The sequence below is a fragment of the Falco peregrinus genome, chromosome 5 (assembly GCF_023634155.1).
Source record: "Falco peregrinus isolate bFalPer1 chromosome 5, bFalPer1.pri, whole genome shotgun sequence".
Taxonomy (NCBI): Eukaryota; Metazoa; Chordata; class Aves; order Falconiformes; family Falconidae; genus Falco; species Falco peregrinus.
In genome coordinates, this window is record NC_073725.1 from 66269162 (window position 1) to 66381153 (window position 111992).

The 111992-nt window shown below is 51.3% G+C and overlaps 1 protein-coding gene across 1 annotated transcript; it reads right to left on the reverse strand.

Annotated features, from left to right (window-relative positions):
* Positions 1-1807: 1807 nt before the first annotated feature.
* Positions 1808-111594, reverse strand: FBN3 (fibrillin 3). The gene is made up of 65 exons (XM_055806578.1): positions 111515-111594; positions 108687-108989; positions 92048-92130; positions 90083-90181; positions 85344-85439; positions 83261-83356; positions 64242-64439; positions 62773-62898; positions 51775-51900; positions 44574-44726; positions 43729-43926; positions 42890-43033; positions 40375-40494; positions 38316-38441; positions 37708-37830; positions 36718-36993; positions 36270-36323; positions 34304-34429; positions 33808-33933; positions 32912-33031; positions 31978-32115; positions 31847-31897; positions 30502-30627; positions 29670-29897; positions 29404-29529; positions 28912-29040; positions 24324-24449; positions 23728-23853; positions 23275-23397; positions 22849-22974; positions 22594-22719; positions 22043-22165; positions 21229-21351; positions 20737-20862; positions 20166-20288; positions 19620-19742; positions 18818-18979; positions 18237-18305; positions 17820-17945; positions 17390-17515; positions 16572-16721; positions 15966-16037; positions 14753-14878; positions 14158-14283; positions 13565-13690; positions 13212-13328; positions 12828-12956; positions 12086-12205; positions 11596-11721; positions 11357-11509; positions 10849-10914; positions 10440-10565; positions 10079-10198; positions 9484-9606; positions 9064-9195; positions 8337-8462; positions 7898-8104; positions 7571-7696; positions 6309-6431; positions 5532-5648; positions 5140-5268; positions 4396-4515; positions 3666-3897; positions 2967-3135; positions 1808-2193 (listed from the first exon to the last, which is right to left on the reverse strand). Exons 2-65 carry the CDS (start codon positions 108854-108856, stop codon positions 1819-1821), a joined length of 8622 nt encoding a protein of 2873 aa, XP_055662553.1. The 5' UTR covers positions 108857-108989; positions 111515-111594; the 3' UTR covers positions 1808-1818.
* Between the last annotated feature and the right edge of the window lie 398 nt (positions 111595-111992).

Sequence of the window (111992 nt, forward strand, 5' to 3'; positions counted from 1 at the left end):
CACCCATCCTGTCACAAGCTCTGGGACTCTTGCAAAATCCAGAGTCTGGAGCTGCGTTATGCAGAAGAGTTTTCAAGTTTGACATTAGCCCAAATACAGTATACATACACTTCCCCCACCCCATGCGGCGGCAGCGTACCAGGAAAAAAAACACCCCCCCAGGTACCAAAAAAAAAAAAAAAAAAAAAAAAAAAAGCTACAGGAATATGCACTCCTCACAACAACAAGCAATCGTAACTTTGGTGGTTATACATAAATATGGAAGGGTGGATGATACAGTGCACTATCGCTGACGATTCGGTACCAGCACCGGCTCCGGGAAGCTGGGAGCACCTCGGGGGGGGGGGTAAGGTAGTCGTGTGTGTCACTGGGGTGGATTAGCACCTTTGCTGCCCTGCCACCACGAAGGGCTGATGTGGAACTGGAAACGGATTCATGCAAAACTAGGAAATGGCATTGCAAAGACCAGCCGTGTGAAGTACACTCTTGAGGGGGGGAAGAGAAGCCCACCTGGACAGGCTGCTGGAGGCAGCAGGGAGCCCTCCGTTCACTTACAGTTAAGATTTTCCAGACTCTTTGTAGTGCATTTTGTTTGTCTGCATTAACTGGAGACTGTCTGTCTTGATTGTCACCTCGGACTGACCAAGAGGTATGTGACATCCAGAGGGGTGTGACTTGTGGCCCCCGTTTTCAGAAGTTCTGACCGCTGAGGGCACAACCAGGCTCTGGCTGTCCCTGCCTCTTTCCTCGGGGCAGGCTGCAGAGACACTCCCCGCCCCTTATCCCCATGGTGCTCCTGCTGGTGGGAAACGTGTCACAGGATTTTCAAACCCTCACATGGCTGGTGGCCAGGAAACCCTGCAGCATGCCACACGCGCCCTGCCAAGCCCTCCATCCCCTCTGGCACGGGAAACATCTAGATGCTCTCCAACCAGACTCGTGACATCTTTCCTGCTAGTTTAGTTTGTCCAACCACATTCAAAAATGCCGTTATCTGCCTTTCCCCGGAGCTCCTCCTTACTTACAGAAGGACGCCTTAACGCCTGGACTTGCTGGAGCTCTGGGAAAGCCCTCCCAGCTCCAGCTCTCCGGCACGTTCTGCGTGCCGCGGTGTGAAAAGCCCCGGTTCCCTGCAGGAGCCTGTGGTCCCCCGGGCTGGCTGCTCCGCCATGCGACGTGGGCAGCCCCCACCGCCCCGGCGCTCAGAGGTGACCTTTTCCGTTAGAGGAGCCCAGAAGGACCAGAGGACACGGAGAGGACAGAGAAAGGCAGAGCACAGCCAGTGTAGGTGTGGGATGGTTCCTGCAGCACCACCGTGACAATGCAGAAGCAAAGGAGGAACGAGAGCTGATGGGAAATGCACTGACACCACACCATGCCACAGCTCCTTCCACAGCTGCCCCCAGCCCCCCCTCGCATTTCCAGGGCTGGGGGGGCGGTGTATGGCCTGTGACCATGAAGGACAGGTGGCTTCCCCATGGCACTGCCCTTGCCAGCTCGGACGAACAGTACCTTGGTTAAAGGAGACAGGCAGGAGCTGAGCAGAGCAGGGCATCCCTGCTAACGGGGTTTGAACCCTTGGCAAAGCTTTTGTGAGCTCGTTGGCGGTGTGGCTTGGCTCAAGCACCCCGTGAAGTGGAGCATCCCTGCGTGGCCAAGGTGGGTGCTGAGCCCAGAGGGACATTTCCCATCAGTTGTACTGTGCAGCGGAGGAGGCGGCGGTGGGAGGTGCAGCGACAGAGGAGGCAGCTGTTCCCAGGTGTGGATGGCAAGGCTAAGGACTGCACTGGCGGCTGGGGGGGGGGGGTCTCACGGCTGTTAGTAGAGCTGGAGCTGGAGCTTCATCCTCAGTGCTTGGCCCAGCTCCCCTGCTAAGTAGTTGAGGTGGTTCTTGGCCTCTAGTTTCTGCAGTTCCCTCTTGCGGTACAGGGGCACGCTCACGATTTCCAGCAGGTAGGTGCCAGGCACTATTTTCTTGCGGCCGAGGTGCAGGTAGCTGAGCCCCTCCTTTTGGTGGATGCGGAAGTAGCCATCCTCATTCCCGTGGGAGATCAGGTACCGCACACGGTTCTCCAGGGGCTCCACCGCTGGCAGGAGCTCCAGGATGTGCTCCTTGTGAGCCAGGTCAGACAGGTTCAGCGTCATGGACAGAGGGGCGTCCACATCCATGCTGGCCAAGTTCACAGTGTGATCCTTTGAAAGGAAGCAGGTGCGTTACTTACAGATACCAAGAAAAGCTCGTGGCCAGGTGAAGGAGGACTCGCTTTAGAGGAGTTCTGCCCCACGGGCCACCCCAGAACAGCTCTGAGAAGCGGCTACATGTCCCGTGGCCCTTGCTCTCCTGTTGGCGTGTCGCAGACTGAACCAGCAAGCACAGTCCCTTATCCTCAGGGGAAGAACCACTAACTTCAGAGGCATTTTCCTCCCAAGGCCTGAAGGGCCCATAGTGACCTCCCAGTCCAATCTGTCTTTATCAGGCCTGTGAACTTCTTGGGGGAGCCCTGGACAGAGGCCAGAACTTCCCTCCAAGGAATAACCCGTGTTGATAGTGACAGGTTCAGCCTGGAGTCAGACAGCAAGTGCTGACCGTCCCCCATGGTCCTATGGGAATTGCTCCCCCGTCAGCTCCCCTTGCAACGACACGTGTCCTTTACCTCTTGGTTGCACATACCTCCAAACGTTTGTGGGCAAACCACACAAGTGTGTCACTTAAGATTGTCCTGACCTTCTCTAAGGTTTTGTGAAAGACCTTCCGTTCCTGCAGGACTTCTGAACTCAGTGGCACCCACAAACACCCAAGCACCCAGCATGGGCAGGTACCGAGTGAGCTGCTATCTCTGCCTGGACTGAGGCAGCCCCACAGGAGTGGGCACACACACAGGAACCACCCCAGGCAGCTATCCCCCAAGTGACCCAGCTCCTGCCTTGTTCCGTCCACCCCATCCAGGATGCCATGGGTTTCTTACCTGGTGCTTCACAGTGCCATTGACACTGCGCCGCTGCCGACCCCTCTTGGGGTAGCCATTTATCTTGCACTCATAGCAGGTTTCAGGGGAGAGCAGGTTGTCTTCATCCTCTTCTTGTGGGGCAGGAAGGTAGGAACCTTTCCCAAAACCCAAACCAGAAATACAGTGTCTGGTGGCAGAAGATCAGACAGACCCATGTCAGATTCACGCTTCAAGAAGGAAATCTTACCGTTGCCCTCACAGCTTCTCCATGTGGCACCCAGAAACTCAAGAAGGATCATGCCTGGGTGGAAGACATGGCTTGTGCAGGAAGACTTGTACACAGGACACGCCTGAGAGAGATCGCGCCACGTCTCATTTAGATGTGGCCAGTAGGTTTAATCTGCCTCATCCTGGGCTAGGTGGATCTGCAGGGCATCTGCTACAGTGCTAGCAGCTGCACTAGCCACTGCATTGGTGAAATGGGAGAGGAGATGCACATTTGTATGAGGATCCTCTGGTGGGTGAGGTAGTCTGGCATGGACAAGCTGAGGACTCGTGTAGGAAGGGGAGGCTCCTCGGGCTCCTTCAAATTGTGCCAGTGGCAGAGAGCAGAAGTGTGGTGATGGATCCTGCCTGGGGGCACCATGCACTTGGCAGCCTGCAGTATCCCCCAGGAACGTACAGGAGCCTGTGGGGACCTGCTGGCTGCTCTCTTACCCTTGTCCTGCTCGGAAGTAGCCGCCAGGACAGCCGCAGAGGTAGCCTCCATCGGTGTTGGAGCAGCCATAACTGCAGGGGCTGCCGCCTGCTGAGCATTCATCCACGTCCTGGCACCCGCCGAAGGCTTGGTCAAAATCAAAGCCAGATGGGCAGACGCACTTGAAGCTTCCCAGAGTGTTGTAGCAGGATGCAGAGCCGCAGGCGGTGGGGCTGGAGCACTCGTTTTCATCTGCACCCAAAGACAGCAGAACGAGTCAGAAGCTTAGTGGAAGGGAGCGCGGGTGCTGCTGGCACACCCCACGCCACACGGCCAAGGAAACCTGCCCATGGCCACCGCTGAGCTGGCGGCTCCCCTCTCCCGAGACCTCATCCCATGCAGGTCCCTGAAGGACTGCCTTGATTTTTTTTGTTTTATCTTCCTGCAAGGCAGGGAGCTGCTGGTGTCAGGAGCACTGGGAGCTCATCCCTCTGCAGAGCAGCTTCCTGACACTCCCTGCTGCGCGGACAACCCAGGGCAGTGCCAGGCCGGGCAGGGGCACCGTTCCTGGGCACAGGCACGGTCTGTCTCTGGGACAGGGCAGGAAGATCAGCGCTAGGTTAGCAGAGATGAACCCAGAATGCAGCGTCAGAGGTGGCCAGGGGTGTCTGGAGAGGGACTTAGAGCTTAGCCGCCCTCTTCCCCCCACCCCACAGCCACACGATACAAGAGCCCCCACCCCACACTCACCCACGCACTGATTCCACTGGTAGTGCTGCACGTAGCCCTGCGGACAGCCGCAGCGGTAGCCTCCGAGCACATTCTGGCAGCCGTGCTGGCACCGATGGTTTCCATCACACTCATCCACATCTGCAGCAATGTAACACAGGCAGCAGTGAGAGAACCGCTCCCTGTCTCGTGGGCAGCGCTGGGTGCACAGGGACCACGCGCACATGGCACGGCCCGGCAGCCAGGACCCTTGAGGGTGCTTGTGTGGGTGGGCGGTTTTTCTGCCTAATTATGTCTCTGCAGCTTGAAACTGAATAACACCCTCTGCCCCAAGGCCCACCTCCATCCCCTTGCAGCCCCTGCTTGGACGGTTTTTTGATGGAAGGTCTGGCCTGGATCGTTACCACTCTGCTCCAGGCTGCCTGCGCTGAACACGGGCTTTTTTCCTTTTAGCTTAGCGCGTGGTGAGTGTTGGCCGGCATGAGATCTGCCCTGATAAGGCACAGACCCGCTCCTTTCCCAGCCTTGGCTGCTACGGTTGCAGCACCGAGACCTTCATCTGCTTGTCCCAGAGCCAGCGTTTCTCCAGGCAGGTCAGGCAATGACCTCTCCTACGCACTGCAGCTCCCCTGTGGGTTTCTGGTGCCCCACAGTAAGGATTAGTCCCTTCTTGGCTGGACTGAGCTGCCTTAGAGACCGTGAGTGAACTGGGAACTCTTCCACGTGGAACATGTGCCTGTCAAAGCCCCAGAGACACAGACCCACCTTCACAGTTGACACCAGAGCTGTCCAGGGAGAATCCTTTCTGGCACTCGCAGTTGTAGCTGCCTGGCGTGTTCAGACACTGTCCTTTGGCTCCGCACAGAGAGGGCTGAGCCGTGCACTCGTTATTGTCTGCAAAACACCAGTGGCCGCTTGCAACTCCATCCCCAGCGACGTGGCTGCGTGCAGCTTTGCAGACAGCTACCTCGCATCACTGAGCTCAGCCCCGGCTGAGCCGCATCCAGCCAAATCAGACACACAGCCCCAGGCTGACTGGAGCGGGGCAGTGCTCTGCAGCCAGGGCTGGGCGGCTGGAAAGGCTCTTCTGGGCTTGAAGCTGACCCATGGGGTCCTCGCTGGTGCTGTACAGCAGGGCAGCCAATGCCTCTACTCACCAATGCAGGATGAGTGGTGCTGAGTGAAGCCTGGGGGACATTTGCAGTTGAACCCTCCGATAATGTTCACACAGAGGAACTGGCAGTTGTGCTGCTTGGTGGAACATTCATCCAAGTCTAAAGTGACAAGCAGAAGAACATGTCTCAATTTATCTTACTGAGGTATCTTTTGGGTCTGAGTCTGTGGCACCTGCGTGTACATGGCGACACACAGTGGTCCTGGGCAGACCAGGACTGCACGGACCAGCCTCAGCAACGACACCCCCCAAATTCTTAGGTGAGACTAACGAGTCGCGGGAGCCTCTCCCCACCTCAGCTGCTGCTCATATACAGACACATTTGGGAGGCACAGAGACTTTTCTCTGCCTCTGCTGTAATCCACAGACCCCAGACTCTCCCAGACCCTCAGGCCACCCTCCTCGCAGCCTGACACACTGGTGTTGTGGGAGATGGGCAAAGCCTGACAGTGACTCCGACACACAAAGCCCATTTGTTGGGGACATGCAGCCCCTGGAGCTCAGCACAGCTTGAGAAATGCTGTGCAGGCTGTAGGAAAGGGCACGGAATATTTTTTTTTCCCCTGATGAGACAGAAGTGTCTGTGGAAGGATGAAACCCTAATGCATCACTCCATGAGGGTCCAGCACGGCACCTCTTTCCGTGCCTAGCCTTGTCCCGTGGCTGAACTGGCTGTCCTGTTCCGTGTTACCAGCTCTTGCCACCCTCCCTGCTGCCAGAGATGAGGCAGGGTCTCTGCTGCCTTCTCCTGGGTGAATACCTTTGCAGATCTTCCCATCTTCTTGCAGAATGTACCCTCGGGGGCAGGAGCACTGGTAGCTGCCTTCTGTGTTCTTGCAGATGAAGTTACACGGCTTAGGGGACTGGTTACACTCATCCAAATCTAGACTCGAGAGATGAGACACATGAGCATTCACAGGTGGTGCTGCTGGATGGGGTCCCCAGCACCCCTCGGACCATTCATTCTACCAAGGGGCTCCTGAATACAAGGTGATCCCAGGTTTCGTGGCCCCACACAGCCAAGTGCTCAGATGGCCCTATGGATTCTGGCACTCCCTGCCCCAAATAAATGCATCTTTTCCACTTTCCGGGAAGCAGGAGAGCAGAGACAAGGGCTTTAAGGGAGCACCTCGTTTGAGCCAGCACAACAGATCCAAGAGATCTCCTGCAGGAAAAGAGCCAAATCACCTCCCTGCTCAGATGTGGGATCTTGTGTGACATCTTTCCCAGCCCCTTCCCAGCTGAAGAGATGGGTAGATGCTCCTCCTGAGTACTGGGAACATCAGTGACGGGGCCAGCCCTGAACTTCTGGAGCTTTGTCTCCTCTGCCCAGCAGGGAGTAGCAGCAATGGCTCTGACAAAGCCTGTAACTTTGAGCCAGGCTGGAGGGCACAAAACTGGAGAAAGAGCAAGGATATCTAGAGAGGAATCCTGCCCAGGTGCTCAGGGTCATTTCTGCTCTACTCCTAGGCACAGTGCTTGGTTTCTGGGGGCCAAAGCTTCTTTTCCACCCAGTGTCTAGGACATGCAGCTGCTGGCATCGTCTTGAACACCATCTCAGTACTGGAAGTACAGCACATCCTCAGTGCCTTCAGTATTTCCCCAGATGCCTGCAGCTGTGATTCCAGGGGTGTCTTTTATGTCAACATCTGGATTCCCAACGTGGCGCTCAGGCTGGCTAGAACCAGCTGCCCTGCCAACGCAAGGCTTGGCTGCTCATCTCTGGGTCTCGCTCCTTGCCAGTCCCTGTGACTCCTGGGGTCAGAGGGAGAAGACAGGAAGCCTCACTTTTAAGGAGTTAAACAACACGGAGCGATGACTTTGATGTCTAGAAGACCATGCAATAGGGCAAAGTGTCCAGAGCCCTGCTACGGATATGCAGGACGGCATGGCCGGAGGGGAGGGCAGAGGGCAGGTCCCAGGTGGGGGTCCCAGGACCCTCTCTTTGCATGCTGAGAAGGAGTGGAAGCCTGCCGAGGCCAAGGGCTGCCCAGAGACACGGGTCTCCCCCTCCCGACTCACCCACGCAGGCGGTGCCCGTGATATCGGCGGTGTAGCCCAGCCTGCAGTGGCAGCGGAAGGAGCCGATGCTGTTGATGCACTGTCCGTTCCTGCAGAGGTTGGGCAGCACCTTGCACTCATCGATGTCTGCGGGAGGGAGGGAAGGACCTGTTATTGCCAGCGCTGCCCCTGCCCCCCTGCTCCCGCACCGGGGCTGTGTCACACAGGCTTCTCGTCCGCTCCAGGCACTGTGTAGGTCTGTCCCAGCCAGGTCCCGGGGGAATTCCGCAGGTACCCACATCTCTGCTTCCCCCCTCTGCACTGAAGGTGATGCGGGCCCCAGCTCACCTCTCCCATCAGTGGAGTACCCCGGCCCATGAGGACACATTTTCTTGTACTGGGCGGTTCCAGGGAGGGGACAGAGTTCACACTGGGGGCCCCAGCTGCGCCCGCTGTTGCAGCAGCACTCGGATTTGGTGACCAGGTTGCGGTTGGTGGAGGACATCTGGCACATGGTTTGCAGTACTTCAGTGAAGCAGAATCCCTGGCGGGTGTCTGGACAGGAGAGAGCGAGAACACAAGTTCAGGATTTGAGCCAGTGTCAGCATCAGGGAGAACCTGTCCAGCCTGTGCCAGTTCCAGCACGGAGGGCAGTGTGGTTTGAATAATGCTAAAGATACAGGTGATGCTCCAACATCCTCTCTATTTGGAAACCCTGAAACACTTGAAAAGCATCATCTGCTACTAAAGAGAGGCTGCTCAAGACCCACCAGGACTTGGTGATTACCAATACACTCTGTGCCAGAGGGGCTGACTTCAAAACCTTCATTGCAGTCACAGCGGTAACTTCCCACCGTGTTGATGCAGCGGCCGTTGGGGCAGATTCCGGGCTTGGTGCGACACTCGTTCTCATCTAGGAAAGAAGGAACCACAAAGGGTTGTGAGGCACAGGACAAATTTCAGCTTTCCATGAGTCCCCAGCGCTACCACTCCGTTTGCAACACTGTCACATAGTCCTCAAGGACAACTTCCACATCCTTAGGCAGGTGAGGGACACATCCACCTGCCCAGTGGCTCAGTACCCGGCTCCCCTGGTTTGCACATTCTCCACCTGCAAGTGGCCAAGCTGCCAGGCTGGGATCGGAGCTGGGCTCGCTCCACCTCCCTGCTGTGCCCCATACTGCGCAGGTCTGGGCTGCCCACTGCTGGCCCTTGCAAAAGCAGCTCGGTGCAAAGAAGCTTGACACGGACATGGAAAGACACAACAGAAAGGACACATGGCCTAATGCTGTGTCACCCTGCGCTGGAACTGCGTAGACATGTGGGTCCAGGGATGAACAGGGGTTTTGTGTCTGTAGGCACCTAGTAGGACATACAGGGAGTTCTGACATATGGGAAACCCTGGGGAGGAGCTGTTTTGACAGAAGGATGTAAAATAAAGCTACACGGACGATATCTAGAGGAGGATGGTCTCCAGCCCCGCTAGGAATCCCTCCCAGCCTGTCCCTTGGTACCTGTGCAACCCTCGCCATCGGGCCGACGCTGCATTCCTGGTGGGCAGATGCACATGAAGGTCCCGATGAGATTCTTGCACAGCATCCCTCGAGACTCGCAGTCGTGCAGCCCCTCTGCACACTCATCCAGATCTGCAACCAAGAACCTCATGAGACCACGTCCAACCTGCCAGCTCCATGGCACTGTGGGGGCAACTAAGAACTGAGTGCTCACATCTGCACCACTCCACCACCCCTCCTGCCTTGGCCCAGGCTGGCTGGCACACCGCACGGGCACCCCGGGAGGGGAGGGTGAGTGCAAGCCCAGAGATGCCAGCTCAGAAGTCCTGTCTCCTCGCTGTACAGCACCAGGGACCGGCTAAGGGCAGGGGGCTGGGGAGAGTGTGGGGGCTCCCCGGTGGGTGTAGAAGGGGATTTTACCTCTGCACATTCTTCTGTCTTCTCGGAGGGCGTATCCAGATGGGCAGGTGCACTCATAGGAGCCAAAGGTGTTGATGCAGCGGAAGGCGCAGAGCAGGGGATTCAGCGCGCATTCGTTGATATCTGGGAGGCGAGAGAGAGGAGGGGGCTCGACCCTGTGCTCTCAGCAGAGTCAGCTGGGCAGTAACAGTGGTGGAACCCCCCCCCACTGACACAGGAGTGTCCCCCCCTCCCCGTGCATTCATCTCATGAGAATTCTGTTCCACCAAGGCCTCCTGTCATGGTCTTCAGTTGCAGAGTGGGACAGACACCTGGTGTCTCAGCAGCTTTGATGGGACAGGGTCCTGGCTCCGTGGTGAGGCATCTCCTGCATTTAGGCAGGTCTCCAGGCCTCCTCCTGGTCTCCAGCCTCAAAGGAAGCCGAAGGGTGCCAGTGCTGATGTACACACTGATGTGGAGAAGAGCCCCAGCCAGCTTTTCTGCACTGTCCATTGGAGGCTGACCCGAGTGCTGCTCACCAGCAGTGACCCAGTGGGGCCACCAGTACGGTCCAGTACGCAATGAGGCTGAAGGGACTGTCCCACAGCTGCGTTACCTTCACATGTCATCATGGGACCTGGCTCAAAGCCCTCATCACAGGCACACTCGAAGCCTCCCACCACGTTGGTGCAGGTGCCGTTCCCACAGGGGTTGCCAATGGAGCACTCGTCGGTATCTGGAGGAAGCCGGGACCCCGTTAGTGGGTGAGCTGGGGGTGGAGGCGCGGGCTGGCCTCTTCTTGCAGCCAGAGCGCTCACGCCAGCAAAGCCAGGAGCCAGGGGTAAAAGGCAAAGGGACAGGGGAGAGGCAGGTGGGTTCTCGCCCCCCCCCCCCGCCCCCCCCCCCCCCGCTCGTAGCCTCTGACATGAGGAGGTTAAGAGCAAGAGCGAGCGGGTGGTTCCTGCGCAGACCCTTACCCACGCAGTTGACCCCTGTGTAGTCCAGGTTGTACCCGAAGGGGCACTCACAGCGGAAGGACCCGTCGGTGTTAATGCAAGCCCCGTTTATGCAGACACCCAGGTTCTCCGAGCATTCGTTAACGTCTAGAAGGGAAACCAAGGCAATGAAACCTCCTGTCAGCATGTAGCCAGAAACAGCCTTGTCCTCTCGGGGACTGCAGACCCCCCATCTCAGATACTCCCTCTCCGGAGCTGGGGGCTGAACCTTTGGTGCGCAGGCAAAGACCGTGAGCCTGGGAGGGCACCCAGTCCTGTGTGCCCCCCTCCTGCCACCAGGATTCAGCCCTGCTCCCCAGACAGCCTGCGTTTGGTTGCTTCTAGGCAACCCTCCCACAAAGCATCTTCTCATCCCTAGCTCAGACCGTACCTTCTCGGGTGTCACCTGGGCCTGGGATGGCTCCATGGCCATATGGACACAGCTCCTGGAAGGCAACTGGAAGAAAGCAGAGACGTTTGATGTGCTTACAGGTGCTTCTACTGTCAGAAGCTGAAATGTGCTTTGGAGGCTTCTAGAGCATGGCCGAGAGCTTGGCAGCTCACTGCCCATGGGAGGCCACAAAACCCTGGCTGGCTGGAAAACACCTTGGATCTGGAGGCACCAAGATGCTTTTGCCCTTATCTAAAGCCCTGCAGAGAAATGAGAGCAGATCCAAAGCAGAAATACATGTGGCTGTGGTTGCTGGAGGGCCAGGAGTGCTGGCGTCCAGCATGGGCTACTCAGTTTCAAGGCAGCACCCTCCAGACGGAGGAGCCCACTTTGCTGGATGGCTTGCACCACTGGCTGTCTTGCCTGACCTGCACCCCTTCCCCACACTGTGCACATTGGAGACACACGCAGCCATCTCTCCCGTGGAGCTAGGTCCCAGCACACCTACCGTTCCCCTCCTGTGGGCACAGCTCACAGGGGTCTCCCCAGCCTTCTCCTGGCATCTTGCTGCAGCAGCACCGAGCCTTGGTGGTGTTGAAGGCCTTGGGGACTGAGCACTTCCCGTTGTCAAAGCGAGTGAAGCAGAAGCTCTGGCGAGTATCTGTAGGAGGATGGGGAAATGCACAGGTCACCACAGACAGCCAGGACGGTTATGGTCCCCTCCCCACTGCGATGAGCGGCACTCACCAAAGCACCTCCGGCCGTTATCAGACAGCACAAAGCCTGGAGGGCAGACACACTGGAAGCTGCCAGGGGTATTGGTGCATGTCCCGAAAAGGCAGATGTTGGGCTCCTCTTCACACTCGTTGATATCTGGGAGCACCAGGGATACATTACAGGGCAGCCAAAGGTCACTCCTTTCCTCATTGCACTAAATCAGCTGAAGCTGTGATGTCTGGGGAGCTCTGACACCTGCAGAACATCATCCCTAACCCTTAACCCACCCTCAGGGAAAATGGGACAACAAAGAGGCCAGGGCACAGCAAAAGCAATGAGCCTCCTCCATCGTGGGAGCAGGCCTTGCCCTGCTCTGTGCCCAGCTGCTTTCAGGAAGATCTTTGGGGGGGTGGGGGGGTGTATGCCCCAGCCCTCTCAGGAAGAATATGGTTGTTCTGGGAACAGCCTGAGGGGACCACAGGCTGTGCTGGAAATGGAGGAGGCGGAGAGGCAACATTACCGATGCAGTTGTCGTTCTGCACCTCGTACCCAGGGGGGCAGATGCAGCGGAAGGAGCCCTCCAGGTTCTGGCAGGTGCCCGGGGAGCAGGTCCCAGGCAGGCTCACGCACTCATTGATGTCTGCAGAGACAGGGAAAAAAAACAGTGATAGTGTCCGTGCTCAGCTCGGAGGACTTGCATGCAGGGTACCTTACTGCACCCATGCCCCACGTGCAGCTGCACCCTGCTTTGCCCAGAAGATGCAAAGGAAGCAGATAATTTTCTTGGATGCTCTGCCTTGTGGACCCTGGGAACATGGACTCAGCCCTGCAGGAGGCTGCGGTGGACACGAGTAAGCAGAGCACGATATGCTCATCTGCCCCCACAGCCCCTGCCTGCAGGATGGTTCCCAAGGCAGCCCCGGTACAACTCTGCGTGCTTTAGGGGTATCAGCAGGACATTTCTCCTCACTGCCTGCAGGTCCCAGCACATGGAAAGGGGACTGGCTTGACTGTTCCCTGCATTGCTGGGAGGGAGATGCAGGCAGAGTGGGGCTCAATCCAGCTCTCCATGGGCAGTCAAATGACAAGCCTTTGGCTCCAGAGGACCTGGGGCCTTGGGAGAGGTTCTGGAGAGTCCACTGCTCAGTGGCCACTGATGGGATCAGCCTGGGGACCACATCTCACAGCACTGCACAGTGCCAGCCACGCCAACATATAGCTCAACCCACAGAGAAGGGCCAGCCTGCTGCCCGGACACTCACCTACACAGTTCTTCCCATCAGGGGTCCGGTCATACCCCTCTTGGCACAAGCACTGGAAGGAGCCGATGCTGTTGATGCACTGGCCGTTTCGACACACCTGCCCCACCAGGGATGAACACTCATCAATGTCTGTGGGAGGGAAATGATAAGCACAACGGGAAGAGAATTGCACAGCACGTGTCAGCGTGCCACCTCAGCCAGCCCCACACCTCTGACACACACAGCCACGGCCGGGTGACACCCAGAGGTCACTCCTACAGCCGCTGCTGGCTGACACCCAAAGCTGATCCCCTGTATGCCACTGTGTGCCACCCCATGCCCCGCAGCTGCTGCCGCGTTGACCCCAGCCGGTGGTCCACGCGGTCAGGGTTTGATGCAGCTCACCCATGCAGTCGTTATTGTGTGTCAGCTCGAAGCCGGGGAAGCAGAGGCAGTTGTAGGAGCCGACTGTGTTCTTGCAGGTCCCATTTCCACAGGGCTGTCGGTCACACTCGTCAATATCTGCAGAGAGAAGGTCATGGCCGATTCAGGGCCTGAGCCAGCTGAGTGCCGCTGCCTTGGGTGTGCAGGCAGGGTACAGGCAGCTGCATGAGACCCCTGTGGCTCGCAGGGGCAGCCTGGGATCGAGGGGACACTGTGGCCCTTGGCTGTCCTTGGCACTACCCAGCGGGTGCTGGAGAGAGCTCACATCCATATTGATATCTGACTCCCGGCAGGGCTGCGGCAGTCACACTGACCCATGCACATGGTCTGCTCCCCCGTGGCCTTGAATCCATTGTGGCAGATGCAGACGTAGCTGCCTTCGGTGTCAACGCAGTCCCCGTGGCTGCAGACGTTGGGGATCTCCTGACATTCGTTGCGACCTGAAAGAAAGCGAAGCGGGAGCTAGTGAGCAGGAGGGATGGAGCTAATGGGAAGGGCAGACCCCCGCCTGCGGGTGGGAAGCTGTGTCCGTGAACAGCAGAACGGGGTCTCCGTTTCCTGAGAGGTGGCTTCAGAAAGAACAAGATTTATGCACTGCAATCAGAAAAAAAAAAAATAATTTAATTGGAGAAAATGGCCTGAGCTGCCAGACTAAAGCTGCACTTCACAATGACCTTTTCTCATCCCCAGGAGCCCACGGTCCTGGGGAATCACTCCAAAAGTACAGATATCCCATAACCACAGCACAGCCAGGTCGTGGTCCCAGACCAAGAACCCACATGTGGGACTGGCATGTCCTTCACCCTGTCTTCCCTTGGGTGCACACATGAGGGTCTGCAAGGCCAGGCAGGGGCGGCAGCGCCTCGCGCGCGTCTCTGGAATAGGTAGCAAAGAGCTCCCATCTTACCCACGCAGGCTCCGCTGGGCGACAGCTTGTATCCAGTGGAGCATTCGCACCTGTAACTGCCCGGGATGTTGATGCAGTCGGCGTTGCGCTGGCAGAGGTTCTCCCCACTGCTGCACTCGTCGATGTCTGTGGGAGGACAGTGATGCAAACCTTGACGGTGCAGAGCGCCAAGCGCTCACCAGGCACCGTCATCCTGGGGGGGCCGGAGGGGCTTCATGGAGTCAACTGAATTTTAGCTCTTGTTCCAATCAAGGTCAACCTTTTTTCAAGAAATTTTCAACCCTTTTCTATTGCTTTGCAATAAAATAATGGGAATGTTAGTGACAACTCAAAATTTTGAGCCACTCACATTTGCAAACTTTTTCTGAAAGACCCCTCCAAAAAACCAAGGAAGGGAAACCCAGGTGGGAACATGAATGAAAATCAGCAGGTTTTGTCCAACCGTTGATGTGGAAAAGGAAGACAATTTCAAGAAGGCTGAGAACACGTAGACTCTGTCCATGTCTGCTGCCAGCCCTCACCCTGGTGCCCCATGAGGCGGGGAGACACCAGTGGCACACTGCGAGCCCCCCCAGGTGCCCTGGCTGCCCCTTACCTTCGCAGATGAGCAGGATGTTGTTGTAGCTGAATCCAATGGGACACTCGCACCTGAAGCTGCCGATTTGGTTGATGCAGACACCGTTCGTGCAGATAGCTGGGATCTCACTGCACTCATCGATATCTGCGCACAGACAACATCTCTCAACATCCCGGGAAGGCAGCAGGGAGGAAAGCATCCCCCATAGTTGGGAGACTGCTGCCCTTGCTTGTTCTAGGAAGAAGACTAGCAGGAAAGGGCTGCCAGACCAACAGCGGAGCAGCTCTTGGAGGACTGATGCTGGATCCTGCGGATCATGCTAGGCTGGGGCTGCTCTGCAGGGGGCTGGGCACACAACAGAGCCACACAAGGCTCCAAGCCGTCGGAGCCATGGGATTGCTGGCAGAACCTGCACAGCACATGCTGGGAGGGATCCTGCTCAGGACATCCACCTTGTTTTCTGCAAGTATGTCTCTGCAGTAACATGGACACTTGCCCAGGCTCTGGGACCAGGCTGCAAGTGGGAAGTTATCCAGGGGGGTCACTGAAATACTGAGATGGCTCCAGGGCCCCTGGCTCCGTCGCTGTGCCCAGCACAATCCACCACCAGCCCTGCATCCCTTGGTTGCATTCGCCCTGGGAGCAGAAGATGAACTCACCTCCCTCCTCTTCAGCCCCCTGGCTGGCGCTGCCAAGGCCAGGTGAAGCAACGATTACCTACTCTTTGTCTGACAAACTACCAGCGAGTCCATCTTCCAAGACTGCAAAATGTCTGTAGGCAGCCCACAAATCCCAGGACTGTCGACAGCCCCTCTGGCTTCCCATCTCCCAAACCAGAAAGCCGAAGGCTCGGCTCTCAGCGGTGCCCTCCCGCTGTAGGGCTGGTGCTGCCAGCAGCGTGAGCACGAGGGCTATCACAGCGCTGCATCTACCTGGCCACTGGCCACTGCCGGCGGCCACTGGCCACCTGTCTCTCCAGGTGGGACAGAAACAAGCCACAATTACAAATGTGGGGAGGTCTGAGCAGCTCAGCCACGCAGGACATCGGCTTGAAGGCTTGGCCAGCAGCTTGCAGCCATGTCTGCCACCTCTCGTCCTTGTCTGTCCTCTGCTCCTCTGCTCGGGGCTTGACTTACAAAGGGAGGGGAAGAGAACCAGCGCACAAGCACCGCGGGAAGGAAGCAGAGGGGCAGAGAGCAGACCTGGCTCCGCAGGGCACGGGACAACTCACCGATCGGCTTCCCAGTGTGGATGTCGATGATAAACCCAGGGGCCTGGTTCCCACACAGGATCTGGTACTCGGCTGGAAGGGGAACACCGAGGTCATGGTCATGGCAGAGTGGGGTGCAGCAAGGGACAAGGGGGACGAGGCTGGACAACTATGGCTGGAGTGAGTGGAGAGGGGGGTCTGACAGGCTGGAGGGGATCTGCACAGTGCTCGGCCATGAGTTGCAAGGGCCAGAACATGGGGAACCCCAAGAAAACATGGCATCAGGCAAAGGGCTTACACACGCATGCGCTACAGGGGACACGCACACGCACGGCATCTGTGCGCCTCACACCTGGGTACAGACCCAGTCCTCCACGCAGCGCGTGGCCAGCACGCCCCACTCCAAAGCTGCCCCCCACGCCCAGACAGCCCACACATCATCTCCTCTCGGCAGATACTGTCCCAGTCCCCTTGTCCTAGTGCAATACACATCCCCACAGTGCTCACCCACAGGTGCCAGACACGATGCTCTCCCTTCTCCCCCTCTATTTTGTTAGTGTCTGTGCCCCAGAGCACACGGGATCGCTGGAAAAGCGAGGGGGCAGCTGTGGTGCCGAGATGACTTACGGCTGGCAGGTGTGGGGCAGGGCTCGCACGGCTTGTTCCAGGCTTTGCCGATGTTGTAGGAGCAGCAGCACATCTTCTTGGTCATGTTGAAGGAGAGCTCGTTCTCACAGGTGTCGTTGTAGTTGCGATAGCACACGCTCTTCCTCATGTCTGCAAAGGCAGCCCAGACAGCATCGTGTGCCACGATTATATAGATTTATTTTTATATATATGAAGCGCCTATCACCCTATCGATAAACATTCTTTGGAACCACTCTTGACATGGAATGCCTTGACCCAGGAATGGGTGCTGCCAGCCCCAGGGCACTCGCTGCTGGGGACAGGCCACCCTGTCCTGTCCTGGTGCTCAGGAACTGCAGGTGACACAGAGGGGAGCCCAGCGAAGTGGCTGCAGTGATGGGCTGAAGCCCTGCTCCCAGTGAGCGCTGGGTCCTGCTATTCTCATACTAAATCCAAACCCCAGCATTGTACCAGCTATCGAGAAGACAAGAAACAACCCTCTCCCAGCCAAAAGCAGGACGCTGTGGCAGGCAGTGGCAATGCTCCGCTGGGTCTCTCACCACCCTGTGCCAGCCGCTGCCCCACAACTGCTGGCAGGGCGAGTGTCAGCCCCTCCGGCACAGGCAGCGTGCGCAGTGTAGGGCAGCGATGTGCCGAGGCACTGCTGAACTCTGTGTCCCAAGTCTCAGCCCCTTCTCCCAGCACTTCTGCTCCATCCTCAGCCATCCTCAGCCCATTGTTCACACTGGGCTGCCCAGGCTACCCCGCTGCATAGGGCACTGCAGGACCCCTCCCCACGGATCTGCACCGTGCCGTACCCATGCAGTTATTTCCTCCGTTGACTTGCATGTACTCAGGGGGGCACACACAGGTGTAGTTGCCGAGGGTGTTGTAGCAGGTTCCAGGGCCACAGATGCCAATGTGAGCAGAGCACTCATCGATATCTGCCGAATAAAGGAAACTGGAGGTCAAAGCACCAGGCACAGCTGGAGAAGGGTCTGACACGGGGTTGGTTCGGCACAAGGTATGGACGCGCCTGGCATGGGGACCAGGCTGGCCAGGCACTGGGAAAGGGGACAGGGTTTGTGATGAGGATGGGAAGTCTGGGAGAGAAGGGGGAACGGATTCCGCCAGCCACTCCCAGATACATGCACAACTCCATTGCACACACACACACATACACACACACACACACGTGTGCCATACACGCCAGGCACACAGAGAAGCCCAGGCACAGGGTGCAGCTACCTTCACAGATGCGCGTGTCCTCATTGAGGTAGTAGCCGAGGGGGCACTCGCACTGGAAGCTGCCAAAGGTGTTCACGCAGTTGCCGCCCTGGCAGAGGCCCGGCAGCTCCTGGCACTCGTCGATATCTGAGGAGGGAGAGCAGCTGGGAGGTGATCACCGCCTGCCAGCCCGGCCCAGGCAGTGCCCTCACCCTGGGGTCTGCAGCGGGTTCGTCCCACCACTTCCAGGCACTGCTGGTGCCCAGGCAGCTGGAGAACATTCGAGGAATGCTCATACTCACTGTTTACCATCTGGTGGTCAGGGGCTCAGCAGGCACCCGGCCAGCCCAGCGTCATGGCAGGGGGTGCCTGTATGGGGCTGGGCTCCCCCAGCACCCAAGCCCCTGGAGAGGGGACATGGCGGCCAGGTGGACTTACCTTCCAGGATGACAGTGATGGGGTTGGGCCGGAAACCTTCTCCTCCAGGGCACAAGGTCTTGTACTCAGCTGCGGAAAAAGTCAGTCAGGGGGATCCTGAGCTGAGCGGGCTCCCATGAAACAGGAGGGGTAGGGAGAACCAGGAGAAACCCAGGAGAAATAGGCCATGAGGACGGTGGCAGCGATCCAGATGGAGCAGCCTGACTCCCAAGCTAACTCAGCCGCCCTGTCCCTACCTGCCAACACTTGAATGGGGTTATTCCACATCCACTTCCCTCCCCCAGCCCACTGGACTAGGAACGAAGGGTCCCAATCTGGATCCCCCAGGCACAACCAGCCTGGTCTCCCTCAGCCCACTTCACCTCTCGCCTGCCCTGGTCCACCTGGCTAGCCCTGCACTGACACAGCAGGGTTGCCTTCCTTCCCCTCAGCTCCCCTTGCTCCATCGTGATGAAAGCATATCCTAGACCAAGGACTCCCAGCCCGAGTTGAGAACCCACAAGGAAGCAGCCCCGTCTCTCTTCTCTAAGCTGCCCACCCGGCCCATGCCCGAGTTCACCCCAGTCACTTTCCCAACTCACTCGTGTTGGCTGGAGGACAAAGCTCGCAGGGGTTGCCCCACGCACGACCCAGTGAGCAGCAGCAGGATGCCCGAGTGACCCCGACTCCAATTTCTGCACTGCAGGAGATCCCCCCATCTCCTCGATCTTGGGTGTCCAGGAAGCAATTCCCAACACGGGTATCTGCGCAACGACAGCGGTGGGTGAGCAAAGCCTCTCCAGTAAAGACTTGTGTGCACAGGAGGCGTGAATGGCACTATTGCCTCCAGAAGCAGGGAGAGGGATAAGAGGGATGAGGCCCCTGTCCTGTCCCAGATATCCACTCTGTCAGCTCCCTGTGCGGTAGTAAACCAGATCCAAACTGTCCTTGCAGCTCACAACTTTGGGAACCCTTCAAGAATTAAGTGTGCCCAGCCTGTCTGGTCAAAGCCACACTATATCACATAGAGGTCACAGCACGGTGGCTTGTCTTCAGTATGACTAAGGAGCATGACCCAAACAATGTCATCAGTAACCCAGGGCCTTGCAAGAAATAAACACTTCAGAATAGCTCCGGAGCTTCCCAGGAATAGCATTGCTTCAACCAGGAGAGCACCCACACTGGTGACACAAGGTGGGGCAGGCGTAACGGGAGGTAGGGACCCTGCTGCTGCTGCTGCTGCAGCAGGGTTAAGCCCATCGCGGACAGCTGGGTATTTCGTGGGGCAGACAGTGGGCAGCCACCCCAGGCTCTAGTATTGACCACTTCCAGCTATGTGGGACCAACACGAAGGACCACCGAGGCCGTGGATGGAAGCTGTGCTCTCCAGGGGTCCCCACTCACCCACGCAGCCCACACCAGTGGGGTTCAGCTCAAAGTCCTGTGGACAGTTGCACAGGTAGCTGCCAGGGGTGTTGACACACAGGCCGTTGATGCAGTTCACGGGGTCTGCACATTCATTGATGTCTGAAAGGATGGAAATGTGAAGACTGAAAAAAAAAGACAAAGACTGCCACAGAAACCACTGCCCCAGTCATACGCTCTGTACTGAGTGTTCAGGGTCTATCCCCACGACCATGGTGTTTCTAAAGCTTTTTGTGATGGAAGGTAAAGCTCTTCCAGAAAAAGACCTTGCCTTTTCTGCCTCACACCACCCTGCCCAGAAGAAAGGAGCAAAGCCGCACCGAGCTCTCCCTCCTGCCCGCTGAAGGTTCACCTTCCAGCAGCATCGAGGTCTTGCCAAGAGCAAAGACACATCACCACATCACACAGGGACACTGAACTGGCTTTAGGCTGCTCGTGTCACTCCCTGCCACGGCTGGGGCAAGCTCACACCAGCAGATAACAGAGCAGTCACCCCCATCCAGCAGCCCTGTGAAAGTCCTGTACCTGTGCAGTTGCCTCCACTCCTGTCCAGTTCGTAGCCATCATCACAGGCGCAGCGGAACATCCCCGGCAGGTTCTGGCACGTCCCAAAGACACAGATATTCTGGAAGGTGCATTCATCAATGTCTGCAAAACAGGGAGAGCTGGGTACTCAGGATCTGGCAGAATGAGGACCAGGACAAGCCTCTCCTGCTCCCGTCTCAAAGCAGAGCCGCAGCCCAGCTGTGGGCAACCCATCTCAGGATGGTTCTAGTGCCATGGGATGTCATCTCCTGGGTGAGCAGGACCGGGCATGCTGTGTGTATGCCCCCTCCCCTCACCCCTGTTTTGCTGATTGTCCATGTCTTGCACGGATCCTTGGCTTAGCCCAGTCTCTGCAGGCTGGGGACCAACTCTGGCAAGCAGAAGAGCTGGCACCTTGGGAGCCTTGCACCACCAGGTGATGGTGGGTCTTGCTCAGGTGGGTCTTACCTAGTAACGGATCAGGTGGTGACAGTGCAGTGCAGAGGCCAAGGCCAGAAAGGAGGTGGCCACTGGATCTCTTAAAGCAGCTGTCAAAACTCTGGGCACTTACCCTGGCAGGCTTTGCTGTCCTCTGTAGGATTGAAACCCATCTCACACTCGCAGCGGTAACCCCCAGGTGCATTGAGACACTGTCCATTCTCACACAGGTTCACATTGTCCGCACACTCGTCCACATCTAGAGAGGGTCAAGCACGAGACTGACGTGGTGTCCACCCGAAGATGGGAGCTCCCCTCAGCTTGCCCAGAAAATTCCCTCAAGCTTGTTCCCACCCCTCTGCTGGGAGGAGGGGGCTGCAACACTTCTCGTGGCCTTGATCCTCCCCAAAGACCTGCTGAGCAGCTGCCAGGTCTCTCTGAAGGTATCTGAGCAGGCTGTGGTGAGGGCAGGCTGCAGTGGCTTTTGGGGGGCATCTGGTCTGGGGAACCCCAGACACAGGCAGCCAGGTGCTGAGCCAGGCTGGTGGCCAAGAGGGGGTGACTCCATGTCCCAGCAGGATGCCTGAGCCACGTTCCTGCTGCCAACTGAGCCTACGGGCCTCACCTGAGCAGGAGAAGCCATCCCCGTTGAAGCCTTCTCGGCAGGCACAGCGGTAGGAGCCTGGTGTGTTGACACAGTTGGCGTTCAGGTTGCACTTGTGCTCTTCAGTTGCACACTCATCCAGATCTGGGCAGGGAGGGCACCCGTCAGTGTTTTGCCTCTGGCCTTTGCTCTAAGCCTGGGTGGCTAGTGTAGGGCCCAGGGGGCAAGCAAAAGGCCTCCAGGCACTTGGAATGCTGATGAGGCTCTGACGCATCTCTGTGAGCCTCTATGGCCGTGAGCACTTCCTTGGCAGTGCTGACACAGAAAACACGGCCGCGAGACGCTCTCACACACATACCCGCATTCCCAGTACCTCCCAGTTCAGACACACATACCCATCCACACACCCTTACGTTCCTCCATGCACACCACACACGTGCCGCTACATCCCTGCACTCATATACACAGCCTGCACCCCCCCTACCCCCTCCCACACCCTGTAGCCCTGCGTTCACACCACACCGCGTCCCAACATGCCACCATGCCGCCACGTTGCCAGTCTGACCATGACATTCGTGCACACTCATCTCAATCCCACGCCCACTCCCTCCACATCCCAAACTTGTGCCCTCGCCCCCATGTTCACGGCTCCACAGACATGGCTGTAACGCCTGACAGCGCAACACCCCCACCCCCACCCCTCTCTCCAAGATCCCATAAATCTCACGCAGGGCTCCTGGGGCTCAGGAGCATTCGAAGTGAGGGTGTCAGCTCAGCCCAGCCTTCACAGGTGCCCACCGACACACAACCACCCTCTCCTGGGATGCCAGCTCACCGTTGCACTTCAGCCCATCGCCAAGCCAGCCCGTGCGACACTTGCACTTGAAGCTGCCGGGCACGTTGATGCAGGAGGCGTGCATGTCGCAGTTGTGAGCTCCGATCTCACATTCATCGATGTCTGCAGGAAGGAAGGACAGCAGAGCTGACGCAGCTCCCCCAGGAGAGGAGGGGGTACCAGGTACAATCTTGCCAAGGGGTCTGGGCACCAATGGCTCCTTGGAGTCTGAGCCCCAGGGGATGGAACAAGGTGCTTTGGGGAACAGGCTGCCTGGAGCTGTACCCGTGAGCTGATCTGTGCTCACCCCGGGCAGACAGAGACCAAAGGAAGGGCTGGCCCCTGGCTTGCCCATAAACTAGGAAAGTGTCTGTTCCTGCCTGCAGCCTGGAGACCTCTGCCCGCCCAGGAGGGCTCCCAGCACACAACCACATCCCGAGGTGCCTGCAGCACCCCCAGTACAGGGGTGGTGCTCCCCCCAGCGCAGCTGCAGGAGGTGTTTGGGAGGGCTCCCACCAGCACCCCTAGTTCCAGGTCTAGCGAGCTCCCACCTGTGCAGCCTGTGGTTCCCTTCTTGACAAAGTAGCCCAGCTGGCAGTGACAGATGAAGGAGCCTTTCGTGTTTTCACACTCGCCATGCAGGCAGATGTTAGGGTTGAGATCGCATTCATTCACATCTGCAGGAGAAAAAGGATTTGTTTGGAACACCACAAGAACCTTGACGTGACCCTGGGGCAACCCTCTGTACCCCTTCCTCGGTCCCACAGCAGCCTTGCGGTGGGCCCAGGGCACAGCCTGGTCCTCACCAATACAGGTCTTCATGTCCAGGGATGCCATGAAGCCATCAAAGCAGAGGCAGCGGTACTCCCCAGGGATGTTAGTGCACTGCCCGCCGTCGCAGATATCTGGATTATCCTCACATTCATCGATATCTAGAGAGAGGAGACCATTGCCAAAGTAAAGACATTAGAGCCAAGGGAAGGGTATTGTGGGAGCAGGGGGGAGTCCCAGGAAGGGCTCTGCACCAGGTCTCATAGTTACAGGACTCTGGAGCCTGTAATGAGTGGCTGGACACTGCAGTGCAAAACCAAAACATCTGTCCAGGTAAATCACCTCTCTGGAAGTGACTTAAAAACCAGCCCCCCTCACCCTGAAGCCAATGCTATGGCTGTCTGGCAATGGATGCAGAGGTCCCTGGGGCAGCTCCTACGAGAGCCAAGCTGACCACTCACCTGCACATGATCTCTTGTCCGGCATCAACGCGTAGCCTTCGCTGCAGCTGCATTCGTAGCTGCCCTCTGAGTTGGAGCAGTGTGTGTCACAGCCGCCATTGGTTATGGTGCACTCGTCGATGTCTGGGGGAGAAGGGGGAGGTCATGCTGCTTGGGTGGTGGGCTGGGACACATGCCTTGCAGCAGAGCTGCTCAGACACAGTGCCAGTGGTGGGAGAGGTGCTGAAGAGGAAACAAAAAGCTCCCCCAGCCAGAAGAAAGCACCTCTTGCCTTTGCCAACAACTTGCAGCTCACAGGAGTTTCACAGCTGGCGACAGCCCCTTACCAGTGGTGCCAGCTCCACCAGCAGGTTCCCCCCTTGCCTCCCAGACACCCCACTGAGCACTATAAGAGATACGAGGCCAGGAGGGTCCTGGATGCACACTGGGATCCTGGCACAGGGGAGCACTCACCGACACAGCCCTGCCTGTCCAGTGTGGCCTGGAAGCCTGAATCGCATGCGCACTGGTAGGTGCCGATGACATTGACGCATCGCCCGTTGCGACACAGGTTGTCACTAAGGGAACATTCGTTGATATCTGCAGTGGGAAGAGCAGTCTGAGCAGGCAGCCGTGCTGACACCACGTTGAGCATCATTTGGTACCTGTCCCTGGGTAACCCCCCCCCCAACAGCTGCCTCCACACTGAATTTGTCATTGCCCCACTGTCAGCCCTCAGTGACAGCAGGTAGAACAACAAACATCATAACTGCAATGAAACCCTGGTAGCAACCTCAGTCCCTGCTGGATGAATGTGTTCTATCCACATCTGGGACTGGAAGAAGAGATTCGTGTTCCCAGCATGACATCCAAGTCTACCTGTATCGTATCATAGAATTATAGAATCACAGAATGGTTTGGGTTGGAAGGGAACTTAAAGACCATCTAGTTCCAACCCCCTGCCATAAACACCTTCCACTAGACCGGGTTGCTCAAAGCCACATCCACCCTGCCAAGGTATCGTTACCCTTGAAGAGGCTCTGGTGATAACATAGCTTCCACCATCTCACCTATGCAAGTGTTCCCTTCAGAAGTCAGCTCGTGTCCAGGGGGACAGATGCATTCAAAGCTGCCATCTGTGTTCATGCAGATCCCACCTCGGCACAGCAGCGGGTCCCGCTCACACTCATTGATATCTGCAGAGAATGACATGAAATTGTCCCCTTCAGCTGGGATTTCCAGATAATGGGATGGTGCTGGTGCCATGCACCACAGTCCCATCACCAGCAAGACGTCTCAAAACAGAGGGACACCACAAAATTAACTGGGCAGCAAACCCAGGGCTTGGGTGAGTCCTGGTTAAAGTACGCATTTTGGGAAATCACAGCTCTTGCCTCGACCTCAGCAGAACGTCAGGTGTAGTATCAGGAGGAAAGAAGTTACTAGCTGTGTGCAGATCAGCCAGCAAGGACTAGAAGAAGAATAGTTCTTTGCTTACATCCCACCCGTCTTAGCACATTTTCACAACTCCCATCAGCAGAGGGAGATTCCTCAGAAAACGTGTAGCTTCTTTCATAGAAGACTAACAAATATGCTTGCTTGGTAAGAGCCTTCGGAGGAGTTCCAGTATTATACACAGGGCTAGGAAATAGTCTGTACATTTTTGAAAAACTCACATATGGACAAAGGGATTGAATTTACTAGGAACTGGAGAAATTCCTGAAATAGAATAAACTGCTGTGAGAGAAATGTGATCCAGCCAAAGATGAAACCAGGCTGCTGGCATTAAAAAAGAAGGAAGGAAAAAGAAGAAGAAGGAGAAAAAAAGGATAGAAGGGTTTATAAATGCCAGAATAAAAAACCTACACAAGGGAAATTACTAGAATGGTGCACTGGTGATAGCTGGAAACAAAAACCAACAGAAGGAGGAGATGAAGCACCACAAGTATCAAAATTGGGAGGCCTTGTTATCCATTCATTACCTGTAGTCCCTGGAGAAAGCTCTTTATGATCTACTGTGATACTCTACGGGTAACAGTCCTTGTGATACTTGTGGTGTTTCACGTGCTTTTTGGAAGGGCAGGCACTGGATGAATCTGATCCTCTAACTTTCAAAACAGGAGTCTGAGGTTCTCTATTTGGGTCCCAGAATAGATTCCAGAGATTTTACGTTCTTGCACGCCCCTTGGACTGACTCAAGATGTCTTGTGCTGACAGTGGGAGAGCAAGAACAGGGAAGACTCCCTGGACCTGCTCAGAGGATTCATCTGTCCTTTGAGAAACGTGCGTTCTGAATGCAAAGCCATTGGGTGTAACACAAATGAACCGACAGCGCTAAAAAAAAAGCCCCCAAGAACCCCTTGGTGACAGCAGACAACGGCAGTGATGTCGGGTATTGTTAAAGAGCCCATTTGCTCCTCATATGTCTATTTTTCTGATTCCAGCCTTCCAGTTAAGAATGGAATCTTTCACCTCTCTTGCAGAGAACACTCTGCTGGGATTTTCAGCAGATCTACAGCTAAAGTGGACTGGAATGCACCTGGCAATGGGGTGACAGCACCTATCAAACAGCCCACAGCCCCCAGCACCCATCCTCCAGTTCTCCGCGGTGGGAGACTGTTCCTAGTGCACTGCAGGACACGGGTTCAGTGCTGATGTTCTCTGCTGCCAGGGGCTGGCAAGAATTCCTGCCTCACGAGGCTGGAGCCACGTTCTTTTGCCAAACACAGGCAGGAAGAAGTTAATCCTTGAGCATGGGAAAGGCCATAGTGCCACAGCATCCTTTGGGGTGAAATGACCCAGTCCCTGGTCACCTACAGGATCAGATGGAATCGTACAGGTCATAGCAAGAATTTATTAAATGTTAAATAAAACCATTCACAAAAAAAGAACAATGAAACACAGCATCCTTGTATAAAGATATCAGAAATCTCATCCCAGAAAGAAGTTAGCAGGCCATCAGTATCTCAGAAACAGAGGAGGAGGAGGAAGATGACGACTGTGATCTGCAGCAACCCATGCTACAAATTGTATGGAAAAGACAGAAAACCATGCCAGTGGCAGGGCAGTGATATATTTTAAAGAATGCAGAGAATAAAATATGAATAATAAATAAATGGTGTTGAATCGTGCCACAGATTGAAGTGGTTTGAAAGCCCAAGCCAAAGCAGAAAGAGCAGAATATTAAGACCAGGTCAGTCAGACAAGTTAGTCTGGCTAGACAGACGAGAAGAGGAACATGGTATGCCAGGAATTAGAGGACAGCAAGAGTCTGGCTGACTTGCTGGAGACGAACTGAGGTACTGAGGTCATTGATGGGATTTTTTTAAGCTACAAACAAGAATTATTAAATTGAAAACAGCTGAGAATCTGACAGAATAAAAACAAGCACTGGCCAGATGGGAGTAGCTGTAAAGAATTATCTGAGGATAAAGGATGATTAAATGGGCAGGTGAAAAGGAGCCCTTATAACTGGACACAGAGTGGGGTAGAAGAATGCAGAGATGGTCTATCAGAACTTTGCATGAAGGACTTGATCCGTGCAAATGTTTGAGGAACTTGACAGGAGCCTGATTAACGGTGGGAGCAGGTATGGAACTGTGCAGGTCCAAAGGGATGGGGCAGAAACAGCAACAGCTGATTAGATACCACACGTAAGTGAGCCCAGGTTGAGAGTCATTTTAGAAAAGATTCAGGGGAAAGCAGCCCAAGAACAGTTGGATGAATCAGCAAGTTCAGAGCTAGAAGAGACACAAGCTGTCAAATGACGAACCTCTTGCTGAGCAAGGTGTATCTGCATGTTCTCCTGCATTTGATTTAATGGCACATGGCTGTAGGCTGTGCAATGACAGCAGGAGGCCAAGCAGTGCTATAAAAGCTTAATACGTCTCCTAATATAGGAGTGGAAATAATAGGTCTACTAATCTCAGCAGCGATCTAATGATGATATAACAGACAGCTACTTGCAAGGAACATCTATTACCTAGAAAAGGGACCAAGATACACATAACTGGGTTAAAATGACTGATGTGGGATGTGATACATCATTTAGGGCAGGGAGATGAACAAATTTAGGAAGATAACTGTGGTGGGATGGATAGGGCACCAGACAAAAAGATCTACAAGCTGAGAAACATTCTGCAATGGTGTTTGAAAATAGATGGTTTAATATAAAGGTTGAACATGCGATATTAATAATGTCTGGAGATGGGTGTGCGTTTAGACTGTGGATATGTAAATAACCAGTGGCAGAATAAATAATAGATGGGTAACACAAGGCTGAGAAGGAGATGAGACGTCACACAAAAGACACAGCCAAGTGTGTATGAGAACTGGAGCTCACAGCCATTGAGTTCAAGCTGCCGGCCTGGCAGAGCTCCACCGTGTACTAGCCAACCCCCAGGGTAAAGGTTGCCGTCTCCCTGTGTAGCAGGAATGAAAATACCAGGCATGGATCCTGTCCCAGCTCAGTGGCAATGCCAGGCTCAAGCTCCAGCTCCTGGTGGCTGAAACAAGAGGAGAGGTTAGTGGCCAGGGTTTGGTGCAAGGGAAGGTCCAAGGGAAGGGAGAGTATAAAAGGAAGAAGAATGAATGTTGTACAAGATGAAAAAGGAAATACAAGGGCTTAGCCTTTTTTTTTTAAAAAAAAAAAAAAAAAAGGGAAGGCAACATTGCAGTGAGGTTGCAGGGAAATGTCCTTTGGATGCAGCAGGCAGGAAAGGGATGGGAAAGAACTTGAGAAAAGCTGTTTGGTGGCCCTATGGGCTCCCCCCACCCCCCGTCAGCTCCCCTGTGGGCTCCACAGCTGAGGTGGCCAGGAGGTGGCAGGGCAGGACCAGCCATGTCCCATGAGTGCCATGGCAGGAAGACCCAGGATGCTCCCAGGGCCTGGCACTCACCCCCGGGCTGCCAGCCCCCCCCTCCGCGCCATGAGCTCTTGGAGCACCACCAGTCTACGAGCCCATCAGCCCTCCTGAGGGAAGGCTCCTGTTTTGGCCCCAAGCCTGGCAACCTTTACATGGTCTGCCCTCGCTCTGCACGGCACAGAGCCCTGGGCACTGCCAGCAGAGACAGAATGGGGCCCCTCACTGATGGGCTGTTGGCCCATGTAAGGGAGAGCATCCACACAGCAGGGCAGAGCCTACAGCTCTGCCTCTTTGCCCTCCATCTCTGCAGGGGTCTGGGGCTCAAGCTGAGCCTTGCTGGGGATGTAGCCTCTCCCTTTATATCCTCCAGCTTGGACAGCCTGTGCTGTGTCCCACAAACCCTTGACGTCCCTTTGCCTGTGCTTTGCTCTCCTCCCAGGGTTACATCAATGGTGCACTCAGCTACACTGACAGCATCCTTCTCCCTGCGCGTGCTGCCCTTAGCCCAGCTCTGCCTTTGCAAGCAAAGCAAGGTAGAACACTCACTATGCTGTGGAGAGTGGAGGCTGCCAGGGCTCTCTGCAGCCCAGGAACTCCCCCAGCTCCCCCAGAGGGCAAAGAAGAGATTTGGCTTGATACCAGGAGACAGAGAGACAGACAGACAGGTAGCTGGACGGCCAGACGCCCAGAGAGCAGCATGGCACGAAACCCTTTGTCAGATCTGGCATCAACTACTTTCTTCCCTGTTGCAAAAGAGTCAGGGCACTGCCCTGTGCCGGTGACGAGCCCTTACCCATGCAGTTCTTCATCATCATGAAGCCACTCTCATAGCCTTCGAAGCACTCACACTCGAAGCTGCCTGGCGTGTTGACACAGGTGCCGTGGCCACACAGGTCTGGTGAGATGCGGCACTCGTCGATGTCTGTGGGGATGAAGACCAGCTAGTGGAGGCAGAACAGGCTACAGGCACCACTACAGCCAGCACTGGGCTGCCTGCACTGCACACCATGTTCAGTGAACAAGGACCGGCAAGTCTGACCAAGCAGACCAAGGAACTCCTCTTCCTGAAGGGAGAGGCAGCAGTTAAGCTTTCTCTCCGGTACAGGATTGATCCTTCATCCCATGAGCAGGAGGAGCTCATGGTCCTGCCCTTGGCTTCTCACCATGTCCCTAAGATAACTGCCATGACTCTTCTGGGTACCACCATCATGCTGAGCATCCCACAAGGCAGGCAAGGCAGCAAGATGGGCAAAAGTGGTCTGGGGTGGGGCTACTCTTCCCTTACCTGTGCAGTTCCTTTCCTCAGCATCCAAAGCAAAGCCGTTGCCACAGATACACCTGAAGCTGCCAATGGTGTTTCGACAGGTCCCGTGAGTGCACAGACCAGAGAAGACCTTACATTCATTCACATCTGTGGGTGAAGGCAGAACAGCAGTGTTTCAGGGAGGGGATGTCTGCGGTGAACCTAGAGTCCCAGGGCAGGTTCCTGGGGCTGTAGCAGAGACAGGCTGAGCACAGCCCATGACCAGCAGCTCCCCTCTTTCTTCTCACCTTTGTAGAAGGGCCTTCCTGAAAGCACATCTCCTCGGTTGGCAAAGCCGGGTCCCCTCGGGCAGATGGCCTTGTACTCGCTGGAGCCGACCTTGGGACATTCTTCACAGTCGATGCCCCAGGCTGAGCCCACAGAGCAGCAGCACATGTCGATCCGGTATTTGCCTGGCAAAGGCTCCGTGCACTCATCCTCATCCCACTTCATGTAGCACTGTTCCACACGCACATCTGGTGAGAGAGCAGAGCTGAGCCCTTGCTTGCAGCACCTAACCTCCAGTAAAACCAGAGAGATCATTTTCTGTGACAGAGTTGGCAAGGCTTTGGCTGAGGGTATCCTCCAAAAATGCCCAGGCATGGCCCATTTGGATAGGGCCAAATTTTTTGGGACGCTAGGAAAGATTTAATAGCATGGGACATGGCCAGCCTGTGACTGCTGGCAAAAGGCCGGAGAATGCACCCTCCACAGCATGGTTAGTAGTGCAGATGCCCCTATGAAGGGCAGAGGTTTGTCACTGTGTGCCCAGAAAGCAGTCAGGAGTTGTTTGAGGGCTGCTGGCCCGTGGCACTAACCACCTTGGTTATCTACCGGGCTACCCTTGACATCTCCCCAAGGAGAACAATTGCATTGCTGGCTGGCCCCAGGGATTAGGGTATGTTTTTATTAAGTGGTGGCCTTGCCTTGGCTCGGCTGCTAGGTCTGGCAGCCCTGACCACGTATGACATCCCATCACTCAGCTCCCAAGACTGCTGCACGTGATGGGTAGGGGGTGTTGGACCTCTGCAGAAAGGGCTGAGCAGGGGCTGAGATGGGGGTGAGATGAGGTGTCCTTACCCACACATGTCCTAGCAGTGCCATCAAGGGTCAGCCCTTCCGGACACTCGCACCGAAAGGAGCCAGCCGTGTTCACACAGCGTCCATTTGGGCAAACGCCAGGGAAGACCTCACACTCATTCACATCTGTTGGCACAAAAGCAAGAAAGCAGCATGAGAGCGGCACACAGACAAGCCCAGCACGGCCCTGGGGGGCTCCTGGAAGAGGCAGATGGAGCCCAGTGCTGCCCACCAAACTAACCCCCCCTTTTGCAAGAGGGGTGATCACAAAGCCTGGTCAGAGCCAGGCAGGCAGGGGGATCCTGTCGCACGCAACCTTAGCTGGCACAGCACTGACGGGGAGGCACCAGGGCTCTCAAACACGGGTCCTGGGATGGAACAGCTAAACCTGGAAACCCATTTCCATGCACGTGAATGACAAGAAAACCACCAGCAGCAGCCATCGTGGGTTGGCCACCGGGAAGTCATCACTGATAGGCTTGATAAAATCCTGTGATGAAATGACTGGCCTGGTAGGAGAGGGGAGAGCGGCAGAGAGTGTCTGCCTAGCCCTCAGTGGGGTGTCTGGCACCATCTCTCATAAGATTCTCGTAGACAAGCTGCTGGTGTGTGCACTGGTGCAGCAGACAGTGAGGTAGGCTGAAAATTGGCTGAATGGCTGGGCCCGGAGAGTGGTGCTCAGTGCCACAAAGTCTAGCTGGAGGCCAGCAGCTAGCAGTGTACCCCAGGGGTCAATAGTGGGTCTGATTCTGTTTAACATCTTCATTAATTATCTGGATGAGGGGGTAAATTGTATCGTCAGCGAGTTTGCTGAGGATACAAGACAGGGAGGAGTGGCTGATACACCAGAAGGTCATGCTGCCATCCAGTGGGACCTTGGCAGGCTGGAGAAGTGGGCTGCCAGGAACTTCCTCAGTTCAACAAGGAGAAGTGCCAAGTCCTGCACCTGGGGAGGACCAACCCCATGCACCAATACGTGCTGGGGGTCACCCAGCTGGAAAGCAGCCTGGCAGGAAAGGACCTGGGGGTCCAGGCAGACACCAAGTTGAACATGATGTTGAACAGCAATGTGCTCTTGCTGCAAAGAAAGCTAATGGGATCCTGGGCTGCGTTAGGAGTGCTGCCAGCAGGTCGAGGGAGATGATCCCCTCTGCTCAGCACCGGTGAGGCCATAGCTGGAGTAGACTGTGCCTGGTGCAACAGAGAGATGGATGTACTGGAGAGAGCCCAGCTAAGGGCCAGAAAGCACAGAGCCCCCATCAGACTCAAAGATGCAGGATAGCAACAAATAAACAATGACCATGTTCCCAATAAAGAAAGCCTTCTGCTTCCTGCAGCACTTTACCTTCACACGTGACCCCCTTCATCCTAGCGTATCCCCGGGGACAGGCAGTATCTGCGAGAAAACAGAGGAACGTCAGCAAGGCAAGGGGCTGCCTCCTGCCCTCCCCACCCCAGTGCCACGCAGAGCCTCACCGATCTCGCAGCGCTCACAGGGGCTGCCCCACGCCGCCCCCAGTGTGGCACAGCACTCCGACTTCAGCGTGGCCCCGTTGATGTTCACCTCGCACCGCCCATCCTGGATGTTCAGCCAGCACGTCCCTTTCATGCTGTCTGTAGGAGCAAAGGCGAGGCATGAGCGAAGAGCTGCTCCTCGACAGAGGTTCCCAGCCTTGGGGACACCAGGCTGCCACAAGAAGCAGCTAGGAGAAACTGTCCCCGAGCAGCAGCATGACTGTTGCTCTCTGGCATCTTTTAGGTTGTGGAAGCAGTTTGCAACACAGACACCAGCCGTGTGGGGCCCCAGAGCCCTGTCCCACTGCTGTGCAGCCGCATTTCTAGCCTCTCTGATTCAATTGTTACTGCATCAGTTCTGTGTCCTGCCCCTTTCCTAGTCCCAGCTTGCTCCTCTTCTGAGCAAAAATAGTCCTTTCTCCCCAGCTGCCCCTGTGATGCTTTTACAAGGCCTGACCATCTAGGAGCGGGAAGCGGGTACCTTCTCATCACCCTGATAAGGATCTACCTCATCTTGATGTGCCTTAATGTCAGCACACTACAAACGCATCTGGTGAGTGAGAACCCACCATCCCGATGCCCTGCAGGATCCCCTGGGACCCCATCTCTGTGCTTTGCCTTGCTGCAGCGCAGCTGGGGATTTCCATGTCTGCCAGACACCGCTCAGAGCACTGAACCCGAGACTGCAGCTTTTCAGGTTCCCTGGATGCACGAGAGATGTTAATCGTTACCAACAACCAAGGAAACGCTAGGTGGGAAAGAGGTGTGTCAAAGGATACCCATCCCTCAGCCAGAAATACGGGACTTGCTTCAGATGAACAGCAAAGGGGTGATGGCGGGCACTGCTTATGTTAGATGCTGTCCCAGAGCTGACTGTAGAAGGTCGCATCCTTACCCACACAGATGGTACCACTGGGGTCCAGCTTGCTGCCTGGGGAGCACTCGCAAGCAAAGGAGCCAGCATTGTTCCTGCAGACGCCGTTCACACAAGGGTTAGAGGTGCACTCATTGATATCTGTGGGAAGAAAGGGACTGTCAGTGCGGTGAGTGCTGCCATGGACCCAGTTCTCTGGGCCGCAGACTGGAGATGAAGAGAAAAGAACACGAAGAAAAATGTTTTTCATCAAGGGGGTGGGCACTGACGGCAGACACCATGAAATTAGTGAGCTTCTCCAGGATCGAGGGACTGGATGGACAGAGGGTGGTTGCTGCAGCTCCTGGGGAACGATGGACTCACTTGCTCAGGGCTGCTCCTGGCTAGGATGGGAGCAGCCACAGTGCTGAATATGGCCTTGGTGTACCCATCTGAACCAGGTGTGAGGCTATGTAGCATTTGCCATTTTCCACCTTCTTTATAGAAAATCAGATTTTTTTTCTCTAAACATTCACGTGCAAAGTGCTAGTTCTCAAATGTTTGAGGAATTTGTGGTCAGGAAACAATTTCCCTCAGTCCAAACTAAGCTTTCAATCAAATGCCCAAAACTTGCAATTTTGGTTAGCTTTTAGCTAAAATTTTGGGGGCCTAGAGGAAATTGTTTTGGTTTTTAGTCACTGAAAAGCCCAGATGTTCTGGGTTTGGATGTCCACTACTTTGAATGAAGTGTGAAATTTCCCCCTAGGAAAAAAAAACAACCCACAAACCCAAAGCCTGGACCTGCTCCAGTTCAACCACTGCAGTCTAAAGGGAACCAAGGACACGCTAGACCTTGAGCTCCCTCTCAGGCAGGACCTCAGGCCGTAGTTCTTCACAGCTTGTGAAGATGCTCTCTGTTGCCTTCATGTTCACGTTACCTTCACAGGTGTCCGTCTCCGTCCTGAAGACAAAGCCCTTGGGGCAGGTGCAGGTGTAGCTGCCCGGTGTGTTGCGGCACAGTCCGTTGTCACACAGCAAACGATTGACAGTGCATTCATCAACGTCTGTGGGCAGAGAGACGGGGGTGCTGAGCTCCAGCACCAGCATCCACCCTCCTGCTCTGCCCTACAGAGCTCTGGCAGCCCAAGAGGCACAGAAACACAGCACCATCCTCAAAGTGATACAACATGGAGAATATGCTCAATCACGTACGCGTGGTTTCTCACACAGCATCTCATGCTCTTCCACATGGACCAGGCAGCTCTCAATGAGGACAGCGCTTGAGGGCATCAGCTGCTGTACCACCTCAGGCTCCTCTGCAGCTGGAGGTCTGCATCTGGCTCCCAGCCTCACAGGGTGCATACATGCCACCCCCTTCCCACCAGCACTGAGCTCCCCGTGCCCCCCACGGAGCCTGAGCTGCCCTGGACTCACCCACGCAGTTCTTGCCCGTGGGATCTGACTCGTAGCCCAGGTTGCAGATACAGCGGTAGCTCCCACGCAGGTTCTCGCACATGCCGTTGGGGCAGATGTCTGGGTTGAGGGCACATTCATTGATGTCTGCATAGAGAAATTAAAATCAGATGGACCACAGTAAACACAAATACAGAAAACTTCCACTCCCTGATTCTTCATTGCTCCTTGGTGTCCACAGCCAGCTGGGGTACCCTCTGCAGAAGCAGCTGGGCTGGCAGAGGGTCACGGCCATGGCTAGATGGTCACAGCAAAGCTCTTCCCATGGCAAAATCCCTGTATCTCCTAGCCCATCCACAGCCCCCAGGCTGAGAGCTTGCACAGACTCCTTGGCCACACAACTGCCAGGTTGGATGGGGCCAAAGTAAATTTCCTTTCCCTATTGCTGACAAAGAACCGTCTGAAAGCAGCTTGGAAAGAGGGAAGTGAGGACCTGTAGCCTCTGCCTGGTTCCTGGCCCTGGAGAATGTATGGTGGTGGTAGGGCAGGGACAGAGAGGAGTGTTATGTTTGGGTGAGGGACAGGGGCCAAGTCCTGCAGGGTGTCAAAACCTCAGCTTCAAAGACTTGCAGAGTGCCTTGGACAAATCTGCCCCAAGCTCAGAGATTTGTGGACAGTTCTGCAGCAAGGTGTGGTGGGTACCACAGCCTCTGCTGCTCAAGCGCGTGGTAGTTGGGCTCAGGTCTGCAGGGCATCTGGCAGGGAGAGCCAGCCCCTGCCAACAACACCAAGCACGCTGTGCATGCAGAGAGTAACCCAGAAGGGCGGCAGCTGGGTGGGCAGCACCTCTTCCTCTGCATCAGCATCATCTCACTGCCTTTTTGGAGTAAAGTGCCCAGGCAAAGAGGTTTTACCCTGGCAAGAACCAGCTTCCCCCCACAACAGGGCAGGTTTGTGTTTGCACAGCAGTGTGCTCCCGGTGCCATAGTGCCAGGTGGCAAGCAGCCCAGCCCAGGGCTTCCCAGACACTGCTGGCCTTTGTCTCTGTGCAGTTGGAGTTGTTACATCCCCAGGGAAATGCAAACCTGGAGAGCACCGAGTGCATAGAGTCCTGGCTGCGGGCAGCAATGGGCTGACCAGAGCATGTCTAACTTCAGCTTCTTGCTAGAAAGCATCTTATCATTAGCCTGAGACTGCCTTCGGCCAAGACACCGTGCCCTGGAAGGAAGCCCAAGAAGCCACCAGGGTTTTGCCTCTGGCTCGTTCCCATTTGGAAAGTTTTGAAAGGCCGGAGCTATCTGGCTGCTCTGTGCTCTTCCTGCTGATCCGAGCACTGCCCAGGGCTGGCAGCGCAGCCGCCTGCCTGACCTCCGGCACAGCTGCCTCCCTCAGCACAGCCCCCTGGGAACACACCCCAGCACACGCTCATCACCTCCCTCCCCTGGGAGACCCCGAAGTCTCTTCTCCGGCAGCCGAGGAGCTGGAGGGCAGAGGAGGAAACAAGCGAGAGGACGCAACTGGTCATGCTCTTCATTCCCATCAAAGCAGGGAGTAAAGCCAAACCCTGGGTGTGCATCCCCAGAAATGCAGCTCCCACAGGGCGCCAGGAATCAACCACTAGATTCAACGCACAGCCCTCAGGGATGCTTGCTCAATGTGGGGCTTTAGGGAGGAGAAGAGACACGCAGCGCCCCTCTCCCCCTGCGCCCAAGCTCCCATCCCACCCACAGACACTCACTAGCACAGAGACAGGCTCCTGCGTGCACTTCCACCCACCCGAGCTGCCCTCTGCTTGCTCACAAACAGCTCTCACATCCACGGGCGTGATGTGCTGGCGCTCCAGCACACCCTCCGCAGCGCCAAGTCTCTCACGGCACACGCTCCTACAGTCACACGGATGCACGCACGCTCCAGCAAAAGCAGCTGAAAGAGCCGAGAGTGACATTAGATGTGCCTGTCTGGAATCTGGTCCACGGGATGCACGTACCTCTGCCATCAGCTGTTATTCCGATGCCGCTGCTGCAGAGTGCCTGGAATTCAGCTGTGTAAAAAGCACAACAGAGCCATTAGCTTTTCTAAACAGTTCACGCACGGTGACATTAATACTGGGTAATGCTGGATTTATTGTCTGTCTGTTAGAATGTCATCTGCAGGCTTCCAAGCGGTGTCTGTTTATATTTATGCAACATGTATTTTAGAGCTGATACTCGCAGTTAGTAGTCCAGCACTGTGAGAATCCCTGTAATGAGATCAGCATCAGATTTGTGGATCCAACCGAAATTTGCTGACTGCATGGCATGCCTTTCCCCCTGCTTATGGCTTTCCCATGTCACCACCAAGCTGCCTAGGCCACCTCAGGAACCTGTCAGGGACCCAGGATGTCTCTGAGCACCTTCCTGAGGTTTTTTGCCAACTCGGATGGAAGAGGAGCTCACCAGAGTTTTTGGCCGGACAGGGCTGGCAGGGCTCTCCGAAGCCATGGTCTGGGTTAGCACAGCAGCACTCAGACTTGGTGACTGCTCCAGGAAAGGGACGAGCACACGTGCCCTTTTTAATGCCTCCGTAACAGGTGCTGCGCATGTGGGTGTCCACACAGACTCGCCCATCCACCCCGATAGCCAGCCCCCCCAGGCACTCGCAGCGGAAGGAGCCCTCTGTGTTAATGCACCAGCCGTTCATACAGATTCCTGGTGTCTCGCACTCGTCGATGTCTGAAAGAAGAAGCACAAACTGGCTGTTACCTACCCACAGGCAGAAGGGCACACGGGCAGGGGCTTCAGGCTAGCTTGCAGGGGGACTTGGAGACTAAGAGAGAGCCAGGGATGTGGTTTAGAGCATCAAGCCCCTGTGTGCTCTGCTGGCTGCCCCTGGTGGTTCAAGAGAAGGAACAGGGATCTGGGCTTCTTCAGTCTCCTGAGATCCAGCCCCTTCTCAGAGTAGCAGGGTCTGGTCTCTGCTCTGTTAGTGGGGCAGTGACCCACAGAACCCACCCCATGTCACAGCAGCACACCATGGAAATGCAATGTCCCCCTCCTCCTCCTTCTGTCACTCTGCCTTCACGTCCCAACCTTCCTGGCTTTGGGAGGTGGCACACAAGCCATAGTGGAATGTGCTGTAGAGGTGGGGAAGCTGTGGAGATGACTGCTGCCAGCTCACGTTGGCCATACGGAGCTTCACAGCCCTGCTTAACCTCCTTCAGAAAGGGCATTTAAGCTCCAATTTGTGCTGAAGTAGCGGAGGTGCAAGAACATCTTCCCTTGTGCCCATTCTGCTGAAGGGGTTATTTCTGGTGGCAGAGCAGGAGATGCCTGGCAGCAGCCTTGGTTTTTCTCAGCTCCCCTTGGCCTCAGACACATCACAAGTCCCCAGGAACATGGACAGCAGGCTGGGATGAGGGCAGAGACCAAGTCTGGGGACGCACGCACCGACACAGTACCGCCCGTTGGGAGCCAGCACAAAACCAGGCTTGCAGATACATTTGAAGCTGCCATCCTCATTGATACACATCCCGTTGAGGCACATGTTGGTCGTGGCACATTCATCATGATCTGTGGAGGACAAACAGAAAACAGGAGCTGAGCCCGAGGGCTGCAGCAAGACTCCCCTGTGCTCAAAAACTTTCTGTCTCGTATCTTATGGTCAAATTGCTTCTTATATGGCAGGGGTGCTAATCCTCAAAGCAGAGTTCCCACTGCTTCTCCTCTTGAGAGCTGTCCTGGAGCATCCCTTCTGCTGTTGATACCCTCATCAGCTGGTGCAGCTCGCAGGAGGGCTCAGGCACTGGCTGCTGGAGAATACCCTGCTTCCAGACCCAGCTCTGCTTGTGCTCGGGACCAAAAACCTACAGGAGCACTCCAGGAGCGCTAGCATCCTTATAAAAACACCTTCCTATTTCAGTCCTCGCATTTTAAGATGCGCTCTGCCCTAGAAATGAAGGGAGTCTAGCACAGATTAAAGCAACCACAAATCCCCAGGGAGGACATTGTCCCAGCTCAGCCCCAGCCTCCCCAAGGCACATCAGGGAATTCCTTACCAACACAGTTCTTGCCATCAGGGGTGATTTCAAAGCCAGCGTTGCAGATACACTGGAAGCTGCCATCAGTGTTGACACAGCGGCCGTTCCTACACATCACTCCATTCATGATGCACTCATCAATATCTGGCAGGGAAATAAACACAAGAAAGTAGCAGCAGGTGGAGTGGGAAGCAATTTAAGCAGTTTCAGCTTAATATGCTGCATGAGAAAACCAGGTCAGTGCTCTCAGACACTCAGAGCATGCCCTGCTCCAGGATCACACTGTTCCCCTCTGTACCAACTACAGGAGATGGAAAAGATGTGGACAAAGCTTTCTGGAAGAGGCGTGACATTTACGAGGTATGGGATCTCAGACCCTCCATGTTGTCTTTGTCAACCTCCTGCCCCAGGGAGCACTTTGCAACTGCAATTATCCCTCAGGCTGTTCAAGTCCATGGCAGACAGCAAAAGCCGTCGGACCAAGAGCCAAGGAGTCAGGCCTGCCACAGAGATGTGCTCCCCGTTCCTCAGCAAAAGGAATTCCAGGGCAGAAGCTGGGGTACGACGTGACTGAGGTACGGCAGCAGGGGAGGTGCTGTGCAGCACATCAAGAAGACGATGCCCATGTGCTCTGGGAGACAACTGAATGCTGCTGGGTGAAGGTGAAAGGAAGAGACTGTCTCATGCAGGGGGCTGTTCCTGACCCTTTGTCGAGAGCTGGGGAAGACAGTGTGAGCTCTTTTATGGGCAAATTACAGAAAACCAATAGCCTGGTCCCAGCAGCAACGGACAATCCAGACACTTTGTAGACTTCTCCTAACGTGGAGAAGTTATCTTGAGAGCAGCCTGGCTGAAAAAGGTCAGAATCACAGAAGGAAACCTGCCCTGAGGCTATGTCAACACAAAAGTTGTGTGTAAGCCCCATGGGACAGTTTTTTGTCCTGGCAGCTAGAGAGGTCACAGCTGAAGAATGACACTCGATTTTGGCACCACACATTCAAAAAGATAAAGGCAAAATGGAGGAAGCTGAGAAGATAAAACCAAGGACAATGAGAAGCTTTGAGTCATTATCAAGGAGAAGAGGCTGAGAGACTTGCATTTGTTTAGTCTAGAAGGGAGATGACAGGGCGGTTACAAGTTGCAGTTTCCTAACATGTAAAAAAATTATAGAACCATAGAATCATTTAGGTTTAGAAAAGACCTTTAAGATCATCAAGTCCAACCATGAACCCAGCGCTGCCAAGGCCACCACTAAACCGTGTCCCCAAGCACCACATCTACACATCTTTTAAATGCCTCCAGGGATGGTGACTCAACCACCTCCCTGGGCAGCCTGTTCCAGTGCTTGACAATCCTTTTGGTGAGGAAATTTTTCCTAATATCCAGCCTAAACCTCCCCTGGAGACAGCAGTGAGCCAGTTTTCACAGCCAGAAAGAGAACCACAAGAAGAATTCTGCTTAAAAGATTTAGTTTGGAAATTAGGAAAGCCTTTTACGTTGTCAGGCAATAGGAGGGTCCTTTGGAAACCCCTTCATCAGAAGCCACTGGACAGGAAAATAATAATAATAAAAAAAAACCAACAGCAAAGGTCAGGCACTGACAGAGAAATGTTCTTTGTGTCTTGTTCACAGGGACATTGCCCTCCCAGCCGTCTTTCCTAGCAGTCCCTCACCTAGAGCACCGTCTTGCTGCGGGACACGGACAGAGCAGCTCTGCCAGAAATCACTACACTGGCACAAACATCCCGCAAAATCCTGTCTTCTGTCAGAACAAAATCTCGTCACCTTTAAATAGAGCTCTGCTCTTGAAAAGGACTCTGTAATTTCCTTGATTGCCACTAGCCAATTTTAGGGTAGACAGAAGTAGAGGGAATTCCTAGACAGTTCTCAGGACACTGCTGGCAGCTCGACACGCTGTTCCGAAGTCCTGTCGCAGCTGGCTGGGAGGGTGGCTGCTCCTGGCGATGCCTCACACTGTTCCCCCTGTACAACCGTTGGTACCTGGGTCCCCGCTAACCCTGCTGGCACTCCTGCAGCAGGCTGTGTCCTCCCAAAAGGAGAGACAGAAAGCACTTACCGATGCAAGCCTGCTTTGTGGGGGTGCTCTGGAAGCCTTCGTGGCACTTGCAGTGGTAGGAGCCAGGTGTGTTCACGCAGTCGCCGTGCACGCAGGGGCTGCTGGAGCACTCGTCCACATCTGCAAGAAGAAAAGCCTAAACCGTGAGTTGTCACTATACACAGCGAGCTACCAGGACACGCAACCAAGGCTGCCTCCTGCGAGCTGCTGAGCCTGTCCCTTCAGCTGCAGAGGTCAGCATCCCGAGAGCACGGCCAGCAAGGTCCCTCTGGGTGGTACCTCCTCCCTCAAGTGAATCAACTGCACCCTTCATGGTGTCACCCACAGACTTGCTGAGGGTGTGCTTAACACTGCTACGTATGTCATTGGTGACGATATCAAACGGTACGGGTCCCAGTATGGACCCTTGAGGGACACCACTTGTTACCGGACACTGAGCCGTTGACTGGAACTCTCTGGACACAGTCCTCTAGCCAATACCTTATCCATCCAACAGCCCACCTACCAAACCCATGTCACTCCAATTTATAGGTAAAAATGTTGTGGGGAACCATTTCAAAGGCCTTACAGAAGTCCACGTAGATGACACCCATAGTTCTTGGCGGTCACTATCGTCAAAGGCCCCTGGATTAGTCAGGCACAATCCACCCTCGGTGAAGGCACACTGGCTGCCTCTAACCTCCTCCATCTTCCACGTGCTCCAGCGTATCTTCCCCTCTGAACCGTTTACAGCCATCAGCTGCCACGCTCCTGTGGTCATTAGTCCCACCACATTTCAGCATAGCTTTCTAGCTGCACAGCAGCTTCCAGCTCCTCCTGTTGTTACCCGTGCAGCATGCACTGGCAGGAGGCACTTCAGCTGGGCTACCCACCCTCTCGCCTTTTCAGAGGAACATGCCCTAACTCCTTTCAGGCATTTCACAGGTGTTCCCCTGTTGGTTCCTAACACATCAGCAGCCCCTGGCTCTTCTCTGTCGCTCAGGTGAATTCCATCAGCTCCTGACAGACCTGGCTTCTCAAAGGTAGATCCACGATCATAGAAGCCAAAACCTTGAGCATGGCACCAGGCAGGTATTTGCCTGTTCAGTCCCTCTGGGAGGACAGAGGTGTGCTCCAGACTCTTTTAACATTGCTCTCAGTGACATACAGTCTCTTCTGGTGGTTCTAAGTTGCCTTGTCACAGTGTCATTAGACCCTATATGGAACAGTAGGAGTGGATGATGACCTGGAGGGTTCACCAGTCTTGGTGGCCTCTCAGGGATGCTGCAGGTGTGAGCTCCTGGTGGGCAGCAGCCTCCTCTAGAGGTATTGGCTGGGTGGCAACTGGGTGCTTTGGTACCCCTCAATAAAGAATCTCAAATTACTAATATTTTACATGCTTTTCTGGTGGCACTGGTTCTAAGGCGCATGGGGGACTGGATCAAGGTTGCATGGTTGGCTTTTTCTGGGTTTTATTGATTGGTTTTTCTGGCTCTTCTCTCTCCAAACCCAGAGCATCGTGTATCTTACATAGGGGCACTTCAGAGGAAGGTGCTTCCTTCCCCTGGTGCAGAGACAAGGGCCCAGTTTCCTTCATCTAATGAATTACTTGTGTCAGTCAGCTCAAGGTTCAGCTCAGGCTCACCTCCTCCTCGCACCGCCTTAAGGCAGGGCTGTCACTCAGCCTGGGACAGCACACGATACCAGGCATCAATCCCTCACTCACATTCCCAGTGTGCTGCCTGTTGAGCTCCTCTTATAACACAGCTACTTGTTTGAAGGGTTCTTCTAGCTGGGCACACTTCCAGCTAGGACATCCACCACCGCCTTCAGGTGCTAGGGGGACTTCCAGGTGCTGGATGCCCATACAACCTAAGGTCTGGACAGTTATTTCAGCCCTTGGGAGGTCTGCTTGGGTGGAGACATCAGCACAGGAAGGCTGTTCTTTGCAAGTGCGGTGGGTGAACACCGTTTTTTTTCAGCAGGACAGAGTCTCCTTACGGTTTTCAGAAAAAATAGCCCACCTACTGATAAAATGGTAATTCTTTTGAAAGATGCCATCCTTCTAGTTCCTTGCAGACCTCAAGCTTCTGAGCAGTCTTGCACAGCCACCAGCTAGCTGGGGTGACCTCCAGGGCTGCAGCCCAAGCCTGCGGGGTGAGCAGAGCAGGCAGCAGCCCGATAACTGGCAGAGTGCGCTGCCCTTCCTGCTGCTCCCTGGTCGCTGGTGCTCCCCAGGGGCTGCTTACACGGGGCTTCCCACGGTGTGAACTGCCCACGGGGTCTGTCACACCACCCCGGGGCTGGGACAAGCTACACTGATGGCAATGTTGTGGCTGCCAGAGGAGAGCTGTCACCCTGGGTGTTCCTTGCAGGGCAGACGTACCCTTCCCATCACGCTGGCTCACTGCCTGACATGAGCCCTCTACCTCCAGCCTCTCGTGGGGAGCTCGACCGGGATGGGGGCTGCTGGGGCAGTGGCTCGAGGTGCTGTGAGGAGCAGGCAGGGGGCACAGATGGAGCTGAGCCTACTCACCGATGCACTCTCCGCGCACATCCTGCTTGTACCCCATGTTGCACTCGCAGCGGTAGCTGGATGGGGTGGGAATGCAGCGTCCGTTCAGGCAGAGGTTGGTGAAATGCTTGCAGATGTCAATGGTCTGATTCAAGGTGGCGGTTCCTGGAAAGCACAGAGGCAGCATCAGGTAGGGGATTACAGCTCCCCTGATCGCCCCAGGAGGCAGGGTGACACTGTGACAGATCAGTGATGCTCCTGGGCCCTGAACAACTGTGGGGCTGCGGACACAAACCCAGCTGCCTCAGAAATCTCTGCAGGGTACTGCGGCACCTGGCATGTCTCTGCCCTACCACCATCACACGTTCTCCAGGGCCAGGAACCTGCCCCACTGACGCACACAAGGTGGCACAGCCTCTCGGAACAAGACGGGAATCAATATTTATTGACATCCTGTGCATCTGCACATGCTGCAGCCCTGAGCAAGTAGCTGTACAGGGATGCACATGAGAGGGGTGTCCAAAGTGGTGGGAAAACCAGTTTTGTTTTGGGGAGGCAGAGCGTGAGGCGGTGATGTGAAAGTTTCATTTCTGTTTGGTAATTAGAAAGATATTCTGCACTGGAGCCTGCCTCAGCTCCCTTGCTCTGCCAGCAGACGCTGTTTGATCTGCTTCTGGGCTCAGCGTCCTGCACAGCATTAGTGTCACATCCCACCACTCCCCCCGTGTCAAAATAAACCCTGTCGCTGTTTAAGAGTGCGGGCGCTCCGCACGGCTCAGAGGAGCAGGCAGACACGCTGCCTGTATTCTGAGACAGGCAGCCAGTTTGGGTCGGCACAGTAAGAAAATAATGTTAATTACCAATGCTTGAACTTCCTGGGCCCATTCCAGGCAGACCTGGGATCCCGCCTTGTCCATTTGCCCCATTTGGTCCGATGCCTCCGGGCCCGTTGAGTCCCGGCCCAACACCATTTGGCCCGAATCCAGGAATTCCTGGAAAGCTCCCAGGGAACCCTGGCATGACTGGGAGTCCTTCGATGCAAAGCCTGCGGTACTCATCTGAAACAAAACAGCTGCCTTAGTGCTTTTCCAAGAGGGCCTGAATCCCCCTCCTGCCTCTGCCAGCGTGTGGGGAGCAGAGGGATGGAGACGGGCCGGCCGGGGGCGCAGAGGGTGGGTGCTGAGGGGAACAGGGCAGATGGGTGACACCCATCTGGTTGACACCTATCCCTGGAGCAGATGATGAGACCCAACTTGCCAGGGGTTGGGCAACGGCCTCTCAGGGTGTGTGGGGCAGCTGGCAGCGTGGGCTCCCTTTGAGCAGGAAAGGACAGGGCGCAGGGGGTGCCCAACACCGCAGAGCTCTGCCCTGCTCAGAGCTGGTGCTGGGAGAGGAGCGGCAGAGGGATGTATCCTCCCCAGGGCCTCCTGCTGCCCGCGCTCGCCCTCGTTTGGCCCCAAGGTTCAATTATGGTGGGAGCCAAAGGGAGCTGAAGGGGTAGGAGGAAAAGGATGGATTCCTGCCTTGGCTGGGCTCATCTGGCTCAGCTTCAAATGAGACCCAGGCAGGAGAGCCAGCATCCCCGTGCGACCTTGCCCTGGGTGTTACGTTGATGATTCTCCACGCCAAGCCTGGGGTACCACCAGGGCCACCAGAGCCGTGAGCTGACCGAGCAGCAGGCGGGGGTCCCTTGTGTCACACTTACCAGACCCCCGGACCGGGCACATCTCTGGAGTCTGGCCGATGGCCCAGCAACGCCCCGAGTCACAGCAGCACTGCATCTTGGTGTACTGGCCAGGAAGGTCCCCGGCACAGCGGCCCCCAATCAGAGCAGAGAAGCACGTCCCGATCCGCTGGTCTGCAGGGAGGAAGCAGGGAAGGAGACACGTTCACAACATGTCCAGCATACGCGCGGTCAGGTCCTGAGTGCCCACTCCCAATGGCATCTCCTCTGGTCATCCAGTGTCCCAACCTGACCCCCCATTCTGCCTCATCCCCCGAGATCTTGAGGTTCTCCAGCATCTCCATCTGGAGCACATTGAGGTGGTGGGGCCAGGCCTCGTTCCCCAGTGTTAGATCTCACATTCCCAGTTAGGCTCCTAAATATTAGAAGCAGCCTGATCGAGAGCCAGAAACAGGCAACAGGTGGGCGATCCCTCTCCATCAGATTCACCACGGGGAGCTGCCTTCCCTGCCCTGCAGGAGCAACAAGCTGATCCAGCAGGTTCTGGCTGAATCCACAGAGCAGAAAACAGACGAGATCCACCACCTCATTCCATGCTTCCTCACCTTCCCAGAAATGGGATTATTTACAGGTGTCTCCCTCCTCTCACTACAGCTTCTGCACAAACAAGAGATGTCGGGGACAAGCTCCCCCCTGGACCCACCAGCAGGGGAAGGGAACAGGGAGGTGGTCTGCAGGGGACCACCGCAAACATTGACACTTCTACTACTGGACACCCTGACCCATCCCCTCAGTGGGGACAGATAAACTTTTCTGGACTAAATATATTATTCCACAAAACTGCATCCTGGGGCTGAGATGTCCATTCTTGAAGTTCCTCCTCTGAAGTTAGTGTCTGCCCTGCTTATTTCTGTTACGCCTGTGCCCAAGGGTTGGCCATCATGCCCGTACAACAGCACAACAGGCCCTGGACTTGGCCACGTGGAGGGCAGGGTCTTCTCCTCTTTTGGGCTCCTGGACCCAGCCTGATATATTTTCCTCTAACTTCTGCCACTAAAAACATTTCCCTGAGATAAAACCAGTCTCTGCCTGCTATTTTGAGGGTCCCCAGCCACCCCCGCTCTAGGCTGAAGCCTTGGCCACAACCATCCCGTCCCTTGTCCTGCCTTGTGGCGAGACGCAGCTGGCTGACCACGGTGGTCGCCCTCTTCCTACACCGCTTCAGTCAGGCTGGGGGTCCGGGTATAACCCTTCCAGCGCCAGCGATCCCCGAAGCAAGGACCTTTCCACGGCCACCCTGTCCGGTGCAGTCCTGCACATCTCATGCCTGGCAAGGACCTGCCTCTCCTTCCCAGAACAGATTTCATGGCACGTGTCCCATGTCCCAGGCTTCCCGTGAGGCAGCATCCCCTGTCAGGTCCCAGTGGTCCCAGCATCTCTCGCTAAGCAAATGGAGCTGCTCCCAATTCCACGTCCCTCCAGCCCGATCGCTCTCATTCCCAGCGGATGCCTGTTTCAGGTCCTGGGTTAGTTCCCACAGCCTGGACCGCGCTGGGAGGAGAAGGAGCCCTGGGTGGTGGTTGAAGCCCACAAGCCCGGCCAAAGCCACAGACACCGAGCCTGGCACCGTGTCTGGTGTGTGCGGCTTCTGGACAGGGCCCAGGAGACTGAGGGTCTTTCACATGTCTAGCAGGCTCCGTCTGGCACCAAGTCCTCTAGGAAAACCTGGAATCTTCCACTCATTCATCTCCCGTCCTTGTTTCTCAAGTAAATTAATGAGGGGGAAAGTCTAGTCTGATTTGTCATTTGTGCCTCTAGACTGACATTAGCCAGCAGGCTGACACTTCCCTGAAATATAATTGAAATTAATTGCATGGAGCCGTTTGATCTGTGGGCTGTGGTTACATTTCTTCTCCAGTCACAGCTCAGTGACTTGCCGGGGACAGTGACCCCATTTAAAGCCAGGGTGACCAAACCAGCAGGTCTTTCTCCAGATAACATCCTTCCGACCATTCTGCAGCTCTGAGTTCAGCAGGAATGACTCCCTTTTAGGAAACTTTATCCCCCAAAGAGACTTGCAGAAAGACAGACAGGCTGGGGGAAGGGAACTTGAGTGAGGGGACTGAATGCCACACCGGAGTAGCTCCTGCTCCCAGGGAAGGACAAGCCACATGGGCGTTTGGATCATCCCAAGCCCTCAATCCCTGGCACGTGGCACAAGTGCAAAAGCCGTGCCCGCGTCTTGGCAGGTTTCAGCAGATGCAGGAGTGTACAAGAGGGCTGTTTCCACAGCAAAGTGACAGGCTGATGTCACTTGGCATCAGTGTGTAGCCCCCTCTGACTCCAGAAAGAAGCCAGGGCAGGATAGTGGGGCCGTCTATAAAAGATGCACCTCAAACCCATGATGGGAACTTAAGTGAGGACTTTGGGCTGAGCTTAAATGAACTTCTAGATCTGAGGGTGGTGGCTCGGAATACACCCTTTGGGCATTAGAGGGGACAAAGCCCAGCCATCTCCTTCTGTTCTTCTGTGGGATGTTTGCTGTCCCAAAAGCTGTGAGACAGTGACAGCCAGGCAGTTAATGGGCAAGGAGTGACTTGGAGAACACCGGCTCCTTCCCCATGGCCGGACACGTGCTGACAAGTTTGACAAGGGAGGGAGGTCACAGCAGTTTGTGTGATGGAGGGAACGGTCCAGCCTTTATTCATCTGCACAAATGTTTATTACATTCAGCTGTCTTTGCTGCAGTTTGCAATAATCTCTCTCAGAAATGAAGGTCAGAACTAATTGAAAACTCATCTGGAGCTGCCTTGGGCAGAGAGGGGTGGATGGAAAGAACAGTGGGTCCCTGAAGTCCCCCTGTGACCTCCTGCAGGACCACCCACACGCTGGAGGTAGGAGCACAAAACCCTCGCCGTTTTGTTCTGCCTTCCTCTGCAGCTGTTAAGGGAACAGGTTTGCACAATAACCTCAGTCAATCAGATAATGCTGCGGGCAGGCGAGAAAGGAGGTAAAATTCCACATGAAATTAGACAGTGCACAGAGCGGGGGATGGAGCCACGGGTCCCTCAGAGGTCTCCGATTCAGAGGCTGTGGGTCCTGTGGGGCAGGAGGTGCAGTTTGGATTGCTCAGCATATAGGGACAGGGATGACTCCAGGCTGGAGCTTCCTGGTGGGCTCCCACAGAGTCTGCGCCCATCCAGGGCTGCGATACCCTGGGCTGTGTGTCCTGATGCCCAGAAGCCCCCCCCACCAGGAGCTGCACCCTCTGAGTGACCACCCGGCACAGCTGAGCTCTGCCATCCCTTTTGGGGGTGGGGGGGGCATCCTCTCTGCGGTCTGCACAAGGCATCTAAGACCTGTTGCGCACCTGCAAGGGATTTTGCAGTTTTCATCCTGATGAAAACTTGGTTTGTTTCTTTGGTAGGGGGGTAAGGAGACAGAGGAATAGAAAGTCCTGGTGCTGCTTCCCAGGGGAGAACATTAAAGGGTATTTCTCTCACTTTGTGTCTTGTCACGCACAGAAACTAAGGAGCTCCAGTGACCAAACCCAAACAAACCAGTGGTTGCAAAAGGCACTTGGCTCTGACTACAAAGGACCTGAGGGTTGTTAGCACAGAAGAGAGCTGCAACACAGCAGCCTGTAGCCAAAGGTCTCCCACCCAAGATGTCCAGCGGGGCTTGGTTTGCAAGGGAGAAGGGTGCAAACAGGAGCCTCGCACTGTGGTGAGGACAGTCAGTCCGGACCAGTGATGCCAGTTCCTTTGCTGGCAAGTGCTATAATAAATTCACTGCCTCCCTGGCTGTCCACTCTTCTCCAAATTCACCCTCCAGTTCAATGGTTACAAGGCTGAGCTATAAATGCATCCCTGAAATGACCTGATAAAACATGATTCTCTCTAGGGGGAAATGCTTTACAGACGTATAGATGGAATGACGCGCTTTGCAGGCTGGGCTCCTGCACCGGTTCACACCGTGGAGCCACTGTGGAGCTGTTCTGCACCCTCTGGTCCCTGCAGATGCCCAGACAGAGCCCTGCTTGGCAGCATCACCCCCTCAGCGCCTTGGGAGCTGCTGGGGGGCTCTGCTCAGGGGCTCTCCCCAGCTCCTTATCAATCTGTTTTGAGCCTGTGACCCTCACACTACTTCCCTTTCGTCATTTCTTGCCCTCATAAATATCTCCTCGTATTTCCTCTTTCCTCTTGCTCTTTCCTCTCCTGGATAATGACCAAAGCAGGCAAAAACCGTTCTCCCAGCAGGAGAAGTCCTCAGTAACACCCTCAGGACCTTCTCTGAGCCCAGGACTTTGCAACGACAAGCAAGATCTGGCCCTACCTGGAACTTCAGGCAGTAAATCTGCCGATGTTGCCCCAGAAGAGATAAGACCCAAATCTCTCAGAGCTTTGCTGCAGTGTCAGGGGAAAAGAGCAAAGAAAACAATGTGCAGGAGTGCTGACTTGCAAGGAACAAGGGAATACCCTGTGCTTGTCTCGAAATCTGAAAGGGCATTTTTCTCATTTGAAAATTATTCTTTTAAGCTGTTCTTGAAAAGCAACCTATTGTACTAAAAAGAAAAAACCCTCAAACTCACAGACTGCTGGAGCAGATCCTTCTGCTGCCTGCAAAACACTAAGCCTGTCTTTTACAAGCATAAATGAATGAAACCGTTATGAACATGTGTGGAACTGGATTCTTTGTGTCAAGCACAGGTGGTTGAATCATTCAATAAATGTTCATTTCAAACTATGACAGACTTTCTCCAGCTCCGCTGCTGTTTGCATTTTACTGAGGAAGGCAGTGAAAGCAGCTAATGAGAATTGGGATCAGCTCAAGCTCAGTGTCTTGCTGTTTCAGCTGCAAAAACTACAGGAGATTATTCAAATGCAATAAAAAGGTGTTTACCTTACTAAAAAGGGAGGGGAAAGGGATGGGAATATATCAAGGCTGCCACCATAAAAGTCACCACACAGCCAGTGCTGGTGCCCCATGATATATGAGACACTGCGGTCACTTCCAGTCTAAATATCTGTGAGGTGGCAGCGTGACAATCTCTTCGGCTCTCTCCTGATGCTGTTTGTGCTCCAAGGGTGGCCACATTATTTATTAATTTTCAATTTTACAAACTATTTGATTTATTTCATAGGATGTAAATCGTGGGCTTAAACTACCATAAACTCTCCAAATGAGCACTAAACCCCCCTCAAACGATAGAAGCAGAGTTTGCAAAATATGGATCCTGGGGCAACAAGACCCCAACGGTAACTGTGCCTCTTGCCAGAAAAAATATTGTCTGTCCCAAAATGTGACAGCACACTAGCAGCATATATTAGCTCAGGGAAATGGCTGGAGCATGATGTATTGAGTTCAGATGCAGTCATAGTCCACTGCAGCTAACTAAGCTTTGGACTATTTTTAAATCTGGGCTTTCTAGTTTTATTTAGTTTTCATTTCTTGAAGCGCTTGGTTTCAAGGAAAGTGGGGAAATATCCATATGACTCATCTGGGCTTATGGCAGGGTCTGGGAAACAGGGAGGAAAAGAATTTAATTCCCATTAAAATCTATCAGATTCCCAAACAAGGTGACTGGTATGTTATACTTTACGACATTTTCTTTCTGGAAGTAGAACATGATTAATTTTTACTCCAGGTTCTGTGGATATAAAATAATTTGGAAATTATTTTTTCTTCTGTATTAATTTCCCAGACTTTCAACAGAAAGCTGTACCTGACATTTTCCGTGGCACTAACAGTGGTCTTTGCCTTCGCTGTGACAGTTCCTCTGTACAAAACCTTGCATCCTTGCCTTTTGAAAGGGGAATGAACTTTCTGAACAGCGAGGCAAACCCTGGGATTCATTTTGACTGAAGTAAGTGCCCCTGCTGAGAGCGAGTAAACAGAGAGCTGATCTATTTATCATAGAAACTCTTGTCTGTTACAAAGAGAAATGGACCATCAAATATTTACAAGGCTTGGAAAGGAATTTTGATGTGTTAAACATGCAGGATTCACTCCAGGCTCTCTAGTCCAGAGGCAGGACAGCTAGTCAGTCTGGGGAGAGCTTGCCTGGGCTCCGGCTGGGGGGGAAGCTTTGCAATACAGGCACCCTGAGCCAAACCCAGGGGCGAGCAGGTATGTCGGAGCCGGTGGAGGGGCGCACGGCACCCCACCAAGCCCTTCACGCCGTCGGCAGGGCAGGAACTGCAGGACTGTGATTTCCACACGAGCCTGGGAGTCATTTTGTTGCCAGAACTCAGGTGCTGTGGGAGGAAGGTGGGCCACAGGGTGATATGCGGGAGCTTATGCGGCAGCCTTGTAAACCTGCAGGTTCAGACGGGGCTGTGCTGGGGACGCACCTCTTTCTCCCCACCGGGTACAGAGGGGTCCGGGCAAGCGGCTCGGCACAACGCAGCTCACTCCCGAAAGGCTGAGCTCCGTGAGATGAAGCCAATCCACTCCACAGCCCTACTGATTATTAGCTTGGGGCTGCAGGGATTTACGAGCCATGACCTGTGGTCTAAGCAGGAAGGAGGAGGAGATGATAAAAGTCACCATCTATTTGCACTGGTTATACAAACACTTGGAGTAAACCTTTTCCCCCTTCACTTCTGCAAAGCAAGCGGATGAATGCACAGTTGTGGGGTGTTGCCCCTCACTGGGTCCCTCTACTCCAGGAAGGTTTGCAAGCCTGATGTTCCCCTCACAGGGTCCCTCTGCTCCAGGAAGGTTTGCAAGCTTTCCTTGGATGTACAGCCGCCACCACCACGTGCTGGCTCTGCAGTTCAATTGTCGGGGGAGCACGGGTGTCTCTCCCCAGCTGCTATCTACTACAGAAGAAAAGGGGCAGCAGCTGAGGTTCTGTGTGTAGGAGCACAAGGACCCTTCCTCAGACAGACCACTATCCCAGCTGGACACCTTCCACCCCAGTGCCCTCAGCAACCCAAACACTTTGAGCCCTGAGACAGTGCAGTCCAAGCTGTGGAGATGGAGAAAGTCCCGGTTTGCAGCAGCATCAAAACCTGTGACCAGGACAGACCACGTCACCCACAGCATTGCAAGGACAGCACATGGAAAAAAACATTTTCCAGCTATTGCAGGAAAAAATGTGCCCTTTGATGGGCAAATCTAGTGCTCACCAGATAGCACTTTGCAAATCACCAGGTCTGGATTTCAAAGTGTGGTCTCTCCCTGTATCTGTGCTCCTGAGATCGATTTAGCATCTTACCAATGCAGCGTGATCCATCAGGGCTGGTCATGAACCCACGTGGACACGTGCAGACGTAGCTGCCTGCTGTGTTGGTGCACTCACCGCCATCACACACACCAGAGATTGCGCCGCACTCATCCACATCTAGAAAAGAACAAACCAACAGCCATTATTTTATTTTTCCCTGCAAACCACCTCCTTTCCTATCCGCAGCATGGATCCAGGACCAGAGCTGGGATCATAGGGGATGGGAGCTGGTGTTATGGGTTGAGACTGTAAGTGGCCACCTTGCAGCGGGTCAGGATGGCAAACACGAGTCCCCCGGAAGGTGATACCGAAGGTGATGCCGAGAGCTTCATGGAGCCCGCAGGCTGATCTCTGCCGACACTGTAGGTCTGTGGGTGATGTAAACCATCCTGCTCCCTGGAGTACAAAGGGAGCTTCAGGACAGAAACATGTCTGTGTAGGTGCCTGCCTGGCTGGCCAGCAGGGCCCTCCGTGTGACTTGGAGGAAAGCAGAGGTGCAACACCAGAGACAACGTTGTGTTTTCAAACAGCGCTGGGTTTATGCACTACTCACCGAATTTCTCCCTACAGGAGGAATTTAGTTCAATTTTACATATGTTCAGGCATTTAAATCCACATGAAAATGCATCTATACCATCGGTTAGGCTAGAAGGGTCCGGACATACCATTCTGTGGTTCAGCTCCTCAATCAGCAATCCCGTTTTAGTGTGAAATTCTTTGCATATCAATGCCATAAGCATGCCATAGTTTGAACTACTTATCACAGGGAAGATTAGATAGAGATATACACAGAGTGCCTGGAGAGATCACACCTAATTATGCACAGCAATCAAAGAAACACCACCCATGTCAGCAAGCCCTGCCACACACCGCTGCAGCAGCAGCCTGTTCCTCCAGCAGCCCACTGCCATGTGTGTGACAGCATGACATACCAGTGAGGTACATCCCTCTGGATTAAAGAGCACGGAAAATAAGGACATTGCAACAAGATTTTGTCAAGGCACAACAGCTGGACTCAGACACCAGAGGGATCAGGCAGCCCCAGTGCCCAGACATACAGTAATAATTGCAGAAAGGTTTTAAAAGTACCAAAATTCAGAATCCATCACCCCAGCCATGGAGCTTCTGATGTTTGAACGTACGATGTGCTCTGCAAGCATCTGGCCAGGGTGGAGACATGGCAGACCCTCCCCACAAGCTCCACGGCCAAGGTTCTGGATGCCTGGGTCTGGATCCTGAAACAGAGCATCTATATTTGAAATATATATATGAAATATATATACTTGCTCAGAGTTAATTTTAATCCACACTGGAAGAACTGAGTTGGAAAGATGAGACACAGGCTTTGCTTGAGAACTGCAGCGTTCTCCAAACTTTCCAGGCCATTTGTATTAAAACCTTGAGAAAACTGAGCAGAAAAATCAACAAGTACCTACACAGATGACACAGAGAGAGACAGCCTATAACTTTTTGTTGCAGCTATCACTTGGGACCTGAAATTTGGAAAATCAAAGGGAACAGAGTGGCACATCAGCTATTTTGAAAAGGGCAATCTGTTTTCAACAAATTTTGACCAAAATGTCAATACAGTTAAATGTACACAGAGCAGAGCCATGCTTGTGGGGCACTTGACTCTAAGGACTTGACAGGAGCAGGGCTGTAGATTTTTTTCTGTGCTAACTGAAATATGTTTCAGAAGCCGAGATGGAATTAGATCCGACCTGTAATGAATCCACCCAAAGCAGGTGGTTGGTGGTTATGGTCCAGGTGGTGGTAAAAGACAGAAGGAATATTTGCCCAATAGTGGGTTTTTTTTGGTGGGGGGGAGAAAAGTGTCTTGGCAATTGGCAAAATACATTATTTCTGCTAAGCAACTTCATTTATTGCATTTTAAATCTATCATGCTGTTGTGAATGGATAAGGGGATTTTTATATGCAATTCAGATGCTGCCTGAGGCTGGCAGGAAAGTAATGAAAAGGAACTGGTCAAAGTCTGCTCCTTCGAGGGGATTTTTCTGATGTGAACAGCAAAACAGCCTGCACAGCCTGATGGCATTAGCATGTGTGGAGGTTAGAGTTGCTGCAGGGCAAAGCCTAATCTGCAGAAAAAAAGGGAGAACAGCAAAAACCTCTCATCTGGGAGTGGGGATGGAGGATGCCTTTGGAAGCGCTCCTCTAGCAGACTTCAGTGATGAAGGCAGCACACACACATGGGAAAGAGCTACCTGAACCCACCCCACCAGGGCAAGGGAGGGACCAGAAGAAACGTGTGTTGGGAGCCAGAGGAGCCTGGCTGTGGTGATGGATATGAGCCACAGTGACAGTTCTGAGAAATGGGCAAGACATTTCTGTTGGAAATGGGTGTGGGCTACCCAAAGGGGTGGTGAGCTGTGTCCCGCCCAGCATGAAACAGAAAAAATTGAGTTAGGAAGGAAATTTTCTGACTGCAATCTCACAGTGCCATGCAGTGGCTAGCGATGCTAGTGCAGCCCTGGAGACACGCCGAGCAGGGGCAGGTTGGTGATGTTACCTCTTCGCTGGGATCGTTCCTGGATGCCGCGGTTCTGCATGGTGCCAGCTCTCAGAAGAGGGTTCAGAGCCTAGGGGGATGGCTCAAGGCTGGGAAATCCTGCCTGACATTACAAGACTAGCAGCACTCCATTATATTTATCCAAGAACCTGTGAGGGTGGGATGGGATCGTAGGAAAGAGACACACAAAGATGATGTGGAGAGCACGGTGCTCTGAAGTCTCAAAAAGAGAAGATGAAAACTGAAGCTGAGACATAAATTCAGGCTGGGATGAAGCAGACAGATTTATACCAATGGTAAATAATATTTAGCCTGTGTACTCAGGGATAGGGCTAGCTCCCCCCAGGCTTGGGATGGATTCAGCTCACCTAACATCTGCAAGAGGATCCCTAGCATAGGCACAAATCCAAGGGAGGGCAAGGGGGCATCAATTCTGGCTGCACAGAGGTGATTCTCAAGGACTAAGCGTCGTCCTCACTCCTCCAGAAACATCCTCAGAGACTTCATCTTTCTCTCCCAAATTAGAGAGGCTGCCAGGAGCCTTCTCCCAGGCACTGTGACTCCACTACACCAGCCTTTGGACAGCCATGGATGTCGGATGACGCCAGTTAATTCACGTCACCCAAAAGCCCCCACCTTGCTCTGAGGGAAAAGAAGTATAATAGGGTCTGCACTGTCAGACCTTTAGAGGAAAAGTGCAGGAATGATCTGGCCGGCGGTACGTGTTCCGGTGCGGCTGGCTGCGTTCGATGGGTACCGAGCAGGCATCGCCACCGGAGCTTTTTCAAGATGCCATCTGTGTGCAGCAGAAAGAAACAATCTCATCCAGGCAGTAATTGATCACATCTGAACGGAAAGGTCTACACAGAGCAGTTGTGCCCTAATGGTGATGATTTTTCCCTGCAAAGCGAGACACGGTGAAACCCACCCCACTCAGCTCCGCGATGGACATGGGCAGTGCCTGTGTTTAAGATGAGCCGACCTGCCTTTTGAGTGAGGCATATGGTATGGACAGAGACCCCCCACGGGGGCTTCATGTGGTCAAAGAAATAATCTTCAGCTTCCCCTCCTCCCTCACACAACCTGTTACAAACACAATTATCTTCTGTTTTACTTCGGCTGCAGCTCTGAGTCCTGAGGAACCAAGTGAAACCTGGACGTCAAGGTGCACAAAATCAAGCCCAAGTGCACAGGGCAGGTTATATGCTCATGTACCAAGAGGGGAAGATGCATTCCTGTTTGGCATCTTAGGAACTCTAAAATCATGCTTTCAGCTAGCCAAAGACTGCAGCCGCCTTTTGCAAGCAGCAGAGACGTCGCCTCTGTCCTTGCAGCACTCCTTCAGCTCTTTGATGCTCAGAGCCCCCCCAGCAGACCAGCAGGACTTGAAACCTGGATGGGCAGCAATGCAAATCCACAGAAAACACTTCCCCCACCTGGGCCCCTGCAGCCAAAGAGATTTTATCACTACAGCCTGCCCCGTCATTTAATTACAGGCCTGTGTTTGGTTACAATTTGCAGAACACTGGAAGGAAAGAGCTTTATGAAGCAAAAGCTGGATGTGCGATTAGAAAGAACAGCTTAAAACTTCTGCAAGGCTCTCCTGAAGCTTGCTGCACCAGAGGTCTGGAGGCCAGCTGACTGGCAGGCATCTTGTTAGATCAATACTTGGGACGTAGCTCAGTCATCCAAGAAAAAGCCTATGTGTTTGAGGGGGGAGCCACTGCATTCCATTCTTAAAGAAAAACGGAGTTAATTCAAAAGGTTAAATCAAACTGCAACTTTTTTTTTTTTTCCCCTCTTGAAAACCCCAGCTCACATGGGAGCAGTGTTAGCAACCCAAGAAGCAGAAAAACCGCCAGTTTCTCTAGACGGCTCGTACATCCTGTACTTTGAGAAACTGAGCTCAGGGCTTTGTTGTTTCAGTTCTCCCCCCTCACACACACATTTGCCTCCTTTATTTTCTCATTGTAAAGCATCTCCTAGTTTTGATTCATTCAGAGCCGAAGCCCACGGAGAGCCCGACGCAGCAGGACGGATATGTACACCTCTCATTAACACCCAGCTGCCAGCTCGGGGTAGGGAACGCTTCCAACTCCAACCTGGCTACTTGACGACTTTTCCAACTCTCTGTTAAAAATTAAAGCAATATTCTGCGTGCTCCGCGCTTCAGACAATGGCAGAATTCAGCGCAAACGTTGATTTTGGATCTGGTCTCCAGCTCGCTGGGTTGGAGTTGGCCTGGTCGTTAAGGCTGAAAATGCTGGAAGCCAAAGGCTACAGAGCTTCAGAAAGAGCTGCAGTCTGCAAAGCCCATCCAACACGGGTGCCCACAGACATGTTGAAACCCCAACCTTTCCATCTGGTAAAAAACCAGGACTTGATGGAGAAAACATCTCCGTGTCACGTAGCAGAGGTCATGCCTCATCAGCCCTCTCTCGTGCAGCACACGGGACTCTCAGACCTTCCCTTCCAGAAAGCACAAAGAAACCACAGAGGAGCGTAATGGAACCCCCCAAACCACACCAAATCCATGGGAATGAGCTTTTAATGGATCCAAACAATGAGCTCTTCTGTAGACATTTTGTAAGAAAATTGAAAACACGCTAATAAAAAGGCTATCATGTTCCATTGGTGAGGAAAGTGGGGCAGCCTACCCACTCTGCTCATGGAAAATGCAGGAAAGCTCACTCCAGTTCAGAAACATGAATGAGATTCAACAGAGTAAAAAATAAACCCTTGTCTTCATTAGAAAAGCGGAAATTTTGCGTGGCGGTGACAGAAGACTAGCCTGTAGGGACAGAAGTAGCATCTAACATGTCACTCTACAAACACTAAAGAGAAAGCAGCAAGTCAGAAGAGGCAAGATTTGTAATTAAAGGAATTGTTTTACTCCCTTGGCAGAACCTGTTTCCTGGAGATGCTGAAGACAGACAAAAAGGACCTGCGCTGGTGGATTTGAACAGAGCTTGCTGCACAAAGCATGCGGCGCCTTCCACTCCCTTGCCTGGTGTTTCTCCATGTACTTTTTTGTATCTTGTATGTTATCATCCTGGAACAATTTTGGATGCGAGACACTTATTCCTTTTGGGGCATTGGAAAGCATCCTGGGTGAGGTACTGGCATTACATACTTCACTGATAACGGAGCTGGCTTAGCATTTTGTTATACAGGAGAGGAAGGGCTATTGAGAAAATAAGTTAAATTATTGGCAGAGAACCACTAAAGTTATGGAAGGAAAAGCTTTATTCAGTCAGCGATTCCACCCTTGACTACATGCCGTGGAATTGTTCCCTTAAGTGTAATTTTTACGGTTGCTTCCAGCGTAATTTAGAAAAATGTCACTCCATGTAACAACCCCCACTTCCCTACGATTTATTGATAAAGGTCTTTCTATCGGGAGGATGCGTCTGATTTCAGCTCCAATGTTTCTTTCCTCCATTTTGCACCATCAGTGCCAGGAGCGCTTTCTTGCACCCTCCTCAACAATTCCTTCCTTCCAGCAGCGCTAAGAAGTCAGCTGGATGTAAGTGACCCTCTCCTGCTGCCCGCACACTTCTCGCTCCCCTGCAGACCTCGGCAGCTCCGGCTCTTTCCCAGCTTCCCCGCAAGCCAAGCACCGCCTCTGTCAGTTTAGCCCTCGGCTGGCAACATCTGCCCTCCTTGCTCATATTTTCATACAAACACAATATAAACACAGTCCTCCGGCACTGGTGAAGCTGGCCTGGTCTCCAGTGCTGGTTAAGGGAGCAGCTTTCCCCTTCTCCACCCTCAGCCCAACACCCCCCCACGATTCACAGACTGCTTATATCTTTCAGAAAGTGAGCAGGCAACTCTCCGTGCCAGAAATTTCTCATTATATGTTGCACAGCCCCAAGCTCAAGGAACTCTTGATCCCTCCAGCTCCCTCAGAATACAATGAACAAAAGCATAAAATAAGCCACTATTTGAAAGTGTCACATTCATAGAGATGAGCTGCAGAAATAACTCTGGGGCTGAGCAATCCTGAACTTGGAGGATATTTAGGTTCAAATCCAAACTGGATGCCGTGTGCATGTTTTCACAGATAGAAAAAGGACATCGTTTTCCAGCTGGGGCTGACCAAATTCATCCAGTGCCTCCAGCTGCAGCCCCCTTGCATGCTTGGGAGATAAGGGGCTGAGCTGGCCTCCGTTATCAGCATAGAAGATCTTGCATAAGAAAAGCATCTTTATTCTTCAGGGATTCAGGGGCTGATAAACGGAGCCTTAATTCCAGGTGCCGTTTGTGTTAAGAGATAAGTATCACTATGGGAAACCAGCAACACTATCTCTGCTCCTGCCTATTCCCACCAATAAACAGCCCAAAGAAGATTAGTGGTACATGCTGCTGCGTTAATGAGGGAGACATCATTAATCAGCAGACACAGTGACATGGGCTCTGACCTTTGGCTCAAACGCAATCCCATCTGCTGACTTCACTCCCCAGGAGGAATCTTCTAAGCAGAAAGTACAAGCTCCTGGGAATGAGGGAAGAATTTTACATAGACATTTAATCTAGTTTTAATATTTCCTGGATGCTAGGCTTGGTTAAGGAATCTGAAAACAAGAAACCGTCTCCTCTTCCTAAAGCAAGACGGTCTCAGAGCAAGCTGAGAAGTCACTCCTTTCACCAGCTATAAACAGACTCAGCAAGGGAACTCCTGCAGCTTTGAGATTTTAGGCTTGGAGCACACCTGGAGAAGGAAAATATCCTCTTAAGCTTGTGGTCGTTATTTTGATTAAAACCCTTGGCTCAGTGAGGAGGTCACTTGGACTGATGCAGCTCCTTCGGCAGTACAGGCTATCTCAGCACATCGGGAATTCGGGGCTCTACCAGCTGGACCAAACCGTTCCCCCCCGACTACCAAAGCACGCAGCAAACAGCCGGGGCGCAGATCCTCCGCTGTTCACACAAAGTGGCAGCACCAGGTGAGCCCCGCGCAAGATGCTGCCTCTCTATTCCCCTATTCCCATCGTCTGAGGGACTCACATGGGGTACGCGTCCTGGGGGAGCAGTGCTAACCCAAAGGCGTCCTCTTCACCCCCTGCCTGCCTTGCAGGGACACGCTGGGCAGTCACGGCTGGGAAACGAGCCCCCAAAACCAACCCCAAACCCTGCCCGCTTAGAGCATCCCTCACGTTTATGCCACTCACAGAGGGACCCCCAGGTCAGTACATGTAATACCAAAGGAAAGCATCCTCTTTTGGTGGTCTCCTTAGCAATTGAGGTAAGCTAAGCGATGGAACAGACACCATAGATGCTGGAGATGTCTCTTTTTATGGCCATCCAGGAAGGAGAGTGAAAGGAAGCCGTTTATGGCCACATCACGCTGCTTTTGCAGGCGTTCTGGGAAGTGGGGACCCACACGGAGGCCCCTCGCATCTGGATGACAGATTCAGACAATGGATTGTTTTTAATCTTGGTATGTAGGAGATTCCAGCTAAACTGATTGCATATGTGCTTTGCCTGGTCCCCAGCCAGCACGGGTGAGGCAGACCAAGGCAAGAATAATTTTTTGTGTCCTGAGGTTGGGCCCATGGCTCTAGCTCCAGCCTTCACCCATTTTCCAGCCAAATTGCACGGGACATCGCTGTTTTTGAGGAACTGGTTCTTCACCCGAGATGCACGTGAAAGGGCTGTTTAGGATTCTACTGGTTCCAAGTCCTTGGATGCCAAAGCACTGCAAGAAACCCTTCTGTTAAATTTTTAGAAAGTTTTGTGGCGTCCTGCCAAGGAAGATTCACGGACACAGATGTCTTCTCAACATAAAAGAACGTCCCTTCCCCACTGAAGGATTAGCCTCCGTAACTGGTGTCTCACTTTGGAAAAGTTTTTCTGAAGGGCTGAACCCAGGTCACAAAGCACACACTGACACAGCAACTACGGGAACCAGCCCAGCATGGAAAACGTCTGGATTGCAGGAAGGTGGGGGTATGGAAACAGTCACCTGGAAGCAGCTATCCCTTCCCTGAGGACTCACTCTGGGAGAAACCCCAGGAGACAACGTAAGCTGTCAGACCCACGGTGCCACAGGGGCATGTTGCTGCGATGCTGGCTGCTTTAAGTGCCCTCTCTGTGTAATTTTGCCACCTGGACACAAATTCCAGGTTAAATGTCTGGATTTTAGTGCATTCATCATGCCTTGCCTTGGTTACAACAGAGCCTTGGAAAGGAATGAAAGGGAAGTGGGAGTTCCTGAAGCCCAGCTAGGTGAGACGCAGTCACACGCACAACGAACACATTTTATCCCTAAAACGACAAACACGGGCCAGCAGGCTTTCATTAGGGTATGTGGGAAAGAGCTTTAACAACCAAGGCAGGAAAAGTTTAATGCTGTTTTCCTTTTCATTTGCCAGATGTTTGGAAAACACAACAAATGTTTATTCCTTTACTTCGGAGAGGTGCAGCCTGCCTGGCAAGGTACGCATCTGGCCCACGAGAACTGCTGCAAAACGCCTGGGGAGAGCGTGTCCCTCCTCAGAGGTGTGCACACCTCGCAGACACGCCAGCAGTGATAAAGGAGATGCTGAGACTGGACCTGAAGGAACTGGAGCCAGACTCACATGAAGAGGGCTCAGACTGGTGGCAGTGGGAACATTTAACTTACTAATTGCACCTCACCCTGCCTGTGCTCCACACTTACTACAGAGGCATGTGCCTTACGGCATGGAGCAAGGCATTGCCTCGCTGCCTATGCGAGTCCTGAATTTAACTGAGCAATACAAAACACCGACTCACGCTGAATCCAAGGGCAAAGAGCAGTTCCAGGGGCTTCCAGAAGCAGGCAGAGTTCTGCCTTAACTACCACAACTCGTTTTACCATTGTTATATTTTCACACCCCAAACGAAACTAGTCCTCTGGTCTGAGGATCAGGTATTTGGCCATTTCCAAGCAGCTCTGCTAAGCACCTGGAGAGCATTCGCCTTGCAAATGGCACAGCCTCGGCACCACCTCACCAGACCCTGCTGCGACTCAGCCCTTCCGTCTCCTGCAGCCCCACCTCCAGACACGGGGGTTTGGCTGCTGACCCTGCAGATCAGCTTGCCCACACGTTCAGGGCACAGTTGCACCTGCACACCTGGGCAAAGCATCTGGGTCCTCCACGGAAGCATTTCTAGAAAGCAATTAATACTTAAATGATTCCAAATTCTGTGCTGAAGAAGAGGCAAAGAGTAATTTCTGCAGAGTTCCCTTCCACCAGGTTGGAAACTTCTCTGGAGTTTGGAAGCTGACGGCACTCCCCAGGCTGCGAAGATGCAGCTGCGCTCCCCACTGCTCAGCTGCAAGCTGCTGCTGAGGCAGAAATGTTTTAGAGCATCCCTAGCTGTAAGCACAAACCATGTCTCTGAAGCACCGCGTAATTTCCAAGAGAGGTGCCAAGGCTGAAAAGGTCGCTCATTTACAACTCGGTTGAAGATGAACAAGATGCATCCTACAAAGCAACCAGAAAGACAGGAAAACCAGGCACAGCAGGCAGGCTTCGCCGGGGGGGAAGGGACAGCACCAGGCCACTGGCTCAAAGGAGGGATGCTCACAGGTGTGATGCCGACCGGCATTTCATGTCTTTAATACCAGCTTTTCATTTGTGCTCACTTTGTGCTCAAGGACAAGGTTCAGGTTCTGGCCAACAGTGATATTTTTCCAAACTGACAAAAGTCCATGAAGTGACACTGCATTTATTTGCTCCATACCCTATCATCTCATGGAATCGGATCTTCCGCAGTGCACCGAGAGCTATGATGTTATTTCTGGTTGTCTTATTCCATCACCATCCCAGCTAGTCAGACTCCACCTCCTTGCCTTCCTTCCAGTTACTCTATTGACCTAGAGGCAACAAGTTGCAAGCTGCAAAAAGATAAATGTCAAGCGGATATAAGGAGAACGTTCCTCACCATGACAGTGGTGCAACCCTGGGACAAAAGCCTGAAAAGAAAAGGCTTTGAGTTTTCAAAACTGAATCAGACTGAGCAACGTGATACAGCTTTCAAGCCAGTCCTGATCGAAGCAGAGATTTTAAGCCCTCCAGAGGTCCCTTCTGTTCAATGAGACTGTGTTGCCATTAAAACATCTCTCAGACATCATCTGCATGAAAAAAATAACCAGACAACTCTCTAGTTTAAGAGAAGATCAGAAGATCGGGCAAGCTCTATTCCTCATTTCCTTGCCTTGGACTCCGGGTAGCAGATAAACACATCAGAAATCATTTTGCAGGAATACATTTTCTAACACGCCTTGGTGCTTGCCGTACTCCCCTGCTATTTGGAAGCTACGACCAAGGCTGGCAGAGGAGCTCTCGCACATCTCTACTTTGCCAGCCTTGCAGGTGCCCTGTGAGCAGAGAGGGTCTCAAGTTTTCAAATGCCCTTGTGCTCAGAGGATATCTGGGAACCCAGAGCTGAGACTCTCGGAGAAGCCCCACAGAAGCCTCCAGTCTTACCTTCACACCTGTGGCTGGTCTCACTCTGCTTGTGTCCCGCAGGGCATTTGCACTCGTAAGACCCCACCGTGTTGATGCAGTTCCCACCTTGACAGAGGCCGGGAATGGCCTGACATTCATCGACATCTGCAGGAAGGAGAGCAAAGGTGTTGGAACGTGCAGCCATCGCAGCGGGTGAACGTTCAGTCCCACCATGGTGGGAATGCTACAAGAAAGCGGCAGCTTCGCTCCAAGTAATTCCAGTTGCCCATCAGATTACATTAGCGACAAGGTGAAGGACAGAAGATGGACAGAAATGTGTTGCTGGCTTATCTACACAAGCAAGAGGGAGACAAAAGGAATGTTTTCCAAAGCAAACATCAACATGTCTACCCCTCGTGGTTTGCTCCAGGCTGGGGGCTGGGCTGGGGGTGGTGAGATGCCCTCCTGCACAGAGCAACACCTGTGGCAGGGCAGAGGGGAGCCCACAGGACGTAAGGTTTCGCTCTTCAGTCCCATCCCTGCAAGGTTCATCCTGCAGCCATGGTCTCATCGGTGCAGGGACACTGTGCTTCCCAGAGCACCTCAGGACGGCCTCAGTGCTGCTGCCAGAACCAGCATGCTCATCTGCTGCAGATATTATTCATACTCCAGTTCTGCTTGCGGTAACAGTGACTAACAAATGTATTAACCGAGCTCTCCTGAAGAGATCGGGGCCATAAAACACAAATCACAAGAGACAGCAAGAGGGGTCTCCTCCTCAGCCTTCCCAATTTTATCCTACAGACACTGGCCAATGTGGGGCGCGGGCCATAATTTTGGCTTTTGGTTGTGGCAGGTAAAGGCTGAAATCAGTTGCAGAGGCAGAAGGAATCCACAATGCTGATGGAGCACCCTGCACCCATCGCCAGGGAGCAGCAGGGGCAGCTCTTCCTTCCAGGAAGGAGCTGCCCATGGGATCTGCTGACGGAAGCCCAGTGGACCACCTGCTGTTTTTGCCTGGGTGTCCTAGACACCAAACACAACCTCTAAGCATGTGATTTATGTATATTGTAATCGCCTGTATGATCTTGAAGGAGTCATGGCTTCCGTTTCGAACCAATAGCACCATTTACAGAGCACCAGCCACTTGATACATGCGTTGATCATATTCCAGTGCAGGGACAGAAGCTCTAACAACAGCAGCACAGAGTGAGGGTACGTAGGAGGCTGTAACTTAGTTTTAAACCTGGAGAAACACTAGCCTCATTCCCTACATCTTGTGGGATAGAGGATGTCACCCAAGAACCACAACCTGGCCAGAATCTCTGAGCTAAGACAATCTTAGATGAACCCATGGGAGACCCAAGATCCATGGTGAAGATCTGTGACATACAACGATGGATTTAGAAAAGTTTACATGCAGAACCCTTCTCTGTGTTGGGGCTCCTGGCATGCATTCATCACCCACCCCTTCAGTGTGCATCAGGATGGATGTTCATGGCATTTACCTTGGCAGGCTCCGGTACGAATGTTGGGAATGAAACCTCGGCGGCAGGGGTGAGGTTGGGCCGGGCACATCTCACATGGGTGACCCCAGGCCCGTCCGATGGTGGCACAACACATGGTCTTGGTGCAGACGATCCCACTGAGTTGGCCCTGGCACATCTGGTTGTTTACTTGGCTAAAGCAAGGACCAGTGCGATAGTCTGAGGGAGAAGAACAACACCCACAGGTTAGATGAAGACACAGACACAAGGCTTTCTGTCTAACACAGAGCACCCATCCCCCTTCCTACCAGCGCAGCCATTCTGGTGCAAAAGTCAACAAGTTCTGGGGAAAAAAAATATCTGTAATGATGAACAGAACAAAAATTTAAGACCCAGCTGGAGACCAGTGCTGGAGGTAGCGACCATCTTTTTCCTCTATGTTTCACATGATCACCTAGAGCTTCTTCGGGCCAGCTCTTCCTGATCTCCCTCAGGCATCTCCCATGAACTATACTTATTCTATGTCTTGAGTTACTCCCTTGAAGTGCTGGAGTCCCCTGAGTCCCTTGAATGAACTCAGAATACAAAGTCAGGCAAAGAGGCGATTTCAGGGCTGCAGGTTCCCCTGCTCTGTGGAACTGCTGGGGTCAGCAAAGCAATCAAACTTCATCTCAGCGAGGGGCAAAGACGTGTATGGAGATGACTGGTACAAGCAGCTCTCACGGACCGCCTTAGGGCCTGGCAGCCCATACAACGCGAACGCAGAGGATGGCAGAGATGTCACATCACTTGGACTTGGTTTGCAGAGTAAGAGCCCTAGAGCTCACCCACAAAACATTCCAGGAGACAATTCCCAAACCTTTCCCCATGATGTCTACCACAAATTCTGCAAAGGGATTTCCACGTGTGCTCTGACAGTCTCTGCAAAGGCAGCCTCCTGCAGCAACACCCGTCATGGTGATTAATTTCTTTGGTTTAACTCTTAAAGGTCCCCTGGTAGTTTTAACAATTTTAAAACCCAGATGCTGCCGAAACAACCAGCCTGTTTCCTATTCCCACCAAGGATCCTCCTATCCCTTAAAACCAAAGAGATTTTGAAGGACTTGTTTACACTAAGGAATGCGGTTTTGCCACTGTCTGGGCTCTCATGACCCTCGATTAGGGATATTAGCACAGCAGGCATTCATCAGGAAACAAAATTCTTCAACAAGAGGGTTTTTTCCTTCTACTGGGAATAAATGATTGCACGCAAGCGTTTGATCTGTGGCTGGAGAAAGGACCTTTAACCATATTATTGTCAGACCAGAAAATTCCACATTAACTGCCTAAGGAAGTTAGGTGTTGGTCAAATAGCTGTTATTTCAACTAGTCTGGGCTGAGATTTGCAAAAGTTGCTTAGGGAATTTTAATGTTGGAGTGCCAGTAATTAGTACTTGACTGTGAACCCACATCCCTGCACCAGTACCCAGATTAGCCCACAGCTGTCTGTGCAGCAAAACATTTAGATTTGCAGGTGAAGCAACAAAAAAACTTGTCTGGAGGGTGGCTATACCTAAATCATGAGCCATGGGCAGCACTGGCACCCCCATTTAAAGATTGATGGCTCCATTTCCAGAAATGTCTTAGTAGAACATAGACACTCAGGAAAGTAAAGCTCTGTTTCTTGGCCTGCGAGCTCTCAGATACACGTCTTTCCACACATGAGCTTTGCAATCACTCCCTTCTATTTAAATCCGGACACACACGTGCAATGAATAAAAAGCAAAGCCGTTAAACAGGCAGTTTGATGCAGAAAGCTTTCGACCGTAGGGTACGTTTGCACGACAGCCACACCGGCAAGACCTACGCTGGCGTGGAGCCGTGACAGCATCTTCATCCTGGGCTGTAAGATTGTTTGGAAATGCTGGTGATTGCTGCAGGCTCTGGGCTGACGGCGCCTGTGCCGACGTGCCTTCCTCAGCCCTGCACCTTGCGCTGAGCAAAAGCTGCATGAGGCTCCCAGAGCTACAGGGAAACCACACAAGAAACCCTCCTCTACCTCTGGGAAAGAATCAACTAGCAAAATAATTGCTTATTTCCAGCTTAACTCTCCTTCTGATTGTTATTTCTTGAGCAGCTGGGAGCACAGTCATACTTAAAAACTAATGTTTATAAAAGAGTCAAAAGAAATTTGGTCTGTGGCTGTCACTGAGAGGCAAAGAGCAAGAAAAATTTGATGGGGGGGAAAAAAGGGGAATTATTTTGAAGTTACATTGGTTTAAAAGTGACATGATCTCATAAAAATGCCTTTGTTTAGAAATCAGAACAGAAATATGTGCTATGTTTGCAATGGTGTGTTACCAAATAATATTTTTTTTTGACCCAAATTTTAACAAGAGACCAAAGCACATGGTCCTCATTAATGTCTCCTACCATGCCAAGTTTAATGCTTTAGTTTGTTCTACTTTATTCCTAGAAAAGAAACCAACAAAGTTTGAGTTGTTATCTCATCTGTCGTCTTTTTTTTTTAATGAAGCTGAAAGGTTCTTGCTCAAATTTTGGGCCTTAAGGAGAATGCTTTATAACCACACCAGCACACAACTTAAACCTTCTCAACTATCGTACCCAAAGAACTATAAAATAAATTGTTTCATGGTCCTATTTCAATGGAACAATCAACTCAAGACAAAAAAGCTAACAGACTAGGCTGAAGTATTAGGAGAGGAATAAAGAACGGAACAGCGAGTATCATCCCTGAACTCACGGCTTGTTTCCATCCCAAAAGCTGCTTGCAGTCCCAGCCCCCAGCCCAGAGAGCAGCTGGTAGAGTAGGGGAAAGAGCAGAGAGCTGTGGAAGGGTTTATATACAAGGCACAGCTGCACTGGTTTGCAATCCTCAGTCTGAAAAAGAAACACCTGGAGGAAGACCTGATAGCAGGGTGCAAAATCCTGCCTGGGCTGGAGGAGGACCAGGCTGCTCACTTGCAGAGCCAGCATCAGGGGGTGTCCCAGGCAGATAAAGTGGCTTAAAATCAATCGAGGAAATGCTTCTTCAGACAACGTATAGATTAAGGGGAATTCTTCTAAGAGAGGATGCTGTGAATTGTCCAAGGTTGTGAGCTACAGGCGCCTGGTGCCCAATAAAGTCTTACAGAGGAGGATCGCATAGGATCGCCCCGTTCCTATACTGTTTCCCGGCCGTCAGCTTATGGACACTGCCAGAGCCTTGAGGCACAAACTCACCTCAGCCAGGGGCCCTCAACCCGCCCTTGTTCCACTCTGTAACCCACTCTCCCAGGCAGTTTGGTGTTGGTTTTGGTTCAGCATCACTGCAGCTGGAGCCTCTGAGAGATACCCGCGGTCGGGCAGGATATAGCTCCGCTGGAGCGTGGCAGTGCTCTGTGTGCTTAGGGTGCAACCCAATACATTTCATGAGCTCTTCTGAAACCTTGTTAACCCTAGGACAATGCAGAAACATCTCATAAAGAGGGCTTGCTTTTCCCCTGTCCTTGTCAAAAGAAGGAGGACACGTGGCTGATGTCATTGTGGCGGGTACCTTCAAAGGGCTCTGACAGAGAAAGTCGGGTCACACAAACGTATAACCCAAAATCGATGCAGGGCAGTACGGCAGAGAGAGGAACGGGAGAGACTTGCACCTCCCATGTCATCTCGCTGAGGCTGGATGCGCTGCAGCAAGAATTCCCCATGACGGATAATGAAAGCGCAATTGTAAGGAGAACACCCCCTTTTAAACAAATAATTGACAAAAATAGATTTTCATATGTAGATTACTTCTCTGGAGGGAATGAAGCCAAGGAAATTGCAGTCTGGAGTCCAGAAAGCCTGGCTGCATTCCAGCTCCCATCTGTTGCTAATTTTAATGGTCAAATTATTAAATTTTTAATGAGGCACCAATCAAATTTTATTAAGGAAATATGCATGCTTAGGAGATGTCTAAAGCCCTTCTACAGCCTAGGTATGGGATTCCATCTTCCAGGAGCCCTGTCACAGGTAGTTGTCCTGCAGAATTCTGGTCTTTGCTGGTACGTTTCTTAGGAAAACAGGGATGAGGCGGCTTCCTCGCTGGAAGCTGAGATTCCCTCCTGGTCCCTCTTCCCAGCTCACTCAGACTTAAAGTAAGTGTCCAGTGGACGGATACGGGTGAGTTCCACTTTTCCACCTGCAGGTAAAGTTCTCATTAAAGAGATTGCAAGAAATACTGGATCAGGCTTTATTTTGGGAATCAGTCAGTATCTTTTCCCCTCTACAGAAGAGACTTTCAGCACAGCGGGGCCATATCTGGGCCTTTACCCATCACTTAGCGCTGCAAAAGCATCGTGCCGGCTCACTGCCTGACTTCACCTCTCCCAACAGCCTTGCAAACAGTAAACACACAGCATAGGACAGCCACCAGCTTCCCTCCCAGTGCTACCACCAGCCTCATCCATTCCCACCTCTCATTTTTCTTCCTTGCCCTACTAATTTCTCAGTAGACTGTGCTCAGCTCGGTGATTTCTTGTCGCCATGGATTAGGTTACTATTCATGCCTACTTGTCTTGAGCAGCCAGCAAGTAGAGCGGGCGCTCAAATTGCAAAAGGCACGGTGGAATCAGAGGTGAAGCGTCAACGTGTTTGCATTAACCACGAGAAATCCGACTCCTCGCTATGCTCTTTGTTTTGCAGCCCTTGCCTCCCCCACCGATGCCTTTGAAGCACCACCTAGGCTGAACCAGGGACCTTCGCTGATGCTGCAGAGAGAGGTTGGGGCTACAGTGAGTCTTATCTACGCAATCCTGCAGCCAACACAGCCCCCAGATGTGCTCAGAAGAGGAAGCATAACAGGAATAGACCTCATTTCCAGTTTCCATGTTTGGCTGGTTGTCATGGAGATCATTAGGCACCCCTATAGCTAATGAATTCCTGACAATTCCAAGCCGCAAACCCTTGGGGAGTTAATGGGTGGGATCCATGCCATTACACATGCTCTTACACTGAGCCACACTATTCCACTTGCAAGCAGCTTCCTGAAAACATCCCCGTGGACATTTTTGACTTTCCTAATTAGTGTGTCTAGGGCGTAAGTGGAGGAAGGCTTCACAGTTGCTGTGGACATCTGCCTTCACCCACGTGCTGTGTGGAGCCCTGCTGGAAGGGGTGGGACATCGAAGTGCGTTCAAGCACTTCTGCTCCAGCCGAGCTCACACACCAAATCTTGTTGTTTCCCCATTTCCAGCACTTTGGGTGCTGTGCTGACCAGGGATGCTGACCAAGGATGCTGACCAGGGATGCTGACCAGAGATGCTGACCAGGGATGCTGACCAGGGATGCTGCCCTGGCTTTGCCTACCCTACTTAACCCAAGTTCACCTTGCCAGAACCTGTCTCACCTCCTACGAGAAGTAATAAAGAATGATGCACTACTCTTTGCCAGCCATGGCTATAATTTATACCAGAAATGCAGCTTGGACTCATTAAAAAAGTATAATCAGTTTCAGACTATTTAAAATTACCACTCTGAGGCTATCAAACGTTTATGTACAACAGTTGGAAGGCACCTTTTCTATTGCTCAGTTTCCCCAGTGCTAAAGGAAAACAATGGAAATCTTTTGTAGGGAATGTTTCCCTGGGACATACGGCATAACTCAATGCCATTCTTTTGCATGGAAATGTGAATTTCAGCAAGACAAATTTCTTTGAAGGAGACCTCAAGCTGAACACTTCCATAAACAAGGACATTTTTCAAATGTTTTTTAACACCTGAATTGAAACAGTATCTGAACCTGAAATATTTACAACTTTATTTCATATCCAATTTAAATTATTACTTTGCTGGGAGGGGAAAAAAAACCCCTGCATTTAAAATTAATATTTTACTCCCTTTTAACTGGTTCTCACTGTCCCTTTGGGAAAAGGGGTAGTTTTTGACAAAGAACTTTGGAAGAGAACCATTTTTTGGTTCTCTTTTTTTTTGTCTGAATATTTTTGGAAGAAAAAGGATAGCTTCCTCCACTTCTAGAATATCCATCTGCCCCGCAGGGTGTCACGGAGTAAATTAATGCTGGCAGTGGGAATTCAGATCCCAGGGTAAAGATGCAAAGGCAGGAATGACTGTGCTGCTTTCCTTGCTGTTTAAAACGCAGTCCTAGAAACTCGGCTATGCCTGACCCCAGCCTGCGAGCAGATCTGCAGGGTGCGGGCTGAAGGACGGTGAAGAGAGTGAAGAGCTCTCGCTCCGTGCTCTCATCCCGTCCTGCCTGCCATTTCTCGGGCACCGTTTGGCTGGAATCCCCTCATGAGACAGACCACGGGCTGGGCGAATTCCTTCTTTACAAAATAAATAAACCGCGCCGTGAGGAAGAAGAGCTTTTTCTTTGCTAAAAATCAAATTCCTTCTCATAATAAACAATGCTTGCACTGAAGGCTTTTTCTTAAAGCAGTAAGGACAAACGTTGCCTGTAAGTAATCCCCGGGGAGCTCCGGACCTCTCTGGGATGAGGTCACTGCAACACATGCCCCAGGCTCTGGCAGGCTTCCACGCCATGCTCTGAAAGCTCCAGCCACCGAGTATGGGAGAGCACGACCAGATATCAAACCCGATACCTATTTTTCTGTTTTCGATGAATGATTTCCATCAGCAGGAGGCTTGGTCCCCCTGGCCACGAGAGCACAGTCTTGCAATTCTTTCTGTCTCTAACCTTCAGGGGGGGTTTGGAGCAAGACAAATGACTCTGGGAGTCAGTGAAAGCCGATGCAACCCAGGCCAGGCACTGATCTGGCAGATCCCTCTGCAAACGTCTACCCAAAAAGATTCCCACACAAACTGTGGCTGCTTGTGACAGGGGTGTTCCCCAGAGAGCCCACGGAGACGCTGGCCGTGTCTTCTGGGACCTGCTGGGAGAGCCGATAACTTACAAATTAAATGCTTAGTGGAGTGATTCATACCCTGCGCAGAGAGAGGAGGCGGACGGATGGCAAAGGGCACAGGGAACAGCATCCGAAAGCCACCAGCCAAACAACCAGCTGAAAGGAGCTAACCAAAAATCCTGTGATTATTTCTGTGGCCCTGAAGGTGAACGCAGAGATTGTACAGCCCGGCTCGCCAGTCTCGGCACACAGCGCAGCTCAGCATCTGCTAAGCCTCTCGGGCTGCGTCCATACGTGACAGCCTTGGGGGGCGGGGGGATGCAGGGAGAACAGCAGCAAGGGTCTCCGAAAAGGGCTCCTTTCTCATGGAATACTTTCTCCACCTAGTCATTTCCTTACCTCGTACAGGCACAGCCACATTCCTGATGTTTAACTGTTTGGACTTTTGCAGAAAAGAAAAAGCTGGCTAGGGCAGTTTATAAGGCCAGACATTCCAAGTGCTGAAAAAACATATTCAAAGGAAATAGTAAAGGGAGAACTTTTTTTAAGTTTTCCTGTCCTATTTTTACAGTTTCCTGTCGAAGCCTTAGCCTGATGAAACCTGAGCTAGAGCTCCACGCACCACCCTCCTGCAAGGGCTCTGCGCTGCAGCAGCATATGAGGCACAAAACACACACATGGGGCCGGTAGCGCCAGCGGCTGGAGAAATGTCTGGGAGGGCTGGAGCCGGGGGTGGCACTGCCAGGCTGCGTCCTCCAGCCTGGAAAAGGCCACGGGGTCGGAACGCTGCGAGCCGTTGCCTCACTGCCTGCTCAGTTAGTGCAGCGGTGCTGGGGGGGCACAGGCTTTTGATAGCTCTGGGGTCTCCCCCACGCACACCTTGCACCTCCGGCGGCTTTGGTGGGATCACGGCTGTGGGCATGCTCCTGGATCCCAGGGGAAAAAACGGCGGCTGGGCTGGGCTGAGCTGTGGCTGAATTTGGGGGTTTCCTCCTTATTGGACTGAGTATGGGAAGGAGAAATCTGTGCCGGCCAGGCAGGCAGCATTTTCGGCCAGAGGGTTTGGTGACTTTGCCTGCCTTCCCTCTGGGACAACGAGCTGGGAGGCAGTGATGGCAAGGATGCTACTGAGCAAGGGCTTCCAAACGATGGGGTTGGTTTTACAGGTCTTGCCTGACTGTAGTAACGTCACTGTGCAGGACCTGCAGTCGCCTTCATCTCTCCGTCGCTGCATTCGGCAAAGGTTCTGTACTTCAAACGCGGTAACGCAATGGTTGTGCCAGGCAGAGCAAGGTGTTCTTTGGAAGAGGCTTATCCATAGCCAAAGTCTCTTGAAGAAGGAAGCAACAGGAATGACCCAGCAGACACAAATAGCACGTTATGAGATTCCTCTCAGACTGAATGAATGGAAATGGAAAGATTACACCCTCCTTAGCACCTTCTTACCCCAGCACACTCTCAGCAGGCTTGGCCTTTGCGTTCAGTGGGATGCGTTCCAAGTCCCTGCCATGAACGGGGTCTGCGGACCCTGCTCAGCCGGATGAGCTGGAGCTGCTGCACCACGTGAGCTGGGTGCCCGTCCCCAGCGCTGCCCAAGGGCCCTGAGCAGCTGTGGACCAAGCAATGCTGCTCCCGCAGTCTGTGCCCCTCCTCGTCCATCTTCATGGGCTTGCAAGGAACAGGGCGTCAATGCACAGCCTTGGGCTGATATCAGTGCACGGGCACAGCAGCCGGGCATGTGTCTACCTCCACACGTGCCCCACGGAGCTGTGGCTGTGGTGTGACGCTCCGCTGCACCCCTCGCAGTCCGCTGGCAGAGAGCCTCCACACGCGGGTGAAATATGAAATCAGGCGGTTATCTCCACGCCGCTTTTCTCCCACAAGGATCAGCAGGTTCAGCACCACCAGGATACTCTTGCTCAGGGACCCCCTTCCCCGCAGCGAGAATGGGAGCCACATGCCACTGCATCCAAGGGCAATGATGGGTCAGGAGAGAAGACGGGCACCATCCTGCCCATCCCGGAGCAGGCGGTGAGGTGCCAGCTGCAGACATGGAGGTCCCAGCCCCTGGCAGCCCAGCCTCCTCGGCTCGCTCAGCTGCAGTTGACTCAAACACTCCTGTGCTGCCCTGTGGCGACACAAATGACTCGCTTTCCGACAAGGTTGCACCTCTTTGCAAAGACCCTCTTTGCTATTACTTGGACCTTTGCCAAATTTTACCTGTTCAGGCTGAAACTGGCTTGTACCCAGGGTAAGCAGTTTTGGAAAACTGCAGTCCAAACCTTCCCGTCAGATTTACAGATAAATCTGGGAGAATGCTGTTCACACAAAGGTCTCTGGAGGAAATTAATTCTGATCCCAGGGGCTGGTTCCCACTGGGCGCAGTGAACTGGCCTCTGAGCCACGTGCTGAACACCAAGCAGCCAAAAAAATATGTTTTAAGTAGCCGTGCTTTGGAGGTGCTGCCCACCCTCTGGCAGGGGAAAATTAGTCTGTGATTGTCTCATTACGGATTGTCCCATAAATCCCATGGGCATGCAGGACACCTGTATGTGCAGGATGCCTCCCATCCCACCAGTACTCCCAGCACTGTGACTGGCCTTCTGCAGAGATCAGAGGGAAATATGTTTTCTCAGAGCTATAATTATTTTATCAAGTAAGCCTGCCTGCAGGAGGAAAATGGCAACCTGCAATTGAGTACCGTGCTGAATTCCACTCGTGGTGAAGCCTCTGCCAGACCTGTCTGCATAAACGCAGGCAAGTTACAGCAGTAGATGTCAGAGCTCTTCAGCCTACAGTTGATTATCAAAATGCTTTTTGTACCACAGCGTGGAGAAAGGGCAGCCTTTGGAGGCAGGCTGAGGAGAAGGAACTCCATCACTTATCTCAGCGACAAGTTCTGCTTTATGTCTTAACATCTGTATTAGTGGAGCACTAGGAAAAATCAGCTGAACGCCTGGTTTCTAATGAGGATGAGAAATCTCCTTGTAAACAGTCTTTTATTAAAAAGCTCATGGCGGGGGCGGCGGCGGGGGGCGGGGGGGGGGTGTGCGGAAATCTTAAAATCTTAACCACTGCCAACAGCATGCCTCCGTAACATTTTTGGTTGAAGTAATTTGGCCATTTGGCCTTGGCCAGTGCTTGCCCTGGCCTTTTTCCTACCTCAGAGAACTGAAACCCAAGAAATTAATGAGTTTGTGACACCCTGGAACAGCCTTGCACTTCAGGGGATGCATGTGGAGGCCCAGGCAAATCAAATTTTGGTTTGATCTCAGAAGCCACATCGTGGTCCCTGTTTCTGGGACGTCTCCATTCCACTGGGATTGTTGCTGGGATCTTTCAGAAGAGCAGCTGGAACTGGGACTCGGTTTCACAGCATGCATGCACCTCGGGCACAGCCAGAGCTTGTATGGAGGAGATCTTTTTGCCAACCTGCCATTTATCCCCAGAACAAAACCTCTACCAGGCAGCTCAGATTAATTAATTTGATATATCTTCATGTAAAACGCAAAGGTTGAGATTAAAAGTCTTTCCGAGTTATCTCAGGTATCACTGAATTTCCATGACTTACTTGTGGCCCCTTCCGTGCTAGCCTAATGTATGTACTCACGTGCCGGGGGGGTTCGGGGGAGTTCTCAGCTAAAGGTATGACATACGTACATCCCTGCCGATTCCTAGGAGCAGCATTTCAGAAGCTCAGGACTGTGACCTGAGTTTAGACAGGAGCAAGCAAAGGGACCAGGTTACTGTTGGCTGCCTCCTGCTGTGGCACGCACAGGAACCAGACTCATCCTGTGGGGCTGCTTCCTTTCTCCTAAGCCTCCCGTTAGACTGAACATTTGGGGGGAAAATCGTTATGAAGAGGAAACAGAAAAACTGAGGCAAAGCCACTCCTAACAGCTCTTTTCAGGAGGGGGCTGGGGAGACCTTAGAACAAGAATAACGGGGCGTTCTGCAATATTCCCACCACAGGGAAATCTGAGAGCATGAAGGTGCAGTTTATGCTGAGACACGCACTAGCATCCATGTGCATTACAAGATGCTGGTTTGGATCATGTGTTCTGTTTATATATCGCCTGGGGTGTCTGTCTCTGGAAAAGCTACGGCTGGAGCAAACACTAGAGATCATTCTGGATTTCTCTTTCCCTTAGCCAAGGCTGACTCCCAGAATTAGACCTAACCAGTATTTGTATAACTTGCTCTTAATCACCTACAGCTATGAAAATCCACAGCTTCCTTACACAATTCTAGTGCTGCAATATTTCAGGACAATGGATGAGTCCAACTGCTGTTGGACTGATAGAAATCAAATAAAATTATGAGGATGAGAGGTACAGTCATCCTATACAATAAAGATCTTTGAGAAACTGATACAGCATATAAAAATATGCTAATCTGGGGACTTGCATTAGTCTGACTCACTGTTAATGGAAATTTCTTCCAGGAATGGATTGTATGAGTTAGAAGGAACCCTGGGTTCACAAGCTCCCCCCGGCTCCCCCAAGAAAAGGCATCAAGATCCTTTTGAAACTTTGGCAAATCTGCAGACACAGACATGTTATGGAGACTCAGAACTCCTCCCTGGGCGCACGTCAAAGGAGATCCTCATGTAACGTACACACTAAAATATAAAAAGCTGTATCTTGATATAAGCAGAATAATGGAGATGCAGGAAGAAAACAGGTGCAGATTAGCAACAGCTTGAAAGTAAAAGGTACTGAGTAGCAATTTAGATGCCACCTGTCCTTTTCCCCATATACTCTCTCTTGTTTATGCCTGGGACCTACTTTTGCCCATTCTGGTTATATCCCAAAGTCCTGATGCTTCATGGTGCTTTTGGAGAAGCACTGGCCATGCAGAACGTGGTCTGCTCTTCACTGACCGCTGCTGTGGCTTCATCTGGAGAGCTGCTGGCAAGGGGCTGACCACAGCTCTGCCCGGGAGGGGGGCAGGTCTGCACCCAGGCTCTCCGAATTCCTCTTTGCCAGGTGTTTAACCCCTCAGAGCACGGCAGTTTCTGAAAGCCTGTGTCCTCCTTGCTCCGTGGTTAACAGTCTTTCTTGAGGCATTTGAAAAGGAACGGGAGAAATGAGAATCTCTTGGTAACAGCTGTGAACGGCTGAGACGTGGATTCTGCTGGGGAGAAGCTGCTGTTCGGGAGCATTTTCACTTCAATCCAACCCAGTCCTGGTTACGGTCTTGGAAAGAGCCGTCCTGCTGTGAGGACTATGGAGGAGCAGGAGATACTCACTGCCTTTTCCATGGATGTCTAGGACCTGCCGTACCTCTAATCCTTGCTTTTGTCCACATGTTTGAAACACTGTGTTTGGTAACAGGGCTTCATTTTCCTGTACTGGCTAACGAAAAACTCGGGCACTGGGTGCCAGTTTTAAGTCTGCTATTATCTTCACAGGGACACAAGCCCTTCCAAGGCTTTTCATGGGATGTGGGACTTGGGACCAACCGTGCAAGGCTTCAAGAGCACAGACGGCTTTCAGCCCAGCCCAGAAGTGTTTGCACTCCAGAACACGGTCCCGCGAGTTTGTTGGTTAAACTTCTGGAAACCTTGCCCCATTAAGAGGAGAGGACATGCAGACACAGCAAGGACCTCCCCAACCAGACAAACCATAGGGACCACAGACAGGCTCCACAAAGATCAAGAATGTTACTCCAAAAATCTTTTTTTCCAAAGTGAAAGAAAACTTTCTTTCATGAGAGGTAGCAACTGGCACCCACAGTGAATAGATCAGCATTTGGATAGAAAAAACCCAAATTAAACCTCATCTTTGGAACACATGCGGAGCATCCACACCTTCACCTGAGTCAAGTGCTGTCACTTTTTACAGCCATTTTTTTCCCACTTTAAGGAGGGTGAAATCAGAGACATGACATCAAAATGTTTCATTTTTTTGCTGTAAAACTATTTTAAAAAATTGGCCTCTCTCCCCACAGATTAATTTTTCCTGTACTGCAGCTTTTCCCCCAACACTGATGTAATGTGAGTTCACGTTACCAAAGGCTGCTGGGGTTATACAATATATTCACTAGTCCTTCATCCCTGAAGATGTCAAGGAGAAAGAGGAAATGATGCTAAGATTCGCTGAGTACCTCGCTATTAAGGTATTTACCTCTGAAGTGGAGTATTTCCTGAATTAAGTGTGAAGGCAGTTAGGTTGCTTCCACTACAAAGCTGCCTCTTACTGAAGCCCTGAGCTGTTGAACACGCAGCTTGTTGAGTGTATGGCAGCAGAAGCTGTTGCTTAGCATTCAGGAATTTAGTTTATTCTAGTTTAAAAGTAAAAGTATCTCCTTTTAGGGTTATAGTAAAATAAAGTAGAATTAAATCCCTAAATAAATCTGTAATTGGATAGATTTGTGGGGTTTGAATGCCTTCTTTTCATCAACACGGATGGGCACATTCTTCAGTGCTCGCCAGTCTAAATTGGTACCCCGAACGCTGCGGGCAAGCACACCTCCAGAGAGCAAAGGCTCAGATGATGGCCACGCTAGAAACAGCAACTGTGCAGAGCTCACCAGCCTTTCTGGGAATCTTGGCAACTCAGCACAGATACCAGCTGGACTAATGCAACTCTGTGTTCTCTGAAATGAGTTTGTATCTTTGCATGGCCTTACCCCCTGTACATCTCACGACGGAAGATGACGGCACCACGCTGTGCCTTGCAGCAGGGAGAGCTCAGGCATTTACAGATTTTAGATCTGTAAGTCTGAGTTGCTCTGAAGTCCAACATCAAACAAGCCAGTGCACGACAACCAGAGACAGATGGATGGAGAAGTCCATAGCCCATATGTCTGTGGCAGAACTGATCACTCTGCTGTACACACTCACCCTCCAGTCAATGCCTGCATTTGGTCAGTGAATCCTGCCCCCCCGTGCTGTTATCACACCATCACCTATAAGGTTCCATGGTGCGCTGTGCTCAGCTGGCCACATTTACCCACCGAGGTCTGAAGTAGGCTCTGCAGGGCAGGGAGGTCCAGCACGTTCCTATGGAAGACAGCCAGCCAAAACCAACCTCCTTGTTAAAAACATGATCTGCTTTTTTCCAATTTGTTTTCCTTCAGGCTTCAGTCCCTTCGCCTTGCTTCAGCCGAAGAACCTGGGCCAGCCCCTGCTCCCACAGGTTGTCACATTCTACAAGGAAGAGCTTCTTTTGGGACAGAAGGGCCATCCCACCCCCCTGTGACACTGTCAACCAGCCACTTCTGCTAGCGTGTGCACTGCTGCTGAGGGTACAGCCCCCAGGATATAAAGTGTGTCTGACAAAAGACTCTTCCTGAAGTAACAGCACCTTTTTATCCGGGTGTCCTTGGGAAGAAACGTCCCTGAGGAAGACTGGTACTTCAGCATGGACAGACCAACAAGAGATTTCTCCTGGGTGAAGGTGGTCCCTTGGGGCTCTGGGTTATGCCTGTGCTGAGCTCAAGGGGTTTTCCCTACAGAGCTCTTTGGTAGGGGAGCAGATGAGTGGCAGAGGAGCAGACAGATGAGATCCCAGAATATAATAGCAAGCTGCAAGTTCAGGGTCATCTGTGCACTAGGTGTCACCTGGCCTGCTTCTGCTACACTCGGAACGCAGATACTGGTGAATTTTCATAAAGAAGGGCTCTTTAAACCCCACATTTCCTGGCATTTATTTCAGGCTGAAAATAGTCAGTGCCTTTGCTTAGGTTGAGGTAACATCTCCACCTGTAAAAGCACATCATCAAATACCCAGTGTGTCTGTGCCGGCTGAGGCAACCCGGCTCTTGGTGCAGAAGCCAGGCAGCCACAGCAGGATGAGCTGCAGCGAGTCCATCCCTCCTGACAGACCCATCTCGTAACGCAGCTTTTCAGTCTGAGGCACCTTATGGTTTATTTAACACTGTGGCTCCAGCCTGGAGATGGTTTATTTGGGAACAGCAGCAGCAGCAAATGCACAGCTGGCTGTATCTCAGCACACAGTCCTGCCTCACACGGTTAGCAGCCGATTTACCAGCTCTCCTGCAACCCTTTGGTGACTCCTCACAGTCCTCGTACTGCAGCAACACGTCTATTATTTTGCAGAGAAACAAAACAGGGTGATGTAACAAGCTGCCCAAATGGCGCAAGCCGTGGGCCAGACACAGGACGGAGCAGCAGAGCTCCTACCACTTTCTCCTACCCTCAGAACATAAAATCTCCACATTAACCAGCTAGGATTCAACCCAAGTGCCCCATTCCAGTAATGGGGCTGGGAGAGATGGTCAGATGTACCCTACAACACGTCCTGTCTGTTGCAGGCTGAGCGCGGTGTGACCTGCCAGCACAGAGGGTTCCTATCAGTGGACATCTCACAGATCGGTACCCAGGGACTGACTGCATGCATCACCTTATCTCGGCTCTCTTTCCTGAAAGGCGGTGAAAGCAGCTTAACTACCTGTCATTTTCTTTATACTCTGTAGCCAGGACAGTGTCTCGTTTTGTGCTCTGGAAGCAGCAGACCCATGGATGCTAGAGTGCAAGAGTGCAACATTCTCACTGCCTGATGCCAGCATGCTGCATTTGGTAGCTACGATGGCTCCCCCCTGAAAAACATCACGGTAGCTGCTCTGTGTGGGATGGAGGAAGGTGAATGATGCCTCACTGGACAGTAACTGGCATCAGTGGGAGCTGTCTGCCAGCAGAGATGCAGGCAGGAATCTGAGGAATTTCCAGAGTACTCAGCCCCGCACCCAGCCCTGCTCTGAGAGCATCACCTCGAGCCTTGGGCTGAAACTTGTACTGCCTACATATGAAGCCAGTGGGTTTCGGGTTCTGCTTTGAATGAATATTTCTTCAGAAAACGTTTTAGGAAGAAGACTCAGCACTAAACTGAGAGCTATAGATGATCCATGTTGCTTCCAAGCCTGCTACTGGGGTCTCCTGTTACTGGAGACTCCCAAGGATGCTTGTAAACATGTCACATACCATGGCTGCTTTACTTGGAGAAACAGAACAGAAATTCAACGGTGGTCATGTCTCCAATAAGTCTGACGCTTAGGGACTTCATCTTAGCAGGCCTACTGGTGGAGCAGGAACACGTTTTCTCCTTGGAAGGGTTAAGTTCTTCGCTGTCATGCTAATTATTCTGGTAGGTCAGCCCCAACCACCTCACCTGGCTGCAAACTCCCAGGCTGCCGAGCCAGGAGCCTCTTTGAAAAGTGTAATTTTTAACATCTCTTAGCAAAGCAAGCGCTCTGTTTGTCTTGGCAAGGAAGACCTGTGTATACACAGCTGGAGAGCTTGTTTTGTCTCTTAGTACAAGTCTGGGCTAAACCAAATCTCTAAAGGCTTTGTAAAAATGCTCTCTTTATTTAAAGAATTTTATACATTACAAGATGTCTCCAAAGTCTGCCCCTGCTCAGACCCCTTCTTTCCCTGCCTCTTCCACTCTCCCTCCTGTCCCCTCCACTACCAGGCACACAGTCAGGACAGATGGATTTTTCAGTTCCCCCTGGACATTGCTGGATGCAGAAGTTTCTTTAAGAAATTTCTAGCTTTCTTTTCAAATACTGCCAATGTTCGCATCAATTTATGAATCTCAGTATTTCAGAGCACCATGAGCTAGAAAAAAAGAAAGCTCTACGGACACACTTCTGGAGCTTGGGTTTAGGGGTTTAGGGGAAGGAAACTTGCAAAGTAGAGCCTTCAAAAGGGCAAAGTTGTTATCATAATTCCTTTCCCTAAAGAAAGCAATGCATATCTGCATGTGCATTAGAAAAAGGCAAGGAGAGGGCTAAAAAAATAGAGAACTGCAGTGCTCGACTGGTATCTGTGTTTGCAGGAGAGTACAAAGGAGACTGGAACAATGAAAGGTTAGTTCAGTAAACGTGTGTGGAGACTCTTAAAGAGCTTTCCCTTCCCTGCATCCAATAAATGCGAGGCTCAAACCACAGCAGAGGCCTTTTATGGGGCACCTGCACCGTTCTGTCCAGCAGACCCTTTTTCAGCCCAGGGCACGCTGCACAGTGTTTCGTCTGGCCGCTGTTCAGGCAGGGCTGGCTGATGCCTGGGCTACCGGAAACCAACTGTTATTCCTATCTCACCCTCTAAATCTTGTTGCCAAGAATCCCCAACTTGGAAAAAACAACATTAAAGGCAAGAACAGTCCAATCCTTGGACATGGAGTTAAACTGAACTAGCTCAATCTCGGGAAAGTGAGAGGCTAGAAAAACAGAGCATTTCCAGGGTGCTTTGATCTTAATCCTGGGAGTTTGCACATTGGCTTCATGTTTCAGTTTCATTTCTGCTCTGTGCCACTTTGACCCTTGCCAAAAATCATATCAGAGCAGTGTCGTGAGATGTCCATCTAAGCCAACAGGAAACGGAGAAATTCTGTGCCTCAGCCAAAACCTCAGTCGTACCCACGCTGCCCAAATGTAAATCTGATCTAGCCACTCAGCGCACGCTGGCTGGCTGAAGTACAGAAAAGCCACATGTCACTGAGAGCCCTATCCTTAGCTGGTGAAAACTGTGGTTCTTAGTGGAGCTGTTTCAATTCATACTGGATGAGCAGCTGGCATCGAACCGCGTGAGGTTTACAATAAACCAGAGCTGGCTTATGTTTCCCTTCAAAACATTTTTGCTAAAATAAGGTTCTTTCATGGAAAACCTTAAGTTCTGGTTATAATTTTCAAGGTTTTTCAAGTAAATATAGTACCAAACCATAAAAATAGTTTTGCAAAGGTTGGAATATTGACTTTCAGGGTTTCAGGTCCATGTTCATTTGAAAATTATAGGCTGTTAGCACTGGTGACATCATTAGTTTTAATTTTTGATGGTACATGGTATCGACCTCTTCCACCCAAAACTGGCGCCTGAAGCACACAGGACAGGTCACATTCAGGCAATAAACTGAGTTGCTGCAGGAATCTGATTCTTCACAGTGAGAGAGGCAGGAGTCTGAGAAATGGTCGTACTGATAGGGGAGCTGAGTGCTCGCCCGGCGAACTGCCGTCTACCCGCATCTGACGGAGCTCTGCGAGAGCTGGCCAAGTCCTTCAACCAGCACTTTGCATGTGGCCCCTAACTGCGTGTGGTCCGTAACTCCTTAGACATCGCTCCTCGGCAAGCGCTGCCGGGAGTCGTACTCGTGGTGCTGAGCAGGATCAGAGAAGACTGAGAGTCCTGCAAGTGCAGCTCAGGGTCAGTGAAGAGGAGCACCCCAATTAGCTGGCTGTGAGGGGGTGACTGGGACGGAGCCACCTCTCCTCATCGTGGCGCTGGGTTTTGCTTTTGCAGCACAGCTCAAGGCTTGCTGTCCACGCCCAGCCCAGCAGTCTGGCGCTGGGAAGAGGCTGGAGGGGACACAGCTGGGACAAGGGACCCCAACTGCCCAAAGGTATATTCCACGCCATTGACATCATGCTCAGCAATAAAACGTCAGGGAAAGAAGGAGGAAGGGGGGATCTAAGAGGGTTATGATGTTTGTCTTCCCAAGCCACCACTGCAGGTGCTGATGTACTGTTTCCCAGGATTTGGCTGGACATCTGCCTGCTGGTGGGAATCAGCGAATCAATTCCTTATTTTGCTACTGCACACAGCTTTCACTCTCCTTATTAAACTGACATCATCTCCATCCATGAGTGAGTCTGACTCCCTTCTCTGTTCTACCCATCCCAAGGGAGAGGGGAGTGAGAGATGTAGGATGGGTGTTCGGCTGCTGGCTGGGGTCAGCCCATCACACTGGCACATTTGAAAACGTTGGCTCACGTTTCTTTTCCCTTCTCTTTTAGTGTTTAGGAAGGCACTGATGGTGTCACCTTCCCTTCATGAGGATGCTGTGGTAAGGGGCTTCCTGGCATTTCTAAGCCACTTGCATCTTACCAAGACAAGAAACAGGGAAATGCCCAAGAGAAAAATACCCTTTTTGTACTCAGCACGGGGTTGGGGGGTTACTGACGTTTAACAACCACCTACGAGGGACCACACATGGAGAGGAGGATCCAGAGACACCGAAGAGCCGTGCAGTCAGTAGGCACTTTGCATCTGCGCATGTAATAACCAGGGATCTCCGGGAGCGCTTTGGGCACGAGGTTGTCGTTACAGGCTGTACCCTCAGGCAGAGGAATTGAGCAGAAATTCACACACAATCGAACCTCCTTAAGACACGCAGTTAAATATACAACTCCTGATCCTATGCTCCATCAGCGATAATATCATAAAAACATGTTCCTTACCTCTCTCACACTGGGGACCGGTGAATCCATAGACGCAAGCACAACGGTTTGGCCCAATGCATCGCCCTCCGTTCTGACAGCCGTTTTCACAGACAGCTATTTTGAAATAGAAAGAGGAATCAGCGATTTCTGCTCTCAGTGAAACCACAGCATGAGACGTGTGGTGCTGGCAGGACTTGGAGTATCACCCACTTTGTGTTGTCCTCCACGCAGTGAACATACAGAGAAAAGTCTGATATTTTTTCCTGGAAAATGACTTCCTGTCTATGAATGAACCCGTTTATAAAAAGGCTATAAACTCTTATTTCACTTGAGAGGATTTCCTGCGCTCTGGAATCTCAGTTCATTCAGGTCAGCATTGGGATTTAAATGTCAAGGTCAAGATGAACTGATACAAATGAGAAACTGCAAATGCTTAACGTATGACAACAGTGAAATGTGAGGAGAGGAGGCTAGTCAGCCATCTAATCCCACGTACCCGGCACAGAGAACCAGTCTGGGCAGCACACAAGTGCTCCTCAATTTAACACCAGACCTGCTGCCCTCAGTGGCAAAACTGCAGTCAATAGCCTGGGACTGAAGTCGGAGGAGGCTGCTGATGCTGGTCCTGGGCTGAGGCTAAGGATGTCGGAACTGAGCAGGATGTCGGAACACTTCTGCATGCGACATGAGCAATTGCTGGTTGTGACAGATGCCACTGACCTCTTAAAGTCTCAGGAGCTGTAATGACTAACGAGAGGACTGTGATGGCACTTCCTAAAGCTCCACTCTCTGAACTGCTCGGTTGTCCAACACCACCGGCGCATTGAAGATGAGAAGAAGATAATTTTGTGAAAGGGGAGGTCCACAGCAATCTTGTTGGACACCTGAGCGTGGCCCTCACGGGTCTAGTGCCAGGCTCCGAGCTGCAGAGAGGCCAGGTACCGCTGCCTTCACAGCCTTCAAAGGCTACACCCCTCTCAGAGCCGAGGCAGCCAAAATCTGCTCTGCTGGGATGCTGCCAGTGGGACTCTCCATTGTTCCCCACCCTGCCAGTGATGTCTTGCCAATATCTGAACCATTATGAAAACTCTACTGAGGATATTATAGGTGGAGCTGGTAGCAGCACATAATTAAGGTTGCCTAGCACGTTCCATTATAAGCCCTGGGTTGCTGTTACTTATAATTTTCCCAAGCTTTAGCTGTTCAGAATGAAATTTTCCATATGGTGTGTCTGCCTTAAGTTGAACTTTTTGGAAAGTTTCAGCAAAAATGAATCAGTCATAGCTGAGGATAAGTTTAGGGGAAAAATGGTGTTTTGCCCATCTTTTAAAAAAAATCTCATCGAGTTCACAGAGAACTTTAGTGATTCTCATGAAATTTGCCTGGAAAGTTCCATTTGATCAGAAATTCTTTCAAAACTATTGTGCATACTTGCTTGCTAGACATTTATTAAAGATGAGTCCTAAGCTGTTTGGTTAATTCCACAATGTGCACGAGCAATGATTTTAAATTGCTAAATATCTTTCAGGAGAAACTAGGGGGAAAAGTTAAATTTCTCCCTACGAAAGGTATAGGTGCTTTGACAAAACAGAAAGCCAAGTCATAAAATGTTGTAAAATTTCTTTCAAAGACTATACTGAGGTTTTCTGACAGAAAGTCAGTGTTGTCAAAAAACAGAACTAAAAACTGAACCCCCCCAAATGCAACCAGGCATATTTTATAATAAAAAAAATGGTGGTGGGTTTGGGGTTTTATGTTCTTCTAATTGACAGAAGACTTCATTTGAGCTGAAATGAAGGCTTCCCACAAAAAGCCCACTCTCAGAGAATATACTGTTTCTCTAAAGCTATTTACAGAGAAATTATATCTAATATACATATATATTTGTATATATATGTTTATATACTTTTTACAGTGAAAATATATCCAATATATTTATATATAGATATAGATCTATACCTATACCCCCTAAAGGAGAGCAGGCTGACATTCCAGTGGCGAGGGGAATATAACGATGACATCAAAGAGCACGTCAGTGTGTGCAAGGTGACCTCTCCAGTCACTTGCCCCTCGGCTCGCCGTGGGGGCCGCAGGTACTTACGCTGCCCACAGTATGTCCCAGTATAGCCCTTCTGGCAGAGGCAGGACTCCTCGTTGCAGCTCCCACCATTCATGCATCTCACGTTGCAGGTTTGGACTGTGGAGAAGAGCAGGGAAATGTTACACGTTGATGCAAGGAATTGGCTGTGACAGGAGGGGACCACCTCGCCTGCTGTGGATGTGGAAAAACTTCCTTGCCTCAGTGCAGAATCTAAGGGTGATGTGAAGGGTCTGATTCCTTCAAGTTAAATTGAGAGATCACCGACTCCCCCTGGTATGGTTGGAGCCCATGGTATGGTTAAAGGTTTGCATTTTTACTGAGGCAGAATTACCCCAAAGCTGCTTAAAAAGTAACTACCAGAGTCAGTTCTTTATTCTCTAGACATAAGGCATTTTTATTGCTCCTGTGCCTGGCAGTATTGAGCCGTTCGGATGGGGGAAAGCCAAGAACACGACGGACAGTGGGCAACCGGGAGCAATTTCGGGGATGTAATCCTTCAAGTCCACCTCATCCAGGGCAAGGAATCATTGTTATCTTAGGTCAAACAGTTTTTAGAGTAACATAAATAGACCTTATCCCGCAGAAAGCAAAGGCACACATCATTTCACTTCGTTAAGGAACCTGCCCTGATTAAACATCTGCAGCTCTGCCCTTCCTCCAGGACGACCTGCCGCAGCTCATGGGACCACGAGCAAGGTCACGTTTCCCAATAGCTCCCTTTCTTTGATAACTGTCATTCTGAAAAACTCTTTCTTTTAGGATACCACCCTTTCCAAATATTTTCATACCCTTTTTATTATTCTATTTTATTTTTATTGTTCTATTATTTTTATTATTGCTCCATTTTAAAAACATGCTTTTCACATTCTGGGCTCTCTAATCTTTAAAATGCCTTCATGTTATAAGACCTATGAGATGTTTGGGGGGATCGAATTTCTTTGGTGGAGGAAAACCATCAGTTTTTAAGGTATTTCTCTTCTTTTTACAATTACTATGTGGCATTATATGATTCATTTAATACAAGAGGGTCTTTTTAAGAAATCTGAAAAGAAAAGCACGTATCATCTATTCTGCGATGTTAGAGTTCAGCTTTCACACTAGATTACGACAGGCTGAATGTGACTAACGCACTGTAGGAAAACAATAGCAATAAACAAGAGTCGGGAAGTTTTATACTGGTGGAGACACAAAGGCAGTACTGGCTTTAACTGTTTCATCACTACTCAGTGTTTAAGGAACGTGGTATTAAAGCAGAAGAGCCCAAAAGGGGAGGTTTACTGCTAAACACAGAGCTCCAAACACAGGTCAAACAGCTTTCATTCTTTACTGAAACACCTGGAACAGTGCATTCTTCCTCTGTAAGATGGGACAACTCAAAGTGCAAGTGCCTGAGGTTATAGCAAGTTATGTGAAAACTGTTTTTCAGCATGTACACCGCAGTCCACGTCTGCCAGGGGTAGGAGGGGCCGTGACTTGGCAGCTTGAAGAAGGTGGGTCTGGATAGTGCATGTGTGAGTGGATGCTCAGCTGTGGCTTGTCTCCTCCGTGCATGCAACATCAGTTCCAAGCAGGGAGGAGCTGGGGCCAGCGCAAGTGAAATGTCTGTCCAAAAGGTAGTAGGACTCAGAAGTGTCCAATAGGGATGATTATACGGTTGACGCCTTGTTCCTAGGAAGCCTGAAAGGAAGGAGGAGTGGAAAGAGAAGGCTCAGTGCTTTGCATTCGAAACGCTCGGCACATGTGCTGTACATTTAATCCATGCGTTGCTAGTGTGGTTTGAATTAGTCACGATGTCTACTGTTCTTCCTATTGCTCTACAGCCAGAGATCAGGCCAAATTTAGATGAAAGCTTAATCATTAAAGAAACTAAGTTTGAGGCTTCAAAGCATTGCCCAGATTGTCAGACGTGAGACCAGTTTCTCTGGGAAAAGGCACCATTTCCAGCACACGCTTACCCTACACCCCTCACTACAATTAATCAGCCCTGGGAAAGCAATTACATCCAGCAAATCTGGGAGGGATGCCCAGAGACAGAGGTAGCAAGGAAGTGTCTGTCTGTCAGAGCTGTCCATCTGTCAGATCTCTTCCCTGCGCAGCATCCTGAGCCTCGCACTCAATGCATTCAGCAAGAGGTAAGGTTTAGCGAAGCTAAGAAATTTTGGAAGTTCAAGGTCTGGACGTAAGAAGAGCCCTGATGCTCATCCAGAAACTTTCTAATTAATTGGCAAAGACTATTTCTGGACCCGCACAGAGCTGGTCCTGTTTCTTAATTCTGCCATGATCCCCAAAGCCCTGAGGTCCCATCCCCATCTGACTTATCTCCAAGGCTGGCACTCTTGGGACCCCCTGCAGATTGGGAGCACAGAAGAACATCTTTCAACCAAGACTTTAAAGGCCTGTTACACTTTGTCAGGATCTTCCAGGGTAGCAGAGACCAAAGTTCTAGGAAAAAGAGAATGACAGCTCGCCCTAGTTAGCTTTTCCCATGATCGGATCAGGTTAGTTCTACATTTTATTTTAAAGGATCAGTGGCTGCAGCTGTTCCGCCAGTCATCGGCAGTGGGGTGTGCAGGCAGGTTTGCTGTCTGCTTACTGACCACTACTATCTAAACAGTCACTTGCAAATTACTCCTAAAATATCTTCACTCCCCGAAGTAGGAAACCAAGCTTTTTGTTATGACAAAGAGAGGCAGAGTGGCTTTTATTGCCTCTGGAATGCATAATTTGTCTGCTTTACCTCCCTGAAGCATTCACGATAAATACAGATCCAAACAGCCCCACAATGAATGCCAGATTTGATGAAGCCCCTGCAGAGGAACCCACCCCCCTCCAGCACACGCTGAAATCCACCCCAGGCTCAGGGGAATGCCAGGTCTGTGCCCAAATGTATATACTGCTTACAGCATTCCTTGCATTCCTCCCTGATTGCTAACATATGGATCCTTGCTAGAAACCTTTGTGTCTCCAGCACCTTCCTCTCCGCAAAGCCCGGGGAAGGTCGGCGGAGCAGCACACACAGGCTGCGGTGCTGAGCACTTGCTGGGGACACCGGTGGGGCTGCAGCACAACGTGGCACTTCAGAATCAGATTCTGGGAATTGCCGCCTCCAAGTCACACCCTGAATGTGGTTTTGAGGTTTGGGGGGGCTAGTTCCCTGGTCTTCGATCTGATGCCTGCAAGTCACTGTATTAACAATAGCTTGCCTACAGATGGGCAATTACGGAAAATAAATTTCTGGGTTGTCTCTAGCAGTGGCCATCTGAGACCTTAGAAGACTATAAAATCGCATTAATTTCTGCATTTTACATAGGGGAAAAGCAGCCTTCTTAAAACAATACCGTGCCACAGCTCTCTTTCTTGTCTGGCAGGATTTTTTTTCTGCTGGAGTGTTCGAGTAGTGGCATCACGTATGGGTGGACTGCTTATACAGTTTGGTGCAAATGGTCACCCAGTATTGTTGCCCACACCCGGAGCCCCAGAGTGCCGGCCAGCCCCATTTGCACACTGTTCTCACTCCAGAAGCCCTTTCAGGCAGACCCGTGGGCTCGTGTGTAGCCTGCGTTGACCCGGAGGGGTCTCTGTGCTGGCTCCCAGGAGCGGGGGTGGGAGGGCTTGCGGGACACCCCCATCCAGCCTCCCCACACCGCAGGCTGGCTGTGACTGTCTAGCTCAGCCTTCAAACCCCCACAGCCCTGGTTACCTGTCCTGGCACTGCACCACCCGCCAGTGTAAAATCTTCTTCACGCCTGAAGATCCCAAGCTTGAACATCCCCCGCGGCAACTCGTGGCCATCGACCTCTGTGACATGACCACTGACACATATCCAGCCTGGTGTCTACCACAACTCCCAGGTCCGCTCCAGCAACACAGCCCAGTGGAAAAAGAGGCACAGAGGAGCAGTAATTCCCTTCCAGACAGTGCACAAGACCATTAGCTATCAGGATTTAGGCTTGAGCAGGAGTGGTTTCTGTGCAGAGCCACGTGCTGCAGGGTAACAGAGTGGTTGCAGGATCTGGTCTTGAATGCATCCTGCAGGGATTAGCAGAGGGGTATGGAAATTGCTTTCTGGATGTGCCTGTCACTGCTGAGTCCTCCACAGTTTGTTTTTCAGAAACCTAAGCCACCCAGTCCTCTTCCCAGAACTTTGCAGATTTTTTTCTCCTGAAGGTCTGAGATGGGAGAACAAAGCAGAAAAAGCAGCAATGCCATTTCTGCATTCCCAGCTCTGCCAGCAGGTAACTTTATCGTGTCAACTGCAGTTTGCTAAAAACATGGGGCAATTCTCCCTGACATCCAAATCACAGCCTAAGAAAAACTTAATGGTTTTTCCATTGGAAAAAAACGTTTATTTGGTTAACAAAAGCAGTGACAGATTTAATTCCACTTCAAAGAACAGCCGGGATGGATGGACTCTTTGGCAGCAGTGTTGCTATTTGCTGCTGTGAGACGTGGTTTCTGAGCTGTATCCCATAGGATTTCTCATACCAAAGTAGCAGAAATTACAAGCAGGCGGCCAGTTTTCTCCAGGTATCAGGGGCAGTGAGGACCCTTAGTAAAAGTGCCACAAGAAATGAAAGATTTTGTGACTACTGACCAATTCAGATTAGAACCTGGCTGTCAAAACACACAATATTTCAGAGATGCACAGAGAGACATTTCCTTTCATTGTGACTGTGAAACATTTAAGAGAGCACATAACTCCTCTGGAGGGAGGAGAATCACCAGCAATGTTCTCTTACCTCCAGCTGAGCCACAGTTGGGAGAAAGTTGTCCATTGGAGCACGTACACATGTTTGGCCGTGAACAAAATCCATCACCGCAAGAATTCCTGCAAATTGCTGGAGGAGGAGGAGGACACAGTGATTAGCACAACGTTCTAGTCTGTGATCTTGCTCACAGATGTGTTTTTGGCTGCCAAAAGGGTGTGAATTCATCTCTTGTAAGAAAAATAACCTGGGAAGGAAGCTGGGGCACCTCTTGAAGAGCCTGGTCAGAGCGACAGTGGGAAGGACCCACTTGCTCACTGGGAGTTCCTGGAGACACCTTCCTCTTCCCACAGGCTACGGCTGATCCTGCTGCCATGCTGCTTTCTCAGCCAGCAGAGGACAGGGAAGACATATTTCACTACATTCGCCTGCTAAAAATGTTTCTCAGCAGAGACAAGTGATGTTCACACTGAGCCAGGTTGTTCTTTTCCTTAAAATTTTTGTGTTTCCCTGAAGCATTTTGCAGTCTATGGTCTGGCACAGAGGTAACTGACTGTTAGGGAGGTGCATCTCCTGTTGAATGAGGGGCTGAGCTGAGTCAGCCTGAGATGCATCAGCAGGATGCCTTCGCATCAGTCCCCATCCTTTCTTGCCCAGGACCCCTGCTAATCTCTTCCCCTTCCTGTGCCATGGGAGCCAAGAGCAGAGCTGGCAGTATTGTTCCACCTGTGTAAGCAGAGATTTTATTAGAGCCCCATGAAAGTATCTCATCTCTGTGTGTTTTATAAATACAATTACAACACACAGTCCCCTGAGGACCTCCCGCCCAGATGGCATGTTTTACAGTTATGAGAAAAGTCAGCAGACAACCCTGAATGTCGCTAACCCCGCATGCCACGGAGCAGCTATTTGGCTGTGAGTTCTTTAACCCTTCGCTGCAGCCAGCATTAAACTCAAGCCTTGCAGCATTAAACTCAAGCCTTGTATCCCCGGTGGGGCATCTGCTGTCCCAGGGACGGTGAGGAGCACTTTGTGAGTTTGCCTTTCTCTTCTCATGAGGAAAGGAGAGGGTGTAAATGTCTTACCATCACCTGGGGTGAAGTCGGATGCATTTAACTCTTGAGACATCAAGCCTCCTCCTTGCCCTTCTCTTCTGAGCGAGTAAAATGCCATGCTCGGGGACTGGTTACTCATCGTGTGCCAGGACCCATCAACTGGCCCCATCACTTGTAATACAACGGAGACCATTTCCTCTGAGAGGAGAGTATTTGCAGCTCTGGGATCAGGTTTGTACCCGACCAAACGCAGGTACAATTACCCCTATTGTCTCCAATAAGAATCTCATTTATTTATTCCTGAGCTGACTTACACTTCCCATAGGAGCGTCCTCCAAAGAGCAGGCTCCTTCATCTCCCTATAGCTCATGCCTCTAGCCTACCAAAATGCAAAATGTCAGCCCCTTAATGGATTTTGTAGGTGTATGTCAGCACTTCAGAGTCCAATAATGCTCTGCTCCAAATAGGAAAGCTACTGGCCAAAAGAGAGGTGTGATTTACCTAAATCACCATCCTGCTTTGGGTAGCCACTTGAAGACAGATGCAAATTCCTGCGGACACTGTCTCATGACATCACGTTTGCGATGTCAGCATCTAGCTGTTGTTCTAGCAACTATTTCATCTATACAAGCAGCTCTAAAATAACTTTCTCAGGAGTCACCAAGAGCTTTCCTGTGAGGGCTAACCTTCTAAAAGCAGGCACACAAACTGTCAGGCAATGGGGAACGCAGCGGCGATTTGGCAAAGGATCAAAGGCCACGCACTAAGGGGACCAGTCGCAGCCACCCTGCTTCCATTGCAGAGAGGAGAACTCCCAGCAATCGCTGCTCCTCTCCCAGTGGATTATGAAATGTTCCGTCATCTGCTGAAGTGCAAGAGACGCATTCCTTCCCACACGGCAGTTAGTTCCCTCGGTGCCCTTAATGGGAAAATGGATACTCACGGACAATGCACTGGTTCCCTCCAGGCAGCGTTTTCCAGCCGGGGCAGCAGTAGGAGTGGAACCTCGAGCCACAGACATTGGGTCTGAAATTTAAAAACAATTTTTTTTCCTCTGTTTCTGTGCAGTGCCATTGGATAAATTCAGCATGTATCATCGCTGTAGGAGAGCATTTGAATAGCTTCTTGTGTGACATTTCTCTGCCAGACTCCGTTCCCTCCCTGTGAGCCTGTTTAGTTCCCACCAAAAGGAGCCACCATACGTTATTTTAATTACTGACTTCTGACCTCCCTGTGCAAAATGCTTTGGGGCTTTGGTCTTACAGTGACCATGGGACTAGGTGGAGGAGCGAGGAACTGAGGCACAGGCAGGTCTGCCCTGCCACGAGGCTGTGGCACGGGACTATACCCACGGGGTTAGACACCGTCAGCTGGAGACCTGCATTTCCACGTGGGATGAGAGAGGTACCAGCCAGCAGAAAACCCCAGAGACACAGGCAAGAGAAGGACTTGATAACCTGGATGGGAAGAGGACAGCTGTCCCTCGGGAATACAGCTCAGCAGTGCCATATGCATAAGGTGGACAAAGTCCTTCTCTTCCTTTCTGACTCTTCAATTACGAAATTCCTCCACACTCCAACTCGTCCCTCAGACAGGCTGCCCATGCTTTTGTCTTCATTTGTTGGATGGTTTAATCAAATCACATAGGAAAGACAGCAGGAAACCCAGCCCAAGCACATACCTCAGCATGCCATTCACACCATGCTGTGCTACACATCTGTGCGTGAACCAACAGACTCCCCAAGAGAAATTTTTGAAAGAAAACATGAAAAGCACAAACCTAGATAATGTTCATACTCTTGTGATGTCATCAAGCGCAGAGTCACACGAGCCCCTTGCAGAGATGCCAGGGCTCTAACACAGGATCAGACAGAGGGGGGAAGGCAGGAGAGGTAAGTGCAGACGCAGAGCTTAGACCTTGCCTGGACCCTGGCCAGCAACCCTCCAGCCTCTTCTTTTTGAAAAGCATGAGAATTTGAACTAAAATCACCAGCAAAAGAGCATACACTTTCGAGGTTTTCTAGCGAGTAATAATCCCCACTGTTAAAACTCTATGCTTTATTATGGGGTCTGAGTCTGTCCAGCTTCTAGTTTCAGCTGTCGGATCTTCTTATATCTTTACTTGCTGAATCAAAGAACCATTAGATATCAAAGACTCTTCACTCAGTAGACCCGTATAGGTTGTTACACAGCCAGTTAATTTTTCCTTTGATAAGAGAAGGAAAATATCAGATTAGTTTGTCAGGATCTATTGTCCAAAATGTCTGTATCCTCATTCTAATTTTAATTAAGTTTTACATCAATCACTTCAGCGGAGTGCCTGGGGCTGGGGATAGGAACTCTCATCACCACTGCACAGACAGGACAGGGTTACGAGAATGAATCAGATTTGGCATTTCCTGCTGTGCAGTTTGGGATGTTCCTGAAACACAGGAGCTTCCCATCTGAACACAAGGAAACGCCATCTCACTGTGAGCGACTGAGTACTGGAACAGCAGGTCGCTCAGAGAGGCTGTGGAGTCTCCATCCTTGGAGGTACTCACAAGCTGTCTGGACGTGCTCCTGGGCAACCAATTCTAGCAGTCCTGCTTGAGTAAGGTGGCTGGACCAGATGAGCTCCAGAGGTCCTTTCCAATCTCAACCACACCGTGATTCTGTGATCCCATGTTCACCGTAACTCATTTCATTGTGAAATACACCTCCACGACTACCTGCGTATCACAGCTACATGTAGAAACAGCTCTAGCTAGATGGTGCGTGGGACCAAATTTATGGATTTGGCAGACTGGAGCCTGATTTTTAAAAACTCCAAAAGCATTGGTTGATCTATTTCAGTTTGTTTTAATTCTGAAAATATGTTGATTCATCCCTGATCTTCAATTAGATCAGCAAATTAATTTCATTTTCCAGGGAATGGTCTCTTTTTATTTCCCTGTTATTCTGCCACCAGCAAGGAACGTGCCTAAAGGCAGGTACCGCCTCAGCTTCCCTCCATCCCTGTAAAGCAGCATCCCAACCACTGCCTGTGTACAACTATGGATGTTTCTACTCCCCTCCCACGTCACGAAGTGCCTGCTGCAGGACTTGCTTGTCCCGCCTCACATCCCCAGGTCTCTGTTACAGTAGGTGCGTCATTAATCTGTTTTCCTGAACTTGCCTTTGTTTCTGCCTGGAAAATTTGCCTGAGTGGTGGGGACCTTTTTTTTGAAGATTTTCTTCCTCTCTGTTGCAATTCTCAAGTTCCTGCAAGTTCCTCTCCAGTTCTCAAGTTCCCACCGCGAGCCAGGCGTGGGAAGGCGGAGGGTGCTGGGATGGCTGAGCACCCTGGGCACCACAGCCAACCTCAGCAGCACTCTGTAGGGCCCACCCACCAGATTCCAGGCTGGACTTTGGCAAGAATTTGTAGTGCTTTAGGGCAGCAGATTCCTGTTCTGGCTGGGAGAAGGCAGTGGATCCCAGAACACCCTGCATCAGTAACCCAGGCACACACGAGTCCTCCACCTTCAGCGTGATGGCAGAAGGCGCATGGGGGATACAGCAAGATGAAGCATCCAGACAACGTGCGTGCAGAAAACACAGCCAACAGCAGATACGCAGCAGACAGAGCCAGGATGCACAGCAGACATAGCAGAAACCCAGTGTACGTACAGCAGTCCCACGGAAGGCACATGGAGCACGGCCAGCAAACATGCAGCAGAGGCAAGGCAGGGGCTCAGCAGAAGTGCAGCACGTGTGCAGACATAGGCAGCAGATGTGCAGCAGGCATGCAACAGGCACACAGATGTGCAGCAGATACACCGCAGGTGTACCTTGCCAAAGTGGAAGAAGCAGAATGCTTTCCCTTGGAAAAAGGAACTGGGCAGCGTTTGCGTTAATGACAAAAGCACTGAGCTGGACTGCAAGCAGACTCTGAGGAACTCTCTACTGAGCAACAAAGTTCCCGTGTAAAAGCAACCTGAGCTTCTACTCTTAATGGTGACTAGAAGATCCCTGCACAGCACAGACCACGTTGGATGACTTTCTGTGCAATCAAGGGTGCTGCTCTGCTTCCCTGTTCTAATTTTCCCAGAGCACACAATGACCTGCGTAGGAAACCACCACAGCTGTTTTTCCATATGACCTGCTTTTGCCCGGTGCTAAGTGGAGCCTCCTTCACCAGCCCTGCAAACACAGAATCGAGGGCTCTGCTAAAATCATTTGGTGCTATGGTTGGAGGTGGAGAGTACATCTGTATTTTGATCTCAAAAGCGCCTACATTTTCCAAAAGCCTGGGCATCTGTTGCTTCTGCTGTGCCTCGAAGTTAAAAGGAGACCTTGAATACAGAGCTGTTTCTGCTCATACGAATTAAGGTTCCCTGCAGATGGGGGAACATCTTGGGTTGCAGTTCCTGGTTGCATTAGGATAAAACGCAAAGCTAGCTAGTACTGCCACTGATATTCAAGTATAAATCTCCAGTTAGAGGTAGGCATACGGCTGTGGTTGGCATGAACGGCGAAGAGCAGCCCACCCTGAGCAGATGGAGGTCCTGCAAAGCCTAAGTTTCAGCCCTCAGGTTCCCAGCATGCGGGATGGGTGGATGGATGATCTTTTTTTGACACAAGACTCCGTGCAAGGTGTGGGCAGCCCAGACAACTCATAGCCAGGCACCAAATATTGCAATTTGGCTTCCACCTGAAGCTGTTTGCTGGCCTCTCTTTTTCAACACATGGGTGTGAACAGCTATGCAAGGAAGGTGGCCACTAGTGATCTTCACACCCTGCCCTCGGACTGCTTCAAGCCTTGTTGAAGATGAAAGAACATCATATAAGCATTTTATCAGGCAAAAGATTAAGAGGGGTTTTTTTCTGATCAAAATCCATGAAGGAAGAGGTGTCTGGCATCAATCCCATAGACTAAGACAGAAGGAAGTGGAAGATGAATGAAATTGATAACGAAGTGGGTATTTTTAACTATGGTGGCAAGTACCGTCTCTTTCTGAAAGACGGTTGGCCAAGGATTTCATCAAGCTCTGTGCAGGGGTCCTGGAAGAGGTCCTGGGCACCCTGTTACACAGTAGGCTAAACTACAAAATCACTATTGTTCCTCCAAAACTGAACCTTTATAAGCATATGCTAAAAATTAGCAGAGTTTCAAAACAAAACATGGGGAGAATCCATTTTGAATGGGTTGAAATTAATGGTGTCACACAAATGACCTAGAGGGAGAATGAAATTAGATTCCAAAGCAGTAACTCCATCAGGAGAATGCTGTTTTGCAAGAAAAAAAATAACATCTTCAGCAAAGTAGTGACAAAATGGCTTTTTAAAATTAACAGCAGTTATCTCAGTCCCGGGGAATACAAGCTGGAAACCCACATTCTCATCAGCAAGGTGTGGATAGAAGGCGTCTCATTTAGCTGTTAAACAGAAAACAGCAACCCTAGTTTGTAGTGAATAGCTCCTAAGAATGGGAAGATCAAGGTTAGAGGAAAAATAGTTTAAATTCAATAAACTTGCACACAACATTCCAATTATTGGTGATAATCAAAATCCACAGGCATTTCAGGACTGCCAAGAAACTTCATAACAATCAGCCCTAAATTAAAAATCAAGAAGGTTTTTTTACCCTGCTCACTCTCAGCTTTGCCCCCAGCAGTAGCAAAGGGTTTTATCCCAGCAGTCCTGGGAAGACACAGTTGTACAGCAGAGATGGTGCTAACGCCCACGTGGCTTTTCCTTTGGGTCTCGGGGCCACAGAGATAAGAACTGACACATTCGTGCCAGCTCTTTCTAGCAATGCTTTCTGGCACAGGACCGCACGGCCTGCTCCACCCCCACCATTCAGCTGATGCAAGAAGAGACCTGCCAGCACGAGGCAGATCTTCCCTTGCCACCTCCTGTGCAGCTGAGGAAAAGGCTGGAAGAGCTCAGCTGCTACAGACCTGTTTTAATAAAAATAAATATGGCCAAAAGTGACGCTAAGAAAGGACAGAGGAAAAAGCAATGCTGGCCATGCCTCTTGTTTGTCCGCTTTAAATAAACAATAGGATTACAGAGATATGCAGGCACAAAGCATGAATTTCAACTGATGGCACCAAACGCTGCCTGCTGGCAATGGCTCCAACTGCAACCGGGGAGATGCCAAGAAAAAACCACTGGAGCAGAGCAGAGCTGTGGCCATGCGATGGGAACATGCATGGCTGTTAGCAAGAGGAACCTCTCCCAAATCCACAATGGAGCTGGAGGTACCAGCAAGGACTGGGAGACAGTCCATGCCAGAAAGCTGCCCCAGGCTGGGGGTGCCAGCCCGCCTGCGGGGACAGAACACAAGCAGCGTGAGGCTGTTGCAGCAGCCTGGGAAAGAGCCTAAAGCACCCAACTGTCGCCTATGAGCTGAGCAAGCAGCCGCAAAGGTCTCGGTCCTGCCAATTATTGCCAGATGCCTAATGCGACCCCAGCAGAACTGCAGTCATTGCTAAAGGTAGGAGAGGCCAGACAGCACAGCATATGAAGCCCAGGCTGAGAACGCGTTGCAGGCTCCGATGTTAGCCAGACCCGAGGTCAAATCACCCAGAGTGTCCTGCTCACCCACAGCTATATCCTCAACACCCACGCCTGCATGCAGGTCTTCGTCCACTCCTCCAGCCACAGGAGAAAGAATACCCAGCTAGAATGAACTCTCCACACCTTCAGAAAGCTCTACACAGTCACTAACGAGCTGATTTGTGTAATAACTGCAGTGTCCTGCAAGGAACACTTCTGCCATCCAGCAAGACCCACAGCTAATGAACCCTTGGCTACGCGTAGCATGTGCTTTCCAGGCAGCAGAAACAGCAGCCCGGGATTTGTCTCCCCTGTCACGAGCAATCAGTGTACCTCCGTTGTCACCGGCCTTCAAAAGTGGTATTTCCATTCCTTAAATTAGAGGAAGACAGAAATGAATGAAAATTGGTGGATTGCCAGGGCTGGGGTAATTCTCAGAGATGCTCTGGTCTGTGCAGGGATTGCTCCCCTGGCTGCTCACATGTTCTCCTTCTCTCTGGCCTCATCCAGGGGGATTCAACATATTAATTCAGGAAGAATTCACTGTAGTTCATTACTTTGGGCCAATTTCCTGCTCTTCTCACCAAGTGCAGACCTTTGTCTGGTGACTGAGATTCCCTGAGCTGTGAACCTGGAACTAGTCTGCTTCACTGCATGCTCAGGGGTCCAGCAAACACTTCTCCCAGCTCATTGCTTTCTTTGTGTCTGCCTGGAAAAGTCTGGACTGGGTATCTTGCTGCCTGAGCACAGGGACCCTTTTCCTTATTTATCACAGTCATTCTTTATTTCCCTCCTTGATACAATCTAAAACTTCTTCCTGCTGGGTGAAAACAGGTCCCCAGCGCTGTGGATGTCTCCTGAGCACTGCTTTCCACAATGTTCTGCGTTCAAGAAAAGGAGTCTGAGCTAGGAGGGTCCGGCTGCGCTGAGCAATGGTTCTCTAGACCAGTTTGAGCCCCCTGGTAAGGGCAGAGATGCCAACACTTTACAACTCTTGCAGGTCTCCCCTGCTCTCTTGCTGAGAAGTCAAGGTTACAGAGTAGGCGCTCCCAGAAATTCATACCACTTCACTTTTGTAAACTAAGACGTTGTTAATAAAAGCATGGCTCGCACTTTTACCAGGCCCCAGATGTAAGTTAGGCAAGTGACCAAGCACAAATTCCTTTTTCTTGAAGTGTTTCAAACAAAACACTCAGTAAAAACCACTCTCCTGTGCTGCCAAAGTACAACCGTGCAGGCTAGTAGTAGGGCTGGAGCCCAGCGCTTTATGAAAGGGTGAGTAGCAACTTTCCCACCAGCACCTGAAGGGACGAGAAGCACCACAGCTTAACCCTGCAGCCACAAACATAACGATCAAGAGATAAGAGATTGCATCCATGATCTTTGTCCTCAAAACAGGGAGGATAGGTTGATCACAGGAGAAACCAGCCCAGCAGCAGCCCACACGCTGGGCTAGCTTAGGAGAAGCGTGGCCAGCAGATCCAGGGGAGCCATTTTTCCCTCTTCCACTTGAGCACAATCACCTCATTTTAGGAGTCCATTAAGCTTGCCCAGTCCTCTCAATTTTTCTTCCGTTCCCTCTTTGGATTCTCTAGGTATCTTGAGAGACATGAAAAATCTCTCTTCTGCTCCACAAACACATCCAGTTTGGGGTGCAGCAATTCTGACAGTTTACACGGGATTAATGGAAAGCCCTCGGCATGCTTTCATAGTCACTACCTTCCCTGTCCCTTACCTTATTTTCAGGGGTTTTTTTCTGTCTTTAAATTTCAGCTTAGAAATATTTATGGGGAAATGGAACCCTCCAGCAGCAGATTTAGCCAATTCTAAATGCACTTCTACTTGTTGAGCTCTTGGAAGGGCCACCAGCCCAAACACTGTTCTAGATTCCCCCAAGCCGTTCAGAGTTATCCTCTGCTGTAAACTCGGCAGCTCAGTGAAAATCTAGCTATTGCCAGGCTAGCAGGGATTTCTGATCTGGTACTGCAAAAAGGAGGGCTGTCTGCTATCCCCATCTGCTTTAGGGAAGAGACAAAGTTTCTTTTAGATTATCTGCCTGCCCCCACCCCTCCTCTTATCATGAAATTCATGCCTATGCAAAGAGCCAAATGAGAAGAACGCGCATGAGTGTTACCACTGCATTCTCGAGTCTTACATAACTTAAGCATGTGGCTTTTCCAGGAACAATGATCCTACCTCTCCATCTGAGCTGGAAATTTTTTCCTATAATTCAAGATGCTTTTTGGTTTTGATCTCAGCCTGGTTCTTTGCTGGGTGCCAAGGTTCATTTCTCACAATAACCGGGGAACACCATCGCAGGCTTCAGTCACCCTTGGCCTCAGTGGAGATCACCAGGGGGACAATAATTACTGCCAAATGTGATAGTGGTTTTGGGTAATGCATCTGCCCATCCGGCGGGACTTGGGATTGTGTCACAGCATGAGAACAGATTGGAAACAATGCTGACTTTTAGATCCTTGGCCTAAAGGGCAGCATATTTGTGTCTTCCTTGTTCTTGCCTTACCAGATCTCTCAAATGTACTGCGAGTATTTATTTCAGTGATTTATCAGTCTTACAAGCCTAGGACCATGCTGTCTGTATGCTCGCTGCTTATTTCCCTAGGCCTCTATGTGTCCAAGCACTGTACGCAGTCTGATAAGTAATTCACAGGTGAGAAAGCAGAGCGATGCCACTGGAGAAGGCAGCTGCTTTCACCAGGCAGCCTCCCGCTTCACGCAAGGGGACAGATTCAGTCCTGCAGAGAGATGTTAATTGCTCCCACCCAGAACATCGCCCTTCACTCTGCAAAGTGGCCCAGCACCCGTTTAGCTTTTAGGAATGAGCTCAAGTCCCAGTGATTTCAGTTATTTTGGTCCTAAGGATCTGGTTTTGGAGGTGCCAAGACACTGACTTTGTTACCACCAGTCGAAGCCACACACCGTAAGCTGCCGACGGCTGTTTTGCTGGGTAATACTGCAAGCCCCAAGGGATTCAGAATTCAGCACATCCCGAGGCTGCCGAGCCGGGCGATGGATCGCTTCCCTAAGCCTCTCAGCGACACCTGTAATATTGGACTTGACATCCATGGCAACAGAAACATTTTTCTCCGATCTCAACAAAGCCCCAGACTGACAGTGCCTCCCACATTGCTGCTGGAGACCCTTGACTCTCCCTGGCCCCAGGAGCACTCCTGCCTCCATCCCCAGGGATAAAGATGACATGAACTGGTGCACAGGTCCCTCTGGAGCAAACCCCAGCAGCATTACTGAGCATCTCTCCCACCTCTGCTGCCCAGCAATGCTGACCTGATCCCTGCTGGAACCCAGAGTAGCTGGGACTCAGAAGACCTTGACATGAGATGCTCGGAGAAAGTGGAGCCCTTCCAGCATCTGATTCTCCACTGTGGCTCTCCCTGAGGAAATGGGGAGGTCTGGGAAGAGGTGGAAGAGCGCATCACTGACTGCTCCTCCTAGGAGGGGCTCTAGGCAAGAAAGATTAGTTTAAGTGAACAGAGGCTTTTTTTCTTTTGTTATTTCAGTTAACAGAAAGGAAGCCTTAATTTAAGCAGTTATTTTAATCTCTGTTTTTACATTGTAGTTTTTCCCTGAGAATGGATGATCTGAAACTAAAGATAGTCTTGACATCTCATTTAGCACTTTAATTAACCAGGAAAATGCATAGCAAAATATATGCTTTTTAATTGAGCAATTATGCAGTTTCAAACATAGTTGCTCAGGTGTTTACTGTTTTGATTTTTATATTATTAGCAAATGGGGATAGATTATTTTTTTCAGATCATTTTTACATTTCTCCTTCTAATACATATTAAATTCTCTTTGTATTGAAATTGAAACAGCATTAAGTGGGTCTTTTTAATGTTTGATATTACTTCTGCCTCTGTGCCCAGGGTTGAATTTCCTACCAATTTTCAGAGCAGAAGGCAGCTGTGGGTGCCTGGGGGAAGGCAACCTCAAATCTAGAGATGCAGCCTTGAAAGATCACAGCATGGTACCTCAGCCCCCTGCCCTTCTCCTGCCAAGATGCAGCTCTCAGTGAGGTCATCAGCAAGGTGATGGAGCAAGAGGTTACAATGAAGGGAAGTCCCAACAGGGACCGCAGGATTCCCAGTACAAAACTGCATCCCCAGCTCAAAAACCATCCCTGCACTCACGCAGGGACCCCTTGCACACGGGGGCTCCGGACACACATATGGAGAGAGAAAGCCAGGCTGAGAAGGTTGCCTGGCCCCCACCTTTGGTTAGATCACACCAAAATCAATATGTGCTTACAAGAAACTACTGCCCAAGTTTAGGTGACCTGAGCCATGCAAAGCTGACACCAGGGTAGACACCTGAATTTTAGCTGAAATTTATGAGGAAAAAAGAAGGGGGGGGGGGGCTGTGTGTATAATTTTTAAGAGATGCATCATTATTATTCAGTTTTGTAAAAGGAATGAAGCAAAATGCAAGGAAAGTGTTAAAAAGACTGTATAGGTATTGGATTCCATCTGCTTAGGTTAATGCCAAGTTCAAGCCCAATAATGCTTATGATTATTTTTTCTAGCAAAGGGGGTCTATAAAACCTTCTGTTATACACCTTTCCTTTGTGAATAATGGTATTTTTTCCATCCTTTACTCACATTATTTTGTATACATGATGGAAGGGAATATCTTCCCTTATTTGTGCAGATTTAAATTTAAATCCTATATATCAGCAAGGAACCGTACAGAAGACTTTCTTTTGAAAAAAGGCTAAAAATGCAACCGATTTCCAGGAACTGCTTAACGCTTTCATTTGGAAAGCAGCATTACCAATTCTTCCATCTTTTTTCCCCCTTAATATCTGAAATAAATCAAAACTTCAAATACAGTTCTTAAAACTTCCAAACAAAACCCATATAAGCTATTAACTTCTCTGCCAGATAATCTTTTGCCATGCCAATACTCGCCTTCACATTTCCTGCCAATAACAAGAGAAACCAGCCTAGGCCAGAAGTCCAAGATCAACCATTTCACAATATAAATCAAGACACAAGGAAAATTTAGGAACAAGAGTCTTCAGTCAGAAGTTTCCAGCTGCTGCCTTAATTTTGCTCCTTCTGTTGCTTGTAGTATTTTATCTCTGGTTTATGAACAAATATGAAGGTTTACACGTGTGGAGTACATGGACCTGGAAGCAGCCAAAATGTGCTCAAGAAGAGGTGACTGAATCACGGGGACAGAAGCTCCAGTTGCACCTTTACTTTGGAGCATGGAGACCCCCATCCTGCCCAAGGAATGGGGGGAGGCAAGAAAGATTTGCTGCAGTTTGACCATGCTCTTCCCTGCCATGTTCCTCCTCCTCATTTCTAAGTGGAGATGCTCCACAGCTGCCTCCTTGCAGATGGAGAGGCCCCTGCGCATGCACAAACATGCATTTCTCCAGCTTGTAAGAAATTTAGCATGGAATAGATGAGAATATTTCAGTTGGAAGGGACCTACAACGATCATCTAGTCCAACTGCGATGATATGTGGGCAACCACAAGCAGCACAGTCCATTTCAGATGACAATTTTTAATAAATACTGGAACCCTGTTATTCTTTGCTATGCATGCTCGTAGTTTCAGTTGCTGTCATTAGTGACATACTTAGAAAAGCAATTTTGTGGGGTATTTACATCACCATAGCTACCGACACACTTTTCATGAACAGCCCACACAATCAGTACAAGAGAGTCTGGTTACCTAAACTATAGGATTAAGTTAAGAAATGGGACATTTTAGCTTCCACCAGCTCTTAGTAGCACCTTGGTTCTTACTCTAAACAGAATTTCATTTCCAAGCAAGTTTTCTACAAATTCAAGGTCAAGAAATCAATTTATTTTTTTATTTTTATAAGGAACAAAAGCTGAACTTCTGTATTTAAAGGTCTTCACCCTGGGATGCCCAGGAAATCAATACCTCTCGCCAGATCTACAGCAGCACAGAGATGGTAACACTGCAGAAAAGATTCGCTGACTCCCACTTGGAGCTTACTCCTTTCAAAGTCAACTAAAACGTTATGCTTGAGCTTGGCAGAGGCAGAATCAGGGCCTGGATCACGAAACATCCAACAGTGCTGGTTGTGTTTTGGGCATCGGCTCTTTTTAAAGGCACACGTTTCACAGAAAACCTAAAGCGAGGGTGAAGAAAATTACAAATGCTGCTGGTCAAACAAACCCTCTTATAATTCCTGTACAGAGATGCCTGTGGAACTGCAACGTCAGGGACTGAGTGGGATTAAAACACTGCTGGAAATCACATGCTCACTGCACACACCTTGGAGTAAACTGCAAAATTGGTGAAGCTCATCTCTGCTATGTCCAATGCCCCCCTGACGTCACACATCAGCTCCAGTTTAGGCTGGTGCCACGTGGCCCAGAACCACAGCCCGTGGCTTCCTCCCTGGGTGAGTGTGGTGGATGGAGAGGTCACCCACCTCCCAGCAACTCCTCCTCTGCTGGCATTTTGCAGTTGCAACGTGCCTTTCCCCTCCACGCCCCAGCATCAAGCTGGAAAATAAGAAGGTGTCAAAAAAATCTACAGAAGAGCAGCTTGGAAACTCCTCGTATTCCCCATTCCCAATTCAGACGTTTCTCTGTCATTTTGTATAAATGGAAGCGGTATGACAAACGCCTCCCCAAACATCCTCTCTTCAACCATCTTCTCAATTGCAATGGCCATTTCATAATTAAAGGGCTTGACATAATTAGTTGTGTTTAAAGTCAGGCTATAGCTGAGCCTTTATTCTTACTTGAAAAAACAGGCAGCCATGAACTTACAGGAAATCATACTGCCAGCAAACAGCTCAGCTGGCTGCAGACTAATCATCTTTTCTTTCCCCTTTGTTAAACACATTCTTGCTCTTGGAAACTGTTCAATAGTTCATTAAACTAATAATCCTATTCAAATCCTGCCTCATAAATGGATTTGTCAGTGCTATTCCTTTCAGGAGACCGTCATTTTAAATTGTCTCTACTTTAATGAGTTTAAGGACAGATTAAATCATGGCTTTGGCTGTGATTTATTGCTCCACATTGCTTTATTAATTGTTATTTGTAAAAGAATTGATGAATAAAAGGCTTGTTTATTTTGCATTTACTTCATGCTTTGCATTTATTTCATACTTTTCCCTTTATTAAAGGAGCCTGGGATGGGAACAGAGCTCCAGATAAATATGTTTCCAGCAGAAACTTAAGACAACCTTTCCTGCTGCATTGCTGAAGCCTTTTTTACCAAGACACCTACAACTGTCCCTGTGCACAGCCAGTTCACTCCAGACACCAGCAAGGAGAGCTGGTGCTGGCTGCACTGGAGTTACTGGAGAGCAGTTTCTCACTACAGGATTTATGATATTAAATGATTCTGTGTGTTCCTGTTAGTACTAAGACTGCACAAAAAGTAACTTGCAAAGAGAGCAGATATCCTGTGCTGCTTGGGCTTACTCAAGCCTTTCCTGAGAAACCCACAGGAAGTTATTTGTGCTGTGTGTAGGAGTAGAACACATTTAAGAGAAAATGAAGGAAGAAGCACCAAATATATTTGGGTATTTGATTCTTCCAGACTTAGTAAAAATTCTCCTATAGACATCTGGGTCGCACTTCTCCCTGCAGTTCCAGCGCGATTCTATTTTCTTGTCCCAGTTGTGATATAACACAATCTAGAGATGGAGGGAATCCATGGTTCCACCCACCCAAGAGAAAAGAAGGCACATACCAAGAGCCAGATCTAGCTCGTCAAGATACGTGACTGTCCTTTGAGTCCTTTAATGTATCCATCTGTCTGTCATAATCCGTTTTGGGAGCAAAAACATTTCTGCCATGAACAAAGCAATCTGTGAATGGCATGTTAACATTGTCAAAGGCTTCGAGATCTGGCAGGATAGCAGGTCTTAAGCATAGTGTATGAAAGGAAAACACTAACTTGGGTTAGGAAATCAAATTATTTCAAGAAGCAAATAAGACAGGGCTATGGACAGCCCAGAAGCCCTGAGCAGAAGGTCTTCACAAAGGAAAAGAGGAAGCATAAGTTAGGACCCTGCACTGCTTCATCATTAGCCTTAACCAGCAAATCCTCAAAAATCCTTTTGTCTGTTCTTCCTTCCATTCTGAACTGATACACAAAATTTTGAACATGCTCACAGAAACCAGAGTGTTCAGGATGGTGGCCCAGGGCACACCAGGGAAACTGCCACTTCAGGCCCATGTGATGCAGCTAGAAGCTTGGCTGTATTTTAATTCCATTTCCATTTAAATTCCTTGCATGCAAGCCTCAGAATCAAAGAAAATCTCAAAATTGAAGATATTTCAGATTAAATTAGTCTATCTCTCTGAAAAAGAAAGTTGTGGGCCTTTGAAAGCAAGTGCCAAAGTAAATATATTTGAAATAGTGTCATAAACTTTTAAAATAGATACCACAAATAAAGGTGTTTAGAGGTTCAGATGTGTGTTTAGAGGTGTGGCGTTGCAGATTATTCCACAAATCATGACAATAGTCAAGATACGCCACCTGCATTGTAAAATAACACCAAGTTTAAAAAGACAACCCTACCTTCCTTTACCGCTGCACCAAGAAAACTCACTGTTCATTCATTTCTTTTGCTACTGCAGGGCTAGTCTGAGTGACTCAAACCTCTCAAACCTTCAACTATGACCCATCTGATTTTCCCAAAGAAGTGTATCAAACTCCATTACATTTCACAGCAGCAAAGAATCGCGATACCTTAAGGCAGCAAAACCCAGGTCAGGGAAGAAGATGTTGATCCACAAGCTGCAACTCTCCAGAACTGTTTCGAGCCACAGTACAAAGATGAGGGACTAGTGCTGTTGGGGGAATCTACAGCTAAAATTACCGTGTCTGTGGCTCTGCAGGAGATTGCTTTCACCAGCTGCCAGGCCCCTCTACAGCATCGTAGCTGGCGACATCTGTAGCTGCTTTCTAAGCCCAGTAGAACATTATTTACAACATCACTCTTCAATAGATTTCTCATCTCAAGTGGTGTTCTCTGCTTGTAAAAAGGGAGATTTTAAAAGAGAGAGATTGCTGAAGGGCTGGAAATCCTGAAGGAGAGATTTGGACACCAAACCTAGGAGACTGTCAGGGTCATTTGACATGGAGCATGGGAAGCGCCTGGGGCAGAAGCTCCAGCTACTCTGAGTTTTGCCAGCTTCCCCTGTTGCCCACCATGATTCCCTCCCTTGGAGCAAGGCTGCTCTCCCAAGGGCCATGAAACAATGATTCTTCAGTTGTCTTAAATTATCGTTGCACAGGCTTCCTTAAACAGACCTTGCACTTATCCCAGTGGGTTTTTTCTCTTTTCCTACAGCAATTGCTCCAGAGGGCATGAGGAAAGCAGAAATGTGGTCCTCTGCTCTCCGCAGGATACTGGGAGCTGGACACTTCAGGCCTGATTCTTATCCTGCCCCGAACTTACTGTGTGGCCACTAAGAACTTACACAACCAATAATTTGGTATTAATTAAATGTCGGTCCATGTCTGAGGCTTTAAAGTACAGAAGGGTTTCCAGAAGCCATTTCTAACTTGGGAATCTGGGCTTCATTTTTAAAATGCACTTGGGATTTGGACCCTTCAGGCTCACCAAAAGTCACAAGGATTTAAGCTGTAAATCCTTTTTGAAAGCAGAAACTGATCATCTAAGTCTCTGAGGACCATAAGACCAGCAGACACCAGTGACCTCCTCCCAGGTCCAGTGGGGAATGGAAACACTCATCAGTTCCTTGCTCTGCCCTTCCCTTCTCTTCACAAGGCTACATGAGACAGCAATATCCATGCACACACCAACTCCTTCCAATCCTTTCTATCCCCATTACGAGCACAGTAATGAATCACACACAGCCCTGGGCAGCCAGGCTGAACAGGAGTCTCTGGATCTGGTAAAATGCCAACCCATCCTTTTCAAGAAATGGCCTTCATCCCCACGAGTCAAAGATTTGGGATGTTTCATCTGAGGAATGATGGACAGAGAGGAGCACGGTGAAAGTACTTACAGGTCACACTGGGGGAGACAAAGGCTGTCCCTAACCCTGCAAGTGAGCTGATGGCTGCTTTTGGTAGCTACTTTTGAGAAGACCAAGCCCCCAGGCCAGCTGCTGCCCATCTTTTCCGAATCCACCACAGCAGGCGGGAGCAACCGCGCACATTTGAATTCCAAGAGCAGATGCCGCCAGCCCCACAGCGCTGCCCCTGCCAACTCGACGGCCAGGCTCTGTGTTCCAGCTCCAGCCCAAACACGGCACATTTGCCTGTCTGGGCTGCAAGCACGGCACTCCATCCCATTCAAGCAGCATTCCCCAGCAAGTGCCGGAGGACTCTGGCGCAGCCCAGGCTTTGCGCGTGTATCACGTTCTGCTCTGATTCTGCCCACTGACACGGGAACACTTTCCAAGAACCACAGCCAGGCAAACTTAAAATAACCCAGAATCAACGCCGGGGCCAGGAACCATCTTGAGAGCATGCGAACACAGCTGAGCTCCAGCACAAGCTTCAGGATTTTCTAGCTGAGCCCTGTCTCCCTCCTCAGGTGGAAAACGCTCACAGGTCCAGCTCTGACACCGATCTCTCTATAGGTGAGACCACAAGCCACAACTATGCTGCACAACAAGGGATGTCGCGTGACATCTTCCTGTTAGCAACAACCATCCTGTAAAAGCAGCTATCGGAGGCAATAACCTCTGATAAAATACAGCCCTGAGCACTGACAGGTAGCAGCAAACCCAAGGCAATCAGACCCTGTGCTGGCAGCATCCCCAGTACTGACAGTGGAAAGCCCAGCCACAGCCATCACCCCAGCTGAATGCCCCGCACCCCTCCCGCAGACAGGCAGAGCACCGCCGGGCTGTGGTCTCCCGAGCACAGCAGCAGAGCTGGGTGCACAGCCCCCTGCTCAGCTGCCCCTGGGGCATGGGCTTTCCTCCTACCGCAGGTCTGCAGAGCGGGCTCCTTCCCAGGCTCAAGGAAAGGCGATTCTGTATGTTAACAACGCAAGTTCTGCTTTGTCAAATAGAAAAGAACATTAAACGTACCCTCGTAAAGTGTCTTGGCCTCTTCTTCTCACTCTGTTTGCTGGCTGTCTTTCCTCGTAGCCTGCAAATCTGTCTGTCTGCAAGTCCCCTTCATATTGACCCTGGGCTTGTTCCACATACATAACTGCTGTACATCCCAGCATGAACCTGGCCAGCCATAATACCCCCATGACGGCACGTATTCCTCGATCCCCCCAGCTGCCCCGAAAGCTTCTTCCAGCTGGAGGGTCCCTGCTGCCTCTGTGGAGGATGTGTTTTGGCAGCAGCCTCTAAGCGCCAAGGTGCCGTCCTGCTGTTCCCTTTCTAGAAGCAAAAAGAGAGAAGAGAGAGAGACACACAAGTGTTCTTAAAGGCTTTCACATTTTTTAAATTATTAATCATGCCAGGCAGCCCCTCCCTGCCTGGGCTTAGTTACAGGTTACTTAGTTAGAACCTGGAGTTAGTACAGCAGGGTCATACCATCACACCGAGGTTGGCTCCTCATACATACAGCCAACCTGTTCACGCTGTCATTCCCTACCACAGTGCTGCCAAACCTTTCTTTCCCAAGGGAAGATCCCTGCCAGGCACGGTTCTGCCCTTGCATCGATTCTCCTGCCCTCCTGATGGATGGACCTCGGCACGGTGCCTTGGCTCAGAGGCACAGCAGGAGATGCAGGGCTATGAAGCAAGAGCAGAACTTCAAGACTGATCAGATCCTATTTCTGGACCATCCTCCCAGGTCCTACCGCCCTTTTACTGCGGGCAGTCCATGGCATGGAGATCATTTGCTGGAAAACCACTTCCCAGATACCTGGTGATTCTAGTTAGCTGTGGGGAGTGCGCTGCTGGCAAACCCGTCAGAGGAACATGTGCACCAGTGCTGAGCTGGGCAAAAAGGTCATCATGGGATGGAGTGAGATGGCAGACTAAGGCAGGGCTAGAGCACAGGGCATTAAGCTAAGCCTGGTTCCATAGAGGGTGACGGGACAGAGGAGAAGGCGGAGCGCTGGGCACGCTGGAGGGACACAGGAGAGTTCCCGAGCGGGGACAGGCAGCTGAACACAAGAGGCCACAGGGAGGAGGAGGATGGTGGTGATGATGCAGGGTCCACAGCCTCTGTGGAGGGGGGCAGAGGGCTAATGGAGGCAGCAAGGGCAGCCCTCACACCTCCAGCTGTGGACACCTTGGGGCAAGCACAGCATGGCCAGCTCTCCAGGGCTGGGGCCAGCAGCTGAGCCGACAAGGTGGCCCCAGCTGGGCTAGGGCCAGACCCTGGCATGCCAGGGCACATCCTCAGCCCCCGGGGACCTGAGCCCAGCCTGAGGAGCAAAGCCCCTTCCTGGGGGCGGGGTGGCATGGGGGGTCCCTGGGCAGGCGGTGGGGCAGAGCCTGGAGGGCAGCCGGGGCTCAGCCCGTCCTGCAGTGGTCTGTGCAGCAGCTTGGAGCCCCTGCAGGGGCAAAGGCAAGTGGCCCTGGGCAAGGGGCCAGGACCCCAGCACACCGTGGGTGGCCTGAGCCTGAGGGTGCCAACATGGGTGCCAGGAGCCCGCGGGCTCGGGGTGGGAGAGCGGGCAGGCTGCAAGAAAGCCCGGTGGAAAGGCTCTATGAAATGGATCGTGGGGGAACGTGCTCCACAGACCAGATCCCCTTCTCCTGCTCCCATTCCTTCCTCACCACCACCACCACCGCCGCCGCTGCCCCCCCAACTCCCATTCCCCACCTCTGCCTGGAGTAAATGGGGACCCCCTCCTTCCTCCTGCTGGCCAGGGTCAGAAAGCATCTCTCACCTCGAGACCCCAAAAGTTAGTTCCTTCAGGGAGGAATCTCCACCCCAGAGTGGAAATAATCTGCCGCTTCTGCGAGCGGGGAGGGACAGGGCCCCCGAGCCTCCCCTGACTGTCCCCCTTGCTCTCCCACAGCAGCACTTTCCCATTCCAGCCCAGCCCCAAAACAGGCAAAAAAAAAAAAATCAGACAAGACAGAAAACGTGTCTGACCGAAAAAAAAAAAAATAATTAAAAAAAAACCAAAACCTCACTGCTCCCAGTGTCCCAGCTGGGAATCTCTGATCTCTCCAGGGCATGCATTTTTCAGGCTGTAATATTTCAAGTGCAGTGAATGAGAAAGACAGAGTGGGAAGGGAAAAGGCAGGGCTGGAGCGGAGGCAGAGACAAAGAAACTGCCCTTCCTGCAGCCCTGGGAGCTCTGCTGCTCCGCTACACGCCTGCCTGTGAGGGCTGCGGTGGGATTCTCTCCAGAGACAAAAGGGAGAGCTGCCTCTGCTCCCACAGCTCCCAACACAGAGAACAGATGGAAAAAGAAGTCGTAAAAAGCACAAAAGTTTTGCACTTCGGGGGGTTAACACCCTTCGTGCAGAAATTTAAACTGAAGAAAGTCCAGATGCATCCGTTTCCTCACGGAGAAGTTAGAAGCGTGACAAATGATCGATGCACAGGCACATACTCTGAGAGCGTTCACACAAGTCTTACTAAGAGAGTATGGAAAAGTCATTTACACCACCAAAAGAGAGGGGTAAAAAAAAAAAAAAGGAGGCTCAAAAATTATTTTCAGCTCTGAGAAATTCCATCAAACACCACTTGTAAGAAATACACTGACAAAGCAAAGAGAGAATCAACCACTAAATCCAATTTTAAACTGATTTGCAAGTTTGGAGGGAATCAGGAAAGACAAACCATGCCTTTGAGTGTGCAAATTAAGTCATTCAATAAAAAATTGTGCAAAAAGCAATAAAATACAATTAGGCAGAGAAACAATTAGGCAGATAAAGAGAAAGAAATCAGCTCTTAGCTATGCAGCTCTGGATTTAGTCTGAAACTGTTTAAATACCTTTACGTCCTGGAACTGGTGATGTGCCCAGAGCTCCTTTGTTTAGTGGAGATCTGGGCAGAAAAGAAGGGAATAAAACCCTCACTCTTGAAGGAGAGAAGAAAAGGTACAGCCTCATCCGAAGCGGCCAGGGGGAGGGCCCTGCGCCGGAGAGGGGTGCAGGAGGAGTGGGAGCAGCCAGGACAACCCTACCACATTCTTCAGCCAAAAGTTTTTAACTTCAAGGAGGGGCTGGGGGAGAGGTTGGGTTTAGCAAGAGACGTCTGAATGCAGACATGATTATCACCTAAACCGTTCCTCCTGAGCCGAGGGCTCGTTTGGTTCAGTTAATTAGGGAATGCTTTCAGTTCAGCTGGATGCGGTGACTGCTTGTCCCAAATTTAGGCTGGAGCTGCAGGAGGGCATTAGTAACAGCGACTTCACATCAAAAGAGTTAGAGAAAAATAATTCATTTTCAATTTGGGACTTAATTTCTTTC

Excerpts from the sequence above, each read along its gene's own strand:
- FBN3 (XM_055806578.1), bottom strand. The coding sequence starts at position 108,856 with ATGGGGGTATTATGGCTGGCCAGGTTCATGCTGGGATGTACAGCAGTT. Across the intron at positions 90,182-92,047 it reads AGGGAACCAGTGCATTGTCC|CAATTTGCAGGAATTCTTGC; the intron begins GTGAGTATCCAT and ends CTCCTCCTCCAG. Across the intron at positions 11,510-11,595 it reads TAACGGCCGGAGGTGCTTTG|ATACTCGCCAGAGCTTCTGC; the intron begins GTGAGTGCCGCT and ends ATCCTCCTACAG.